At 39.1% G+C, this 135,068-nt stretch overlaps 1 protein-coding gene across 1 annotated transcript; it reads left to right on the top strand.

Annotated features, from left to right (window-relative positions):
• Nucleotides 1–38,530: 38,530 nt before the first annotated feature.
• USP9X (ubiquitin specific peptidase 9 X-linked) lies at nucleotides 38,531–133,095 on the top strand. Its single transcript, XM_072327135.1, has 45 exons — nucleotides 38,531–38,667; nucleotides 62,501–62,754; nucleotides 63,988–64,133; nucleotides 64,448–64,527; nucleotides 70,530–70,642; nucleotides 71,338–71,556; nucleotides 72,645–72,760; nucleotides 72,985–73,236; nucleotides 73,313–73,451; nucleotides 74,991–75,143; nucleotides 78,850–78,954; nucleotides 79,278–79,484; nucleotides 80,362–80,498; nucleotides 84,918–85,051; nucleotides 89,668–89,755; nucleotides 91,215–91,557; nucleotides 92,900–92,995; nucleotides 94,081–94,292; nucleotides 96,559–96,799; nucleotides 97,005–97,154; nucleotides 97,277–97,397; nucleotides 97,864–97,994; nucleotides 98,213–98,491; nucleotides 100,758–100,883; nucleotides 102,610–102,735; nucleotides 105,422–105,588; nucleotides 110,151–110,259; nucleotides 110,479–110,625; nucleotides 110,769–110,915; nucleotides 111,759–111,981; nucleotides 113,197–113,417; nucleotides 113,770–113,960; nucleotides 114,398–114,571; nucleotides 115,325–115,466; nucleotides 115,638–116,388; nucleotides 116,825–116,948; nucleotides 118,149–118,374; nucleotides 119,391–119,520; nucleotides 122,320–122,505; nucleotides 124,175–124,395; nucleotides 126,173–126,261; nucleotides 128,851–129,007; nucleotides 129,132–129,344; nucleotides 129,809–129,904; nucleotides 131,317–133,095. Exons 2-45 carry the CDS (start codon nucleotides 62,659–62,661, stop codon nucleotides 131,449–131,451), a joined length of 7,659 nt encoding a protein of 2,552 aa, XP_072183236.1. The 5' UTR covers nucleotides 38,531–38,667; nucleotides 62,501–62,658; the 3' UTR covers nucleotides 131,452–133,095.
• The last annotated feature ends 1,973 nt before the right edge of the window (nucleotides 133,096–135,068 follow it).

Raw genomic sequence — 135,068 nt, 5'->3', positions numbered from 1 at the left:
TGTTAGAAAGACCATGTAAATCCAGACAGTAGAGCATGAGCAACTACAGAACCACCAAGTAAATCAGCCAGCCTTCTTGTCTCAAGCAAGAAGGTTTGTCAGGCTGATGTTACTTGGAATTTGCTTAGTTTCTGACAGACGAGAAAACTGAGAACAACCTTCTGGTGTACAGCTTGTTTTCAGCAGCAGAGCTTCCCCTGCTGTTCCCTTCATGCCACCAATTCTAACTCTGTTTCTCTCTTGCTCTTCCCACTTCCACCATTATTTGTAAAAATCACTATTGAAAATGACCTACATAAATAAATAACTTGGATGAATAAGTTATGAGGGAGAGAATGAATGTGTGAGTGTGTGTAGGTGGATGACACAGAGCACCAGGCTGGTGGGAGCAGCAGGAGCTATCAGTTCTTTTGCTGTCAGCAGCAGAGCCTGGGAAGAGTAAGGTCATTAAGTTCTGATCGTGCAAGGTGCTGAGTGCCTTCTTCTTCTGTCATTTTTGGTAGTAATTGAAAGCTTTTCCGTACCTTGTCAGTAGAGGCTTTATGAAAGGAAGAAGAGGGCAGCAGCCTAAACCTCTGGTTTTCAGCTTTTGTTTTTTTCAGTTTGCAGATCCCTAAAGATTTTCCTCCTGTAATGAATCTCAACTGACTGACACAGGCTCACTTCTTGTAATTACTTTTCATGAAGCCTCTTAAAATTATCAGTGGACCCTCAGAGGCCTGGGCAACTGAATTGCTGCCTTTCAGATGCAGCAGCAAAACAACCCAGGAAAAACTTTCTTGCAAGAGCAAGGCTGGAAGTGTCAGTTCAGAGGCGGTATCGTTCGATACCAGTTGTACCCTCTCCAGTGCAATCTCTTCTCTGTGTGAGACACTAACCATTACATCCATCAGATGGCTAAGCCACTGGCCACTTGCCACACCACCCACCATTAGAACATGCTCAAACACAAAGTGAACTCTGCAGTGCAGAGGGGTATATTTCTCCCTTGGTAAGTCCACTTCTTGCCCCACAGATGAAATGTGTCCATTTTGCTGTGCTGTGGAGCAACACATGCTGGCCTCTTGGGAAGGAGCTGTTATGGGGGAACCCAATAATAGAGTATGCAGATTATCCACTGCCCTGAGAAGTACTGGAAAGGAAAACAGGCATTTTCAGTTTCTCAAAGGAATCAGAGTAGCAGCAGAGAGGAGGATAGAACATAAAGGATGATGAATTATTTGTTGCAGGCTGTGCTTTTGAAAAGATGTGATGTTCAGAATCCACTTCCACTTGAAACTTCACAATTCTATGTGCAGGAGCAGAGAATTAGAATAATAAAGCCTAGAATTCATAAATATGCTTATAACTCCGGTCAAATCAAAATCCTTCCAATGGTAAGAAAGGGGCACAGACTAACTTTCAGTCGTAGGTAGCACAGCCTCTACAGTTTGCTCTACAGTGATTGTTCTTAATCAACTCTTTATTCAGCTCTGAGACACCCTTAACATGTCAAGTAGGCCTGGCTCTCATCTGTCTGCTGTTGACAGCAGTCTAGGAGTGACTGAGTCTCGAGTTCATTGCAGATCTGTTTGTAAGCCCAAGGTTATCTGTATTACTGCAGGAAAAAAAAGATGGAGAGAATTAAAAATTTTGGCAGTGGCACCAGAAATCTCATTAATTGTGAATCTGGGAGTCCCCAATAATGAATGAACACCACTGCCGGGTGAGAGGCCATCGCCCTGCAGAAAATATTGCTTTATGCTGCCTGTTGACCGTTTGCATAACACCACTTATGGACTGCAATATATCCTTCCTCATCTTGGGCATTTTCTGTTTGTCTTCGCAGCATAATGTCTGGAAACAGTGGAAGAGGAAGTGAGCCTTGGCTGTAGGCTGAAATGGACAGCAGTAAAAATGCTGCCTTCTTAGGTACTGTGCGTGTTATCTTCTATTTGAACTCTCATTCAGGTGGCTAAGAGTAGAACTAATAAAATATCTATGTGAGCCCCACATCACATTTTGGAAAGAACTAGGCCACACAAGTAGTTAAGGCCTCACTGACAGTCAGTGGGCCAGCTCTTACAGAATATTGAGGTGGAAGACCCAGCTCTCACAGAATATTGAGGTGGAAGACCAAGCACCACACATATCAGAATTTCTAGAATGATGTATTCATAATTACTTAAGGTTCATGGTGTTTTAAGGGTAGGTGCCTAAGCTCACACGCACTTTTACAAACCTACCAAGTATGCATTTGTATGTGTAGGCGTCTCTTTCTGTTTCTGCCTAGTATGGCACTTAGTCTGAAAACAAAGCTTGCCATCCAGCTCCAGTCTAGAAACCTGTACAGTCGTGCTAGCGTGGCATGGCCTGTCAGCAGCGGGTGGTACAACTCAGATACACAATTCCTCAGCCAGAGCTGCAATTAGGTGACTGCACTTGGATACTTTAGAAATGCTACCTTTTCCGTCTAGAACAAAACAAATTATCAACCCACTCTGTCAGTGCTCTCTTCTCCTTTGGGTAAGGATTATCCTTATTTCATTGTGCTGAATACAGCATCAGTGGGAAATAACAGAGCTACTACTCAGCATTCTTTTCCAGATATATCGCTGTTAGCTTCCATGCGTGTTTCTCAGTTCTTGAATCTCAAAAAATAAAGCAAAAAACAAACAAAAAATTGAAAAGCAGAGATAACATTTTATTTCACACTTATTTGACTTTAAATAGTTCACACTGCCTCAGCCACCTTGCCTGATAATCAGAATAGCAATACGGAATAGTACGTGCTTCCCCTTTCACTCCGCTCTTTCCATCAGCACTGCAGTCCATTACCTAGAGTAACATCCTGCATACAGATTTTCTTTTTTCCTGCTATCTTTATTTCCTTTAAAGCAATTCTTTCTCCTTTTGTGAACTGAAAGACTTATAAACACCAACTAAGATTCGGTTAATATGCACAATGTGGACCAAACAGTATCCTGTACTGCTGCTCCACCCCATAGTCTTTTCTCTGAAAGAATTGGCTTTAACTGCAATTATATGCGTTATCTGTGTACATATTTAGAAAGTGCAATAGTTTGTTAGTTGGGCATTGCTGTAATCTATTTAGAATTTTAACTTGATAAACTAGTTCTTCAGCCTCCTGTTTGGATTTTTGGTTTGTTTCGCTCTCTGGCTATCCAGAAGTAATATCTCCAGGAAGCGAGAGCACAGCAGCACCTGGAGCTGGGTGCTGCACTCCCTCTGCCTGCAGGTTATGTAAAGGAGTCAAGGGCAATCTGTACGTACCAGGCCTGCAGAGTCAATCGCAAGTGCCAAGTGCAGAGATCAGTACCATACAGCAAGTCTTTGAAGTTTCATTTTTCATTAACTGAAGGCCAATTGGAATGAAAGAAACTCCATTCTCAAGCACTTGAGGTCTGTCACGCTTTCCTGTATACTCACACACACAGCTGCCATTATAATGAATATCCTGGGATGTAGCAGCAGAGTAAGCAGAGATACACACCAAATGTTCCTGGATTATAGGCATATTTTCATGGATCCTGCTGCAGAGGGTCTTTTGTATTTTCTTTAGGTTTTAGTATATTGCAGAAATATTTATTCTTCTTTCCATGTGCATTTTGAAATCTCCTCTGGCATTAAACACAATGTTTGCTGTATTAATTCCTGTGGGTATAGTCCCAGTTTGCAGCAGGTTTGCTGCCAGCTTTTCCCTAGAACATCACAATCGCTTATTCAGACCGTGCCTATCTACCTGCAGGAGAATTGCCTTAAGCTATCGTTACCTTCCCATGGGCAAGACTCAGTGCAGCAGCTAGCTGTCATCTGTCTAATCTGAGGCTACAGGCCACTCTCAAGTGCTAGTGGACGGAGCACAGGCAGGATTGTCAAAGTTGCATGGTGAATGCGAAGCAGTCACATGAATATCACTTCTTGGATGCATTAACTAATAATAGCAAAGGAAAAAATGCCTTTACTCACTGTAGAGACTGTGGCACTGTAGAGACTGTGGCCCAATTCACCCGCAATCCTGAAATCAAGTGAAGAAGAGGAAGGACTTGCATTTCTTTCTTTGCTCTTCTTAAACCCTCTTTAACACACTATAGTGCTCCATACTGCATTTCTGATAAATACACACAAGCCTGGAAAGCCGAGCTTTGTCCAGCTCCCATGGTAATGCAAGAGCTCATCCACTATCCTGTGTTGGTAGGCCCATGATACTGACATATCAGAGTGTGTGACTCTGGAGAACAATCCCATCTATTGCTAAAAAAGTTGCTAAAAGTTGCTAGAAAAACTCCAACTCTCTCATTATTTTTGTCATTCAATAAGTATATGATTTTTAAATTGTAATGTGTTCAGTGCTGGGCCCCCCACTGCAAGAAAGACATTGAAGCCCTGGAGTGTGTACAGAGAAGGGCAATGAAGCTGGTGAGGGATCTGTATTGTAAGTCTTATGGGGAGCAACTGAGGAACTGCGTTTGTTCAGTCTGGAGAAAAGAAGGCTCAGAGGAGACCTTATTGCTCTCTACAAACACCTGAAAAGAGGATGTGACAAGGTGGGGGTCAGCCTGTTTTCTCACATAGGAGTGACAGGATGAGAGGGGATGGCCTCAAGTTGCACCGGGGGAAGTTCAGGTTGGACATTAGGAAACATTCCTCCTCAGAAGAAGTGGTGAGTTATTGGAACAGACTGCCCAGGGGGGTGGTAGAGTCACTGTCCCTGGAGATGTTTAATGAAAGGGTAGATGTACTTGGGGATGTGGTCTAGTGGGCAATATTGGTGGTAGGTGGATAGTTGGACTAAATCATATCAGAGGTCTTTTCTAACTTTAATGCTTCTATGATTTTATGATTTTAGATTTTTTTCCCATGTCTTTGGTTTTGCAATTTGTGAGCAAACTATGTTTTGTTCTGGTGGGTTATGCCCAAATTTAGGGAAAAAAAAAGACAGGGAAATGTTGGGAACATGCTTGTCTACTTCTCATAAACTTTCCTAGGCACCCAGTTTTGACCATTGTTGTCAAAAGAGGTGCTGGGCTGGATGGAGTAGAGAGAGATACCTGTTACTTGATATGCAGTGGTTAATGCCTGAAGGAACCAGGATTAGGAAGCCATTTTTTTAAATGTATTTTTGTATCTCCATTGGCTTCACCTGAGATGGTCTGTCTCAGATCCAAATCAAACTGTCAGCTGAGAAACGTTTCATCAGCACAAGCATTTTCTGTTCTTTTTCCAAGGTGTTGACCCCACTGAATACCTTCCATTATCTATTTCGCAGTTAAGAAGTGAGTTTAAGCAACATACTGTAGATTGTGTACTCTGTTGTGGTTTAAGGACAGAAGATGGAAGTGAAAGTTGTTTTAGCTACCAATTATGAGAAGGTAGTTGTCATACAGCAAACAGAGGTGACTAATGCAAAGTCCTCTTCCCTCTCCTGTCATTGTATGAATCATCCTTCTTTCAAATAGAGCACTCTGTCCAAGGAAAGCTCTCTTCAGTTTCCTAGCTCTCAGATGAGCTTTCAGTTCAAAAGTATTGCAGGATCAGAACATTACCAAGTGTGAAGAGTACAATCTGCTGCTGTGTTTTAGCATGTGGCTGCAGTATAGTTCTGCTAGAACTGTATTTCAAATGTGCTCAGTATGACAAACGTACATCTCACCGCACACACAGATTTGCATCTTCTACAGGCTCACGTGGTTCTCTCTCTTGCATTACCTTGTCACTGTTAATTGTTTGCATTAGAAATGAGGAATGGTGAGATAGAGCAAATAACATTATTTTTTTATTTTTTTGCCAGAGGAAAAAGTTCAGAATCCTTTTAATTGGGCCAAGAAACTGGAATTAATAAAAGATTACTCTACATGATATCAGCTGCAAACTCATCCCAATTAGGCCAGGGAGGGTAATTGCTTTTTTTGCCCCTTGCTAACATTTGGGCTGTACCAACCTTTCCCTTTATTGTTTACAAGCTAAGGGAAACTTTCAACTTGTAAGATGCAATGCTGCATTGGTACCACAATGGGATTTGTATTGTATTGCCTGGGTTTTCCGTGACTCTACCACTGCTCCCAGCCCCTTGTATTTCCATATTACACTCCTGTTACCAGAGTCTGGAATAGCCCTGGAAGAAATTCATCTTAGTATATATTTATTTCAAGGCACGTTTCTCACCTTCTGTTAACTATTGTGAGATAAAATCAGGCAGCTTGATAATGTTATCATTTTTTCTCTACAACAGGTTGGGCCAACCTATGTGGGATCTCTATATGTGATTTACCTACTTAATTATGTGGACAAAAAAAATATCAAATCCGTTGTCCTCTTTTGGACTGTGGTTTGAATTAACTACCTCAAGTGTGAGAGCAAACTTTGTTTCAACATGCTTTTTCCTTCATCTGAAATAGCATGTCTTTCTGCACAAGTGTAATGAATGAAATGACAAGTGTCATTTTCCTCTTTTCAGTTCTACACTCAAAACCCAAGAAGAGAGTGGAAATGAGATGTACTGATAAAGTCCGATTACTGCTGATACCATATCTGCCTCAAGAATATGGGAGGAGGCAGTGAGCCTTCCTAAAGAAGGTATTTAGTTCCAAAAAACTGGATCATGTTTGATGCTTTAAGAATAAATAAATAAATCCACGAATTTTTGTCTGCATCGTGCAAGAGTGCATACATCATGGAGAAATCAGTCAGAGGATTTTCGTGTTATAAAACACAGACACTCTTAAAAGCCATTGTACTTAGCTTAAGGCCATTCTGCTCTGTGACTAGTTAACCCGAATCTGTTAAAATTCCTTTACCACTCAGAATTCAGCAGCATTAGCAGTTCTGATTGCACTGAATTGCAATTGGAAATGCTTGGGCTGAGTCTGACTTCACACAAAGCTAAAGCCACTAGCATGCGGCTCTTCCTAGTGATTGTTTAGCCAGAATACAAATTAATGAGGATGTCATCCTCCATCTTAATGCTTAAAAAAATAAGATCATTTGGTTATTTGAAAGGGCAGAAAGTAAGTCATGTGGGGTGGAGTGTTTAACACACTTTTTCCCACTGCACTATAGGTTTGCTATTGAACAAAATCATTGGCAGGGGGGTAGAAGAAGCCCATCAGAATATCTGCATGCAGGCCGGCCCTGCAGCACACTGCCACAGGGGAGATGTGTCGAGGTATTTATACCATGCTCATTGCTATGGTAACAGAAAGCCTTATGAAATGTAGATATTCCATACAGAAAGCTTGTGCTTTTCTGCCTCTCTTGTTCTCTCTCGCTCCTTCCTCCCCACCACAGGGGCTTATATGGATGCTTGTGCAGTGAGGAGGTACAGAGACAGAGCATGACTTGCCATGATTCCAAGACTTCAGGATTCCCAGCTATGTCCTTCACTCCCTCAGCCATTGCTGCCAGCTGTCCTGAGACCCTCAAATGCAGCCAGGGATTTCCCTGTCCCTCAGCAGTATCTGGAGGGCAGAGCTGAGAAGAAAGACAACTGAGGCCTGACTCACACCAGGTCTCTGGCCTCCCTGGGGCCACAGCAGCCATGAGCAGGTAGCACTCAGATGGCTGTGATGGACAGCCTGGCAGGTATATTGTGCGGTTATGAGTAAGGAGCCATATCCTCACTGCTGCCCTCTGAGGAAACACTGCTGCTACACTGCTACTCTGTGTCTTACAAGGGTGCAAAGGGAGGCGTGCATATGCCTGCACTGACGTAAATTTCCTGCTTCTTTATAGAAAACCTTTCTCACTGAGTAGATGCAGCCCAGAATCATTCACATTTATGTCTTCATGTCTGACACTGTCTGTGTACATTTTAGGAAGGGAATAATCATGCTTTTTTACTTCTGGTCCTCACAGGCATGTTGTGAGATCTCATCCATTGATATCTCTGTAAAGTACATGCAAAGTTGTTGAATGAACCCAATATCAGTAAATGTATCCCAGTTACTTCACAAGGAAATTAGTCTATTTCTGTTTGGACAAAGTGGAGCTGGTAAACGATATGTTACACAAGTCTACAGAGAACAGCTGAAGGAGCTGGGGAAGAGGAGTCTGGGGAAGAGGAGGCTCAGGAGAGACCTTATCACTCTCTACAGTCAATCCAAAGGGAGATTGTGGTGAGGTGGGGGTCGGCCTCTACTCCCAGGTAACAGCAATAAGATGAAAGGGAATGGCCTCAAGTTGTGCTGGGGGAGGTTCAGGTTGGATATTGGGAAACATTTCTTCTCCAAAAGAGCAGTGCTGCAGTGGCACAGGCTGCCCAGGGAGGTGGTGCAGTCACTGTCCCTGGAGGTGTTCAAGAGCCATGTGGATGTGGCACTGAGGGACGTGGGCAGTGGGCATGGTGGGATGGGCTGACGGTTGGACTGGGTGATCTTAGAGGTCTTTTCCAACCTTAATGATTCTATGATTCTGCCTATAAAAAGTGCCTACCCTAAGAGCTGGATAATTGTTAAGCTTAGGCTTTCTTAAACCCTGCCTATATCATTTGCAAAGCTGGGTTTAACTCAATGCTTCAAATTAATATGTTGATACCAGTTGATTTCTAAAGAAAAAGGCTGACTTCCAGTCTGCAGAATGAAATATATAGTAACACTGAGCTTAGCTTTATGGTAGCCTGTTACACTAGCCACAAAAAATCCAGGACCAGGTTTTGGGCATTTTGAAACAGCTAGAGTCTCTGCACAAGCAAAGCAAAGTGCATTTTACCTCTTGCTTCCCGAGGACTTCTCCATGTATATTGCTGTGATGGATTTCAAAGAAATACACCCCGGTGTCTTTGAACTTGGAAAGTCTATGAATAACGGAGAAATTAAGGCAGAACATTTTGAATAGGGGAACTGGGGTGATTAAAGCCAATGGAGACGTGCACTGTGGTCACAGTATATTGTTTTTACAAGTATATTAGTCTGTTGGTTTAAAAACGGTTGTATTGTTAATATAGTACTTCTTTTGCTGTAGCTACACACTCAAGTAGGCATAATACAACACCAGAAATTGCTACCTAGAGATCTGGTATTTGGTACACAGTGTGATTTCAAATTGTTTGAATAACACTGCACAATGGAATAACTTCTTGCTCAGTGAGAGTTGTTTCTCAGTGCCTGAGAGATAATAACCACCTAGGAAGTTAAGGAGCTGCAAACTATAACAGTCTATACAGAACATTTTTGCTCAATCTGTATTCTTAAAATGCTCTGCATTTACTATAAAAAAAATGAATCAGGAGAAACTGGTAAAGTTGCAGCAACTGAATGAGATGGCTCTTCAAGAATTATATATAGAACCTTTTTTAGACGCCCACAGTCCCTATATTAACAACAGTGATTCAGAAAAACAGCCAGCAGATTCTTGAGCTGAGCTATCGTGCGTAATTTTTGCTGTCTGCATTTAAAGCAGTCACATTTTCAATAAAACCATTTTGTAGTGTAGTCTCTTCATGTGGATAAGAGCTCTCCTAATGTTGCTATGTTTAATATACCAGTTTAATTTTCTATATGCATCTGTGTATATCACAAATTTCTCAGAAAAGCATGGAAAAATTCACCCATAATTGTACGTGGTAACACTAAAAAAAGACATAACAGAGTGAGCCTGAAAGTAGTAGCAAAGGCAAATCCAATGCCTATAGGAAAAACTGGAGGTTATTTTGCTTAAGGCTACCAATAATTAGGCAAGTCAAGTATTTGGCATCCAAACCCAGAACCACGATACATTTGAAAAGAGTGCAGAAGAGCTGCACCCACTAAATTGGACTTAAGGGTCTGAATGTAGCCCAAACTCTCCCAACCCTCCTTAAAGGTAAAGGTCCACTTGAAACATTGTGGATTGTCCGTCAAGCCGCAATAGGCAAATGTTAGCTAAACTCCCTGGGCGTACAAGGCTGTTTGCATTTTCCATTTCGCTGAGTTAAAGAGGAGGTCTCTGAAATGATGCCGTCTACTCCCAGTTCATGGAGCTACTGGAGATGGGGAAGTGTCTGAAGACCTCCACGCCAAGGCATCAGGACCTGGTATGAGATAGAGGTAATGTTTAGGATGCAGTCCAAAGTAGGAACTGTGACGTAATTTAGAAAGCTGCTTTTCCATGTTAAAGCATTCTTGCCTAAAGCAGTAATACAGGTCAACAGAGTAAGGAGTCTCCTGTTGTAACATGCAGAAAATCCCAATGGGTAGGAGTCCAATCAGGGCAGACCCGTAGATCCAGTCCTTAGTACCAAAAGAAAGATGCAGCTGCACTTTGCACATGGAAACCAAGAGCCTCCCTTACTTTCTTCCTCATTCATGGTAGGGTTAGAGGTTGCTGGTTCAGAACAGGTGACACTGAGGGTGGCTACACACCTTATGCAGGCACTTAAGCACACTGGAAGATAGGGCAGTCCCAAGCACGAGAAAGTACATCTTAAATTGTGTCCTGAAACAGTTCTATGTTGTTGAACCTAGGGCTATTTCTTAATAAAATCCCAGGTGCTACTGACTTACCCCTGCAGGAGAGTGAGCTCAGGTTGTAAAGATATCCCAGCAGAGCAATTGCTCAACCACTGCTGGCCCAGGTCACCATGCCGTTGTGCAAGAGTTGCCAGCCGAAGCTGCGGCAGCCCAGAGTGGGGTGTAAATTCCCCCCAGCCATGGTCTTTAATATCATGGTAAGATATCTCTAATATCATTTCAAGGCAGAGAGGCCTGTTGCATGGGATGAAATTAACTAATCAAGAGTAATGTACATATTCACAATAACTACTTGCTCTTTCAGATCAGAAATTAGTGCTGTACTGTCTCATAGATTAATGTGGAAATAGACTTTGCTAGACACTGATATGAAAGGAGACTCTGTAGTGCATGGGCAGTTTCTGAGTCTCTATGGAGGATAAGGAAGGCCAGAATTCATGTACCTTACTCTTGACTACTTACTAAATCCCCACTGGACGAAGGTGGGAGGTGGCCCATTTTATCCTGTCACCATCAATGGGGAATTAAAGCCCTTGGAGGCAGCACCAGGGAGAAACCAAGCCACAGCCTTCAGAGAAAGCTGTGTTTGGAAAGAAGGGGATTCCCATAATAAACTGTTCACTTTCTGTCTCTAAGGTTGTGTTAGCCTGCCACAAGTCTGCTTATGACAGAGGCTTTCACATGACTGGAAGATGCTTTTCTCTAAAACTCCACGTAACCAGAAACCAAGCAAATAAACAGTACTTCTACAACAGGCAGGAGGTCCTGGCAAGCAAGACTTGCTTTATTCATCCCATAGGGCACACACTAGAGTTGTCCTGCATGTGTGCTGATTTGCAGGATGGGTTGTGCCTATGATAATGCTCCATCAAAATTAGCAAAGACGACTCTATTGGAGGAGAAAAAAGAAAAGAAATGCTGTGCATGAATTGCAAATGTGGAGGTATACCAGAGATCTCACACCACCTTTTAGCCTTTTCACAATACAACGTTATGTCCCCTGAGAACAGCGGTTTTATTTCTTCTGTCATATATTCTTAGCCAGCAATACTGTAGCAATACTGTATTTATTGGTACTGGCTTGAAGAATACTGGGACATAAACAAATCAGGACAAAAACCCAGAGTTGATAAAGCCTGATGTAGACAGTCTGGAGCACTACAAAAGAAACCAGAGGGTAAACGTAAAAGATCAACACCTGAGTTGGACTAAAAGTGGTTTAAACCCATGTCTGGACTACCCAAATATATATAGTTACATCAGATCACATTTCAGATATTTGGAAGCAACACAAAGTTTCCCCTGTTGGTAAATTATTCCCTCAGCTGTTCACTACAGAGCTTCTTTCATTTCCCCTCTGAAACATCTGGCAGTAGATGCTGCAGAAATCCACAGTCAGCAAGATATGCAAGCGGGGACCTAACTTTAGTTCATGAGTCATTGCAGTGGATCCTGTGGGGACAGTTCAGGTGGTTAGCGTTAAGCACGCGCTTAAGTACTTTGCTGAAATGAAGCCAGAGGGAGGTTCCCAGCTAGGTGGAGAACTGCCATCTAGCAGCATGTCCTGAACTGTTTATAAAAGGGATTCATTTAAATCCTCATTAGAGGATGCACCTCTGCTGTGAGAGCAGTGATTTGTCGACTCTTTAAATGAGTGTACCACTGTCAGCCCTCACAGCTGCCCCATTACCATCACTCTGTTCATTGAGAACACTTTAACAGGATTCTGCACAACAGGGAGTGATGGCTTGTGACCCCAGCTCCAGCCACGGGGTACCCATTTTGTACCAAAATATCTGTCTTTCTGTTATTAGCAACTCAGCGACTGATCTACAACTGTGTTTCCAGGTAACAAGTTTACAGGTGAGATGAGCTTCGTGCTTCACAGTAAGCATATCCGAACCGTGCTCACATTGAGCAGATTTGTATCATCATGCCTATATGGGATCTATATGATGTTTCCAAATAACCCTTTTAATAAAACCAGGTAATTATTTGTAACTGAAGGAGTCCTTTCAAAACTCTACATCAGAGTATCTCTGTTGACAGTAATTCCCTCCTGTTTTGTTTTTTTCCCCCCTGAATAAAAAACCTGAAATGAAAGTAATGCTAAATATGAAGCAATTTTCTTCAGCCCTATCTATGTAGTATTTCACCTTTCCTATTTTCCCCAGCTTGCTAGAATCATAAGACTGGAAATTATAGCACCAGCAGCTTTGTTAGAAAGTGTCATAGAGTCATAGAATCACAGAATCACTCGGGTTGAAAAAGACCATAAAGATCATCAAGTCCAACCGTGACCTAACCATACTATACATTTATAATACATATATGTACACACATGTATATACTAACATACATGTGTATGGGAGATTGGTAATCACAGCCTGAACCTCTGATTAATCAGCTGAGGCAAGTATGGGGTCAGCTGTGGGAGCACAGGTGAGAGTGATGTAGCTGTGCTCCCGGAAGGGGTGGAGCTCGACTCCATCCCCTCTGAGACCTCATTTAAGGGCTGACTCCCACTGAGGCAGCATCTCTTGGAGATTGCTCACCAGTGAGGACTGCCCCAGCTTCTTCAGCCAAGGCACCACCACTGGTGAGTTTTCCTTTGCTTATTCCTTCTGTGCATTTGCTACCATATGTATATTAATAACCAATACAACATGGCAGGCACACATTTTTTGGGGGGAAAAACAGACTATTTTGTGCTGGGCAGCATTTTTAAAAGTGGAGTCGCTGAAGTCCCCAGGTTTTCAGTTTCAAGTCAAGGCCAACAGAAAAATGTCACTGCCAAAGATAAGATACAGATGTGGAAGAGAACTGCCATCTCAGCAACCATTTTGAATGTTAGTATCTTTTGACATCTGAATACTGATGGCAATGATACACCTAGAAGAGAGACTTAACTAGGATTTGTTTGTATGTCTTTCAAGCACTGAGTGTCAATCATCACTCCATGCTTCCATTTTCCTTTGAATCGCCATGAGGTACAGACATTTTTACTCCCCATTCAGCACTAGACAAGCTTTTCTTTCCTTTGGCAGCTTGGTTCTGTGCCGGCTGAGCAAGGCCTGACCTGGAGAAATGGGCTTTAGGAACCATGCTTCTGCCTGGGGATGGGGCTCCATGTCCACCTGCACCACTCAGAGGCTGAGGTCATGCATGAGAAGGCAGGTGGTAGCACAAATGGTTGGGGAAACATCTGTGAGTAAGGGGGTAAACAACAGCATCAGTGAGAGGATGAAACCTTTGAGTCATCATCTTTAAGAGAAGTTAACTTGAGGGATCTTTCATCCTAGAGTATATGAAAATGGTACTTTAGCCAGATTTTAGGGATGGATGCAAGAAGGCACTGGCACATGCTAGTGCTCTCCTGCTAAGCAAATATCACGGCCTATATTCCCTTTGGAAACTTTTCACTGCAATCCCTCTGTTCCAGCCAAGGAGCCTTCTGCAGTCCTGCCGCACAGTGAATTGCCAGCCTTCCTCTGAAATCGCTGCTTGCCAAACCCACCAGGCACCTTGCACTCCTGGGCTGGGAAGGTGCCTGCATTCATTGCAGGCATTGCTGGCAGGAGGAAGACAATCTACACTGACCAGCACTGAAATAACAACATGGAAATGCTCTACCGCAGCACAGGCACAGAGCAGTGGAGTCACAAAGTGAGGCTGTTCTCTCCACTGGCTCATCACCTGCACCATATAAATACATACAGACAGACACACAGACCTTGCAGGCATGTTTCCTGTTTGTTTCAGCTAGAGGAAATTAGGTAGTGGAGAACTGAAAGGGGTCAGGGAAACCTGCCTCAAGATATGGCTTGTGCAGCTGTTCTCAGAGCAAGGCAAAGCTGCATGAAGACCATGGAGGAGAGGGAGTTTAGGCAAGTAGAAATTCTTTCTGCTCTCTTTCCCCAGTGTCTGTTTTCCTTTCCCTGTTTTCCCCTATTTCCCCCCTGACTTCTGTGTCCTGCTTCCACTCCTATGACTTCAAAATAGCTTTTGTAGCTCATCACCAACCTTGTCACTATTTCCTGTGCAACTCAGTACAGAGGGCAGCCTGGGCAGAAACAGAGCATCTTGCAGCATGGTCACACACTGTCTGGAATGAGACAGCCACAGCCCTGATTTCCCCCTCTTCTCCTTACCCCGTTCCCAGCCAGGTTCAGTTCAACACAGACCAAATATTTCCATGATATACTTCCACGTAGAATCATAGAATAATTAATGTTGAAAAAGACCACTTAGATCATCTACTCCAACCATCAGCCCACCGCCATGCCCACTGACCAGGTCCTTCAGTGCCACATCTCCATACTGATTATAAGAGCTGCCAGTGAGATTTTCTCTCAGCAATTGTCCAACAGGCATAGGTACCTCATAAAACTTCTTCTAAAAAAGCATTTTCCTTTATGTTACCCAAACTGAATATTTAACAGTAGCCTAAATTTTCTCCTATAAAGTGTATACCCAAACTTATCATCTATCTCATTTGTCCCACGTAGACTCAGAGAAATCTGTTGAATCGCTGGTCTCCAGGAGCATGGAATGTCACTCAAACACTTGAAAATGCTTCTAGAGGACAGAGGCTTGTACCTCTCTAATGCAAAATTTTCAGAGGATCCCTTCCATGTAAAGTAAAACAACAACAACCACAACAACAACAAAAAACCCTCTCAAAAAATTGGTTTTCAATTGCTCTTTACTAAAGGAACATGAGAGTGCTTGACACAGCCATGCTAATGTGCACTGTAAGTCCGTGTGGAATGGGAAAGGAGTACAAACAGATTATTTCATACAGTGTGGTTCTGTTTCTGACAGAGAGGAAATGAATCTGTTCAGTGACAGTATTTAACCCTTGGAGGTTCAAATATTAGCAGCCCAACTTAAATGACAGCATTGTTTTGAGTGCTTTCTCTTCCCAAGTAGAAGCTGAAGCAAGGGAATACACACCCTTCTCAAGGAGATACAGGCTTTCTGAGTGTATTTTTCAGGAGTATTCCAGAACGAGTGCACGTTTTTGCCTGAAACTAGCTCAGTGTCACTGTGCTACGGCCAGTTGTGCCCCTCATTTAAGCTAAACTCCAGCTTAATCCCAAAGCTAAGGAGGAATGTTTAGGAGTAATAACATATTCTCGAGCACATGTTTTACACATTTGTAAGAATCTTGGATGTATTAAGTTCTATTTCGTAAAATAACACAAGGGAAGCTTAGCAGGCTGTGATGAAGTGTGTCTCTTTAAATCAGCAGTCAAAACTTTTGCTAGAAGAAATAAAATGTGCAGACATCAAGGTCAAGTACAATAGGTGCCATTTCTTGTACCAGATGTACAAGAGACGCAGTACTGGTGCTCTCTGTTGACAAAACATCCCTCCTGTGGTATGGCTAAACTGATAAACCTTCCTGTACTACTGCTGTAGCAGAACCACCACCTCCTGAAGGAAATAAGTGCTGTCAATGGAAGTGCTGTATTGCAAATATCACTGTGGTTGTACAGGGAGTATCTTCTGGCAGCAGTGAGGATTTTGCTACTTCATACCCCCAGGAGACGTAGGTGTGTTGGCAGTTTCCCATTGCTGGCAAAGCAGTGTGACCCGGGAGGTCTCTGTCACAGACCTGAACAGAGCAGGACTATTGCTGAGCAGTTACTACTTTGAGTGTTTACACAGCCGTAAGAGTAGATTAGTCTTCAGAATGAAAATGGAATAACCTCTGTCTGTCTGTGGCACTGAAGTGAGCCAAATAACACTTTTCTAACCAACCAACCAACCAAATAAATAAATAAAATTGTAAGACTCTAATGTCAAACCAAACCAAACTGCAGTACAGGTGTCAAGGCTAAGCTCTAAAGAAACAGCTGTGCGGTCAGCATCATGCTGCATAGAAAAATCTGCATCAGACCAGAACAAAGCTGAGTTTGTGGCAGCTTCACTCAAAAGCTTTTTGTTCTCTGTCCTTCAGAGAATGGAATGCAATTCCTTCTTTCATCACTACCTTTCCCTCCAAGTCTGATGCAATTTTTAGCTACTGCTTTATGACAAGAATGTGTTTATGATTCTGCAAACGTGCAGAAATATTTCCTCACATTTCCTCAACCCTCATGTCCCAGGAGGGAATTGATGGGATTCACCTGGCCAAGTGTGTGCTCCCATTAGCCATCGAAGGCTCTCTAGAGTGTCAGCTGGAAAGAAACAGGCGCCATTCTCTCACTTAAAAGTAGATGGGATAAAGCCCCTTCAAAAATTCAGGGTATTTATGACCTTTACTTGTGTGTTTCTACATCAGGATGGGATGAATTGTATCCTGAAAAAGCCTGTTTTTCCCTCCAGCTGACTTTAAAGGGAACCTTGCCAGCTTCATCAGGTGTGGCTCTCTACACCCATCTGTAGCAATGCGGGGGTTGGCCTCAGTGACAGGATGAGAAGGAATGGCCTCAAGTTGCACCAGGGAAGTTTCAGTTTAGATATTAAGAACACTTTCTTCTTTGAAAGAGTGATGAAGCAGTGGCACAGGCTGCCCAGGGAGGTGGTGGAGTCACCATCCCTGGAAGTGTTCAAGAGTGGATGTGGCACTGAGGGACATGGGCAGTGGGCATGGCATGATGGGCTGCTGGTTGGAGGAGATGGTCTTAGAGGTCTTTCCCAGTTATTCTGTAATTCTTTGATTCTATCTAAAGTTAGAAGAGACCAGTCTCATTCCAAAATGTCCTCCTACCTCAGCTCTTTCTGTAACATTGCTGCACGGGTCTACACATTTAGCTCATGGTTTATGCTTCTGTCATTCCAGCATCCCTAACTGCTCCTGACAGGAATCTCCCTGCATGTTGGCCTACATGCAGAAGTTCAAGCCCTTCAGGCCCACCTCTGAAGCTGATGGGACTCTCTCTATAGTGAACAGTTCCTTTAAGGCTGCAGGTAATCCTGCCCTTGGACGAGAGGGCAACTGCATGAGAAGGCCATGTTGCCACCCACATATCAGATAACTGCTGGTAACCAACCCTCCCTGCACAGCCAGCCGTAGCGATGGCATGGTGTAACTCAAGGCGTGTCTGACATGACAGTGGATCCTGTCAAATAGCTTGGTGCCGCTGCAGAGACAGCCCTTTTCCCCTCCACAATGCCCCAGTCCTACCCCTCTGCCTTGTACTCCCTGTCACTGGAGCTCCTCCAGCATTGCTGGCAGCTATCTGAAACTCACCCAGTGTGGGGAGAGATGCATTTTCTGGCACTTTGGCTTCCTGGTCTGGCTCACCTCAGTCTCAAAGGAGCATTGATGGGAGCGAGGGAAGGCACTGCCGAAACCAGAGGGAAGGGAAGGAGCTGAACCTCCAGGGAGAGGATTTTTTATAACGTCATAACCAGCAGCGGTCACTAGGCAGTTCTAACAAATGGGGCTGTGGTTTTCTGAGTGCCTTTAATACTAATTTGCTGTTAGTCCACCATCTTCTTACTGACTGTTGCTTCATCATCATTGCAAAAGCCTGAGCCTAGCTGAGTAAGGCCTGAATCCCGTCCCAGGGACCTCAAATCAGGCTTCAACAAAAGAGCAGCTATGGGACCAAAGCCCAGGCCGAGTCATGGAGGTCACTGCTGCTGTTCTCATCATTTTCACGACCAACAGGACTTCTCTTTATTCATTTATTTATTTATTTTTAGTTACTTGGATAGCCCAGTTTCTCTTGTAGCTATGTAATAAAATCCGACTGAAACTTCGAACCAAAGTTGCCTTAGAAGTAATTTGCCTACGCTTGGTTCCCCTGCAACCCTGAAGAAAAGAACACATGGCCCCATGCTGCTTCCTGGGGGCTTTCTCTGTCTGTGCTCAGAGCAGAGGATGGTGGTCCCACAGTAGAGAGCAGAGCCTCACAAGACTACCTTCCCTCTGGAAGGAAAAGGGATAAGGTGGATCCTACCCCTCACCCTAGAAGCAGCCACCATCCCTAAATCCTCCATGCTGCTCTGATCTTCCTGTGCCACTTATTGATGTTTATAATTACAAATGAAGTTGACCTGCTGAGTTTTTAATGAAGGCGCGTTTTTAAACACTGCAATCAAAGAACTTTAAATTGGATTAAGACTACATTGTGCTACCAGTTTAATTACAGGAAGAAGTAATCATAAATAAGCTTTTGCTTTACACCTGCCTTTCAGACAGGCCGCAGCAAGGTCTTCTCATTCGTTATCACTGAGTATTTGATCCTAACTGTGGGTCAAACTCCAGTGGTCAGCATTCGTACGTGGCATCCCAGGCAGTGTGAGTCAGCCCCAGAAACACACAGCTCCAGGGTGAGATGTCACCAGCCACACTCAGTCCATGTGACTCATAAAAGAATTCTTGAGGAGGAAATGTTACTTGAAATAAATGATTGAGCTGAAGGGGGTACTGTTTGACAAACACTCCAAGTCAACACAGACACTGGCAAGAGGTTGTCCTGCTCCCCCCTTGTCTTCAACCATCATACCCAGTCTTTGCCAGGACAGTCACTACTGGGTTAACATGGCAAAACAGCATCAAGAGACCAACCTGGTTGAAAGCAACCTTCCCCTTCGTGTTACCATTTCCTTTTCCCCTTCTCTTTCCCCTTCTCCTTCCCTTTCCTCTTTGCTTTCCCTTTCCCCTTTCCCCTCCCCTTCCCTCGCCTCTATGTGATAGCAGTGACACATTTGTCTGCTTAAATGCTGAGCAAGTTGCATCCTAAGGGGAAAGGTGAGAAAAACTGCCAGCAGAAATTTAGAGGTCTTTATTAAGTGTGTGTCCTACAAAGAAAAAAAAATATTGTAAATGTTAATTATTTCTGCACTGTAGCTCTACAAAAGGGCAATGCATTTAAACAGCATTTGAGAGTGTGGTCTATCTACCAGCTTCAAACCGTCCCAGTTGGCAAGCCTCCTAATTTGGGGCTGGCCGAGATGTCATACAGCAAAGGAGGTCTAAGCAATAAGCAAAACACACTGGGACCTTAGTTTCAGTTCTGCTTTGTCTTGCTGCCCAGTCATTTTCTAGACTTTGAACTTGCCACAAGCACACACAGTGCTCAATTTAAGGACTAGTTGATAGGCAGGATGTGCTGCAACTGCCAGAAGAGATTAATTGAAAGAGAAGTGTAAATGAACACCAGTAGCCGTGTGCACACACACACACTGTTAACAATTTAACTACTTCAATTTAGAAAATATTGAAATAAATTGGCACAATCTTCTTTTTGGACAGATTAGAAGCCACATGCCTTGGGCTTGTCAGGTACAAAGAGAGTGTTTGATCTGCACTACCTCCGAGAAAAGGAAACTGCGGCTGTGACTATACCAGCTTTAAGACATAGTTACAACAAAATAGGCATAAAAATAGCCATGAGCTGCCCATCTTTTTTTGCAGAAATTACCTCCACACACATTGTACTAAATTTAGTTGTGGTTGATGGTAATTTTCTAGTAGAAAAGTAGTTATTTTGTTTTACTATCAGTAGTGTCAAGAGCTCACATTAAATGATTTACCACAATGCAAAAAGAATTTAGCAAGTGCAACTCTGTAGTCATTGAGTTCTGACTACTAGGTAATTCCTAAGATTTCGTGGACATCTGTATTATGTGCATGCAACATTCAGGTAAGGGACAGAAGCAGAGATTCATTACTGTTTCAAAGAGAAGAATAAGCAAATAACCTGGCATAGATTGAAGAACAGAATCATGGAGTTACGGTTTGGGTTGGAAGGCACTTCACAGCCTACCCACCCCACCTCCTGCCATGGGCAGGGCTCCCCCCCACCATCTCAGGTTGCCCAAGGCCCCATTCAACCTGTCCTTGAGCTCCTGCAGAGATGGGGCACCACAGCTTCTCTGGGCAGCTGTGCCAGCACCTCACTGCCCTGTGGGGAAAGAATTTCTGCCTAACATTCAGTAGTGTATGGTAATACTAAAACTATTAGAATCATAGAATCACAAGGTTGAAAAGAACCTACAAGATCATCCAGTCCACCCATCCTCCCATTACAGTAGCTATAACAAGCCACTAAACCATCTCTCATAGCTCCTCATCCAGATGCCTCTTGAACAATGGCAGGGACGGTGACTCCACCACCTCCCTGGGCAGCCATTCCAGTGCCTGACCACTCTCTGAAAAGAAAAAGTTCCTTCTTCTGTCTAATATAAACCTCATCTGATACAACTTGTGGCCATTTCCTTGGGTCCTGTTTGTTGCCTGGGAGAAGAAGCCAAACCCCTCCTCATCACAACCTCCGTTCAGGAAGTTGTAGAGTGCAATGAGGTCTCCCCTGAGCCTCCTCTTCTCCAGACTAAACAATCCCAGCTCCCTGAGCCGCTCCTCATAAGACTTGTGCTCCAGACCCCTCACCAGTTTTGTTGCCCACCTCTGGACACATTCCAGGGCCTCAATGTCTTTCTCGTATTGAGGGGCCCAAAACTGAGCACAACAGATGCAGCCTCACCAGAGCTGAGTACAGGGAGATGATTACCTCTCTGCTCCTGCTGGCCACACTATTTCTTATAGAAGGATGCCACTGGCCTTCTTGTCCACTTGGGCACACTGTCTGCTCATGTTCAGCCAAGCATCAACCAACACCCCCAGGTCGCTTTCCACAGTCATCCAGCCACTCAGCCCCAAGCCTATAGCGCTGCATGGGGTTATTGTGGCCAAAGTGCAGGACCCGGCACTTGGTCTTGTTGAACCTCATCCCATTCACCTCAGCCCAGAGATTCAGCCTACCCAGATCCCTCTGAAGGGCCTCTCTACCCTCCGGCAGATCAACACCACCTCCCAACTTGGTGTCATCTGCAGACTTACTTAGCTTGCACTCAATCCCCTCATCAAGGTCATCAATGAAGATATTAAACAAGATGAGCCCTAGTACTGAGCCCTGGGGGACACCACATGTAATGGGTTGTCAGCTGGACTTAACTCCATTAACCACTATCTGCTGGGCATGGCCCTCTAGCCAGTTCCTTACCCATAGGAGGGTATGCCTGTCCCAGCCACAGGCAGACAGTTTCCCTAGGAGAATACTGTGAGAGATCGTGTCAAAGGCTTTGCTGAAGTCTAGGTAGACTACATCAACAGCCTTTCCCTCATCTACCAGTCTGGTCACCCAGTCATAGGAGATGAGGTTGGTTAAGCACGACCTGCCTTTCATGAACCCATGCTGGCTGGGCCCAATCCCCTGACACCACACACATGCTGTGTGATCTCACCCAAGATGACTTGTTCCATAAGTCCTTTCCCCAGTACTGAGATCAGGTACTGGCCTGTAGTTCCCCGTATCCTCCTAACAGCCCTTCTTGTAGATGGGAGTCACATTGGCAAGCCTCCAGTCCTCTGGGACCTCTCCAGTTAACCAGGAGTGCTGGTAGATGGTGGAGAATGGCTCAGCAATCACTCCTGCCAGCTCCCTCAAATTAATGTGATATATAATGTATAATATATACTACTCGTACCTTTTTCTGTCTTTGAAGGAGCCAGAGAGACACGCATCCATATGCTGGTGGAAGCATCCATCCTGCTGCAGAACCAGGCCCTTTGGCTGAAGCAGTGTAGAGATGGGTGTCATGGGAGTCATTCCTCTCAGCCTACAGCAGACCAGATGAACTTACTTCTCCACGTTTTTCACTCCCAGGTGTCCAAAAGGACATCACCCCGTGTTTTATTTGCTTGGTCAATTTGAGCAGAGATCAAACATTGATCTTTCCAAGAAGATAGAAAACCACGGCTTTGTCAAGTGCGACTAAATAGGAAGTTACGATGGCAACAGCTGCTCAGTCTGACCTCTCATATAAGTGATGCCACAGGCATTCATGAACACGTTTAGTCTAGAAAAGGTAAAAATGGTGCTTGTTAAATTGATCTACTAGCTATTGATCTATTAGCTATTCCATATGAAAGTGCTAGCGGTCAGATTACCTCTCTTATTGCCACAGTGAGAGCCTCCATCCCCTGCAGCACTGAACCCAAATCACAGACTTAATCTGGGAGTCCCCAGGGAAGAGTGGGGAAGTTCCAGTAACACAGACAGCTGGTGGAGGGAAAGTGTTTGCAAGCTGTGCGCTTCCACAGCACTCAGTCCCGGTGCTTGGGAAATGTTTGCAGACAAACAGAGAAGCAGATTTTTCCTGGGGTTAGTTTATGTCACTTGGAGGATTTGTGTAAATGTCACTGCTGACTTTTGCTTTCATTTCCAGGACTGCTGAATTTTATGGCTTCAAACCCTTCATTTTAAATTCAGTTTCAGATCTTGCAACAGAAGATGGTTTTCTGTCTCTGTGTTTATAACCAGTAAGAGGCAAGGTTACCCCTGAGCTGCATAACAAACAGATACAACATCCTATACATGCTGGTTTCCTTCTCACAAGACTTAGTTCCTCAGACAACAAGCAAATCACTTGCTTGAAGAGGAGTTTCACTTCCTTCTGATGTACACTATCTCAAGAACGACTGAACTTTGGGCTTACTTTGCAAAGTGCATTTCTGCTTCACCCGGCAGCTCCTGGTGGCTGCTGATGGGGCTGTGCACTGTGGCACCAGTGCTGGCTGAGCTGCAGGGCTGCAAGGATGCCCATGCACATCCCAGAGTGTGCAAGTGAGACACTTCTGCCTCCTCGCTGCTCAGAAGGACGTTGCATGGGGCTCGGTGCTACACTCTTGGAGAAGCAAGCACAACCTCTGCCTCTCCTTGCCTTCTCCCCAGGAACATTGCAGCTTTGGGCATCACTGCTCCTCTTCTTGCCTAAAAATAGAGCTGGAATGGGACTGTTCGAGGCACAGCCTTGTGGTAAACAAGGAAATTGAGCACAAAGGAAATTGAGCTGCACAAAGCTTTGTTTATTTTTCTGTCAGGATATGTAAACTGTTAAAATATATTGACTGTAGTTGATTATTTTGGAGCCAATTCCCAACAAGTTTAAGAAAACCGTCTGCTGCTGGACTGCTCCAGCACACTGCAGATCCCAAAGGCTACTTGCACAATTACAGGCTTTACTGCAGCAGGCATTTTGATTCATTTAGCACACAAGGTAAAAGTTGTGTAGCTCTATTCCAACTAGGATAAACATTTATATTGCGATTGCCTAGAATTGTCCATTATAACCTAATTTTCAATTGTCTACGTGTTGGGCAAACATCTGCCGGTTTTTGTATCAGATTGGAAGTAGAAATCCATTTTCAAGGCCAAAAGAACCCACCCAAACAGCCCAGCCTTTTAAAAATACAGAAACAGTGCCAGAATAGCTAATGTTAAGCACGTTCTTCTTTAAATTTATGTTGCTCAAGTGTTACTGTGTACAAATGGGCATCACCAACTGTGGTAAAAAACATCTGTTTTCTCTAAAGAAGCCCTTTCATGGACTGGACAGGCTTGTAAGTCTTCGATAACTCCTTTCTAGGCACACGGTGACTCAGAGCCATGCTGAACATAGCATGCTTGACCTGTCGCAATGAGCTTAGACTCTCAGGTTGGACAGACACTCAGCCTCACCTGGAGCGCTGCTTGCAGGTTTGAGCACCGCAATGTAACAAGGATATAAAGCTATTTGAGAGTATCCAGGGGAAGGTAACAAAGATGGGGAGGAGTCTAAAAGGGAAGATGTGAGGAGCAGCTCAGGCCCCTCAGTGTGCCCAGCACAGAGCAGAGGAGCTGATGGGAGGCCTGATGGTGGCTGCAGCTCCTCACAGGGAGTGGAGGGGCAGCGCTGAACTGGGATACTTTATTTTACCATCAGTGGTCTGTTGGTGGCTCTTCTTCTATCCCCCTTGGCTCATCTGTGCTCTGTCAAGCTGAGGAAGTCCCCTGACATGGAGATAGATGGTCAGAAGTGCATGCATAGGTTCTCTAGAGTGTATGGAAGAAAGACTCCAGGAGTCTCTTTTTTGTCACAAAATCATAACTCTTCACCACTATCTTGCATCCCTGGCTACTGATAGGACCAGCTATCAGTTAACCCGCAAATCTGTAAGGTGGAATCCATTAACTGAGCTGCCTTCCTTCTCTAGAATCAAAGCATCACAGACAACCCAGAAAAGGCATAAAAAGAACAGAACCAAGAGTGTGGAGATGTGATCAATGAGGATTCAACTGTGTTTACGTGTAAAGTTTGTGAAAGGTTGTGTGAACTTTTAGGAACATCATCTCTCTCACACTAGTATTTTTTATGAACCCTGCATCCTATGTCTTGCTGCCCTGCCTTTTCTCAGTAAGAACGACATCCCTGGCATGTCTTCCTCACCTCATATAAAATCCTTGACATCCTTGCCACCACTTCCCTTATGGATGCCTCCCGGTAGCCAAGACTCTTCCATTAAGGAGGGATTTATCCCCTGTGCCCCTCCACTGTCCTCTTGGCTTCATCTTATTTCTCCAGCATTCCTGCTCTTTCCCCTCCCAGTCTGGGAAGATGACGCATGCATTTTGTCATGCAGCAGGAATGTCAGTCAGTCTGTGAAGGTAGCCAGGAGGGCAAACTCAGCATTTTCTCCCCTGCAACTGGCTGACCCTTCCCCTCACTGATCTGTCACGCTTTCTTCTGGCTCTGAAAAATCCCATTGGGGTATCAGAGTGGCATTGCATGCTTCTTCCTGTACTTGCAGAGGTTTCTCAGAATTTTTTGCTTTAGTGCCACGTCTGTAAAATAATCCAGGAAATAATCCATTTCTTAAAATTAAAGCCTTTCTGAATACTGTCCAAACTGTGATATGGGGAGCTAACTTCACTGGACGCTTTAAAAGAAATCATGGTATAGAATGCATAATGTTTACAGATGTCTTCTTACTAAATTTACCCCCATAGTTTTTGCATAGCTAATCTCAGAAACAAGGACGGCTATACTGAAAGTAAGAAACTGCACAAGGATGGAGAGAGTTTCATTGCTGTGTTAAGAACATCATGAAAGAGAGGAAGCAACTAATGCACTGCCTTGGTAGGACAAGAACTGTGAAGGGACCTGTATGTGCTCAGGGCAACGGAAGAGAAAGTGAGAGTGCTGCAGAAGACATGCTCCTTGGCACACAAAAGAGGAACCAGAGACTTTGAGGTGATGCAACAGGGTAGGGAGAAAGAAACAAGAAGACAGCTAGACAGTCCTTGGAGCAGAGAAGCAGACAGGAGCTAGGCTGGGAACTCAGAGAATCTCCCAAGCAGTCACCCTGGTTACATCTTTGCCTTTCTTCTCCCTAGGGTGGACAGCAGGAAGCTGGGTTATGCTTCCACAACTTCTTGCTGTACATGTGTATGCCCAGGGGAGACTGCAGCTAGACCAGGCAAAGTGCACACAGGAGCACAAAGCATGGATAAATGGGAATTTCACTCAATTCAAACTGTTGGGACAGAAAACAAGATATGGGAAGATAATGTGGTTAGATGCACTCCTGACTATATACCGTGTGTTTTAAATGCTTTATTCCTAAGAATATAGCATTCCTAAAGCACGCTCTATCACCAAAGTCAGAACAGCCATTATCCTTTCTCCATTCAAACAGGCAGATCTTTTCAGCGGAGTCCCTCTCTCAGCAACAGGGGCCAAGAGGACAAGGAAAACTAAAGGTGCAGAGCAGCTGGAATGAAGAAAGGGAAACTGCAGAGAAAAGAGATCCTCCTGCCCAGTGAACCACATGTGGTGGACGCACAAGGGATGGGGCAGAGGAGAGAAAGGGAGATAAAGTTATGATGAATGGCACGGGAGATGCAATTGTGTCATTAAAGGTCAGAGAATAAAAGCATAAGAGAGAAAAGAAGCCAGCATAACCAGAGAACTATGTGATGGAAAACCTTACAGTGGGAAGTGATGCTGGGGTTCACAACACTACATGTGAGCAAGGCTGATTTCCAGCTCCGTGGCTTGCACCTGAATCCAGTGGCTGAAACATGTTTAGAAGTACAAACCTCAACTTCCAGGTTCTCCCAGGTAGTGATTACCTCTTCTGGGTAACAATGACATTCAGAAGTTGTTACTGCTCATGCTGAAGAATTTGGCACTGGCAGTAATTGTTACCATATGCTTTTACAATGGTCCCTATCACCAGCAGTACCGGAGCACACAAGGAAGTTGACAGGAGTCAGGGCAGCCAGGTGCACAGCTGCCTGCAGCTTGTCATGGGCATGGCTAGCAGTCCGTAGCTCACTTCAGACAGCCTCTGCCCATACTCTGTGTCACAGACAGAAAAGAAAGCTTCCAGCACACGCATTTAATTCCTGTTTACAAGGGTTTATAATTTTAAAATATTTGTGAAGCATTATCCAGAGCTACACCAGATTTTTTTTATATATCAAAAGTCTTCATAAAGTGCAGGGGGCTGCCGGGGAAAGCTGGGTTTTGGATTGCAAACACTGTGATATCAGGGCAGCTTTTCACTGAGAGCTGTAGCATGCGTTCACATTTCTATTACAAATCCTCATTCAGCTGCTGAAGGAACTAAACCAATTCTGAGGTTCTTTGTATTTCTCCACCCTCCCCATGAGGGACCAGAGGGCAGCTATTCTTTCCACTTGAAGGGCAGTTACCTAGAATTTTTGACAAGTCCTTTGTAAGCAGACAAGAGAAGATTAAAAACAAACACACTTGTTGGAGTTCACTAAATACAGGGATTAAGAATAGTTGGTTCTAAATTTGTCACCCAATTTCTCACATATGTTAAAGGCTGTTATTCTAGAAGAGCCTCTTCATCTGCAAAAAAATATCATATTTGTATTGCTTATTGTAGAGAATGTAAAATATCACCAATAAAATTACTGCAACAAAACCAAATAGTGTATTTAAATGCTCATTTACCAAAATTTAAAATACTTGTGCCATGTATCAGTGGATGAAAAGTAATTCCTTTAAAACTAAATCTACAGAGATCTTTTCCTGCTTTTGTGCAGCGTTCCCAGCTGTGCTGTGGTTTTGGATAGTAAGTGTAATGGGCAGTGTGATTCTAACTTAGAACCCAAACCTTCCCCCACAAGATTTTAGCCAAAGTGAAGTCACACCTGCAGGCCATGACAGAAGGGAAGAACTGGAAAGGCCACCTGAGGAGCCTGTGGCTTAACTCGGTCAACGCGTCAGCGCCCAGCTTCTTAAAGACTTCCAAACATCCAACCTACCCGCAGAATTACAAAATATATACATTAGTAAAGCACTAGGAAGCAATCATTCTTAACCATTAATCCAAGCACTATTAAGCTTTTAAATTTCTCTTTTAAATACGTCTGATGTTGGTTTTTTTAGCCAGAGTGTTTTTTCTAATTTTATCTCAGGACACAGTCACATAAGGCAATATTTACTGCAATGATTCAGTACAACCTCTAAATAAGGTTGAAAATAAAACATAATTCTAGATCTGCACGTTAGTATTTTATTTTAAAAGATGTAAATTCTAAGAAACGGGGTGCAAGAAATAGAAGCCTGAAGTTGTCCACCCTCATTTACGCACATTGGGCAAAAGTCATTGCCATAAGCAAGCTCCTGTAAAGCAACGCTGTCACTTTATTTTGATCACTCCCTTAAATCACGTTAGATTAAAACAGCGTAGAAATCATTCAACACTCGTCATGTAATAATAAAATAGAGAAAAATACCACCAGCAGTATCCACATGGTATACTCCTTACACCATCAGCTCTCCATTACATAGAACAACCCAGGCCTGAGATACACAATGAATGTAAGAACCCAGTAGCAGTGCTGCTGCAGACCAAAAAGTCACTCTGGCATCTCTGTACTGCATTCCACTTCCTGCAAGAGCTTGTTAGCCAGGCCAGCTCTTCACAGATAAGATAGAGAAATATGACCAGACCAGTGACATGATGTGTTCACAGCCTGAGTAATCTTCCCACAGGCTATACAGTATGGATGATCTTAGCTGTGAGACTCTTAGAAACTTAAATCTAAATTCTTAGTTCATGAGAAGGTATCTTTCTTGTTAACACATGAACACATTATTCTTTTTCCTTTTTCCTTTTTCCTTTTTCCTTTTTCCTTTCCCTTTCCCTTTCTCTTCCCTTCCCTTCCCTTCCCTTCCCTTCCCTTCCCTTCCCTTCCCTTCCCTTCCCTTCCCTTCCCTTCCCTTCCCTTCCCTTCCCTTCCCTGTATTACATTTTAAGCTAAGGATGAGAAACAACAGCACACACAGCAGCCAATCTGGGGGGCAATTAATGAATCCAGGATGCTATTTTCCTTATTTTAACAATTGCTTGAATTTTATTCTCACAGTCTGTGCTCACATTTTTAGGGTAGTTTAGATCATTTTTTATGTTGAAAAGCATTCCTAATGTGGCATAAAACATTAACAATGTTTGTATATGCCTTGGAATCTATGGAGGAAAAAAATAAAAGAAAAATCAGTAAGGAGTCCTGTACAGGAGGAGATTTTAGTATGAAAGGAGTCTTCACAGAGACATCCATCCCAGTCTTCAAACCAATCTCACCAAGTATGGGATGGAAGCAAGCTCCTTACAGCCTACAGTATACCAATTAGACCTAGGCAGCAACTAATCAAAGAATATACAACTCCGCAGCTTTCATCCATTACAGTTGCAGAGGAAATACCATCTCCAAAGGAATCACTGGTGTCCCTGGATCCCATCCCTACACATCCAGGAATGTAACATACTTCACCCAGTGAGTGATAGCAATTAAAGAAAACAATAACCTTGGGTCCCAGAAAGAATTCACACAAAATAACACAGAGAGAGAAACACCTGTTTGTCAGTCCTTCCATCTTAATCCTTCTATCCCAATCCTTGGAAGAAATCTGAAGATGAGCCTGGGAACTATGGGCTCCCCATTCTCCACAGCTCAGAAAACAGAGACTTAGCAGGGAGATATTTGTAATGTTTTATAAACTCTCTTCATCACAGTTAACACCCATTCCTGTTTCTCTGTATAATATAACCTGCAGTCTCTAAATGTGTTCCAATCTAACTTCAAGAAAGTTTTAGCAGTAACCTTCAATTTCTGAATGACATTTTTTGCCATTCAATTGGAGACTATATGGTTAGAAAACAATATTCCTTTGAGAAATAGAGTTTAAGAGAATTCACACACACACACCCCCCTCCTTGCCTCTCCCTCCTCCCCCCCTAACCAAATTTGCAATGGATTTGAGTTAATTAGGTACTTCTCACAATATTTGTTAATGTGACTTAAGATACTTGATTCTGAGTTTTACCGATGAGAACAAATAGTTTTGAAGGATGGCCTTTGACCCACCATCAAAAGTAAGTGGAAGTATCAGCCACATTTTGGAGGTGGGGAGGGAAGTAAAATCTCGATGATTTCTTCACAAGTATGAGACTGAGCTGCGTCTTACATTCAAATTCTTCTAATCACCATCAGCATCCAAATTTAGCAGCCTTAAGGCAACTCCAAGATGTTACACCTGAAAATGTTTGCATCACGATGAGCCCCATGTTCCCTGCGTTTAGTCTACATATTGTTCATTTATTTAAAAGCACATATATACACTAAAGAATCAATTTATACGTAGCTCCATTCACAGCTTGGACCCCAATGTTCAAACTGCACATAAACAAGAGTCATTTTGTAATTTCTACTCCCTGGTGCAATGAATTAAGTCTTTGAAACAAGGAATAATGCTTGACTGAAGTCAGAGAGTGGCCATCTTCATGCGCAGAACAGGCACTCAGTGGGAAGATCAGGCATTTCCAGAACAGCAGACCAAGCTCCAAATCACAGAAATGTCCACTGGCACTGAATGAAGGGCATAAACCTGAATGTATCAAATAGCTGTTTGCTACTAGGATGAGTATTCTCAACTACTGCGTAGGTAATATTTGGACAGTGTGTCCCGTTGTTTAGGATAAGCTAAAGAGACTGTACTCTGGAAATAATTGTTTCTGCTCGACGTCCCAGTATCACATCTATTTTCTCACCCTATCTTTCTCTCCCAATAGCTGCGGTGGCACCTCATCCATGTCTGCTACCACAGATAAGTGGCTGTCATCAACCCCACAATATGAATTACTCATTATATCTGCTGAACACTTCAGAAAGCTCAGGACAGTGTACTTCTCTTTTTCTGGACTGAGCAGTTTGTAATACAATTGCTGTCTGCTTGCTGGCTAAGGGAAATGTGAATTCCTGGCTTCCTCCAGCCCTGACACCAGGCATTGGCTTGCTAGCTCACTCCATGGTCATCTCGCTCACTGCTACAAAACTCAATTATGTCCACACATCCTACCTTCTGAGGACCCAAATTTCATACCACCAAATGATTGCATCCTGAAGGCTGCATTTACGCTCTTGCCACAGTAGTGGAGGGTAATGGAGTGAAGTGGGTCATGCTCAGGGGATGTTTATCTTTCCCCTGTGTAAACTACTGGTCAACACGCTAAGAGCCTAATTTTCCTTTGAAATATAGAGAGAGTCTTATGAATGGTTTTGAATATTACGTAGGGGTTAGATCTGTACTAAACAGCAATCAGCTGCAGTCTTTCAGCCATGTGTTTTTGATACTACTAACATTCCTTGAGGTAAGGTTCAAGAAAAACTTTGAAGTCTGCCATTGCTCGGCGAAATGAATACTACTGATGGCATTAACCTATGCACATCAGTCAGGCTTTTCACCCAAGAAGAGCAAGGAATTGGTCTTTTGCAATGCTGTGTAGTCAGAAAGGAGACTACTGAGCTGAGGGCTTCTCATAGTTCATCTACTAGAAATGTTAATTAGCATGGGAAAAAAAAAACAAACAAACACAAAAGCCTGAATGATTTAAGAATTTTCTGTCATTTCAGAAAACAAACAAGTAACTACTTTGTCTCCAGGAAGCTAAAAATACTTTGTTGTTTTTGTTGTTCATTTTTTGTTTGGTCTATTAATGATGAACCATAAGGAGCCTTTGGTTCTTAGGGATTTTAATCTGTGATCCTTAAAGATGCAGTATTACACTTGCATGCAACCATGCAAACACAGGAAAAGGCAAACAAGTAAAAAGAGCCAGAAATCTGACCCTCATTTTAACTTATGGAGTCAACAGTAGTAAGTTCAAAGTAGAACTCTAGTAGTTAAGATTTCCAATAGAATAATAACTTGTTGGGATCCGTGTATGGGAAACTGGTAATCACAGCCTGAACCTCTGATTAATCAGCTGAGGCAAGTGTTGGGTCAGCTGTGGGAGCACAGCTGAAGGTAATTTAGCTGTGCTCCTGGAAGGGGTGGAGCTTGACTCCACCTCCTCTAGACCTCATTTAAGGACTGACCACCACTAAGGCAGCATCTCTTTGAGATTGCTCCTCTGTGGAGATTGCCTCAGCATTTTCCAGCCAGACTGAAGGCATCTATACTGGTGAGTTTTTCCTATAGATAGCATTTTGGATATTTACCATCATCCTTCTTGTATTATTACCATCTTTGTATTATTTTTCACTTTACAGATCAGATTTATCCATTTGGTCTCATTTGAAATTGATGGCAGTGCGAAAGATGGAAGTAGTGATAAATCAATCAATTGGACTTTCACAGTGTTATGCTTGATATTCAAAAAGGCAAAATACAGAAATGAATTATTGCCTACAGCATAAACTTCTGGTCTCTCCTTGAGGTTATATCAATATGTAGAGATCTTGCATTATATTCACTTTCTCAAACTAAAATGCTAAAAAATAAATGGAGAAGGATTAGTGCCCTGAGAAAAAGCAGACTGCCTATGGATGACAAAGGATCTACTTATGTTTTGTTTCAACAGAACAAGTGATATCTCCAGTAAAAACAGACGATCTTTGATGCATACAAGCCCATTTTCAGCTCCGATAAAAAGTACTACCTCTCCTTACAAGTTTTGGCTTGCTTACAGCCTTATACTGTTCTGGCTACAAGGACAATGATATTGCTTAAATAATGCTGTTGCTACCATTCATCTCCTGGGTTATAAACACTATTAGTACAGAAATTCTAGGAGGAGCCACTTCATATTTATCACACTTTCTAGAGGCATGTAATCTCTCAGAATTGCTATAGAGCTACTCTAAATACAATCTGGTATAAATTGTTGTAAAATCTGTGTTATGTTATGAAATGACCTGCACAGTGAAATAATGGAATATCCAAACAATTGCAGTCTTCACAAATCATCATCGTGAACTGAAGTTTCCCTTACTGCTACTGTTTTGTGTAAAGACAAATCCTGATGTTTTAGGGATGGTGATGATTACTAGTAGTAGTAGTGGTATGCAGTGGTAATTATTTCTGTAAATAACGGACAATAAGATAGTCCAGAAAAACTTCTGACAAAGAAGAAAAGAGTGGAAGAACAAACATGTAAGAGAAGGTTCCAAACTCCTACTGCTCTGCATGCTGCACTGTTAAATTCCTCTTTGAACTGAAAAACAGCCAAAAACAAAACCTCCTTGAATTCCAAGAAAGGAAAAGATAACTGGCTTTATTATATTACAGACTTCCTGCATGTACATATTTTCAGATGTAAGCTTTGCTGACAAGCTGTTTTATAAAGCTTGGCTAAAGCTATTGATACAAGATGTGAAATGGAGCTGTATTTTGGTTCAAATAGTGTTTGTTTGTTTCAAATGTTGTGGGTTACTATTTAACAATCTTTTTCAGTTGCCTGTCTCTTGTATAGATCGCACCTCTGCTTTGTTTTCATTCTTTACCTTCCATACCTGGGGTAGTAGCCTTCCTCCTATTGGACTGGCCTGTCTTGAAACTCTTAATGATTTCTTAATGACATTGTTTTCATGTGTTCCTATTGTCTCTCTGTCCTCCTGCCTATCAGTTTCCCTTGAGCCTTTCAGACAATTTCAGTAAACTCTGAATGTGGGACAAGATCTTTCAAAGAGAAGTTAATCCCTACAATTTTCTTTTATTTCTACTTTTTTAAAGACTGTTAGCAAGGAAAGAGAGAAATACAATGGAAAGCAAGTAGGATTTGGCTACTATATATACCCTGCATGCTATGAGACCATGAAGATCCTGGCCAGCCCAGCATATTTAACCTCAAGCAGGCTCTTTAGCATGGTAAGAATGTAACTAAAAGCTGGAAGGAGCTTGGGGCAGGAATGCTGTATGATGCTAATATAGGAAAAAAAGCTCTTTCAGTCCTGCTGCTAGTGTGGCAACCCTTGTTCTTAGAAGCCTTATAGAACAGAAAATGAATGTGATATAATATGCCCAGGATGTAATTTTGTGAACAGCAGCCTCCCTCAAGTTCATACTGCTGCAATGACAGTGTGCAGAGACACATTCCAAAAAAGTGAGGAAACTGCAGCACTTTGTGAATCCACAAACTTTTTGGTGGTTTGTTGATGGTGTTCTCATCCAGCAAATTTGGGAATAACGTTGGCAAGTTTAAAGAATGGTTCCCATCTTCCCTTACTCTACTCAACAGGCTGGAAGGAAGTCAGACTTCTTCAAGGTTCTTGTGGATAAGGAGGACCATATGGTTGTCAAATCAGTTTGCTGAACTCTGTCCAAATCCTATGAGACTGATACTTTTCACATGGACACCACATGGTTTATCCGAGGTCAGTTCGGCTAGGGACCAACTCAGCAGGAAAAATGAAGCCTGCTGAATTGCTGCTCCCTTTCCAAATGATGGACAGGACACATTTTGGGATCAGAAATTTTCACAACTCCTCTCTGTGTTATCTTCTCAGCATTTCATTGATGTGCAGAGTTTCTATGTTGTTCATTTAACCCCCCATTTTAACAATGAAATGGGTAGCAGAAGAATAGAAAATGATAAGCCATAGAATCATTGAGGTTGGAAAATATCTTTAAGATCACTGAGTCCAGCAGCCCATCACACCATGCCCACTGCCCATGTCCCTCAGTGCCACATCCACACGGCTCTGGAACACCTCCAGGGATGGGGACTGCACCACCTCCCTGGGCAGCCTGTGACACTCTCTTGGAGAAGAAATTATCGCACCATATTTTTCTTATCATAAGGACCATTCATAATGAGCACCATCCTTTCTTCAGCTTAAGAGACCAAGGCTCCTTACCAAATCTTTTTCTTACCAAAAGTCTATGATTTTTACCTAAGTGTGTGTTCTTTTACCATCATGAGTATGAAGTTGTATATTGATGTTAGGAACAGTAATTGCAGCAGTCCTCTCCGTAGAAACTAAGAGGAAATATCCAACATTGACCTTTATCTGTAAAAGAATAGAGATATAGTGTAACTCCAGAACAGTTTTTACAGCCTCTTGATACATTACTTCTATAAGAATTTTCTTTTTTCCCTAATTTTGAATGTTAATTTGTATGTGCAAGGCATATAGCTGCACATCATTATTGCCACAAATACTGAATGTACAATATACATGCTGCCTAAAGCAAAGACTTGGGCAAGAGTGAGTCATTATTTTCCTTACCTGCACTTGCATGCAGGCTTAAATAAGTCAGTAAAAAATTACATAACCAACAGTGCTACTCCTCTTCTTAAGTGATTTGTTGGGTTGGGACAAAAATTACTGAGAATATTGCAAGATTGATCCTTGATGTGATCCTTTAAACAAATCTTAGCATCCTAGAAGTTGTTGTTTGGTTTTCAAGCAGTATTTTATTTCCTTGTATGCTGCACTGCCTATGCTGTTTTCTGAAGTTCAGTAGATAGCACACAGTGCAGTGCTTAGGGGAGCTGAACCAGAAGAAATAAAAGATACTTTATTGTTCTGTGGTCAGTATCTGCTTTCTCTTACATGTCACTGTTCTTTTATGCCCCTAGCATAAGATGTACTTGAGCAATTCTGTGTGTTTTGTCTGTGAAGCAGCGCAGCGTTAATTAGAGTTTAAGAACTGGGAACAAACACAACTATTAGCACGGAGATTTTCTAAATTCTGACTCATTCCTTCTCTGCTTTCTTTTTAATTTCTTTGGCTTAGCTAATGATTAACGCCATCAGCTTCCTTGTGACTAGTTTCACTTTTTATTTGATAAGGCTGGCTGCAATGGCAGAGCTGGAAAGCCTACAGGGAAACAATTCCCCACATTTTCCCTAAGAATGTTACAAAAGTATTTCCAATCATAGCAGAGGTTGTGCACAGAGGGAAAGCAAGCAGAATGACTACCAAAGAATACATTTTTCTGTCATAGTTCTCTGCGTGGACACCTATCAGAGAACAATTGGGGAGTTTAGCGTGTGCCTACTGACTTCTGCCTTCGTGCCATGGATACTCTTTAATCAGCAGTTTCCTCTCACGCGTATCTTTTTGTTTCCATAGTTGCTCTGCAGAGATAAAATGGTAACATACATTTGCAGCACCAGGAGGGAAAAAAAAAAAAAGGAGAATACATTCCAGAGACCCAACAGTGTCACACAAGCTGAGCTGAGGTGATCCCTTTGGAGTGGTGTGAGCAGTGCTGGGTGGGCATTTTGGTTTGCGAGCCAGAAGCCAGGAGCACTGTGTGCTCGCTTAGCAGCCACAAAGTGCCATTGCTGTCCCAATATCTTCTTTTATTTGGTGCCATAAATAGCTGCCTACTTCAGCCTATCCATGACCTTTGATTAGCACGGCTACAAGCAAATACTGCTCTGTCAACATACTTCAGAATATAATTTTACAACAGAATGGAGGTCAAATATAAAAGTAAGAGAATAAACATGAAGTAATAGCACGGTTTTGTTCCCCCCACCAAACACAACATTTCTGTCTCATTATACTAAGTACTGCAGATTCTGCAAATTGTACAGAAAGTGGAATCTAAAAGAAGAAAAATACCACCAAGGTCCCAGGAAGCTGAGGAGCAATTAGTTCTCCGATCCAAACCTGAGGTTTCAATTAAACAAAGCTTCCACTCCTCTTGGCTGAAAGAACCTCTTGAGACGGAGTACTCGCTACAAGTTGCACCGGTATTGCTTCTGTTCTTTTCATTGAGTTTTATGTGAACCGACAGTCAATTTCTTAGTGGACAATTGCCCACGTTATAAAACTCCACTGATGTGTCATTATTTGGCTCTGCCAAAAAGGCCATAACAGTGAGAAGGCACATAGTATTTGGTGTGTCACTAAAAGGGAGCTACTTAAAGCAGTAAAAAGAAAGGAGCATCTGTAACTACAGCAATTTATTCTTTAAGGGCTCAGAATTGTCAAACAACGTACAACTGAAATTGCTGGGGGTGCAGCCATGCCTCTGTCAGTCACCACTCAGGAGCTCTAGGGACAGCACTGAGGAAAGGAACATTACATGTATTACAGGTGCAATAATTTTAAGCATTTCCCGGGAGAGCACAATGGATAAATTGGAAATAGGAAGGAAAGCCCGAAGTAATTAGCAAGGAGCAAAGAAAAGGAGCAAGGAGGCCACAATAATACACTCGTAGGCATGAGAGTCACAGAGATGAAAAGGCTGCTATTTCTGTGATTACACATATTTCTAAACTGAACACAAAAGGCTTCCACTGACACGGATTTTCACCAGTTGTGGCTTGTCTTTATTGTTGGCGAGTAAAATGCACACACAACCCCTCTCTCAGCAAGCAAACTTCCTTTTGGACAGCAATGAAGGAGCTGCATCCTTTTGTCTGAGGGGTTAATGCAAAGACGTATGTCAGGTTTCCTTCCCAAACAATCCCAGCGATTAGCAAAACCCAGCTAACCCTAACTTTGTTAAAAGAGGAAATAACAGGACGTACCAATGCTAACTTTGAGCTCTGGCTTTTTACAGAAGACACTCCCTCCCCATCCCTGGAGGCATTCAAGGCCAGGCTGGATGTGGTTCTGAGCAGCCTGTTCTAGTGGATGGCAACCCTGCCCATGGCAGGGGGCCTGAAACTAGATCATCATTACGGTCCTTTTCAACCCGGGCCATTCTGTGATTCTATGATACGATTCTATAACCGTGACCAGCCATATCTTGGTCTTTGCCACGGTGAGGTCCAGCAGATAAACACTGCACACAGAGCGAAGGCTGTTACCAAGCCTCTGAGCAAATTCCAACCCGGCGACCTAAATTCCTCCTGCGTTTGCAGCTGGAGACGGGATTCTCCACTTCCTGCTCTGAAATTCTTGGATGACGTTGTTAAAGCGAGACTTTGACCTTTCAGTACGGATGACAAAAAATGTCAGATAAAACCAAGCACGGCTCCAGGTACTCTGAGAGCGGATAACAGTAATGCTTAACTTCTGACCTGTCTCAAGGCGTCACTCCTTACGTTTAAAGGTTCTGTCTCCCTAAAGGCTACATAAAGCACCGCGCTTCTAACGGCCCGCCGCGCTGACGGAGCCACGAGCGCAAAGCTCGGCCTTTCTCACAGCTCTCGCACCCCCTCTCCAGGTGCCGGCCCTGCGGCCTACAGAGGCCTACGCACACCTCGCTCCCTCCGGGCAGCCGGGAGCCCCCCACGCTTCGTGCCGCCGTCCCTTGGCCGCTCCGCCGGCTCCGAGTGAGGCGCCGCCCCGGCGGAGCGGCAGCGGCGGCGGCAGGCAAGGGAAGCGAGAGCCGGCGAGCGAGCGAGAGGCCGCGTGACGTCATCATCCGGGTCTCTCGCGGTCCGCCCGCCGGTCACAATGGAGACCGCTCGAGCCCAACGGACGTGAAACCGCCAGCGCGCAGGGCCGGAGGCGGGCGGTGTGACTGACAGGCGCGGGGCGCGGGGGCGGTACGGCGGAGCCCTCGGAGCCGCGCTTAGGCCGGGCCCAGCGCCGCCATCTTGGCCGGGGCCCCGCGAGACTCGGGCGCCGCCGCCGCGTCTCGCCTCGCGCCCTCCCCCTCTCATCCCCCTCCCCCGTGTACGGAGCCGTCAGCGCGCAGCGCTCCGCCGCCCGGCCCGGCCCCTCCGCCGCCGCCTTCCTTCCTCCTGCCTTCCTCCCTCCCTGCCCCCGCGCGCAGCCCAGCCCCGCAGGCCGCAGGCCCCGGCTGCGTGTGCACCCCCTCCCCCTCGAGCGCCCGCTGCCCGGACGGGGCGGAGCGCGCAGGCCCCAGCCAAGCCCCAGCCGGAGCCGGAGCGCAGGGCCGCCGCCGGGCAGGAGCTGGTGACGCAGGAAAAACGCCTCGGCGGTGCGGAGAGCGGAGCGGCCGGGTGCCGGGATCCGAAGCGCGGGCGGCGGCGGAGGCTTCGCTCTTCGTCCTTCCTCCTTCCCTTCCGCCCGTCGCAGCGCCCGGGGAGCGGGGGAAGCGGAGCCGCCCCCTCAGCCGGCCGGCCGCACGCCCGGAGCGCGGGGCCTGCCATGAGACCGTGCCGGGCATGAGGCAGCCCCCGGCCGCGCTCCTTCGGCAGCAGCCGGCAGCGCTCCGGGCCGCGGGACGAGGGGACGCCGTACGGGGGTGAGTGGCGGAGCGCCGGGCCCGGGCGGGGCTGAGGAGGCCGAGGCTGCGAGGCCGAGGCGAAGGGCTGCGGGCTCCAACGGGGCGCTCTCCCCCCTCCCCCCCACTCCCGGGGACGGAGCTCGGCGGGGGCGAGCGGCGCGGGGGGGAGATAACGGGCGGCGGGCGGTGTTTTGGAGGGCGAGGGAAAATGGCTGACGGCTCCTCATCCTCTCTCTCGCCGGCTGCCGGCGGGGGGAAGCGCTCCCCGCCCCGCCGCCCTCGGGAGCCCCTCCCGGCCTCCCCCGGGCGAGCGGGGCCCGGCGGCTCCCCGCGGCGCTGCACCCCTGCCGCTCGCTTCCCTCCGCACCGTACGCCATTACTGAGGTGGAGTGATTGAAGCCGCGTAGGCCCGGGCGACGCCTGGCAGTCAGGCCCCGGCGAGGCGCTTTTCCGACAGCCTCAATGAAAAACGCCAGCCCCGGCTCATTCACGCCCGCTGTAAACATGATTAACGTGTAGGCCACTCCTCTAGGCCCGGCTTCCAGCGAGCCGATTTGGATGCGCGGAAAGCGGTGGTGGCTTTTTGTGTCTTCTTCCTCCAGTTTGCTCCGCTGTTCCTCCGCGAACTTACGGCTCAGGGCTCCGTGCTGCGTTTTAATTTAGAAAATACCACCCTCTCCCCTGTCTGAGGTGCAGTCTCTCTTATTGTCTTCGAGACAAACCCAGTGTTTTGCCAGGAAGATGAGTTGTTGGGTTTTTGAGTGTTGGCCGTGGCCCCGATAATGTGTGCCGGCCCACTCGGTGTGGGGCATTGTTTGTATACTGTATGTATGGCCTTGGGAAATGATTCCTTTCATCCGTAAACGAGTCTCCTCTCATGGAGACAAGCAGAAGCATTGAGGTGGGCTTTAAGGTGCCATATTTAATTTTCAGGTTGCTCCTTCAGAGGTCAAGTATTTAGCTGGGAGTTGCGAAGGAAGAAAAAAAGAAATACTCTAATTAAAATATTCAGGGGATTCCTAGGCCTAGCTATCGGTGTTCTTTCTGTACGACTGGATTTATACTCACAGCTCCACAGTTAATTCGTATCATTGCACGTTGCTATCAGTATGGAGGCTCTCTGAAGTCACAGGCTCAGGGCCTGCACGAGGCCCACTTTTGCTGACCTACTTGCAGAACAGGGGCCTGTATTTTTTGGAAAGCCATTGAACTGGATGTGAAGTACACTGTTGCAACACTTGTTATGACAGACAGACCAGGTAATGTGTGTTTTCCAGCAGGCTTCTCAAATGCACAGCAGATGGATGTTCAAGCTGTTATGGGGCTTAGTGATAGGCTTCTGGAGAATTGGCCTATACTGATGGTAGAATTCAAACCTTATCTTTAGGAAGGACTATTAGGGATGGCCCAAATTTCTAGGCAGCTAACTTTGTTCTTGTTCTCTTAAGTTTCTCCTTTGAGACATTGGCTGGACTCCTCACCATAAATGTTCCTGAGCAACTAACCCTTTTGTTTCAATAAAAACTCAATCACGTGAATTTTGGTTGTTTTGGTTTTGTTTTGTTTTTTAATGTAATGGTTTTGGTTCTGAGTTGAAATCACGTTTACTCCCTGAACCAACAGAGTACAACAGTGAATTTAAAGAGTTTGGGGGAAGAATGTAGAGTACATGCATTGATTGTACTGTTGCAGTCCCCTGGGCTACACTGGTGCTTAATAATAGATTTGAACAACAAAAACCCATAAACATAATCATAAAGCTGCAGTATAAGAAACTCATGCATCAGCATGACTTTTTTTTGGAGGGGGAAATACAGCTAAAAATAAACAAGCAAGACTGTTGTTTCATAGTAACTTTTCCTCTCCAGTATCTTCTGTACTTTCTGCTGTTTTGTGTAGGTTTTCTTAATGATGCTTCTTCTGGGTAGCCTCTGTCTTCATCTTTTTTGGGTGCTATTTCATATCATGCTGGATTTGCCCTTGTGATGATACTTCTGCCCATTGAATTAATTGACAGGAAGACTACATCTGGAGGTGGTGATCAATAAGGACAGTGGTAGCAGAGCTGTTTGCTGTTTTTCTGTCTATCTGTAGAACACAATCACTCTAATATATGTGTTTTCTCTCTCACATTGTGATGAATTTATATTCAGAGTAGTTGGCACTGGTCTACTTCTCTATTCTAAATGCACACCTTTAGCTTGATCTGTTTTACTTTGTTTGTTGGAACTATTGCAAATGAGACTTAGAACAAACAAAAGTAGTGAATTAGTACTTAGGCATGTAAGTACTAAGATGTTCCAAAGCACCTTAAATTTAAATGTAAAATAGAAATCAGTGTAGGACTTTCCAATATGAATGGAGTTATGTAAGGGAGAATTCAGTTATTTGCTTGTGAACAATTTCTTTTTAAATGGTGATGAAGTCGTGTTTCTTTCAGCAATGTATTGATAATATTGATTTACTTCCTTAGGTTCCATTGGAAATACTTCTGCCCTTCCCTCACTGGCTTAGAAATTTGTATTTGAAATAAGTCCTGTTGTTTTAGGCAGCGCCTTGTCTATCACTAGTGGCATTATTCCTTTTCACAGATGCTGTTTTATGTATCCTAATAGATACAGCTACTATGGGTATATTTTGGTGAGATCCTGAGCAGGTTAGCTTCATCTGTAAATTACTGAAGTTGTGCATTGTTTTTTCCTTAAAGCATCATTAAAACAAAACACAGTAACCCCCCACCATCCCCTGGCACACACTATTAGCTGCAGTTAATTTCCTTGTAAGCAAGAACATTGCTTATCAAACCAGTAGTCTTGCTTGCCCAGAGTTTGCCAGAGAGGTGTGTGTTCCGTGTTCTTCTCAGGATACAAAGAAACTTCGCAGGGTTTGGGAAGCTGTGTGTGGAGGCTTTTGAGTACTTTAGGAAATCATTTCCTAGATGCTCACCCTGGTATTAACTGGGACATGTGGACGTGGTTTGTCTTGTTAAGAAAAGCAGTGTTTCTGGTTGCTTCGGATGTGCCTCTTGAAACTCTGTCAGTGCATCCAGTTTCATTATCTGTATCAGCCTCTTTTAGAAACAGTTCAGAATGTAAAGCTGTACATCAGGATATGTACCTGTCTTTTGTTGTAGCTCCTTGCCTTTTGCAAAACTAGCAGTGCTGTGTATGTTTCTATCAACTTTCCTTATTTCCTACATATTTGTAGTAAGTACCATTTTTTTCCCCCTTTTTAACTAACTAACCTTTGTTATGTGTGCTTTCATCCCAACACAGACTAATGATAAAAGGTACAGAAATTAAACTCTACTGTTGTGCCTGCCATCTGTTACCAGTGTGGAACATTCATCACAGTCTTCCTTCTGCTCTTTTGAACACTTAACAGGTGGTTCTTCTGCAACATTCAGTAGTGGCCAATGTCTTTTTGTTAGTGGGATAGCCAGGTAGTTGGCTGTATTTAGAGCAGTTTGGTAAACCTTGGCATTGTGGAATGGTAGTTAAAAGAAACGTTTGGGGTTTTTTGTTCTTTGCCTTTTTTCCCCAGTGTCAAGAGATGAGAAGAACATCTTTGTAAGTGTGTGCTTGCCTGCAACAAGACTCACATTTCTGTACAAATGACCTGGAAAGTTTGAGCACTTTGAATTCACTCTTTATAAAAATGAAGCAGCTTCTTTCATATATTAAATCTAGTTTTTGTTCCCTTGTTACTGGAAAGCCATCTGAAAGTTCTTACAGTGTTATAATGATTTACAGTTTCATAATGAGTTAAGCTATTTTCTTAAAAACAGTTTGGTTGTATTGACTGTCTTGTAACAAAGGTCTGCTGTGCTCAAGGCTGTAGCATGACTTGGGAACGTGGTTAGCAAAGATTCCTTCTGTGCTTCCTGACAAAACCATGTTCTGACTTGGATCTTGTTCAGTCTTAAATACAGATAGTGGCTGGAACCCTACAGCAGCGATGGTGACTTTGCTCCTTGAGTGTCAGTTGCGTTTCCTAGGTATTCCAGTGTTGCTTCAGACCCCCTGTGTGTTGAACGCCTTCTCTGCAGGGCATCTGGTTTGGGAAAACTGATAAACACGTAAGTACTAGTGAGGTTACGGGTGAGCCCTTAATAGCTTTGTCTACAATAGGTGAGAGGAAAAATGTAAATATCATCTTAAGGTGGACATTTGTGGCTTAGTGTAAAGTATTTTCTTTCTTTCCTTTTTCTTCTTCTCTCTTTGGGAAGCTTAACAGCACTGACAGTTCCTTTTCCATTTTCTGTTCTGAACTTTCTGGTATCTACTTTCTATGTGAACACCTTCTTATTTGAGAGTTGAGGTCAGCCTGTTAGTTATCAAAGCTTTTTGGTTGCCAGCTGTGGATGTGTTTCCAAATAAAAATTAGAATGCCAGGAATAATGATTTAAAAATATATAACAACACACGAATCTTGCTGCTCTATGGTTTTCTTAGGAAATAAGTTACTATTAATTGAAAGAATTATTAATGTTTTATACTTTGTTATTGTGCCTCTAAAAGAGATTCCTTAAATCCCTTTTGTTTTAAAATGCGGTCATGTTTTCAATGCTGGGATTGTCAACTTTTTTTTCCCAAGAAGTTAAAATGTAGACAGCTCTAGCAGTGATACATAGATACCGGGAATGTTACTGTGCGATACTTTTATTTGTAGCATCTTTGATCTGTTTACAAAACAGTATGTAATCCCATTTTCTGATTCAGTTTTCCTAAGGCATGGAAGTGCCAACGCAGAAATGTTACTTCCTTACATGTTTAATTAATTTATCTTTTTCTGTTAAGCTTCACCTTCCTGGACATTTAGCAAATAGTACTGCCTGGCAGTTAGCATTTAGCCATCAATTTACTCATAGTAGGGGAATTCCACATTGCATCATTTCTTAAAGATGTACATCTGTGAGTAGAGAGTTCTCAAAGAGCTCTTTTAACAGACTTTTTTAAGGCTGTTGAAGGCAAGACGCAAACATGGAGCTCCTTAGTGCTGACTCGTATCTTCTCCTTCTCTGCTACAAACTATGGAAGATTTCCTAGATATAAAATCTGCTATGAATGATAAAAGTTCTGTGTTTTTCTTTTCTAAACAGGAGCATTGTTGAGATGAAAGCTTCAAGATAATGAAAAATTCCTAGAGGGTATTTCAGGGCTTTTTATTGAGCTTCCATAGAAAATAACCAAAACTTAAATGGTAGAAAATTTTCCCAGGACAAGACTTTCTTTTAGTCAAGAAACAGCTAAATGGCAACATGAAATGATGCAGAAGTGTACATTATGGATTCCATAGGTTTCAATCCTTGAAACACTTAAATGCTACTTGTCTTTTTGCCTTACTTCAGTGGGAGTAGATATGGAAGCACAAAGGTGTTACTGGGGGTTGGACCGTCTTAGTTCTCACACTCTGAAAGAGAAAAGACTGTTAAGAAATGTGTCTTGTAATGAGCAGGCCAAGGGTGCAAACCAAGTAAGGATCCCTCTGTTACCAGGCTGGCCTTTTTAGTTGGAGGGGAATATCTTTGCTAGCACTGTGGTGTAGAAGAGTGACAACAGGTTTGTGTTGGCTGGAGGTAGAACTTCACGTTTTGGTTGTCTTTTGTCAGAAATGGACATTGGTGGTGAGGGGAGTCTTTGTCTTCCTAACTTAATATGAGAATGAACGTCCTTAGTGAAGTATGCTGGCATCTCAGTGAATGAGCCTTTGATGTTTTGGTGTTCAATTTTTTCTTCTGTGAAGCAACAAAGTACTTCAATGTGTTTCATAATAAGGTTCAACACAAATCTGTGAATTTGAGTCTTCAGTAAGGAAATGGGATCTGTATACTCTATTTTAAAGTGGATAGGGGATGAAAGACCACAATTTCAATCCGTGAAAAGCTTGAACAGTAGTTTTCTTTGCTAGAAGACATTGTACGTGTCTTATTTTTGAAACAGAATGTTAATTGGTTATTGATTTCAGACCTTTCCTTTTTTTGTGCATTTTCCTAAATCCTTTAGCAATGATTATTTCCAGTTGTTTTTGTTTTGTTTTGTTGTTATTGTTGTTTTTTACAAGTGGTGACCTGAACTCTCGGGGGCTTGGAGAAAACTCCAGTGTTGTGTTCTGCTACTTCAGGCTCCAGTTTTGGACAGCTCTCTATATGCCTTGGCCTGTCTTTCAGTCAGTGCTTTATTAATCACAATGAAACCTCAAAATCACAAGTGTTTTTTTCTAACTACTTTTGTATGTGCACATATATGATGAGATGTTTTCAAGGAGATGCATGGACTTCTTTTTCCTCTCCAAGTAAGGCAGCAGTGTCAGATTGCTTTGGTGTTTTGTGGCTCCTTCAGAGTTGTGGTTGACAGTTTGTAACGTGTCTAGTGAAGATGTAACTTGAAACGTGAATTCCCCTTATGGCATTTTAGAAATCATTAATTCCTTTTCATTTCTTACCTTAAGATTGGGAAAGTGGTCATGTTTTAAAAGTAAGATTAAAAGATCAGAAGTAAAATGAAAAGCTCCATTTTCTTCAGTGGCAATGGATGCAGCAAGGTCAGTTAACAGTGGCAGTGAATCCTTGCTGTAAGCTTGTGGTGTGCTTTCAGCCATGGGGACAATAAAAGGTACTCAGTATCAGGCTCTGGTTAGCAGGAATATAACTGAACTTTTACCTGCTCTGAGGATTTTTGAGCAAATGAATGCAGAATCCTGTCATGAATTTTCCACACATCAGTTTCCTGATAATGCAACAAGTATTTAGAACCAGCAGCGACTTCTGGACATGGTGTCTGGAGGCAGCTGAGTAATAACAGCAGTTGAGCAACATGTTAGTTTTGTGTTTTTGGCCACAAGTAGTAGTCAAAATCAGTCTGACATAGAGATACATATTTTTTGTACTTTTGGTAGTTGTCTTTGAAACTGTGCTACTGTAGGAAGTTCAGTATTTACAAAGCCAATGGCTTCAGGTCTCTGAAGACTTTCTGAAGGTAACTGGGCACAAATGAAGGTGGTGTAGAAGGTGAGATAAAACATTTTTAGAGTTGAAATTGTGCACAGTTCCTGATGTACTTCTTGTTTAAATGCAGTGCGTTTGCTTAGATGTATGTATCACACATGACGACTGGGGAGTTGTGGAAGTTGTGTATGTTACATAGTGCAGCAGTGGGTAACTGACAGTTGAAAGCAGAGAAGCAAAGCTTCTGCTGTGAGCTCTGCATCGTGCTTCTAAGGACATAGAATATCCTCACACTACACTACACCCAAAACACAGCTTCAGGGTTTTGATGTTGAGCCCATGTGGTTCCCCGTTAGTCTGAAAATGACACAAAATAGTCATTTACACCAACAGTTAAGTAAAACAATTTAGTTCTGATTTTCATAGTTCTATGTTCAAGATTTTGCTTCAAATACAATTTTATCTTCGTGCAGTATTTAGCTACTAAATTAACTACTAAATTACAAGGATTTTTTTCTTATCTTTAACTCCTCTCAGGAGTTCTTCACCAAGAACCAGAGGAAAAAAACCTTACCAAGCATATTGAAGCTTGAACAGTTCAGTTGCGAATTTTTCCATCTGTAGCAATGATGAAGAAATTATTTTTGAGGGTGTATTTTGGAGAGTGGTACAGTGGGTATGAAGAAGACTTATATGCTTCTTTTATAACCCTTAGAAATGTTTGTGTTCTACTTAAAGATTTAAATGCAATGAGTGTTTTCTCTGACAAAGATAGAAGAATTTTTGTACTTCGATCTTATTTGCCTGCATGGTGTAGTGTCACCTTCTTCATGGTGAGATTTTATCTTTTCTGTGTTTCTCATGCTCCTTTCCCTTGGCAGTGTTTCTTCTATGAATTCATAGTGCCTGAGTGTTTTCAAGTGCATCTTTCTAAGGGCTTTTTTTTCCCTTTCTCTCTGTCACACTGCTGGGTAGCTGATGTTTGGTTTCCCAAAACTGCTGAGGTTCATCATGTAGTTTGGACAGACATCCTTGCTTGGAAGTGTCTTATTTACAGACAACAACTTGTCACAGGGTGTCTATAATTTGTGGTTGTTTTTTCCATTGCTGAACTTGTAAATACACGATTCCTTATTTTTGCTCAGCTGCTTGATAAATGCAAGTGAGAAGGTTAATTTCTCTTGCTGCCTGCCCCCAAATTAAGACATAAATAGAATTTGAATAGGAGTATTACCACTTCCCCCTCCTCCCCCCCCCTTACATCCCCCCATCTATAGTGTGTATTATTTCATCTGGGCTTGTGGTTTAAAAATGCTTGTTGATATTTCATTTGTATTATCAGGTAGCTCAGCGAGGCTGCTTGAAAATGTGGTGGTGTGAAAAGCAAATGATGAAATGAGACTTGAAAAAGTGTTAAGGTTGTGAATGATTTAAGCATTTTACATTGTAATGGGGAAGTTCTCACTGGAGCTGATTTTAGAAGATTCCTCTATGTGAAGATGGAAGATTTGGAAATGTGTGCATTATGTTTACCATTAACCACTGCTTCTTCCACTTAGTTACGAACTTTCCTTCCCTGACTCCATCCTCAATTCCATCAATTGGGAAGGCTGATTGAATTGGATTACCATTCAGTATTTTATCTGTAGGCTTAATTCTGCAAATGCATCAGTGTAACCCCTGTACTGATTAGATTTATTAATCCATTAATAACATCTATAGATGCTTTTGGCTCTCAACCTGTGCATTTCCCAAACATTAGTCTATTACTTCTCACAATTAAAAGGCTTGTGTTGCGTTCTGTTTCAATGATGAAAAATTACGACACAGATACAGTTCTTCCAGAAGGAACTTCTCTGGTAGCATTTCTACAGGTCTGTGTTAGATGTTCAGTTGTTATAGATGCAGCTCAAGTCAACATGTGTTGCTCTTATGCTTCTTCAGTCTTCTGTGTTTTACTCACGTATCTCAGTAGCCAGAGAAATGGGAAGAAGATGAAGAGGTTAAGGTGGGGAGAATAAAAAAAACAAACAGATGTCTTCAGCAATGTGTGAACGAGACGCAGACAGAATTCAGTTCTCAGTGCTTCTGTTTATCTGTTTTCAAGACTTCCCTTTGACTTGTTTTCTTGTGAAACATCATCGTACTTCTACAACAAATAGATAAAGGAGATTTTTCTTCCTGGCGCCTCAGTTAACTGCTGTCCATGCAGATGACTTGGTTTGATGGAAGCAGACTTTAGTTTGATGAAAGTTAAATTAGAGTGGAATCAAGTTTACTTTGAAAATCCCTAATTGTGCAGGAGAAAAATGACAAACGGAGCCTTTGAGCACTTTAGAGAGCGCGTGTCTGTCTTTTTCTCTCAGAATTGTTATAAAAATTTATATTGCTAACAGATTGTAAGACTTTGTTATGGTAGACACAGCTCTGTCAAGTCTAGTAAATATGTATCTGCAGGTCATATTTGAGTTGTGCAGAGCTGTCTACAGTTTCATAACTCTTTTTTTTTGGTCAACAGAAATAATTTCTGCTTGCTTCTGTTTGTTGTGTCCATCTTCCACCTTACCTGCTGTTGCAGCTCTCTCACTGTTGTATGTAGTTGCGGTCCAGTTATTCCAAGCTTAACTGCTAAATCAATTTTCCTGACTCACTGTGATCTGAGTGCCATTTTCTGTTGCTCCTTGCAGTGGTTTTCTTGTAATGTCTGGGACAAATACAGTTTTTTGCCTTTACCTTCTTAAACTTCTTGCTCTTAGCCCATATTTGCTCTGGCTAGTTAATATTTCCTTCATGACTGAACTTGTACTGTTTATGAGTTGACATTCCTGGCATTTATTGTATACTAATCAGCTTTCTCTGTGTGCTATTTCCTGTTAGCCATTATACTTAAGAAGTGCTTCAGTCTTCATGACATTTCTGCATTGTCAAGACTCGTCTCTGGTTTTATATGTGTGAATCTTCATTGCTCTCATAGATAAATGCATGCTAGCTGTAATTATCCATACAATGTTTTTTTTTCTTCCTTCTATCTCAACTTTATTTCATTATAGATTTGCTCTAACGCCTAGAGTTGATTCTGTCTAAGGCTATATATATTCTACCTGCCCCTTGTGCCATGGTTAGTGTTTGTATGGTGTGTGATCCAGATAAAAATGAAAGTAATTTTCATTCCTGTCCCCTAGTTACTTTTTGGTCAGAGTGAGTCCTTGGTGGGGCTCACTATGTGATGTTGTGGTGAGGGGCTGGTTAAGATGAAAGGAAGCTAGATCATCTTTCTCTGCTTGTGACAGCATAGGCTTACCTGATTTCAAACAGACTGTTCCTTCAGTTAAGGCTTGTGCACATGCAGAAGTGCAATGAAAGTCTGTTCTAAAATGTGCCAGGACATAATGCTATTATGGAGGAATAAGATTGCCTTTTCTCACTGAGGTTCCAGCAATACCAGGGGAGCAGAAGAACTTAAGCACTCCAATGGTAAAGAGGCGTTATGAGAGTTCTGTTGCTTTTGCATTGTGCCAGTACAGGCACTGGCTGTTAAATGAATGGTTGAACAATCTTGTTCTCTCCTGGCCCATTCACGGGTTCAGCTGAAAACCAGCATCTTAATTAGTCTGTTTTGTACACTGGAGGGAGATGGTGCCTTGATGGTTCAAGGTGACTTGCATGGTTTAACATTTAACCATTGTAGTTGCTTTTGTTGTTGTTTGTTTTTGTTTGTTTGTTGGTGTTTGTTTTTGTGTGTGTGTGTGTTTTTTCTTCTGTTGTTTTGTTTTTTAGTCATAACTTGATTAGAATTTTACAACCCATCCTCAATGTTTAGGATGTAATAGTGTAGTAGGTAGTTATCACCTGCATTTCCTGGAAAGAAAGGTTCGAACAAACTTTCTGGTAGGTTTTACAGCTACACGAGAGTATGATATTTCTGGAACATCAGAGCAACTCTGTCCCAGCTGAAACGAGGACAAAAATGCTTTCAGCTTAATATGTCAGCTTAGATGCTGCACCATGCTTTAACTTGCATTAAATCAAGCACTAAGTTTTCTGAGTATTATTCTTTGTGGGAGAACTTCTATGACGTATTGATAATGTGATGAGGTGTTAGGAATACAGACTTTGAATATTCTCTTTAGAGTTCTACACAGAACGTAAAAGCATAAAGGGAGTCAGAAGGGGCTACTAGCTAACTTTTAATTGTACTTTTCTAGCAGAAGTCTTACAGTATTATACTCTTGAGTTGCTTGAAGTCTGAAGTGTGCTGTACTATAAATACTTTGATATTTTAAAGTCATAGGTGAGCTGAATGCAGAAGATGCCATTTTGCTTCCCTTTGAGTACTTAGGAAAGAGTGAAGGTAGCAGAACCTATTTGGCATCTACAAGTAGAAAAGTATGAACCTTGTAAATGACAGAAGCTGGAGGTACTTGTGTGTCTCTGGTAGAAAACAAGCATAGAGATGGCACAGAGAATGAGCAATCATAATGTGAACATTTGTACAGTTCTGTGTTAAGTGGGATGTTCCAAGTGTTGCTGCCTTTTTCATTTTATCCCCCAGCAAGACTCGAAGTTGTGAAATGTATTAAATTACTCTAGTGTAGCAGATCAAAGGGAGCGCTTCTGTTTCAACTTTTTTCATGAAGTTTTTCAATTTTTGTCTGCAGTTGTGGATGTATGAGTTGTTGCCTCGAACTCTTCCGTTGGAGGAGAGATATACTTCTTGGTTTCAGCATCATCCATCCTGCCTAAAACATGTGTTAAAAATCCTAGAGATTTTGGTGAGCCCTGTAGTAAAGGAAGAGCACAGTTTTCAAGGAAGTTCCAAAGGTCACAAGAGCTGAAGGATAAAGGTTCTTAGTAGCCCTTAAAGGTTTGAACCCAAATTTAAATGAATAAATAAAAAGTGAGATATTTTGTAGGATCTCTTTGGAATTCGCAAACCTCATGTTCTTCTCTGGTTAACTGTAGATGTAGAAGGAAACCACAGTACCTAATGCAACCTAAAATAACAACTAAAGCTGCTTACATAAGTTGTGGGTAATATGTTTCATTGGTTTCTCCGCTACTTGTATGTCATCAGAGACAAAAATCAAATGTAAAAGTGCAAGGATTTGATCATGAAAGAAGAAAGGGATATCACTTTGTAAGGACAGTGTTGAAGGAGATTTGAAAATTAACTAAGAAAGCAGAGTTTGCATTTTGGAGGAAGACTGTGTTGGTGCATCAACATTTGTTTATCTGGATGATTTAAATGAAAGCAACCTGAGTAAGAGATGAGCTGTATTTACTGCTCTTTCTCTGGCATAATTTGAATCTTAAAACAGCTCTTTGCTGTAGTACTTCTTTTGGCTTTGTTTCTCAATGGTGAGGGCTTGCCAGTATTCTCTTCTGTACATAGCTGGTAGTAGGTGTTTTTACCCTGTTATTTCTCATTTTATTTCAAGCATAATGAATCAAGAATTTCATTTTCATTTAACTTTGAACTTTGTATTTTTGTCTGCTCTTTGCTTGAATTTCCAGTGCAAAATCGTAACGGTGCCCTCATTTAGTTTCTTGTGTGTTGAAAGATAAAATCCCCAACCCCTTTCAGTGGGTTGTTCCTGGGACTATTGCAACAGATGGAAATTTCTCCCGATGCTTTGGGTATACATTCGATATCCTCCTTTCTCACCTGGTATGAAGAACAATGTTACTGAACTTGCTTTTTACCACCTGCATTTTCAAAGTTGTGTTCAAAGATGGTTTCTGTGTCTGGGCATTGGTTTTTAATTGAAAATGTAGCTCTGTATAGCTGGGAGGGGCATCAGCTGGTCTTCTGAGCTTTGTGTGATATTTCAAACAGCCAAGAAGGGTTTTTGTTCATATTAGCCAAAATTTAGCAAAACACATATTTCTGATGTATTGGTTCTGTTCTTGAGGTCTGCAGCTTAAAATCTCTCAGCATGAAATAAAACCTTAGTGTATTTATAACTTTGTGCTTCAAAACTGAGAAGGATGTATTATGTCATGTTTGGAAAACAACACCTCTCCTCAAAAGTTGCAGGGTGATGGCAGGTCCTGTCTGCTTTCTATGAATTTGTTTGTGTGCCTCATTGGCAATGATTGCTTCTTTGAAAATGTCAGTTATAAATACAGTTTGTACAGTACCTGCCTGTTGACTTCTTAGGGATTTTTCTCTTCTGACAGGTTCAAAAATCTGAAGAGTAGAGTAGAAATAGCAGTGTGAAAAGGTTATCTTTATTCCTTTACGGTAAGGATGTAAGATAAGCAGCAGCTGAATACCCTGAAACAAGCAGACTGTCCAAGAATTTCTTGGTCTCTGGTGCCCTATCCTGTGGCCAGTCTCATAATTGGTCTGGATATTTAATACAGCATGTAGCACTCTCCAGGAGACTACTTCATATGGGTGGTATTTTTGTTTCTGCTTAATTGTTTTTCCTAGATGCAAAAAGGCTGTAATTCTCGAATTTCTTAGCAGTTCTGCAAATAACATCATAGAACCATAGAATGGCTCGGGTTGGAAAATGATATACTTCTTCTAAGAAGATGATGATCCTGAGATTTGTTCTTGCTAAAAGCATGCAGTTGTGGTGTTTGTGTTTGGGTACTTTTCTAGAATAAGCATTCTTCCAGTTCTGTTTCCAAATACATAGGAAATTTTCTGTGCACCCCTCTTTTGTGGTTGATTGGCCTGATACTTGGCTATGTTAGTGCACGTTTTGCTGTGCCAGGTTTATCAGATGATAGAGATTACTTTATTATGGTCTCATTGTTTATAATCCCATTCACTTGTATGCCATTTGCAAAAATGTGCTAGAGATTTTATAGTTCTGTTTAAGTTATCAATAATATTGAGTAGTATGGGATGAAGAATTGCTACCTATGGGGTTTCGGTAGAAGTGTTGGCCCGTTTTCTTTAAAATGTTGTTAGTAGTTTATTCTATGATCTAGTGACCCACCTGGTAGATGAGGGAAAGGCTGTTGATGTGGTCTACCTAGACTTCAGCAAAGCCTGTGACTCTGCCTCGCACAGTGTTCTCCTGGGGAAGCTGGCAATGGCTTGGAAAGGAGTATTCTTTGCTTGGTAAAGAGCTGGCTGGACGGGCCCAGAGAATGGTGGTGAATGGAGTTAAATGCAGCTGATGACTGGTTACAAGTAGTGTTCCTCAGGGTTTGGTACTGGGGCCTGTCCTGTTCCGTATCTTTATTGGTGACCTGGATGAGGGCATTGAGTTCACCCTCATTAAGTTTGCAGATGACACCAAGCTGGCTGGAAGTGTCGATCTGTCTGGGGGTGGCGAGGCCCTGCAGAGGGATCTGGACAGGCTGGATCACAGGGTGGGATGAGGTTCAACAAGCCAAGTGCTGGGTCCTGCACTTTGGCCACAACAACCCCAGGCAATGCTATAGGCATGGAGCAGAGTGTCTGGAAGACTGTAAAAGAAACGGACCTGGGAGTACTGGTTGATGTTTGGCTGAACATGAGCCAGCATTGTGCCCATACAGGTGGCCAAGAAGGCCAATGGCATCCTGGCTTGTGTCAGAAATAGTATTGCTAGCAGGAGCAGGGAAGTAATTGTCCCTCTCTACTCAGAACTGATGAGGCTGTGCCTCAACTGCTGTGTTTGGTTTTGGGCCCTTCACTTCAGGAAAGATATTAAAGCGATGGAGTGTGTCCTGAGAAGGGCAACTAAGCAGGTGAGAGGTCTGGAGTACAAGTCTTACGAGGAGTGGTTGTAGGAGATGGGATTGTTCAGTCTGGAGGAGGCTCAGGGGTTGGTCTCTTCTCACTGGTGACAGGTGACGGGACGAGGGGAAATGGCCTCAAGTTGCACCAGGGTAAGTTTAGGTTGGATATCAGGAAACACGTCTTTACAGAAAGGGTTGTCAAGCACTGGAATAGGCTCCCCAGAGAGGTGGTTGAGTCACCATCCCTGGATGTGTTTCAAAACCATTTGGATATAGTGCTCAGGGACATGATTTAGCAGAGGGTTGTTAGTTAGGGTAGTATGGTTAGGTTGTGGTTGGACTTGATGATTTTTAAGGTCATTTCCAACCTGAGTGATTCTATTGATTCTAAGATTCTGTGACCTTATTGTGCTCTGTAACTACCTGAAGGGAAGTTGTGGTGAGCTGGGGGTTGGCCTCTTCTCTAGTGTAACAGTGGGAGGGAGTTATGCCAGGGGAGATTCAGGCTGGACATTAAGAAGTATTACTTTTCTGACAGAGTGGTCAGGCACTGGAATGGGCTGTTCAGGGTTGTGATGGAGTCATTGTGCCTGGACATGTTAAGGAACATTTGGACATTGTGTTGAGGCACGTGGTTTAGTGGGAATATTGGTGATAAGTTGATCTTGTAGGTCTTTTCCAGCCTTTGTGATTGTATGATTCTATGATCTATACAATTTTTTAAAAAAAATTAAATCGTTTGACGTTGCCTGTTTTGTTTACTGTAAGCTTGATCAGAAAAACATGTAAAAATGTGAAAATTGCCCTGACGTACAAGACTGTAGGAAGTCATGTATCCTACATTGGAGGCTGCATGTTTTATGAGACAGGTCCATGTACAGAAATGGTAGTTTTGATTTCCTCTCTCCGTTCCCCCCACTTCTCCCCCTTTTCCTTTCTGTGCTATTGTGGGCTATATCCTGTTTTCAAAGATCTAGTAGAAAATGTATCTATAGATTCTTTGGATCATTCAACTCGTAAAGCAATTTTATGCGGCTTACCTTAGTTTTCAGATTTTAAAGTATTTAGTATAAGTTGTTATAATGTGGTAAATGATTTATATTGGAAACAGGTTTTGTTATGACATTGAACACTTGACAAGCAGTACATCAGATTCAAAGCAGGAATATTACTTTCACGGCAGAAGAAGTAGAGAAGCTTAATATTGATCTAATGATTCATATGATGCTTGCTAGGATGTTTTCAGTGTCTTTCTAAATTGTGGATGGTGGTCACATGTCTGTGCTGGGAAATACGTACTAGATGAGAATAGTCAATTAAAATAGTTTTTTAGACTATATGTTAAATGAGCTGTGTGAACAAAAAAGTTATTTAAAAACGCATTGTTTTGTTAGTATGTTGCAATATGTTTACTTAAAAATCAGTTTTGTTTAGAAGTGCAGGAAATATGAGGTGTTTTCTACCTGCATCGGTATACAAAACAATATGTTACGCTGAAAGTTTTAAAGACTCACTTTGCCACAAAAAATTCCTGTGGCTGTCCAGCTATCGTTTCCTGAACCATTGCTTCATATTGTATGCCAGTACAGAGTGTTTGTCTCCTCTTTGGAAGACTACTAATTGGCTGGAATGGGAGACTGTATTGTTCGCATCTTCATGCAGAGAGAACGTGGAGGTGATCACTGTTGTGTGAATGTAAGCGTCTGATCGGCTGTCTCTTTCAGACTTTTATTACATCCTACTTCATACATTCTGAAAACTCTTCCTTTTGTGGTGTGCTTGGGCAACCCATAGGAGGTCAGTGATATGTCAGGGCTCAGAAATATTTACATTACCTCTATTCCCCTAGTGCTTTGCTGCAGGAATTCATATCTTACTGAGAAAGCTTTCGTCTCTTAAGTGGAGTGAAGCCTATATTTTTTGCTACTGATAATTATGGGAATGTATTTTAATTTCTCCCATTGACTTTTGAGCATCCAATAGTAATGCTTTTTTCTTTTTATTCAGTAGGAAAAAGGCAAAGCAGTCAAGTAGGATATGAAATAGTATTATAAGTTAATTATACCTTTTTTAAATCAAGTGAGATTAAATCTTTCCAAAAGCCTCATAGTGTAACATCATGTAATTATTAGCATTTGAATTAGTGCTTAAGGAACAAACAGCATTCTTGAAGTATTGCAGACTGTAAACTTTGCTATGTAGCTTTGAGAGGTGTAATTATTAAGAGGACTACTCTGAAAGTAATGGCTCTTATTTTGTACGTTGGCCCACAACATCAGAGCTGATGTTGGTGGTATGACAGTAGAGGTTGAGCCATCTCACCAGTATCCCATTCCATTTTGCTGCTGTGTGACAGATGGCAGCAGAGGGGCAATCTGACATGGTGGCATCTGACATGGAAATGCCGGTGAAGCAAAGGTGTGGAACTGAAATCCTCCATGTGGGTAACATGGCGCCCACTGGCATTCATCGACACCTGCTGATCATTTCTGGAGACCAAGCAGTGGATGTGTGTAGTGCATTTCAGTGACGGTGATAGTAGCTCATTTGTGTTGGTGTAGATTAGTACAAGTGCAGTGTGCAGGCTCTGTGTTCATTGCTGATGAAAATACATAGTTTGTAGTGGTGGCTATGCTGAAAAACAGTATTATGTCCTGAGGTGTTGCCTTATCAATTAGTATTGTTGTGCTCTTTGTATCTGTTGTAGTTGCCATGGAAACAAATAGGAGGCATTACTTTCAGAGCAACCTATGCACATCCATTTTAGAGCTGGATAAACAGTGTGAATTACTGTCACAAAACCATGACACTTACATAGTGTGGCCTTGAGTGAATTATGGGTGTGAGAGAAATAAGGAACCAGGATTGTTCCATCAGTCTTTGTTGCACACAGTAGACATACTCAATATTTTCCTGCACTAGCAATCAGTAGACATAATATTTCTGTAGATGGCAGAGTGTTGATTGCAGGTATGAGTGCTGTAGGTTTATTGAAAGGAACACAATATAAATATAAGCACGAAGCAATGATTTGTCCTTGCTCATAGTGTTCAAGAGCTGCCTGAGGAGTACCAAGATTGCACTCAGACCCATAATACCAACTCGATCCTCATTGGTTGCATTGCCAGGAATACATTTTTGGAATGCAGAAATGCGGCCTCCTGAGTAAATAAACTGTAGCATAATTGGAAGACGTATAGCACTGCGTTGCTTAGCTGTGTGAGATTTAATCTAACCGTGAAACAAATGCACGTAATAAAATTCTTTGATCTGACTTTTTTTTTCTAGTCTTGAACCTGCTGTAACTTGTTATGTCAATGTAAAGTGGAAGGAAATCTTACCCACTACTTTGCATATTCATTGTGAATTCAGGCAAAGATTTGCATAGCCATACGCAATGGCATGGAAGGAATACCTCAAGACATTTAAGCACTTTTAAAATAGAATATGGAAGTAGCTCTAAGTTACTAAGTTTCCTCTTAGGTCACAGTGTGTGCATTTACCAGGGTTTTGTTTATTTACCTGTCTCAATGATGTTGCAAAGTCTGACTTGTTTTACAGCAGTGATCAAAATTGACCTCTCCCAGCATAAAAGATGCTTTGCATTCTTGCTTACCAGTGGCTTCAGTGTAGTTTCTTGATTGTCTGGAAGTGTTTAAGAGTTAAATTGATATTGCAGGATCTGTAAATCCCATATTCCCCCTTCATCCAGATGTATTCAATCTTACTGGGCCACAGTTTCATGCCAGTTGAACCAGGTTAGCTCTGTGCGGGAGTTCTTGAGAACGAAAGAATGATCATACTCATTCTACCCATGTTTTGTCTAGGGCAGCAGCCTGAATTTATGCCTATGGAAAAAGATAACAAGGCTGTGGCTTGCCGGAGGGAGTGCAGTTAATTGCCTTAATGTTTGCTGGTTTGGTCTGTAAGGCATTGACTGTTTTCTTTCTTGGTGCTGTATATTTGGCATTTTGCTCCACACACAATCATGTGAGCAAAGCACTTTTCCTTCCTCAGAATAGGAACTGAAATTGATTTTTTCAGTTTGGTAGCCAGAAGAACTGTGTGTATAATCTGAAGACTTGACCTCTTGCTGTTACATTATCTGGGGAACAAATATCCTGTACGTTGGGTATCCGCTGCTGTACTGTTTAACTGTTGAGAATTCTTGGCAAGTGTGTGCATTCTAAGCTGAGATTGTCGCACTGCTGTCCCGTTCCCTTTTGAGAGATTGAACTTCATTGATTCTTGACTTCAAGAGAGACAATCCTTCCTATGTTCTAAAGGATATCCTTGTTGGTTTTGTTTGTTTTGGTGCTGTTAGTGTTTTTTCTTTCCTTGTTTTAAGTCTTTTGGGAAGTTATTCCAGGTGGAAAGAAGAAGGTGATGTTTTGATTATGCCAGTTTGGTTGTCTGATGTGCTGGATCAAACTTTGGTTTCTCAACATCAGCTTGAATATAGCTTGCTTTCTTTAAGATTTCTTAGATGAGATCGGGACTGAAAAAATCGAGTGGAAATTGGACAGCATTAGCTATGGGAGCCTGAGAAGAGGCTTTACTTCTGATGACCTGATAAGGTTTCTATTTGAGCCATAAGCTTAGGCTGGCTGACTCTTAGATCTGGAACAGCTAAATGTAGCCAGATTCTGCTCTTCACTATTATGTCTCAAGTCTCATTTATGTGTGAGGAGCCGGTCCCACTTTTGATTCAAAAAAAAACTTCTCACAAGGTGAAATAATACATTGTTTTTGCAGTAACCGAGCTATCAAAAGCAAAAAACCATTGCTCTTTTCATCTTGGTTACTTCTAACCCTAGTTGGTTTTTAATAGTGACTGGAAAAATATGGATTTCTCTGTCTGTGTTCTTGAGATGTGCTGCATGTCTCGGTATTACAGTTCTCCTAATGCAGGGCGTAAATGTGACAATTTTGGTGTCATTGAACTTTGTTTGCCACGTACCTGGATTCACATTAAGGCTTCAGTTTTTGAATATCTTCTGAGTTTTAGTTTTTCCACCAGACTTCTGCATTCCACAGTTCTCTAAAATACGGGCAGGAGACAACAGGTCGGGCTGTCTCTTCTCTAAATCTGTTATACAGATTGTATTCGTTTCATTCATGTTTGTTACTCAAGCAGGATGAATCACTGTTGCTTAAAACTAGCATTTTATTTTTTTGCCTCTTTTTTTGTGCAGCTTCTTCAGCACAGAACACTGCATAGTTGGTGCAGGATGATTTGAATGTGTTTAGACAAATCCTTCTTGGAGACCATCCTGAAACAGTTCAGAGTTGCAGTCTCTTTACTTTGCCCTTGTGGGGTAGTAACAGGTGATAACTTAGTTTACTCTCTTGTGCTTTTGCAGCTAGCTTAATTCATGCGAATGGTGAGAGTAAAAGCTTCTAGGTAGATCTAAAGTTGTGTGCCATTAAGTTAAGTGTTGTTTAACCTTAACCTGTCTTAACACTGTTTTGAAATTTAAAATATTATGATGATCTGTAAATCATTTCCTCCTTCCTGAAAGATACAATACACAAAGAAGGCTAATGAGAAACCTACTGGGGTGTATGTAGGATGCAACTCCTGAATCAGGTCAGTGTTACACTTTTGGAAGGGTGTTTCTAGCTTCGAAGGCGTTTTGATGGCAAGAAAGGAATAGGGCAGAAAGTTAGAATCCAAGTCTAGAACTTTTAAAATGAGAATCACATCCCCTATGATGAGTCAGTGTTTTATTAGTCCTCTAAGAAGGCAGTTCCCAGAATCCGTCGTGAAGTGAAGCTGCAATACCTTTGAACCCAATAGTTGTATTGCTGCAGTTATGGGTTTTGCAGTACAGTGCTTAGGAATAAAAAGCTTATCTTCCTTGAGATGCTGGTAAGGTAGGAATCTGTCTACAATAATCTTGGGAAAAGTTCATGTTATTTCTTAGCCTACTTGTATGATTTTAGGGAGCTCCATTCTTAACATGTTGAGTATGCTAGGATCCTGGAGTAGACTGCATGTACCAAAATATTTCAGTAATTTCAGAAGTCACTTTAAGAAACTCAGATGAAAGCTATTCTAGAAGGGAACTGTATTAGAAAATTACATCTATTTCTTCATCGTTTCATGATGGAAGTCAAAGCTGAGTTGAGGCTCAAGCATGCTGCTGTCCCAGTGGAGCCCTACCAGCAGCTGGTGTATTCTGTAGTCGCCTTTTCCCAATGTGATTAAAATGGCAAGGAGACAGGTGAAGCAAAAACTGGATTTTACCTGTCTTTTATCAGTGGATCGACATGATATAAAGAAATGGAAGGCATGGCAAATCGAGATTTGCTCAGCTGGCAATCAAAGCTGAATGTCAGTGGGATGTATTTGACTTAGTTTTCATAGCCTCATGTATTGCTTGATGAATAGTGGAGTAGTTAGTATGACAGTTAGCAGGTGTTTGTCTCCATTCTGATGCTGCGTCAGAATGTCCATTGAAAACCCTTTGATAAGGATGGTGTTTTTTGGCTTTTTTTTTAAACACTTAGTATGTTGAAAGCAAATTTGAATATAGTAGTAATTAGCCATAGATTTAATAATAATAATATAGAGGATCCATATGCTTCTGCTGAATACAGGCAGTTAAGAGTTGTTGGGCTGTCTACTGGTGCAAAATGAGGTGGCACTGCATCAGTTTACATTTGCCTATAGACAGGTTAATTATAAGTAGGTGCAAAGGTTAATTTGGAGCTGAGCCATATTATGTGCCTTAGGGAACTCTAACTCTTAAAATTTGGAATTGTGCAGTCTGAGTTCAGTGATTGGAATTCATATTTTCCTGGTTAATGATTCCTATTAAAGTTAAAACAGTATTCTATGAGTGTGTCCCATTTGATGTTTTCTCTAAAATGAACGGTTAAATTGGAGCTGGGAAATGACTCCCTTATAACACCGTTTAAATATATAAATTGACCATGACTTGTGCTTACACAACTGTGTTTCCTACTCTAATTAGAAAGAAAACCTCAACACAGATGTCTTTGCAATTTAGAATATGTGGATACTATAAGAAGCAGTCAGGTCATTTCTTGCAGCATAACTTGACATTACTTCTGTATCTCTGAAGATACATAAGCACCCACCCCTTACTCCTGCCAAGTATTGGGGTGGAGGGGAAGAGGATAGGAAAGAGAGCATTTCACTCACATAGTTATCCTTGTCTTAAACAGTCACAGAATTGGAGGGATTGAAAGAGACTTCTAGAGATTGCTTCTATTTGTCCATGGGCAAAGCAATGAGATGAACTTCTCTGGAAGTCCTGACATGCACTTGAATGAAGAGTGGGAAGGTAGCATGTAGAGACTGTCACAGTTAGACATGATCTGAAAGCTACTTCTCTAAATGTTCTGTTTACTAATATCTACAGAATTCTGGATGTTTTTCCTACACAGACCTTGTTTCAATCTGTGAACCTGCAAGATCTTGAATAATGTGATCATTTCAGTAGTTCTTTTGTATCTCTTCGCGAAGTTGTCACTCACCTTGAGCAGAAAGGAATTTACAAAAATATGTTGCCCAGACTCTTGAGCTAAGCACAGAGGCAAAATCTGAGTGTAAATTCAAGCTAGTATAAAGTCTGTGTAACAGGAGATCTGCAGGGTTGTCCTGGTTTTGAGGGGGGGGGGGGGGGGGGAACGACAGGGAGGACACATGCGGCTGGCATCGTTTTCTTGTTTTTCATCGACTTAACTGGCTCACTCAAGGATGAGTTAAGCAAAAGAATGAAAAGAGGTGGGACTGAAGCAGCTCACCTTCACTGCGAATTGCTGGGGGAATCTCAGCTGTCAGAGGTTGCAGTTTGCAGTTCAGGGAACCTGGACCAGGACTGGTACTGAAAGCAGCTATTATGCCCTTTCCCTGTCTTTTTGCTACCTCACTCAGTATGGTAAAATTATAGACTGGACCTACTGAGGAGGGAGGGAGATGTTTACTGTGGTCATAGGGTTAGCTTAGGGCTGTTGAAAAGTACAATGTAGGTTGGGAGAAGTTTGATTTGGGAGAAGTTTGATTTCATTGGCAAAAGCAAATACCTAAAAGCTTCATGCAGGTAACACAGTGGAAATGAGTGTGTTCTTGTGGCCTGACATTTGATTTTACTAATATTTTCTACCTAGCAGTCTCTAAACTTAATAGAAAACAAATACTTAAAGGAAAACATTTGGAAAAGAAAAAATAAAAAAAAAAAATAGATCACCAGTGCACATAAGTAGCTTTGTAATATTGCATTTTTAAAAGTAGGTAGGAAGTCTAAAATAAAACATTAGTCTAAAATAATGTAATAAAGTTAAATATAATGATCATAGAATGGCTTGGGTAGAAAAGGACAATATCCAGTTTCAACCACCCCTGCTATGTGCAGGGTCACCAACCACCAGACCAGGCTGCCCAGAGCCACATCCAGCCTTGCCTTGAATGCCTCCAGGGATGGCGCATCCACAGCCTCCTTGGGCAACCTGTTCCAGTGCGTCACCACCTTCTGTGTGAAAAAATTCCTCCTAATATCTAATATTTGATAAATACATAAAATAGAAAAATATTTAGATAAGTATTAAAGCATGTAATATTTATGGAATTGTTGCTTTGTCATGATTACAACATCAGAAAATAAATCTGATATCTCCATCTTACTGGCTAAAGTACTCAGTGGGGGTGAGGCGGACTTTTGTACTGGGCTTGAAAATTCAACAGATCCAGGTTTTCATAGGCAAGTGCTGAAAGAAAAAGGAATGCAGGTCAGACATCAGGGATGAATACTGGTGTACTAACAGAAGTTTGGTTGTAGGCTCTGTAAGTCTTAGCTGAAGTAGAAACAGTTTTCCTCAACTCCCACTCATACATTTGCAGTTTGGACAGTCAGGAGTAGAATACTGGACAATGTGATAAATATGACTTTTTTTGTGCTCTTAATCAGGTCATGTTAAGCAGTTGCATTTGGACTTGTCTGTTTCTCTGTGGTGTAAAGGTGTAATTCTTACTTGGAACATTAAAACTACGTTAAGTATTTCAAATGCTACCTTCTTATCATGTCAAATGTACTCAGTAAATAGAAATAGTAAGCCTAAAATAAAAGATTTAATAGTAGTACAGAAATACACTAGTACTGTTTTTGCAGTGCTCTTTTCCAGGTTCAAATGACTTTTACATGCATATATCACTTATATCACTAACGCATATTGTCTTTTTTTTTTTCTCCCCAGGTTATGCAATGGTCTCTGCAAGATGGCATGTTCTTGAGTTGGAGCTTTTTAAAGCAAGCATATGCTGGTACTTCAACTTTACTAAGTGGACTATAATTTCTTCTCTCACAACAACTACTTAAGCAGACAAAATTGCAAAGATCTGCCCTGTGTCGAGTATGACAGCCACGACTCGTGGCTCTCCGGTAGGAGGCAATGATAGCCAGGGCCAGGCTCCTGATGGACAGTCCCAGCCTCCCCTCCAGCAGAATCAGGTATGATATTAACAATTGAGTTATCTAGAAGTACAGAGCTTAGTTCTTTAGAACAGCGTTTCTGATCTATCTGAACTGTGAGTTTGTGTAGTGCTAGAGATGGCTAATTAAATGAGCTTTTTCTTTGTTTTGGGGAGTGCAGAAGGAATTTAAGGGATGAATACAGTGCTGTTGGTAAAGTAGATAATGTTAGGGAACACGGTGTTGGAAAATATGCTCCCTTTTCAGGCAGTGATGTAGTTCTGTGAAGTGTATTTATTTGGAATATGGAGTTGCCTTGGAATATCAGAAACTTCACTTACAACTGTGTTGTTGAGTCTACCACATGTTGGTAGAAGTGCTCAATTCTGTAAAAGCACTTTGTAGATAAAGGAGCGTATGGGGGGTGGTTAGTCTCTTCTGCCCAGTCCCTCTTTGTTGTACTAGGCTGCCTGAATGATGTAGCATGTTTCTTTTGAACACAGTATCCAGCTTTCAAAGAAGAGTAAAAAACCTTCAAACATATAGTATCATAATGCAGTGGCTCTTCTATACCTGGAAAATAGAAAAGATGCACTTAGATACCGCAGCCCAAACCAGTTTTATTTTATGTGGTATTTAGATGATGTTTAATAAATAGCATAGATTTTAACATTTATTATTCTTGAGAATCAATGGTACTTCGGTATATGTGTGATGGGTAGCCTCGGCTGGCAGGTAAGCCACCTGGTCGCTTTATCTCTCCCTCCCTTTGTGGAATGGGCTTAAGTAATTTTGTGCTTGTAGTTGGCTAGTAGTCAAGCACAGTACTGTTCTACTTGGTGTAAACTTTCCAAAAATGTTTTCATGATCTTTTTTTCTGTGCTATTGTTAAAGTTTTTCTACATATAATATTCATCTTCAGAAGATAGGTAAAATCAGAGCATCCATACAGTTTTTATTTTCATCTTCTAGATAGGTGGTCTGCTGAAAATCAATCTCTTATTACAAAAAAAAAAATCCAACAACAAAAAACAATTTCCTCTCCGGGAATGTATCTTAATGCTTAAAACTGTACTGACAGAAAGCATATAGCACATTTAATGTCTTATTATTCTTGTGAATAGATCTAAAATGAAATCATTTTACTACATATTTGTGGTGACAGATACACGGTTCAAGTGATTATTTGAAATATCATCTGAATGAAAAAGCCAAAAATAAGTGGCACACAAGTGTAGACAGTATTTCAAGTATTTTCCCTACCAATTTTAGACATCTTCACCTGATTCTTCAAATGAGAACTCTCCTGCTACCCCGCCTGATGAGCAGGGCCAAGGAGATGCTCCACCTCAGCTTGAAGATGAGGAGCCTGCATTTCCACACACAGACCTGGCAAAGTTGGATGACATGATCAACAGGTGCTTTCACTCTTAATGCTTTTTTTTTTTCCCAGTGTGTGTAGATTATTTGTGAAAATATTTTGTTAGTGGAAGCAGGATTTGTGCTTCTCTCAGTCATTGGTTTTCTTGAAAAACTTCTTATTGGATTAGAGTTTGAAAGAAATGATCATATCTGGTTTTGTGGGTTGCTTTTTTTTAATGAAAGTGAAGCCTTCATCAGGGCCTTTAAAAATACATATTTTTTTTTACCTTTTTTTTAAAAAGGAACAAAGATTGTTCATTTTTATGAAGCGCAATTGAGGTACATGGTTTTGTTTTCTTTTTGAACATAGGCCTCGATGGGTTGTTCCTGTGTTGCCGAAGGGGGAATTAGAAGTTCTTCTAGAAGCTGCTATTGACCTGAGTAAAAAAGGTAAGCTGAAAAGGGAATGATCATTGACCTAGCTGACAAGTGATAGGACATGAGAAAATGTTCTCTATTGGACCAGGTGACAAATGGTCTTAGGTTGTGCCAGAAGATTAGATATAAGAAAGAATTTCTTCACAGATTGGGAAGGGGCTACCCAGGGAAGTGCTTGAGTCTGCCTCTGGAGGTATTTAAGGCATACTTACGTGCCACTGAGGGATGTGGTTCAGTGATAGAACTTGATGGGTCAGTTGGATGATTGGACTTGATGATCTTGAATGTGTTTTCCGGTCTAGATGATTCTGCTGTTTGCTATACATAGCTTTTTAGTTGTGAGAATTTTTGAGACTTAAAAGTTCTTAGTTATTTCTGTTACAGCCGTGATCCTAAAGATTCTGTGTCACTGAGCAGTGTTCAAAACCTTCATAAATCAATAACTTGAAGAAATTGTCAATGTGTATAGAAATTAGGTGCCTTGTATGGTATAAGTAGAAAGGTTGACGAAGCTCACAGCAATAAAAAAAAATCTTGTCATTCCTGTCCTACCTGTTTACTCTGTTATGATATCAGACCTAGGGGGTTTGGTCTAAAACTCAAAGATTTTAGTTTTTACGTGAGGTTTTTTTTGTTTGTTTTTGTGTTATTTTAACTGCGTTGCTAATCTAGATTTCCGATTGTCTTGCCATACATTTTTTTAAATTCAACTTGGCATATGCATGCTTTTGAGAATATTAGGGGAAAGTTAGAATGGTAAGCAGCATAATAATACTTTTACCATGTTTTTTGCTGTCTGACTTGCTTGGAACTAGGTCAGTTCCCTGTCAAGATTGTGTATGTATTCACTAAATTGACAGATTTGTCATCTATTTGTAATCTTGTTCTTGCCCCAGTATGTGAGTGATGCCTAAAGATACTTTCCTAGTGTACTTATACTTACCGGTTGTGTTTTAAATACGGTGACATACAAAATGCCTGTTCCTTCTGTGACATAGCTAGACCATCACTTCTATGATGATAAAGGTTATACTTAGGCAGTTTCAAGAGTAAAAAGCTGGCTATGGTCAGGAAATTTGGAGTTACCCCAGTTTTTCTGTCTCTATATTCTCTGGAGAAACAAAAGTTGGATTGCACCAATGTGGTCCAAAATAGGATAATGATGCACTGTTGCTAACACTGATTTATCAACTGGAGTTGTATTTTAAATTGGCTTTCTTTGCATTTAGCTAGATCTGGCAGGAATTTTAAGGAGACTGTAGACCTTTTTAAAGAGATCACACCTGTTCAGGAACTAAAGAAATTCACCCTTCTATGTACGTAGGCTGCTGAAGCGGTGCAGAGCAAAGAAATTTTCTGCTTATGATTCACAAGAGAGATGTATGTACTGCCAGCTGTTAAGTCATATTAAAAATATAAAACACACACAAAAACAAAAACATGTCAGTGCAATGCAATGAAGTAATATGAGTAGAATGAGATTTTTGGCTGCTCTTAACATCACTGTTCTTCTCAAAAGCATCAGACATAGCCGAAAGTTCTCATATAAAGTCTTTTTTTCTTTTTTTCTTTATAAAGCTGTGATAAAATAGTGGGAATCTATGCATGCTCTTATGTGAAAAGTGCTTCTGCATTGCTGTTTAATTGTTCCTCTTGCCCTCTGAATGAATTTATTTGTGTTAACAAATAAAATGATCATTGGCCAAGGATAGAACTGGGAAAGCTGTTAGAAATAGTTGCTCTCTAACCATTGTCTTCATAGTTAAATCCTAGATTCTGCTATTTACCTGCTATGCTACCTACATTTCTTTTATTGCAGTCTGTAACTCTTTAGATCTCACTACTTCACTTATTGTAATTTGTTTGTTTGTTTAAGTACCTTTTTCTAGTGGTTGTAGCTCTTAAGTGGCTTTTATTCCTCATGTTGCCAGTAGCCATTGGCACTGGCTTTCTGGAGGCACTCTGGGGTAGTTCCTTTCTTTGTGACCCCATCCTTAAAAGAAAATGGCTGCATTCTCTTGAAATTGTTTCAGGAACTGAAATTAAAAGGAACTTAATAGAATTGAAAGTACTCACAGAAACACAATTTCATCCCCACGTTCAAGTGCAGTGAGCATATTTGACGAAGTAGTACGAATCCTATCTAGATTGTGACTTACATTATTCCTGACAGATGTTTGTTTGTGGAAAATTAGCTTTTTGTGTATTGGCATTAGTGGGTTATTCTTCATTAAGTGAGCCATAAGTCTACTAAGTGATAAGCTGAAGAAACTCTTTGAAAAACAGCATTGAACAAGAATGATGTTTATCTTCACGTAATTCTGGAACACTTATAAACTGTTTCAGATAAAATTTGCTCCATAAATAAATGTTATAGTTATTTGGATGCTAGAAATTTATAAGGGAAAAAACTTGTTCTTGGTTCTGTTGTTTTTTCAAAGGCTGAAATATTCTCTGCTCTTTCTTCTAAAACGCCCTCAGCAGCTCTGTATTGCTTTGTTCTTTGTAATGTTTGCATTCAGTTTCTAACATACTGCCAAAACTTTGCTGTGCAACACACAGAAATAAGATACAAGGCAACTTTACAACTCAGAGCTTATTCAAACTGAAATAAAATGGCACCACACAGCTTAAACCTTCAGTTTTGATCCCGAATCTTTGTAGTGGATGGATCACAAAGGCTTGTAGAGAGGGAAATAGTAGAGAGGCTGGTCCTCTGGCCTCAAAAGTATGTTAAAAAATAAAAATAAACTTTTTTAATCTGAATGAACATCTGCATTTCTGTGGGACCACCCTTGAGTTCATTACTGAAACTATCTTCTGCATTTTCTTAGAGTACCCACATTTTCCAAAGCTTAGCCAGTTTTGTTGGGCTGGAACCAATTGAGCGAAATGATCAGCAGATTCAGTGTGATGCTCTGGTGTAGAAGGACTCAAGTATTCCTGCTGATTAAGAGTTCTTGAGAGCCTGCAAGAATCTGAGTGTGATGTGGATCCGCTGTATCTGTGAGCAAGTGTGTGTTGCTCAGAGCTCACTAGCTCCAGGTTACTTGTTCTGCAAGGTCTGACTAAGTCCTTGTCAAGCCACTGAAATGTTTCCTGCGCTGCGCTGCCTGAGGCTCCTGGTCTAGTGGGAGCTTTGGGTTGCCATAGCAATGCATGGAACCAGCTTAGGTCTGAGGTTCCAGCTACAAAGTTGTTTAATCCAAAGTCTTGGAGAGGAGTTGGGTGGCATTGTGTGGGGTTTTGATGCTACAGCTTTTCCTCCTCCAATCCCCCTAATTACAGCTTCCTTATAATGTATTGTTGCATACCACATTCTTTCATGCTCACTTTTTTCTTGCTGCATAGTCGATTTCCACCACATCTCTCTAAATACTTAGCTTGGCACTACACGCATGCACTTCTCAATCATTTTCCTTATCCTTCTCTGCCCCCAGAATTTGGAGGAAGGAAAAACAAAAACAAACAAAAAAAAAAAGGCTGCTTGTTATCTTACCTCGGAGTTACTGATTCTGATTCAAGCAGTAGATGCCAAGTAACTAATGCAATTAGTGGCTCTTTTCTCAATATCTTTGAATTGCTGAATGCTTCCTCTTCCAGTCTGTCTTCTAGGGCTCCTGTTACTCTGATACTCCTGTCCTTGTAGATACCCAACCTTGATTCCTTCCATGAGTACCATGTGTTATTTCAAGAGTTTGGAGCACTGTAAGCAGAGGTGGAAGGTGAATACATATCTAGGAATCATACAAGTTCTGAGATTTCTCCATCTTCCCTCTTTTTCCAAGTTCATTGAAGCACAGAAGGGACAGTGCGTTTTTGAAGCATAATCTATTTTAGTGTTCTTTGAACCTGGTATAAAAAGTCTTGTTAATTGAAGCTGGCTCACCATTGTGGGAGGAAGATGGTGCTTGAAAGATTTAGGGAGATGTTAGTGCTGTACTGGTAATCAAGGGAGCATTAAAGTGACTTGCAGGCATGCTTTAAATTTGAGTTCAGGAGTTAAGTTCATTGTTGAATTTGAAAGGAGCATTTCCTCTAGGTCACACTGAATGAGTTTAATGTCTTCTCTTCTTCTTTGTGTGGGTTGAATTTGTAGTATTTACACCCTTGAGTTTGTCAAGTTCTTTGTTTACTGTGAATGGTGAAGCTTTAGGCAGCATCCGTCTAGTGCTCTCTTTTTGTCATTTTGTTATTGTGGTTTATGGCCTCTTATTGCTGGTCTTAATGCTTCATAGTGTAGGGATATCAGCCGTCCAGACTACAAGCTACATAGAAAGTTATTGTGGAATTTCTGATATTTGGCTGCACAGTGTGTGTCGTGTACCTCTGGTAGTGATAAAAGAGAGTGCTGCCATGGGTCTCAACATGGCTCTCTGAAGATTCTTGCTTTACTCTAGCTGCTTGAGAGCTGTACCCACCATAAACATGTAGGCTGACAAGCACTGTTAGAAGAGTTTGGTAAGTCTATGTGGGATGTAATAACATGCAGGACAGAAGTTCCTCTCAAAAACATCTGTCATACAGTTATTTGTGGCTGTGAAGAACTTTTGATTTGATAAGCGAAATCAGTCCTTTGAAACCAGTGGAACTTTACTGTCAGGAAGTATCATTAGTAAGTTAAAGGTAGAGGAGGAGGAAAAGAAGACAGTAATTCTTGTGGATCTGGGTGCTGTGGGTTTATTGAATGCTAAAATTACCTGATTTAACATAGAACTTGTTCTGTAGAGAAACTGTGTGCAGGTCACTGTTTTCTTTAATGTGCCCAGAGGCTTTTCTTGTATGCAGTGTATACTCATGCATATTGGATATATTTTCTTATTGACTCTTAGCTCTATTTTGGTCTTTGTAATTGAACTTTTAGAACGGAGACACAGTTTTATACTGGGTTCCAAACAACTCGAGCATTTTAAATAAGTAAAAGAGAGGTATGGAGGACTTGTACTTTAAATTTCATGCATGTTGGATTGAAAAGGTTTATGACAGTGTTGCCATCTAGTTATATCGGGTTCTGGCAGCAGAACTACAAGAAACCGTACTACAAGTGACAGTGGCAGAAGAGAGGATTCTTCATGTTTAATTTTGCAGGTCAGTTGTGTCTGGGAAGTTGAACAGGTCTTACCCTTTCTCCTCTTTGCTCACTGAATTTTACTGGTTCATAGAGAACATAAAAGCCATACTGGAGTACTGGGCCCCTCAGTACAAGGGAGACATAGATATACTAGAAAGACCTCAGTGGATGGCTGCCAAGATGATAAAGGGACTGGAGCACCTCTCCTGTGAGGAGACACATGGAGAGTTTGGACTGTTTAGGTTGAAGGGGAGAGGGCTTACAGAAATCTTTTCAACGTGTGTTTGTACTTGAAGGAAAGGTACGTAGAAGCATGAGCCAGCTGCTTTTCCATGGTGCATAGTACCTGGACAAGAGGCACCACAAACTGGAACACAGGACACTCCATTTGAACACCAGGCAGCACTTGTGCACTGTGCAGATGACAGAGCACTGACACAGGCTGCCCAGAAAAACTCCTCATTGAAGGTCTTCAAAAGCTGCCTGAATATGGCTGTGGATGCTCTTCTCTGGGTGTCCCCACTGGAGCAGGGGATGGGCCCTGTAGCCTCCAGAACTCCCTTCCAATCCCAGCTGTGCTGTGATTCTGTGATATGCATGTATTATAAAGGTGTAAAAAGTGAAGACTGCTCTTACTTTTGCTATTATACCTCTGGTGTTACAAGCACAACGAAAACTTTTGTTTTTAATATAACTGAAAAACTAACTAGAGGAATGCAGTTGTTGAAGTGTCTTTACTAGAATATTAATTTATCATATATTTTGTATGTTTAAGCTTATGTTAGTTTTGCTTCATACAAGGTGTCCCTTTTAAAAAATAACTCTGAAACTTTGATCACCAAACCTTTCTCTAAATCACTGCTTTCAGTATTTCTAAGTGTGTATAACAGCTGATGAAATTACGTGTATCATAATTGTGTATTTCTTTCTTATTTTAAAATAGGCCTTGATGTCAAAAGCGAAGCATGCCAGCGATTTTTTCGAGATGGGTTGACAATATCTTTCACAAAAATCCTTACAGATGAGGCAGTGAGCGGCTGGAAGTTTGAAATCCATGTGAGTGGTTTGTTGTTGTTGTTGTTTTGTTGTTGATATCTTTTAAAGCAAGTGATTTTTAAAAGAAGAACAGGGCCTGCATTCGTGACGTTGAGGAGGCTGCAGAGACTGAATGTAATTTTCAGAAACGACCACGTCAGAGAATGGGAGAGTTCTTGCATATGTGGCTTTTGGGAGGAAAAATAATCTTTCCATCATTGTAGTTTCATCTTATTGCCTTTGTTGTTTTTGGAGGGAAATAGAACACAAGGGATGATGCTGGCAGAAAACTGGACTTTGTATGTTCAGTAGGGGCAACTCCTGGTCAATGGGCTGTCTTTGGATAGATGTCTAGATACGTACTTATTTTTGTGTCCATGCTAGGATGAGAAGGCTTGCTTTTTTTAACAGAAGCTTTTAGCTGTCACTAAATTCTGAATGTTTGTGGCAGCTATATTAATATTCAGAGCTATCTCTTGGACAGCCGCTCATGAGCCGCTATATGAGACCAAAAATATTTTGGTCTTTTTTCTAAATTAATTTTTAGCTGGATGCAGACTAAGTTCAAAGCCTTTATTGGAAGAGGTACAAAGTTTTAAGTTCTGCATTGTAAAACTCTTATTCAACTCAGTAAGCTAGTTGCACATGGTTCAGAGTTTATAAGGTTGTATTGGAATAGTCACCTGTCATATTATTGTGTTGTTTTTTCTTCATAGAGATGTATTATTAACAACACTCATCGACTAGTAGAACTCTGTGTGGCCAAGCTGTCCCAGGATTGGTTTCCCCTTCTTGAACTTCTTGCCATGGCCTTAAATCCTCACTGCAAATTCCATCTATACAATGGTACACGTCCCTCTGAAACAGTTCCCGCAGGAGTCCAGCTCGCTGAAGATGAACTTTATGCACGTCCTCCCGACCCACGCTCACCAAAGGTATGACAGCTTTTTCAGAACTACAAAACTGAGTGTATTTATTTACCTAGTGTTTCCTAACTATCTAGTCACCATAGAGAAGTGTTTCTGGGGGAGGTGTGGTGGGAAATACTTATTGTGGGTTGTTTTTTTTATATCACCAAAAAACTTTTGCTGGTTTTGACCCCTAATCAGTCATTATTTAATGTACACTTGCCCTTATAACTATTTCAGTCTTTGGTCCACCATTGAGCTGTATTGTGTTTTTGTGATAAACTGGTATAACTATTGCAGTGCTATTCCTACTGTGTTGTTAAGCTTGTTTCTGTTTGCCAAGTGATGGATGTAGCTTCTCATTCCCTGTGATCTTTTTAGATGCTGTATCTAAGAAGGGGGTTATGTAATAGTGTAGGATTTTTATTTTAATAGATCGCAAGTATAGTTTTATTGTATTTTTGGTTGTTTTGTTTGCTTTTCTCAACTGATGATTCAGATTACTAATCTGTTTCAGGCCGTGGGTCTGGGTTCTTCAGAGTTGTGTTCCAAGTGGGACTGGTACAAATTCAGGAGCTACTGAATTAGATTTTGTTGCTTGCTTGCTATTTTGCTTTTTGCTTTTCTTTTTTTGGTAGTACTGCTAGCTATTGATATGTGGGAACTGAAGATAGAAGAACTCTGTGTCCTTGGACTTACTTGCATTGCTAGTCTTATAAATAAGAATATTATTTTGTGTTCTTGCTGTGTTTTTATGTGGCATTATCACATCTAGGAACAGAAACGAATACAATTAACATATTTTCTGTAGAAATTTAGCAGCCAGACCTGAAATACAGACACTTTTATTCTTGGATATTTGATAAGTTACCTTGAGTAACTAATATTCAGCAATTGTTCTTTCCTATGATAATGGGAAAGATAGTATTTCTAAGTATTTCCTTAAAACTGAATGTGTAAACAATATTGACTTGCTCCGTGTCAATTCTGTTACCTTCTAACAACTTGCTGTGAAAAGACATTTTTTAAAGTAACTTGATTACCAATAGATACTTGAAAGTAATCCTAAATAGTTACTTATAAATGTCAAATAATCGTTCGTTATTATATTGCAGGGTTGGCTAGTAGATCTTATCAACAAGTTTGGCACATTAAATGGATTTCAGATCTTGCATGACCGCTTCATGAGTGGATCAGCATTGAATGTTCAAATAATTGCAGCTCTCATCAAGTAAGTTTTTAAAGAATGTTTTACGTATTTGGAGAAGTTGAGCTATGTTAAATAAATAAAAATATGAAACTTAGTGTTTTCTTGAAGCTCACTCCCCTTGCCATATATATATATATCCATTTCATTTCATGTGCTTTTAAGTAGAATTTATTGCTCCTTACTAACTTAATATTACACAACTATTAATTATGATGCTTTGATCACTTTTTTTTTTTTCCTTTTAGGCCATTTGGACAATGTTATGAATTTCTAACATTGCATACAGTGAAGAAATATTTCCTTCCTATTATAGAAATGGTTCCACAATTTTTAGAAAATCTAACAGATGATGAACTGAAAAAAGAAGCAAAGAATGAAGCCAAAAACGATGCTCTATCAATGATAATCAAATCTCTAAAGAACTTAGCTTCAAGAGTTCCAGGACAAGAAGAAACTGTAAAAAACTTAGAAATATTTAGGTTAAAAATGATTCTTAGGTAAGATGGTACTCCCAGTATGATATGCTACTGTTAATATTTGTTTCACACTGACTGCATTTAATTTCTCTTACAGGTTGTTACAAATTTCTTCTTTCAATGGTAAAATGAATGCACTAAATGAAGTTAACAAAGTAATATCCAGTGTATCGTATTATACCCACCGGCATGGTAATCCTGAAGAAGAGGAATGGCTTACAGCTGAAAGAATGGCAGTAAGTGCTCTTCACCATAAATTATTGAAGAGATTTTTGTCCTCATAGTCGTGGAAGTAGCTATATATGATAGATGCTGCACACTGCTAATTTTGCTATGTAATATTCTAAACAATACATATTTACATCATGGTAAAAAGTCATTTAAACAGTAGTTTTTCTGTTAAAAATTGCTGCATTTGTTCCAAAGCTTGTGTTAAATATTTTTTGTGCTACTAAAAACTTGTTTTGAGATCCTTAAATAGAATGATTTCTATATAGTGTTTAAAAAAGAAAATGAAAAAAATTGAATCACACTGGTTTCATCTTTTGAAACTTTAGTGATGCCAAGCCTAAAAATGAATGCTCATTTAAATGAGAATCTAGTCCTTCTTTTGTGCATCAAATACATTTTCTAGTCAGAATTCTGAGTAATCATTCTGCATTTCATTTTTCAGAAGTTGAAAGGTGTAGAAAGTAAATAGAATTTTTTATCTATTCTTTGGTAAAGGAAACTTCAGGCATCCCATTTTGTGATTATATTTAATATTCATATGCTTTAGATATCGTTTTGTGCTTCAGTGTGTATGTGGCTAACTAATAAAATGAGCATGTGTAAAGCTAAATTCTTAACTATTCTCTTAAACTTTGTGGAACTTGAAGTTATTTTTGAGCCATTGGTCAACACTGTAGGTAGTTACTGGTCTATAATCTGTAGAGGAACTGCTGGCAAAAAGAAATTATTGGAAAATTTCACCTTTTTGATAAATGGGAGGAAATGCTTTTTTCACACATTCCTTGTAGTTAATCATCTCAGACAAGGCCTCTGTTTTTAAGTAAAAACATCTAGGTTTAAGTATTTCATGACCAGATTGAATGCTTCTGTAATCAAGGGTAATGTATTTGAAAGAATACTTGTTTTCTTTTTTGAAGTTCAGAATGCTGCTTTGCTTCAGTTGGTGTATAAAGCCATTTTCAGGCAATTATACCACTGAGAAAAATTCATCTACTTAAACATTGCTTATTTCCCTCTAACTCAATTAGAAGCATTAAAAATACCTGTAAGTGGAAATATAGAAATAATCCAACATTTTTCCACTTCAGTTTTTTCCTATGCCTTTTTTTCATGGTATGCTGTAGGACGTACCAGTTGAGCTATAGTAATGTCTTAAACAATATGTTTTCTATCAGTGATTGTGAAGTGGAAAAGCTTTGTTCCTTGAGGTGAAGATTTAACTGTACTTCCCACTTGACGGTTTGTTTGAAGTTGCTTGAACATTTTTTTTAATGCATTGAGATCATGATTTTAATAGGCTGGAAAAAATGTTTTAAGGTATTACAACGACTGACGTATTGGATTATTTTAAACATGGATTCCTTTTTTTTAAGAAATGAATTGATATATAAACACCTTGTACTGCAACTTTCTAGATTCTCCCAGTTATAGTTTTGTATATAAAAACATGAATCTGTAACAGATTGAACTTTTTCTTCTTAGCTTAAATGTTATTAACAGCACTTCAGTAATTTGAGATGACACTTCTTTCTTTTTATAACCAGGAATGGATCCAGCAGAATAATATTTTATCAATTGTGTTGAGAGATAGTCTTCATCAACCTCAATATGTAGAGAAGTTAGAGAAGATCCTTCGTTTCGTCATCAAAGAAAAAGCCCTCACTTTGCAGGATCTTGACAACATTTGGGCTGCACAGGTAAAGTATTAAGCTGTTAGTCTGCTCCTGAGCAGGAAGAAGCTTGTTCTGTCGTAAACTGAGATGATCTGTGCTTCTTTTAATTGGTATTAGACAAAACTTAAGAAAGATCTGCAATCAAGGAGTGTTTGTTTTGGGGGCTTTCTGTCTCAGAATTATCTTCTCAAGTGTGTTCAGTAAAGGAGGTCAACTGCATATGTATGTAAAGTCTTCAAAGAGCTATGTCCTCTAGGAATCAGCCTTTATGGCTCAGGTCCACAAGTGCTGGTTACTTCTTAAGTAACCTTTTAGAAGCACAGGATCAGTCAGGCCCACATGCTGTAAGCCAAGTAAGTGGGACAGAAGACCATCTTGGCAAACAGGACTCTACTTGGGATTCAAGCAGTTAAAGAAAATGTATGATTTGCAGGAAGAAAACAAAGGCTAAAGCTCAACCAGAGTTAAGTTTGTGTTTTTTGCAATTCTGAGCTCAACAATCTAAAAAAAATTAAGATACTTAACTATGTCCAGAGGAGGGCAACAAAGCTGATGAAACAGCTGGAGGGCACATGTTATGAGGAGAACCTGAGGGCGCTGGGCTTGTAAAGGCTGAGGGACAACCTCTGAGCAGGGCAAGTGGGGAGAGAGGTGCTCATCTTTCCTTCCTGTTATTTTGTGACAGTATGCTTGAGAGTAGCTCAAAGCTGCATCAGACTGGACGTTAGGAGCGATTTCTTTTCCTCTGGGGTGGTCAAACACTGGAACAGGCTTGCTGGAGATGTAGCTCATGCCCTGTGCTTCTCATTGTTTGAAGCATTTGGATAATGCCCTAAATGATATGATTTAATGTTTTGGGTGGTGTTTTTGTTTATTTATTTGTGTTGTTTTTTTTAAAGTTAGCAAGTATTTAGAAGCCCTCAGGGTTGAGCCAAGTCTGAGTTATGAAGAGAAATATATATATATATATATATATTATGAAGAGAAATATATATATATATATATGTATGTATTAAAGCTTGTAAATTTTGGGGTATTCTCTTGTTTACTTAAATTATCATTGAAGCAAGGCTTCCTAGTTGTGCGTGCTGCATGAACTTAGTTTTCATAAAGGAGAGTTAAAAGGACAAAATGATTATTAAATGTTGAGTAGTCAGGGTTGTCTTAGGGTAGAAATAAACACGAGTGCATATATCCTTGTTCATAAATAAATTCATAGCAAAGCTCTTAACATAGTTGTATAAGACCTTATATCAACTGTAGTATAGAAAGGCTACATCCTGGCTTGAAGACAGAGCGCTAACACAGGAACTGAGTAATAGTGTATCCCTTCTTTCCTGATGTTCAAACTCTTCTGAAATTCTTTGACGTAAGTGAATTTATTCTGGCCATGTTTTCAGGCATGTCATTTTCAGGTTACTCATGAACTATCTTAGCAGTAGAAAAGATTTAGAAAAGCAATTGTAGTACTAGTAGGCTTGTATTAGCTTTATTACAGCATTAACTGCTATTAAAAAAAAAAAAAAATCAACTGGAATTTGTAAAAAATATTCCAAGCAGTTAAATATTATTGCTCAGAGCCCCTGAAAATTGGGATGTGTGGGTAAGCTAGTTTAAGCCATGCTTATGGTGTTCCAGAAAAGTGTGAACATGTCATGCAACCCTTGAAAGATAGGGAAAGTCCATTCCAGCAGTTGCAAAGTAAGTTCAGGAATAAATCTTTCATGCTCTCAAATACTTGGTTTGATCTGCTCATTTCTTTTCTGCTTTCTGTTAGATAGTTGCCACAGTGCACTTGCAGGCTTGTCTAGCTTTTTATTTTTCTTTTTCCATTGAAATTTGGAGTCAATAGGCCTTATTCAGGTAGACGTTTTCACTGTGGCTTTGCACATGGAATTAATTCAGATAAAAGGGTAATAATAAGTCTCTTGACACAGAATGTTTTTTTTTTTTTCCATCTCCATTGCTGTACATGCTTATAAGTTCTTCTTAAATGAGTGCTTCTCTAAGAGCAGGTGGGACATGAAAGTCAGTAGTGAGGAGCTGGTTTACTTGGCAGCTTTATATAACAGGCAGGCTATTTTAACTCTGACTCAGTGCAGTACTGATGTTTTGCTTATGTTTTTGCCTAAGTTTAGAGGTGGAGCATGCACAAATGCACAGTTAATGATACAGAAGTGCTCTGAGAATCTTAGCATACAATGAGAATTTAAAAAAACTACTTGAGAAGTAATAAAAGCCTGCTACTTTTGGCTTTAGAAGGCAGCATAAGTTTTACTGATGTTTTCATTGTCTTACAAAACCAGCACACAAAGTATATTTGATTTGAGGAATAATGCTGATATATCTGAAGGCAAGCATGAAGTTACAGCCTGTTGAGCTGCAAGAAACTATCTAGTTGGACAAGGAATAAAAGTTTAATTGCTGATATTCTAAAGTATTTAACTGCAACTTTAAATAGGCTTCCCTGTTTCCATACAGCAAGTTCACAGATCACACTCTGGATTCATCTCCTGTTAAAAGCTCAGTGCATACTTCTTTCATATGTCACATACTGGAGATGCTCTTCCAGTTTTCTATGCTGCTCATTTTTCTTTCTATCCACAAAGCAGCCTGATGAGAGAGGTTAAAAAAAAAGAAAAAAAGGTAGATGTTTGCAAAATTGAGTGCTGCAACTGGTTTAGTAATTCCCCATCTCCTAATCTGACACAGAAATAAAAGTTACAACTTATAAATTTATAAATATAATATAAATTTTATATATATAATATATTGTATATATTATATAATATAAATTTAAGGCACGTGATTAAGATTTCGAAGGCAAGGCGTATTCGTTTATTTTCTGCTGTTTTGAAGTGAACTACTGATGCGGGCTTTAAATGATTTCAAAACTGCTTATACGTGCATTTTTAATATTGTACAGGACTAATTACATCAAAGAGTTGGTTTTTTTCTATGTATGGCTTTTTAATTCTCCACTTAGAGAAGATTTTTCTATCATATATCAGCTGCTGATTCATGTAATCTGAAGTTGTTTTTCCATGAGTGCAGGTTTAAAGCACGGAATGCATTATCCTATGGGGAACTGTAGGAAAGCAGTGTTTAAAAGTCAGCCTTTTTTTTTTCCTTCCTCCTTAAATGTCAAAATGATGATATATACCAAACTCTAACTGAAAATGCTACCTAGTATATAACTTAATATCTTGACAGTAATAGTTCAGTTGCTGTATTTTTTAAGCTTATAAGCTTCTGCTTGATTTCAAAACGCTATCTGCTAACAAGTTGTTAATGAAACTGCTACAACAAAGGAAATATTTCAGAAATACAAAAAAAAAAAAAATTCAGCTTAAATTCAGTGAAATTAAAGTGGATTTTGAGTACTTAACAAAAAACTGTGTTTAAATGTTAATTTTTTTTAAAGTAAAATACACTTACAAACTTATTTTACTATTCTGTCATGATTTAAAAGTAAATATTGTGATGATGCAGTATTCCTGTTACAGATATTCGTGCATGTGTAGTGCATGCACTTGAATCCTTACACGTGCAAGATAAATTCAAATACTGTGATGTTCAGTGATGTCAATACCTGTTTGTGACACTGTTTCCATAACATTGGACATTCTTGCTTACCACTTCAGATGGCCTTCTTTTTAAAACAGTAGGGGATATCTTAGTACTTAATACTAATTGTTAAAAATGTTGGTCAATTTTGTCTTCTTAACAGGCAGGAAAACATGAAGCCATTGTAAAGAATGTACATGATCTCCTTGCAAAATTAGCTTGGGATTTCTCTCCTGAACAGCTTGATCACTTGTTCGATTGTTTTAAGGTAACTATGTATGCTTTTTCCTATTCAGGAAATGGGTTGCACTTCCAAGAAATAGCTAAGTCCAGCCTGTTTTGACTACTGGTGAACTAGACACTGGTGTATTGTTAAGTTTTACAGGCATATCTGTGATGTTTATTTAAAGATACTTAAAGTCTCAAAGTTGAGTACATCTTAACTGTGAATACTAGAACTGCTCAGTTTTGAGTTATACATTGCAATTATTTTTAATGAAAGAAATATGAAAGTTATTTATATAGTTTATAGTTGCATCTTTATATTTTCTGCATCATATTTACAGTTCAAACTATAAAATCTATCTTTAGGCAAGTTGGACAAATGCAAGCAAAAAACAGCGTGAGAAACTACTTGAGTTAATCCGTCGTCTTGCAGAAGATGACAAGGATGGTGTGATGGCACACAAAGTGCTGAACCTTTTGTGGAATTTGGCACACAGCGATGATGTACCAGTTGATATCATGGACCAGGCTCTTAGTGCCCATATTAAAATCTTAGATTACAGCTGTTCACAGGTGGGTAATCTGGAATGATTTTTGTTGTGAAATCAGTCACTAGCAGTTTCGTTTTACTCCCTATGGGAAGTGTGTATGGTATTTGGTAATATAACAAAATGAAGTGAAAGAATGAATATTCAGGCATTTATTAAAATGTGACAGAATGTGTTTTAAATAACACAGTTGGGGCTTTAATTGGAGAGTGAAATAGAGATTTTCCTGTCTTGTGTACAACTACTAAAGCAATTGGCAATATGCTATAATAACCATATGTGAATTGCCAAGAACCCAATCAAAATAAGTAGGTGGAGCATCTCTCCACTCACTTTTTTAATTAGAGAGGTAGGTGTCCTCTATCTTTGCTATTCCCCAGACTCTTTTATGCTAACTTGCCTTTTTGGTTAAGTCCTTGCATGCCTTTGCTAGGTCTTTCCTGGACTCAGAAAACTACTACTGTCTTTTTTTTTTTTTTTTTTTTTTTCTTCTTTTCTTTCTTTTTTCTTTTTTTGATGCCCATTGGCGTTTTGTATTTTTCTTAGTTAAGAAACAGCTTCTTACTGTTTCTTGGTATTTTGTAGCAATTTAGTCTGATCAATGAGTAGAAATAAGTGAAAGAAAAATAAAAGTGCAAATTAGTTAAAGACGGTTGATCCTATCTGGCTATGGTCTTTCTTAAATATAAGTACTTGAGTGGATATGGCAGGCAGAGATATTGTATCACATTAGTATCTTACTAGCATGCAGTCCTGGTCTGTTTATCTTATGAATGCATGCTTCAGTACTCAGTTGAACATAGTATTTGCTTAGCTTTGTGTATACTGTGTTAGAAGCAAATAAGTTGGGGAATGATTATGGTTCTTGAAAAGCTCTTAACTGCAAACCCTTGTTCTTTAAGGATCGAGATACACAAAAGATCCAGTGGATAGATCGTTTTATAGAGGAGCTTCGCACAAACGACAAATGGGTCATTCCTGCACTGAAACAAATTAGAGAAATTTGCAGTTTGTTTGGTGAAGCACCACAAAACTTGAGGTAAGAATGGAATGCAAATACAGTGTTTTCTCTTCAGCAGTGCATGGCGATAGGACAAGGGGAAACATCCACAAACTGTAGCATAGGAAGTTCCACCCAAATGTGCATAAGAACTTCTACACAGCGAGGGTGACAGAGCACTGGATCAGGCTGCCCAGAGAGGTTGTGAAGTCTCCTTCTCTGGAGATGTTCTAGACCCATCTGGACAGCTACCTGTGCAGCCTGGTCTAGGGAGCCTGCTTTGTAGGGGGGTTGGACTCAACGATCTCTAGAGGACAGCCCCAACAGTTCTGTGGTTCTGTGTCCATTATAAGTTGAAAGGGCAGGAATGATCAATTTTTTGCTTTATTTTTCTTTACGGAGGCAGAGAGAACTTGAGTTAAGTCATTTGTATTTGAAGATGCTCTTGGGTTTATTTTAATGTATATATAGACAGTCTTCAAACACATGGTGTCCATTAAGAAAGCTTTTTTTCTCAAATGTGCTTTTACTCATTTTTAGAATGGTGACTGACTTATAGTATTTGGATTTGTTCTGTTGTTTATGAACTTCTGTGCCTTACAGTGAAATGAGCATACAACGTATAAAGAATAAACATTATTTTGTGTGTAGGTTCTTAAAAAAATATATAGATAGATGTTTGGACTTGGTAATATCTAGGAGTTGGGTTTCATTACACACTAGTCTTTCTCATTACTGAAATTGAGTGTCTGCAGAAATTCTTTTATAGCCGCATGAGTCAGGAGCGGTGCATAAATCCTTTGTTTTAATTTTATGTAAGCAGGTAAACTATTCAAATCAGTGTTATTGTCTGCTTTACAAGAAAGAGCAAGGAAAAAAACCTAAACCTTCAGTTTACCCAGCACTACTTTTTTACTGATACTTATTTAAAGGAGCTGTGATAGTGGTGCTTTTCTGGCTATTGAAGGCTTCTTTATCAATTTAGTTTGCAAGATTTTTTGTTTACCGCTTTTCATTAATGATTGTTGTTTTGTTGTTTTTTTTCTAACAAGATCGTAAAGTTACGATCTGATTTATTAGCAGATAAGTTTGTTTTTTTTTTTTGTCTTAAGAGTCCTTAAACTATTGTGTGCTTGAAGATGTGGGGAAACTGTAGCTATTGGGTTCCTTGTGGTACCGGTTCAAGTTAGACAGTTCTTAGTACAATACTGTAACAAAGAAGCTTTGCTCTGACTTAGTGAAGTGGAACTCATTCAAAGCACCGAGTTTCTGCTCTGAATTATTCTTGGGAAGAACTTAACTTCTCTTTTTATTGTAGAAATTCAGGTTCCTTGTAAAGCAAGCAGTTAGATGACTTGAATCTTTTTCTGATCAGATATTCTGTTCATTTGCCACAACTAAAAGAAACCTTCACAGCAGTATAGCGTCAGTCTTATGCAGAATTAGAAAATATGTGGTAGGAAAGCAAACTCTGAATTAAATCAAGGGACTTATATCTCTTCTTGTGAAGAAGCCCTTATTAGCAAGATACATTTGAGGGAATTCTTTAGTCAGATGTTACTGCACGGGTAATTGAGATAATATAGAGAGTGAAAACTTCTTTTTGAAATAATTAATGACTTAGCAGTCCACTGAACTTTCAGATAACTCTTAACATTGATACTGTTTGGAAATACTAATATATGCAATCTAATATTTAGCAGCTTAGAACTTTAATTTCTATCATTCTTTTAGAATTTGGGTTGAAAATGATTGCCACAAACATGTTTCATTCTGTCTCAGAATCATTTCATGGAGTTTTCTATATGTGATGTTCATTCTGTTATCCACATCCTGCTCTTCAGTTTATTGACGATTGAAAGTTCGCTCCAAAACAACTAAAGCTGCTGATGGTTTGCATACATAAGTATAAATTACATTATGCCATTGGTATTGTACAGATTCTTTTAGGGATCATTTAAGCGTTGCTAGTAAATTTTGAAGTTGAGGAAAGCAACAAACTGGTTATACAGTTGCTTTGGTAACATTTAAATTCTGAAAACACGTGGCATTTCTTTATGGAGTTTAGCTTAAGGAGAATCGCCGTAACATTAGAAAGTAATTATTGCACTGGTGGTAGGATACCTGCTAGTGTTAAGGAATAGTTGACCTCATTACTCACAGACTGATTTTTATTGTTTAAACAATTGGTTGTCATATTTTTCTGTGTTGAATGAGTCTCCTGTAGGCCAGTCTTAGATTGACCTGGATCTATCCTAGCAGTAATTCTGGAGACTAACCTCATACTTGTTAAGAAGAATGAAGTGAATATTAGCAGGACCTTCTGCAGGAGTTAATGAGTTTGTGGCTGCACTGGGGCAACAATTTGGCCTCAAGTTTTATTTCTTTGAACCTAAAAGTAGAATTTGCTGGTTTCAGCCTGTTATTTACACTTCTGATATCTGTTTTTAATGTTTGATAGCATGTATTGGTCTAATAGAAGATCCCTCAACTTTTGTAAGCTGAGTTATGTGTTATTGTTTTGAAATAAAGCCATTTAAATTAAGTAGTTGGGTCTTTGTCACTCTGAGAATAGTTTTCTAGCAAATAAAGATGCAGTTTAGTTATTGTACGTTTTTATTACCATTTCCAAACTATTTTGGCATCCATCTCAAAATGGTAGTTTTTCTTGCTATGCATTCTCTTTTAATATCCACTTAAGAGAACAGCAGTGAGAAGATGAGTTTTGCTGTTAACATCAATTTTTCATGCTCATCAGCTTAATAGTAAAGCAGTATGTCACAATGGAAACATCATCTACTAGGCCAACCTTAGATGCTTAAGGAATAATTCTGTAGTTTCATGTGAAGTCTGTTTTAATTGTAGAAAGCAAGCTTGAAAAATCTTGTCAGATCAGCTTTTTTTCCTGTGCACAGAGACTATCACGTTGCCTTGGACTCCATCCTAGCAGATGGCTAAAGCAGCAGTATAAGTGTTCCTCACAAATACTGTGCAACAACTCGTAGCTCATAACTCTAGTTATTATAATTAAGCTTTTTGAACTGGTTGCTAAGCAAAGTGAATCCATGTGTCCAAATTTACTATTTGTGCATGGGATTGAGGGAAATGAGGAGATGTGAAAAATACCTTTTGGAAGATCCTCCTTAGCTTTTGCAGATAATGCTTTCCTATAGCTGTGTTTAATTAGATCGGTACAATTGCATATTATTTTGAGTATATGAGCATATATGCCAGCAGTTTGATACAGCAAAAATACTCTTGTTTGTGCTGGTTCCTTTAGTTGTTTCACCATGGTGTATTTCCCAAAGTATCAAAGTTCTTTTTTAATGTTGCCCTTTGTAAATGGACCTTTCTGTCTAGAGCTGACCTTCCAGGTAGCCACAAAACAGGCATGTAGTTTTCTGCTAGTTTTACTGCTAGTTTATGTTGAGCAAAGGGAGTTGACCAAGCTGGAATGAAGTATAATTGGAAACTTCTCACAGTGAAAACAAAAGATTTTCTTTCCGTATATATGAAGTTACTTATGTTTTCTGCCTTTCTGCTTTCATTTCTCTTAATCTTTTTAACACAGGAGTGTTGCTTTTTTGAAAGTATTCTGGAAAACTCTTCATGTTATGCAACTTAATCTTTTGATGATTTCTCTGCTTCGCATGCCAAATTCTGTTGGTAGCAGATAATATGGCTGTGGATATCTGTTAATGGCGTCTGTCTTTTAAACCCAGATTGACAGCGTTCTTTGGTCTGATGAATCAGTTTAGCTGTTGTTGCATCTACAGTGAAATGTGGTTATCAGATGCATAATCAGTAACAGCTGGGGCTGAAATCTCTTGCCTTCCCTACTGTTCTTGAAAGATGTTGTGATGAGAGTTCCTACCAGTAATCTATTGGCTAATTCTGGAATCTACTCTAAGTACTGAACAAAAGGAGAACAGTTCTGAAACCTTGTTTAATTTTTTCTTGGTCAGACTATATGATCGGCAGAGAGGCAGTACAATAAGTAGCTGCTTTATTCCCTCTCTCTCTCTCAGGAGGACTGTGCAAATTGGTGTTAGTCATGCAGATGAGACTGAGTGCCCTGAACTGGAGGAGTTGAGGCTTTCTTAGGTTATTCTACAGGGTTGATTAGTCCCACATTCTAGACTTTGATAGTGTTCGTGGCATGAGGTTTTGAACTCTAAAACTGCAGCATGTTTAGCTACTCAGGTGCTTTGATATAGTTTGTATGTTCTGCAGCTGTGCCATCCTTGTTAAGTAACTACTGTTAATCACTGGTAAAACTAGTATTGTTTTCAGAAGAGAAAAAAAGAATGCTGTCAGAGAATTAATACTCTGTATGTTGTAGATAATTTATCAAAACCTGAAACTTGCATTAAAGTTGTGGATTTCCTAAATAGATTTATGAACTGTTACATCCATATCTCCTCGGCTTTTCTGACAAGATTTGCATTTTAATTTCAGTCAAACACAGCGAAGTCCCCATGTGTTTTACCGACATGACTTAATCAATCAACTTCAGCACAATCATGCCCTAGTGACATTGGTTGCAGAAAATCTGTCTGCCTATATGGAAAGCATGAGGCAGTATGCTAAAGGTAAGTTTTAAACAAAACTTAGCCTCATAAAATAGTGTGTGAGAGCTCCAGCTGCAAATGGAGTTGAAAGCAGATTATCATCATGAGGTAACTGTTGGTATGTTTATTTTAGAACATTTGTGAGTTTGATAGCCTTCAGGGTGTTGTCAGACTGGTCAAGAAAAACTTAAAATGCAACTGTTTTTATTCATGGTTGCAGTTATGGGGAAGTTATGTTCTCGTTTATCTGTGGACTGATAATCTTGCCCTACTTAGACTAGAGTGGTTATCTTTGTGGAAGGTCCTAATATTAATCTTGGATTTTCTTCCACAGCTATTTTGCTTTTTATTTTAGTATCCTTTTGGAAGTTCTTTAATCACTTCTGCTGTTTGTTTTTTTTAATCATGTGGTTCTGCTTAGCTGCTTGCTGTATTAGCAGCAGACTGCACTAGTACTGATAAATTTCAGTGTAGACTCAGCCCTGCACTTATTATTTTATCCTCTTATCCTTGAAGGAAGCTAGCTTTCTAGGTACTGAAGTAAGGAAATGCGAATGTTGGACAAGGACCTTCCCTGCAATTCTGTACTGCAGTACTCTGTGTTAAACAAAGACAGTGGAATAGAGAAGGAAATTCACCCTGATACATTTCTTTCACTGACTGAAACTAGGGACCATTCTATTCTGGAGTTGCATACTACCAGACTTTGCATCTCGAAAATGGCACAGTATATTCTGTAGGAATTTGGTGGTGATTGTTCAGAGAAGATGGAGTATGTGCATACTGCTAAGTGTATTTGTGTGTGGGTATCTTTTCCGATGCCTACACACCTTTAGTTCTGGAACTGATTTAGTTTTGGAGTATTCAAAATAAATACCTAAGATAAGTCTTTGAAAACTTGATTTACTAGTGGTACAATGTGAAGATGATAGTTTCAGCCTGGTACAGGTCAGTTAAAACAACATTTAAGCTAAATCTATGTACTGCTGCTGTATTTTGCTGTTCAGCGATACATGTGAGAGTTTACTGTAATCAGAGTTGCCTCGTTAATGAGAACATTGTTCTAATTAGTATTAAAATGTTACTAAATGCTTCATTCTCAAGCAACAGTGTCTAAGCTTAATCTTGTCTGAGAAGGTGGAATAGAATATGTGCTTTTCTGTGTAACTATTCTAAACTGTAAAGCTATGCAAAAGTGATGTAAAAACAATTCCATTTATAATGAGCTTTTGTCTTAACTATATGGATAACTCCATTTTTTTTTTTTTTTCTTGCTTTGTCAGCAATGAAAATCTAGGGTTCAGCCTTAGTGTTGTGAAGGAAACATAATCAGCAACTATATTCCAGTGTAATTTTGTGTTTGTCCAAAAATAGCCTTCATGTGTTATTCGTATATGAACTGTCATCCATTAATTTTAAACTCTGAAATGAAAAGGTCATTTTTGACACTATTTACTTATCAAATGGTCAATGAATTTGGCAGAAAAATTAAGCTAGTATCTTGCAGACTTTTTTCCTTCGGCCAAAAAGCACGTCCCATTTTCCTGCTCCACTCACCTCACCCTTTGCACACACTGTGACTCTTAAGAAAGTAGTAATTGAATTATCTTCAGCACAGTAAGAATTAGAAATGTGTGGAGTATAACTGGTGTGTACTCACAAAGCAATTAAATTGTACTTTCTGGAGATGAAACTGCTGCAGAACTTCTTGTCATTTGCAACGAAGTGCAAAAATAGAGGGACAGAAATAATTTTTCTTTTTTCCTGTAAGCAATGAATGCTTTGTCCTCAGACAGAGGTGTTCCAGGCCAGACTAGATAGGGCTTTGGGCAGCCTCATCATTTGGGCAGCAGAGAGCTGTCCCTGCTTGTGACAGGGTGGTTGGAGCTGGATGATCTTTGAGGTCTCTTCCAGCTCAAGCAGTTCTGTGATTCTGTGATTTATTTTTTTTCTGTTGTCTTTCTACTGAACTTGTTCCTTCCCCCAGCTTTTAAGGGTCAGGGAGAAATCATCAGAGTCCTCTGTGAGATAAGGTGATTGGTATAACATCATCCTAAAAAAAGGGCGTTGTGATGTGTGTGTTTTTTTTTTTAAGTAACCATATGATACATCATTAATTTTATATGTATCTGCTTATTCTTAACGTAGACATTTTCAGTAATACTTTTGTACTGGTTAATCAAGTCTTGGTGACAAACAATGCTGTTGAGATGCTGATATATAAAAGGTAGATCCTAATTCTAAACACTTGAAATTTGTTTGTCATAAACTTTGCAAACATCAGACTTGACATAATTTTATCTCGGTTTAGATTTTCTGTTCACAGTTCTCTTGAGTTTCCTGATTGTCCTCCTTTTGCTGCTCACCTTTTCTCTAGGTCATGTTTTCAGTTTGTTGAGCTCTAAACATTGTACAGAAGCCTAAGGTGTGCAACTTGTCACCTTGTTTTTTTTCTCCATTTCTTCTGCTTTTTGCTCAGTGATGAGTTACATCTTAGCTCACGGTTCCATCTTCTTGGCTGTTTATTAAAGACCTCTGCAAAAGTTGAATGAATTGCTGGCCAATTCTTCATCTGCTGTTTTCTTTTATAAATAAATAAATAAATGAAATCCAACTGTATGAATGAAACATAATTATTTATATAACTTTCGCCATGTGATCATCCGTATGTGTTTGTGCCGTATTATACTTAAATTTTCAACCATGTTTTGATCTGTAGTTTCACTGGTTGTTCCTTTGCTCTTCTCTGTAGAGAGAATTTATAAGGAGATTGTGCTTGGACTCCCTGTGAGGTGTGTGGTGTAGGAAGCAAATTAAAAGAGAAGCTGAGAACGGAGGATAGTTGTAGAGACCGGGTTTTACTTTTTTGTAGTTAAGCATTTTTCAGTATTCTTAAGCACTTGCACACTGCCTTTGGGCAATCTTTAATACTTGAGTTCTTCAATCACTGCCACTCTTGGCATGTTTCTGTGGATTAATCTACATGCATCACAAAAAAAAAAACCTAGACATTCACTCTCCCCTCCAATAAGAATAAAATGAAAAACACGTGCTTCAGCTAGTTTTAATTTCTCTGCAACTTCCTTAGTTGTTCCTTAATTTCTTAATTGCCTTAATTGTTTCTTTCTTCTAATACTTAAATATTTTTTATTTGCTAGTTTAATGTGCTTTGTTTTGCATTTTTGTCACTATTTCTGCAATCGCTCGTTTATGCTCACTTCATTAGGATTTTGAAGGCAGACAGAATGTTTCCACTTTTCTAGTCATGATTTAAGTACTGATCTTCTGATTTCCCTCTTATTTCATTTTTAAGCTAATGTATCTTTTGTATATTGTATGTAGTGTTGTTTATGGCAGTTATGTTTATAATTGCCACATGTGAGGCACTTCAGGTGTTAGACTTGGTGGTTTTTTGTTGTTGGTTTTTTTTTGTTGTTTTTTTTTTTCTTCCCTGATTACAGTAGGAAGTGGTGATTTCAGTTCTGAAGATGAGCTTTACCACGAGTGAATGTTATAATGATAATAGTTTTCCACAGCTGGGTTGTCTTAGTTAAATGTAGTCTGTATAACTTTCCACACAAGGAGTAGAGTAATAATTATTTTTATAATGGAACTGTCATGCTGAACATGTAACATGATGAAATACTTCCTAGTAGTACTGGTCAACTGTCAGCCCTGCTTATAGTAGAAGCATATAATAAAGAAGTGCTTCCTGTAAGTTCTGCTTTTGAAGGTAACATCAGTAGCCAGTAATATTTCAACAGTAAGTCTCAGTCAGGGTATTCATCCCTGGCAATGTAACTGGCTCTTGATGTAGCTGTTCTCTTCAGTTTGCATACGGAATTAAAATGATGATTAAAATGATGATTAAATTAACAAGTTGAGAGCCTTTACCTCTTCTGGAGGAAAAATTCAAAACACAAACTTGTTTGTATGAAGCAAACAGCTGTTTGCTGAACATTACTTTGAGATTTGACAAATCACAGATAAAAAGTTTTATATGTTATTTTTACGTTGTGCAACTTCTGCTTTCAATCTTGCCAGTATCACAGGGATTTGTTTTTATCCTCGCAAGCCTCTTAGTAAGTAAACTTGTCATACAATCACTTCTTCTGTGTGTTCTCATGTATATAGCTACTTAGAAAGGAATTAAAGAATTGGAGTTGTGGTTTTCTCTGGGGAGGAGAACCACTAACAATGTAAAACAAGCTATGGAGAAGATGTTCAATAGTAAAACTCAAGCATCTTTATGAAAAAGCACTGGATAATATGAATGGTGTGCTTTTACTGTGACTGACTTATTTCCCAAAGAAAATGTGTTTAAGTAAGGAAAAAATTGAGTAGAATGCAGGTTCTTAATTATTCTGCAATACTTTAGTTATACTGAATGATGATCACGTGCATCTGCCCTTAGGTATTCGTTGATAAACCTCAGCAATCTTTTCCTATGCCTATTTTCATTTAGAATGTATGTTAACTGTTAGCAGGTTTCTGAAAATGGCTTTTTTACTCCTTCCTGAAAAATACGTTAGGTTTTGATTGTGTTCAGGCTGTGAAGTCTTCAAATATGTTCTGTCCTTCAGAGTCTACGTGTCTTCTTGGCATGTGTTGTCTGATAAAGCTTTTTATATTTGCAGAGCATGGTGAATATGATCCGCAAACTGTAAGACCAGGAAGCAGATACAGTCATGTGCAAGAAGTACAGGAGCGACTTAATTTCTTACGGTTAGTTTTAACTTGATCAGTTCTCTTGACTTCTCTAAGAGTATTTCAAATGCTTGAAAGAAGTTCATGGTAGCTGTTTCTCTCATCTTTTAAAACTCAGATGCAGTAATGTACTAAGTGTGTGGTTTTGTGTTTTTTTTTCCCCGGAGGTCTTCCGTGTTAGTGTAAGAATTAAAACTTACTAGCTTCTATGTAATCCAAGACTTTAATTCTACTGTATGATCTCTATGGGATATTTCTATGTCCAGAACCCTACTGACTTGAGTATGGTGTGCATATATATGCAGTTACATACATATTAGGATACTGTATCGAAACATTTTAAATACTCCAAAGAAGATGTGTTGTACCACACCAAATCTTAAGTCCATGGTCATAAACTGGCATACAACTAAGGTTGTTAGTCTTAGGAGAAATAGACAAAAATTACTTGAATGACTTTTTAATAGCAGCTGTTTGAATGAAATAAAAAAGCAAAGGATCTCTGCTCGTGATAGAGCTGCAGTCTGTTGATTCTTTGCAGACTTTCTCCCAGCTTTATTTTTTTATTCTGTTCTGATGTTCAGACAAGTAAAATTATATGAACCGTCAAGTTGTAAAATCTTTTAAGCTTATTTTTAAGAACATTGTAAAAATTATTTAGAAACATCACAAAGTGACTTTTGTGAATTGAAATGAAGTGTTAAGCAGCCACTTAAGTTGTACAGTAGGATATGCATAGCAAACTTGATTTATCACTTCTACTTGGTAAAAATGATATCTTCTTTTTAAGTTCACTAGCTCTTGATAGAAAGGTGTTAATAAATGCTCCATGATGTTTCAAATGTAAAACATGTAAATAGCAATTTCTGAAGTGATGCTGTAACATATTTCTTTTACATTAAAAAGGTCTGGAATTTTAAAAAAACGATTCTGAAGAACTTTGATTATCCTGTGTTTTTCCTGATACATTCTTAGTATTAACCTTTTCAATTAGTTTTTAATAGTTCTTTAATAATAATTTATCACAAAGGAAAAACTTAGAACTAGGTTTTTTCATTTTTTACTTCTGTTCCTAGTTCTGTTCCATGTAATTGATGCATCCTTTTGTGATTTTGCCAGTGACCAGAGAAATAATTTCTTACGATGTGACCTGACTTTTAAACTGACCTGTTTACATTAGGAGATGCATATTTTTATATAGTATGTATAAAACACCTGGTATTGTTCTGTAAAATATTTGCCTAGTTTTGTTTCTTAATTGGAATGCAATGTTTTGATGCCTGTGGACTTTTGCTAAGAAATCATGGGACTAACTATGAGAGGGCTGATGACATAAATAAGGATCGTATTTTTGTGACTGATCAATGTTGTGTGTATATACAATACGTATTCAACTTTTTGCTTGTATTTCTTATTGAATTGTTACTCCAGATGTCTATTAGACAGTGCTGTTAATTGTCTCTTTGTTTTGCTCAAGATTTTTATTGAAGGATGGTCAGCTGTGGCTCTGTGCCCCTCAGGCGAAGCAAATATGGAAGTGTTTAGCTGAAAATGCTGTTTATCTTTGTGATCGCGAAGCCTGTTTTAAATGGTATTCCAAACTAATGGGGGATGAACCAGACTTAGACCCTGACATTAATAAGGACTTCTTTGAAAATAATGTGCTTCAGCTGGATCCTTCCCTATTAACAGAAAATGGAATGAAATGTTTTGAACGTTTCTTCAAAGCTGTGAACTGTCGAGAAGGAAAGCTAGTAGCAAAGAGACGAGCCTATATGATGGATGATCTGGAATTAATAGGATTAGACTACCTTTGGAGGGTAAGTTAATTAGAGGAAACATCTGAAAGGTTAACAGTTGAAGTCTTTTTCAATCTTGGTTTGTTGCTTTTTTTAATATATATTTTCAAGAATGTGTAATTTCTTAGTTACAGACTTAACTTACAGAAAGCTTATTTATCAAATGAAATACATAGACATTGGCTCTGCTGTATTTCTAACAGGTAAGTAAATTGGTGGCTGTGCAGGCTGCTCAATGAACTTGAGAGCTTGTGCATGCACATGAGATGAAAAACTTGCATATGCTGTTTAGGAAGAAAGAATCATTTCTGGTGAATTTTCTGTAGGTCTCTCTCTCCCCTTCCGTAATCCACCTTTACTTCGTTTTACGTGCTTCGTCATCTCTTCTAATATGGTAAACTGGAATGATTCCAGATTAGTCTGAGTGATGACTGGTTTGATTCTCTCTTGTATCCACAACCTTTTACCTAAACAAGGTTATAGCTTTTCAATAGAAGTATTGTAATTTTTGTGTAAAAGCAATCTGAAACTTGCCAGATCTAGTAGTGAAAAAACAGAAATTTGGTGCTTAGTTGTTCTCAGTCTTTGTTGTATTGAAGAGCTGCATAGGAAACGCACTAGCGCATGGTATGATTATCATGGCTGTTTTTTGGACAACGTGATGTTTATTATTGAAGAGTCTTCAGTAATTTTGGCAGTGGCTTGTTGGATGTGTAGGTTTTTTAATAATCATAATCATTGTTATAATGGTCAAAACTAAAGTAGATAAAGGTTTTCTTGCAAATAAGTTTGCATGCAGTGGTTGAGTACATAATGCCCATCTGATGCTAGACATAATTACAGCATATATTAGTTGTGGAAATCAGCTTACTTGGCTCTGCGCAACTGATTGGCAGCATGAGAACTCACAATACTTTAGACTCCCCTTGTGAGATCTGCTTTCAATATCCATTCTGATCTGATGAATAGTAATGAAAATTTAGATTATCAGGTAAAAAGAACTCAAGTCCTTACATCCCAATCACCCAGCCCCAGCCATCTAAAATACTTTAAAACTCTGTTTATTTGTTTTTTATCTTTAATGTAATTTGTTTAAGCATCTCAAAACAGTTTGTTTTATAATGCTGTTCTTATTATTGTAGTTTAAATGCCCAGGTATCCTAAAGGAAAGCGAATAGAGCTTACGATTGTATAACTTGTACTGGTTGTCTATAACTAAGAATTTTAGCCACATCTAAGTCTTATGTGTTAGACTACTGTTGTGTCAGGATGCTTGTATGATGTCATTTTGTGTTAAAATTTTATACCAGAAAGTTGTAGCATATTCTAATACTTGTTGGTTGGGTTTTTTTTCCTATGCTAGGTTGTGATTCAGGGAAACGATGATATCGCAAATAGAGCAATTGATCTTCTTAAAGAGATCTATACTAACCTTGGTCCAAGGTTACAAGTTAATCAGGTAAGATTATAATGTACATAATATGATAGGAAAAAAAAAAAAAAAACAGTGGTAAAATTCAGTGCAGTATTCTTATATTTGCAAGTTTGAAATCAGGGAATAGTTTCCATGTTTTAAAAAGTATACTCAGAAGTCCAGCTGTCAAATTCTGGTCAGATATGGAATTAAGAGCACTGGCGTGTTTGTTAGCTAGGTTATGTTGAGTGTTGTCACAAGCTAGTCTAATATTTTTATGTTTTGGACCACAGTGTCACAAATAATTGTCGAGATGAACTCTACCAAATCAGATATTTTCTCCCTTTATTAGTATTTGCTGGGAGAGAGATTTCAGTGGGGAGAGAGAGAGAGGTCAGGGGAAGTACAGCGTTGGGATTTAACAAATTTGTGGTTGGTGTATTGTCCAGACAATCTCCAGTTGGTAGCCTGCCAGTTGTATTTCTTAAAAATCTCATTATTTGTCCTCACAAAAACTTCTTATATAGACTTCAGTGCTGTAGCAGCTGAAAATTTGGTGGGCACGCATAGATCTGTCCATCTGCAAGCAATTACATGAGACATTTCTAGGAAATGTTGGCTTTACGTAACATACATGCAAGCATGGTGCTTCAGTGTGCTGGTAATTCCTCTGCTCCTGAATTACTGCCAAGAAAAGTGAATATTGGATTGGGTTTACTGCCATGACTGTGATGTAATGTAGTCTCCAGTAGAAATCCTTTTCTCACACCTGGAAATCTTTGCAGACCTTCTACAGTGATATGACAGGGTTGCATGTCAGTCTAGGGTAGATGCAAGGCAATGCTGTGTTAGGAATCAAGCAGAAGGAAAATAGTCCAATTTAGTTATCTCTGTACGGACTTCCACTTCTTCTATTGAAGGCTGGATTTGCACTCTGTGGTAAGAACTACCAGTGACCTGTGAGAGATTTTGAAGTGCATATAGAGTTAGAGCTCATCATCAATGGGGAGCTTATTCTAACATGGAATAAAACAACTTTATAGAGTTATTTACCTTTGCTTTTACTTATATCCAAGTGAAAGGGGTTTTTTTAGCATTTCTTGTAATTGCGACAATTTTTATGTCATTAGGTAGTGATTCATGAAGACTTCATTCAGTCCTGTTTTGATCGTCTCAAAGCCTCCTATGATACATTATGTGTGTTGGATGGAGATAAAGATAGTATTAATTGTGCAAGACAAGAAGCAATACGAATGGTGAGAGTGTTGACTGTTTTAAGAGAATACATTAACGAATGTGACAGTGACTACCATGAAGAAAGAACAATTCTACCTATGTCAAGGTACGTGTGAAAATGGACTATTATGATTTATTTTCTCCTAAATTGTTATGAACATCTTTCTGACTTCGTATTCTAAAGGGTTTCTGTTCATGGGGTGTATTTATTGAATTTTAAAATTCTGTTATCTTTGTACTATATTCTGATCTGTAGTTTAAAAAAAGCACTTGATCATGCAAATACAGGCATTGCAAACGGTATCCTGGGCTCCATCAGGAGAGGGGTGGCCAGCAGGGACAGGGAAGTGATTCTCCCTTTTTACTCGCTCTTGCGAGGCCCCATCTGGAGTACTGTGTCCAGGTATGGAGCCCTCAGTACAAGAAAGACGTGGAGCTGTTGGAAAGGGTCCAGAGGAGAGCAACAAAGATGATCAGGGGACTGGAGCACCTCCCCTATGAAGACAGGCTGAGGGAGCTGGGCTTGTTCAGCCTGGAGAAAAGAAGGCTGCGGGGTGACCTCATTGCAGCCTTTCAGTACCTGAAGGGAACCTATATCCAGGAGGGAAGTAAACTCTTTGAAAGGACTGATAATACCAGGACAAGGGGAAATGGATTTAAGTTGAAAGAGATTAGATTTAGGTTGGATGTTAGGGGGAAGTTCTTTACTAGGAGAGTGGTGAGGTCCTGGAACAGGCTGCCCAGGGACGTTGTGGATGCCCCGTCCTTGGAGGTGTTCAGGGCCAGGTTGGATGGGGTCCTGGGCAACCTGATCTAGTAAATGTGGAAGTTTGGTGGCCCTGCCAGGCAGGGGGGTTGGAACTTCATGATCCTTGAGGTCCCTTCCAACCCAGGTCATTCTGTGATTCCACTATGTGCATTGAAGGAATAAGGGACCTGAGAATAATGTAGTTTCTGGTGTTTTGTTCTATAACTGGCACAGTGTATTTTGTGGCTCAATTGTTTACAATGTATTTATTTTTCAAATAGTTAATGCAAAAGCAGTACCTTTCTTTAAATTAGCATGGGTGAAACCTCTTTGTTTTTCATAGTCTTGTCATGTTGTAAACATGTATCTTACACTTTCACAGTTGTGTAGGGATGCTGATCTTGCTTTGCAAGCTTAAATTTAGAGACACTAAATGAAACTTTCCCAGTAAATGGGGGAAAGTAGAATGGCACTTGTAAAGTATATACGTTTTCTGTGTATTTTCACTCTTCTGTTTGTAAAGTAAGCCCTTGAATAAAAACTGAAATCCCAGCTATTCCTTCCCTAACTCTGTCCTTTGTACAAAGGAGAGATAAGTGATTTAGTCTGATGTTGCATAGATATTCTCACACAATTCACTTCATTGGACAAGAAAGCAGAAGAGAGGACTGCTTCATTTTGTTCCACTGTTAGTATATGCTGCATGTGGGAAGAAATTCTCAAAGTCATAACTGAGATTGCCTCTGTTTGTGATGTGGTTAAAGTAATTTTAGTAATGGTGGGGGTTTGTTGTCACCCTTCTTACTTGGAATACATTTCTTGTCAGAAAAATTGGGATCCCATTTCTTCCTGCTGTGACAAAAATTATATTTCTCTTACAGTATTTTTGTTGTATACGTTGATTAGATAAGACCCGTGTTCTGTTGTTTATTGCAGATGCATCTAGTTTATATGGACTGCTTGTGTGATTAGACTAATTTTTTTTCGAGGTCTTGCTAACAAAAAGCTCTTATGAGAAATTTTGCCTTTTTATGGTTGTGTGGGATTAGTTGGGGGTTATCTGGACACACATTTAATATCAGATACCCTGTCGTACTAAGTGTGGTTATATAAATATTGTGAAAATATTTATTCTATTCTGATGTTTTGGTTTTTTTTAAAGCATTGTGATTTTATAAGCAGGCTTCTAATATAGAACTTTTGAAAGATTTTGACAGAAGGCATATTAAGACTTGGTGACTGCATGGTTTTTCCTGATCTTGGTATTTTTAAAACTTTGCTGTTAATTTCACTGCTACTAAAAGAAGAAAGCAGTTTTTAGTTTGAGTTTTATTTCCTTTTGATTAGGAAGTTACAAACAAGAGGGAATCTAAAGCTTTATAAAGGAGTTGATATGTTCCAATTAGTGTTTCTAACCTGACTGTAAAGTTGACCATATTTTAATGTACTTTTGCAGCTTCTTGAAAGTTACTGTGCATGTTAAGTTTGCACAGTTACTGATGCCTTCACAAAATTTTCTGGAGTATACCATCATATGTGCAGATTTGATGTCATAGTAACAGAAGGAAAAAATTAACTTACTTTGTGAGGTCAAAGGAACTTTATCTGGTTTGTTTATTTTTAGAGCTTTCCGTGGAAAACATATCACACTGGTAGTTCGTTTTCCAAACCAAGGCCGACAGGTAGAAGATTTGGATATTTGGTCTCACACAAATGACACAATTGGCCAAGTACGGCGTTGTATTCTCAATCGTATTAAAGCCAACAGTGCGCACACAAAAGTAGAACTGTTCATTGGTGGTGAGCTGGTGGATCCTGCAGATGATAGAAAATTAATCGGACAATTGAATCTCAAAGATAAAACGGTAAGTGTTGCAAGTTGATATTTATGTAAATTAAGATATTACTTGTCTTTTCTAAATACTTAAAAAGAACTATGGACAGAATCGCTTATTCTTGTGAAATAGTTCTGTTCATTCTTATAACTTGCCATTAACATGATATTAGATGATTATTTAATAAAGAATTGTCGTTTTTGCATAGCATTAAAACTGTGATTATGTTTTGCAGCTAATTACAGCTAAGCTTACACAGATAAATTCTAATATGCCCTCAAGTCCTGATAGTTCTTCTGACTCATCAACCGGCTCTCCGGGCAACCATGGCAATCACTACAGCGATGGTCCAAACCCAGAAGTTGAAAGCTGTTTGCCCGGAGTGGTAAGCGTACACTGAAATGCTGGTTTTAAAATGTTTCTTCCTCTCTGCTTTGTCTTTAACTAATGATTTTTATGTGTTGTGTTTTTATTTGTTTTTTAATTTATTTATTTGCTTGTTTTAAGATCATGTCACTGCATCCTCGATACATTTCTTTTCTTTGGCAAGTTGCAGACTTGGGCAGTAGCCTAAATATGCCACCTCTTAGAGATGGAGCACGTGTTCTTATGAAGCTCATGCCACCAGGTAAAAATTTCCTTCTGTTTTACTTTAATGACTGCATTTCTTGCCTGCTAAATAAAAATTAAGGCTGAGATATTTTATATTTTCTGCTAATTTATTGGGGTTTTTTTTAATCCGTTACTTTATGCTAATTGGGGTTGTAGATTTATGTCCTAAATTAGTTATTTTGTGTCCTAAAAATGTACACAGATTGCAGTTGACAGTTTGGATTTGGTGCTGCAGTGCAGTGAAAAGGGAGAGAAGCATTGTATGTGGAGAGGTTTTGTGGTATTAATTTAGCTTGATCACTTTTTTAGTGACAGAAATAAACATTGCAAAACCTTTCATAGTCAGACTTTGTCTGTCATTCACACTTTTTGCAACTTTTCTGACATTCTGAATTTTTTTCATATTGTTAATTGTGAACAGTACTGGCTTGTTCTGAAGTAGCAACAGTACAAGGTGTTTACAAGTTGTCTTTGTATTGCAGATAACACTACGGTTGAGAAACTAAGAGCTATTTGTTTAGATCATGCAAAACTTGGGGAAAGCAGCCTTAGTCCATCCCTCGACTCTCTATTTTTTGGTCCCTCTGCTTCACAAGTGCTATATCTAACAGAGGTTTGTGATAGTTTACTTTTCTTTAAAAATAAAGTTCTTCAGCTTTTTTTTTTTTTAACTATCTTTTCAATAACATTGTGAAAGCCTGGAGTAAACTGGTATATATAGTGAATGCCATCAAAGCATTGCTTAAGGTGTATTCCAGCATAGTCTCTGTTTAACCACTTACATTCAAGCAAGTGTATCTATGTTAATTAACTCTCCCTCTTGTTCAACAGGTAGTTTATGCCTTGTTAATGCCTGCCAGTGCACCTCTGGGAGAAGATGCCAGTGACTTCCAGTACAACTTCTTAAAAAGTGGTGGTTTGCCTCTTGTATTGAGCATGCTGACTCGAAATAACTTCCTGCCAAATGCAGATATGGAAACTCGAAGGGGTGCCTACCTTAATGCTCTAAAAATAGCCAAGTTATTGCTAACAGCAATTGGATATGGCCACGTTCGAGCTGTGGCAGAAGCTTGTCAGCCAGTTGTGGAAGGCACAAGTACAATTTCACCGGTAATATAAATCTTCCTTGACGCACAAAACAATGTCTTCTGATCTTATATTATCCGCAGCAGTGTACATTTACACTCCGTTGACGGTCTCTTTGAATGGCATATGTACAAAAAACTTCTGGTGCTTTCAGTTAATGTTGTCTGACAAATCTTAAAAAGAGAGACAAAGCCCTGTTTCATTCGGTCTGTGAAAAGTCAGACATGAAGTTGACTGGCCCTTTATATGCTTTTCAGCAGTTTACATGATTGCCAGTACAGGTATCTTCCAGTTTTCAAATATAAACATAAACTCAGATTTTGGGCTGTTAAAGTGTGTTGCAAAGTTAAGTGATTATAGTAGAAAGCTGTCCTACACTAAGGTGTCTTAGAGTTGGAAAGGGCAAGTGAGATAACAGTTTAGATCACCTCAGTGATATGTTTAAAGTAGTGGAGTTTGTGCATGTTCAGTATGGTTCATTAATTTTTCTACATCTAAACAAATATGTTGTAGGCCAAGATTTTTGTTTCTGTACTCTTAGAATATGCCTCTGGCAAAAAGCTCAAAGCTTTAGAGCAGTTTATATCAGAATATCTAGCAAGTTTCTTCTTTGAAAGCAGAGAATTAATTTCCCCTCATGTCTGAAAAATAAATACCTACTCTGATTATGTGTGTCTGTTGGAGGATACCAGATTCATTCATTTCCAAAGAAATCAAGAGTCTTGATGACTATTAATAGAGGTAAAGAAGTTTTTTATGTCTCATCAGAATATGTTAGAGACATCCTGAAGAAACTTGTTTGCCATTCTAGTCTTCGTCTATTAAAATGAATAAAATGTACTGCCACATTTTCATGTGTAGATTAAAAAGGCAGTTTGGAACACAGCATCAGTTTAGTGTCTTAAAACATGTTTTCAAGTGATTTATGCTGACCACTTATATGATTGAGACCTTTGTCTGTGACAGCTGACATTCACTGGATAGAGCTACAAATATCTAACTTTATTAGTAACTGATGTTTGGTAAAAAGCAATTCTTACAGCTGTCATCATTGTCCTCTTTGAAGGACTTGGGTCTCTGTACTCTTAAATGCTGCAGAACCAGTAAGCTTACTCCATGAGATGGAAGTGGAATTTCTAAGTATCTATCACCTATTGTATCTAAATCAGAAGTAGCATAGCTTAACGTTCTGCTTTGGCTTTCCAGCAGTACTCGAGAGAGTGAAGAAACAAAGACTGCCTACAGTCTTGTTATCTGTTGCTATCACTAGGGCCTGTTAAAAGCAATTGCAGTATTTTCCTTCTTCTGTTGAAAGCTGTTGAATCAATAAGGTAGTTGAACATAGTATTCTGGTACATAGATCCATGAGTTGCTCCATGCTATGCACGATCCTTTTATAACCTGCTTCTGACAGATAATTGTCAACTCTGTTACTGTCCTCAGTCAGAGTTCTGTGATTTTGTTCCCTGAATCAAGAATCTTAGTGAAGCTGACACAGCAAAGGATGTGACCAGTGGCAGGCGTTACAGAACAACTTTGTAGTGGGTCTTCTGAGCAGCACCTGAGAAAGGTTTTTTTTTGAATGGAGTTGTACTAAAAAATGGGTAAACCTTTTTGTACGAGAAATAATTTCTGTCCACAGCACACAGTCTTCTCAAACAAATTTGTATTAAAAAGGGAATTCTTTCAGGTTTGAATGGTCAAGACTGTGGAGTCAGACTAAGCTTCATGCTCGAACCAATACTGAAGGAATAAAAGCTTTTCTTGCTGCTGTTTGTCCTGTTAAAATATGGTTAAAAAAAAAGAGGGCAGCAAATTAAGAGTATTGTTGAGAATTCTGTTTAAACTCAAAAGCTTATAATGGTATTTAATTGTAGTGAACACTGCAGCTGTGTTGTATCTAGATGCTATTAGATAATCTGGAGGGAGACCCATTTTTTAACAAACCTTTTCTTTCCATACATGAAGAGAAAGAGAAGGAGGAATTGTAATACAGAATGTTCAGTTAACTTGAAATAATCTGGCCAGTAACAAATCCCTGCATGTAAATAGTTTCAAGTCCTCCTGGCTTCCTGATTTTACACTGTAGCATACCTACAGTGAATCTTGATGTGTGATGGTATCCATTCAAAAATGTTTCTTTTTTCTTGGTTTATAATTTCTGTAAAAAGTTTTCCATGATCTTGCCTACTATTAATAAATTATTTTAAGTAAGCTTATATTTTCATATCACTTTGCTTTCTTTTTTTTTTTTTTTCCCATGTAAGAAATAAGAAATCCTTTCTTGCAGATAAACCAGGCTACACACGACCAGGCAGTGGTGCTACAAAATGCTCTACAAAACATTCCTAATCCAACTTCAGAATGCATGCTAAGAAATGTAGCAATACGTCTTGCACAGCAAATATCTGATGAGGTTAGTGAATTCCTTCACGTATATTTCCTCAGCACCCTCATCCCCAATCAGTTTTTTTAATGCTTAAATTTATAACTTTGTAATAAATGGATTTTCCTCCTACGATGTCATAAAAAAACTTCTAAGTACCATTCACATGGTTAATAAGCTGTAAACTGTTTAAAAGTATTTTGTAAGCGGGATCCACATGGAATTATAAAATCCAGTCTAATGGCAGGATGAGGCTTAAGTGAGATGGGTTCTGCACAAGCCTTTTAATGGGTTGTGAATATTGTTGCACTTCCATCAGAACTTCAGAAACACATTGCAGTGGTTTTAAATAAGTTAATTATGTTGCAGGTGTTTCGTTTCCAAGAGCATTTTTGTGATATTTTCTTCTTGTTTTGGTCTTTTACATTTTGGTTTCTAAGTAATTTTACTTCTCTTGAGGAGAAACACGGAAAACAGGAGGAAATTTTAAGCATGAGTTGAAATGCTGGAAAATAAGTATGAAATCTCTACCAGTGTATCTTCAAATACTGAATATCCTTTAATGATGCAAGTGAGAAATTTGATTGTGGAGCTGTGTAAGGTTAAGCAACCTTTTTCTTTAAAAATAGAGCTCCTCTATGATACTATATGGTGTGACCAACCCCATTTGGAGTTGAGTCATGTTAGTGAATATGTCAGTAAATTTTGCTGTATTGAGCAGAAACTAAAATCAGATCTGCTGCAACTACTTTCAAGGTAAATTGAGAAGCTTCTATTCCCAATATGGAAGCAATAAATATTGTTCTTCAGTATGGTATAGAAATTCTGCAAAGCTATCTTCGGAACATTTCTAAGACACCTAAATAAAAGCAATCTTAAATTACCATCTTTATGCTGAAAAGCACATGGCAGCTCTTACAAAGAAAGAATGCTGTCTAAGGAAAGCACTCTGTACTAGACTGTCTGAGCCATCCGTCTTCCATTAGTGGTGGTTTTACATCCACCTACCAGTGGTGTATCACAGTGGGATACCTATCTTCTAGCAACTGCTAATGTTTAATAGCAAGAATGCATGTTCAAGTCTCTTAATGAGATTGACTTATTTGTTAAGCTTTTAGAGTCTCATTTTATTATTAAATCAGACTGTTAGTAAAATTTGCAACTGAGAGTTGTTTATCTGTTACTAAAGATTGCTAAATGTTTTGACAATTTGAGTTTGAATGTAGAGTCAAGTTGATGCAAACGATATGTAATGACAGTAATCATGACAAGAACAACACAGTTTCTGCCCAAGAGCTAATGTACATCAGTACAAACTACAGTGTGTGAACTCAGACTATGCCCTAAGGACTGATGAGTGATTCTGCATCCATAAGATATGTAATCTGCATTGTTACTCATTTAAAACCCTGTGTAACTTGAAAACAAGGGAATCCATTTACGTATTAATCAGGTACTTGATAAGCTTTAGCTTGTCTAGCTATTAACTAGAATGGGGAGTAATAAGTCAGAGAGCAAACCTTCTATGCTGTATGTCTTCCAGGTGTGTGCTTGTTTTGTTTTTTCTCAAGGAATTTGAGTATCAGCAAAAGATGAAACATTTGTTTCAGTCATCCCTGAAGTAGCCAATGGCTTGTTCTCAAACTTAAACTTCATTTGGTTGTTGTAACCTTATGATTTAAGATTCTGTGATACGTCTAAAATACATGCTTATTTTTTTTTCTCTCTTCCCCATCTCCCCTCGCTCCCCTTCCAGGCTTCAAAATATATACCTGATATCTGTGTTATTAGAGCAGTGCAAAAAATTGTCTGGGCATCTGGTTGTGGGTCAGTTCAACTTGTGTTCAGCTCTAATGAGGAAATCAGTAAAATCTATGAAAAGGTAAGAATTTATTTTTTTAAATAATGAAATAGTCTTTAAAAAGAGTAGGGTCAGCCAGTTCAGGCTTAGGAGTATTACGAGGTTTTAGGTAGTTGTCTTGGTTATGTATTTTGGAGTCTAGTATTGTGTGTCAGGTGTCCTGCAACTCTTTAATTTCCTATTCTGAGTTCCTTTTCTCTGTTACTATTGCATTGTAGCTCGAATCTAGTGTCAACTTATAGTTGCAAGGAACAAGAGCTAATTTGTCTGAAAATGATGCTGAAGCACTGGTGATACTCTGTAAACAATAATCATGTTAGGTTGGTTTTTTAGTTTTTTTTTGTTTTTTTTTTTTTACAATTTTTATTTCATTATACAGATAAGTAAACCCTTTTCATGGTTTCACGCATTGTGTACGCAGTTTGGAGTTGGGTGTATTTGATAATGATACCACACTGTATTCAACAATTGTTCACAGTTAAGGGAAACAGTAAGCTCTGTTTTGACTGTAGTTAATATTTTTTTTGGTTGCTGGTCTCTAAATTTAATGTTTTAAGACAAGATTATTACTCATTAATACTTTCTTGAAAGTAAAAGTGAAAGCATTGTACAGGTAGATTTTATTCTGGATGTAGTATTAGCTGTTGTCTTTAAATGATCTGTTAAGAGTATTTACTTGAGCAAAGTGTAACACCTTTCCATTTAACTTATGTAGGGAATATGATAGCAAATATGATAGCATCTGTTCCTATGCTCCTATGGCTGCTAGAATCATGAAACAAGTTATTTCCCTTCCCCCACTCCTTTTATTTTTGAGGAGATAACTTGCATTTAAATGCACACAAAGATGTTCTCTTAACATCTGTACATTTTGTGTCGTATTGAGAGTAGTAGCGTAGAAGAGAAAATATTCTTGATCGAAACTTAATAGAATCATGGGCACTTTTCTCATTTTCTTAACATGCCGGCTAATGTAACTTCTTCTGGTAGAGTTGAGAGCATGCCCTGTGCTACAGGCTTAACCATGGCAATGTTTATTTCCTATTTGGGTCAGTGATCAGGTTGCTCAAGGGTAATGCAGGAGGATTTGGTCTTTTATTGCAGCTTAAAAATACTCTGTTAAGTCATGACTGTTCCTCCTTCTTTGACTAACACTGTTACTCCATTTACTTCTGTTGTTTATCACATATGAAGCATTCTTCTGCCTCCAGATGGGACTTATTTACTGCATTTATGATTTTAGGATTAAGTAAAGAGGCATTATACAAACATCATTTTTCATTTGATTTCAGTATCTTGCTTTGTTTCTGAAATTATTCTGGGTGAGAATTTTACAGTTGAATTCTGTAGAAATATTTTCATGTGATTGTGGTCTTAAAATATGTGAAATCTAAACTGTGCATAGATGTCAAGAAGGGCTTTTCAGTATTTCATAATAATTCTGTTACTGGTTGTTCCTCAGAGGTTTTTTGTTTGTTTTTTTAAGATTTCTGTTATTTTTATATGGACGTTTGTAATAAATGACAGCTGCATTTGCTTTATATTAAGAAATAAGGAAATAAAAGTCAAAGGGAAAAACTGGTTAAAAGAACTAATAGGAAGTCATAGTGCAATACAATTAAGTAACATTGGTAGAAAAACTTATCACAGAAATAGATTAGTATGACGCAAGAAAAGATGTGTCGTTTATCTAAGACATTGCATTTAGTGTTAGCGCAGGGGAAATAACTCCTTCAGTAGTTTTTATAAAGATTGAATATACAAGTGACTAGAAGATGCTGGCGTACACTGAGAAAAAAAAATGATTTAAGAAAAACTTTCTGCTTCCTAAGTTGACCACTGAACTCTGTGGGGCAGACATTTAATGTTAAATGTTAGTTCAAGGGAAAAAAAAGTGGGCTAAATCTTGTGAAATTAGGATTAAGCAGCTTTTCAGAATAGTCATGTCAACTGTGACTTCTGAAACAATGTTTGTGAGCACTTCAGGAAGATTCTGTAATACGCTGAATTCAATCAAACTGAAAAATTATGGTAAATTATTTTGAGAGCATAGATTTTTGCAGAAATTCTTCTGTCTACTAGCTCAGAAGATGCGGTATGGCTGTTCTCTGACTGGTGGATTTAGAAGACTATACACTACTTTTTGTAGTATCAAACATCTCGTTATTACCTCAGAGAAGGCCCATAATCTTGAAGTACTGCAAGTATGGTGTTTATACAGAACATCTAGTTCCTGTTGTTTGGGTGTAGACAAATACTTCAAATATGAATGGCACCTTGTATTTCTTCTGCATCCCTGCCTGCTTGCAGAAATAATTTATTTTCTAAGTGAGGTTTCAGTACTAAACAGACATAGTCCTGAACCTGTTAAGTCTTCTGCTGTTAATTTCATATCTTGAGACAGCTCAGAATTTCCACATACCCCCACTTCAGTAGTAGTGACCTTACCTATTTAGTCTTTACACAACTAAAATCAGTGGTTTTAGTTATCTATTCAGTACTGTAATCCATTCTTTCTGCCTGTTTAGTCTTGTGTAAAACAAATAGTACCTGAGTGCATAAAATATGTGGTGTTAACAATGACTGTTGTCAACAAATCCATGGTTTGAGTTTGTGGTTAGAATATATACCTGGAAGCTGCTGGGCTTTCCCTGGATTTTTCTTTTTTTCCATACCTACTTTGTGCTCTTTTTGTTTATGTTCACAGACAAATGCAGGAAATGAACCAGACATGGAAGATGAACAAGTTTGCTGTGAAGCACTGGAGGTGATGACCCTATGTTTTGCTTTGATTCCAACAGCACTGGATGCGCTAAGTAAAGAAAAAGCATGGCAAACATTTATCATTGATTTGCTATTGCACTGTCACAGCAAGTAAGTTTTGTTGTTCTAATTGTGTATTATTTTCCAGTATTGCATGTATATATATCCTACACATAGCAAAGTGGCTTATTTTAATAATTTTTCATCAATCATCCTGATTTACTGTTTAGCAATGTCTAAATCTGTAATGTGGATACTTATCATAAGGTGATAGTGTTCAGAGAAGCATAACTGAGCTGGTAAGCTGGAAGTTGTGTCCTGCGAGGAGACTGTGAGGACCCTTGAGTTATGCCGTCTGAAGGAGGCTGGGAGACAGCTTCCAGGAGGAGAGGAAAGCAGCAAGGAAGGTTCCAGTCTCTGCACCCTAGTCATCAATGACTGGTTGTGTGGGAATGGCACAAAGCTGTGTCAAGGAGCAAAGACTGAACATTAGTGACAATTTCTTTACTGTAAGTGTAGTTAAACTCAGAGGCTTCCTATAGAGGCATCAGTGTTCAAGTAGCAATTGGTCAATGCCTTCATTAGTGTGCTTTAACTTTTGATTAGCCTTGAAGTGCTCAAGTAGTTGGGCAGGTCTTCGCAGATCCCCTCAAACTGAACTATGCTATTCAGTTAGTCTTATCGTCTGTGTACTCTTAAGAAGGATATTGTCAGGCGAAGTGATTGCTTGATTATAGGTAGCTTTAGAATCCTTAATTTGTTTAGAGTAAGATACTCGGTGATTTATATTGTTCATAATTGCTGAGTTCTGTAAACGGTAAGCTGAGTTCTGAAAACTGTAGTAGGAAGTTTAAGTAAATTAGATACGGGAGAATTTTCAAATAAATGCTTTCTTTCTGTTAAGTAAGGGCCAAGATACAGAGAGGGGAAGAAGATTTAGTCCTTTGGTTTCTTGCATGAGAGTGGAAACACTTGTGACTGTGTGTTTTGCAGATATTTGTATAAATCTGTCACATTGGAGTTGTCACGTGATGCAGTGCTTGCATCTTGGTTGAGCCCTCAGCACTGGGGGACATGTTGCATGTCTTGTGACATTTAGCATGTGAACTACAATTAACTTCTTGTGTCTCTTGGTGAGACTGGATTGTTACGGTGAAGATCCACAAGCGTTATTATTGGTTTATAACCTGTTATACAGAATGTTGCATTGAGTATCTTCACTGAAAATTGTTATTATTGCTTAAGTTAGAAAATAAACTTTAGTTACTTTACAGCACAACGTAAAGTATTAAAATAGATACTAACAAAACAGCAATGTTTTGTTTTTACAAATAAAATAGTAACAGTGACAAACCTGCACCAAAGATGATTTGTTACCATTCTTAGCCTTTGAGAATGGTGGATGTTCTTTGCAACTATTTCTGTTCTGGTTCTGTTTCCTTAAGCAAGTGAGCTGTTAGTTCAAATGGGGACCCTCTAAATCTACACATGTCAAGCAGTTTAGCCTTCACGTTTTTTGTGCAGATTCCATTTAACGGAGTACATGACTGAGGTAGAACTTAGTGTTGATTTACAGATTCACAAAACCGTGACAGTTCTTCCTGTCTCTTCCAGTGGTTAATATCCTTGCTGATTTGAACTTTGTGTGAAATTTGAATCTCAAATATTTCATATTGTTATGCCTAGTGAATAGTTCATTGTACTTTCCTTCCTAAAGTACTGGAATAAACTAGATTATTCCTCAGGCTGGGACTTCTCTTTGCACATGTTTTGTTGGGATATGAGCCAGTCTGATTGACAGTGGCTTAATTCTGCTAGTATATTACCCTTCAGAAACTTAGTAACACTAAGGAATAGCTTTTGCTTATGTGGTGTTCTTGTGTTCTAGTTGTTTTTTGTTGTCAGAGAAAATGAAATTCTGTAAGGACTCCCCTTTTGAAGTTAACTGCTGCTCAGTTCCTTCTCTCTGCTTTGTTTTTCCACCAGCCCGGGAAATGAGCAGAGTTTGTTGTATTAGTAGTATGAATCATTTTTCCATACAAGAAGTTGTGCTTCATTTATTTTTCTCTTGTATGTTTGTAAACTTCTGATATGTATCTAATGATCTCACTTGGAATGGAGCAGTACTATTTATTATTCAGTAATGGTTAGAGTAGCGTAAACGGTGGTGGAAACAGAAACCAATTTGAAAATGAAGGCAGTAAAGTTGAACTACACAAATGTCTCTGTTTTAAATTGACGTGCAAACAAATTTGTGTTCACAGTGCAGCAAATATCAGACTTTGAGAATTCTTTACCTCTCAATTTTGACTGTCATTCTCTCATCTCCTAACCTCTATTAGAACAATATGAGCAAAATTATGCATGTGAGAAAACATTTTTTTGCTGTACCGTAATGGACAGGGAAGATGGTCAGGTTCATATCTCAGTCACTGTCTTCCTGGAGCTAATGAGATGAATTGTTGGGTCTTAATTGTTGGTTCTTAATTTGTTGAGATTGTATGTGACTTTTGCTTTTTCATCATAGTATAACCTCACCATATATAAGTTAAGAAATAAAATGTGAAATGTTTGATACTAAATACCAGAGCAGTTGTTCTCTCTTGCGCAATGGGTTTTGTACTGGTGAGCCATGAGTGCAAAACTGATTTAGTAAATGGTAGTTGAACAGTAGTCCTCAGTGGTCCTGGAACCCAGAAGTATGCTGCTGATGGCTGTAAAATGTTCAAGGGTCATACATGTAGACCCTTCCCCAGATTCTTACTGCCAAGCTATCAACAAGATAAGATATAGGTTGCCTGTTTTAATGGAGTCATTTGGTCTCCAGTTGTTTCACCAGGTAAATGAGTTTGTTGTGCAACTTGTATGTTATCTGCCAGCTCTATATCATCTTCATGCTGTCTGTCGAGGCACTGGATGTCTCCTGAGGGAGCTGAATCCCTCTCTTGGTTCCTTGAGAAAGTAGGAATGTTCCTGTAAAGAAATAGTCTATCATAGCCTCACAAAAATATGCTACTTGTGTCTCTGAGTAGTATGAAGTATTGGAACACAACAGTGTTAAACAGTGTGTTTCATCAGTCACGCTTCTCACTGTAGGAAAATACCATATTTACCTTTTTGCCTTAGATGTGTGAACCCGAGGAGTGTCTATGGGATGTATTGTAGGCAATTGAAGGTATGCATCTTAAAGGATGTGTCTGTGAGAAGTCTTAGGAAAACAGCAACCCTGCAGTCGGTTCCATGAATGTCACAAGTCATTACAAACAAAATAGACCTCCTCTGTCCCATGGTCCTTCTACAACTCATTGCCATAAAACTTGCAAAGATCAGAGAAGGGTGACAAGGAAGATCAAAGCTCTGAAATTACTTCCATCTGAGGAACAGCTGAATAGCTTGAGGCATTTTTCTTATTGGAGAAGATATCAATGGTGGGAGGAGAATACCACAGAGACCTTTAAATCAGAAGTAGCAAAGGGAGGATTAATAGGGAACAGTGCTTCTTTCTCTTTCATAGCTGTAAAAACTTTCTGAGCATACTATTTAAGTAATGTAAGCCATCAGTTGAGAAATGGTTTGAGGGGATTCTTTCATGAGTTTGGCCAGTGGGGCTATAAAACACTGTTTTTGCTGAACCACAAATTGCTAGAAGCTGATAAGACGTTCTGGAGGAGTATCACTGCATGCTTCTCTCCTCTTGTGTGCTTTCCTAGGTGTACACCAGAGGCAGGGTGCTGGGTTAGGCGCTTCTTTGCTTTGACTTCATGGCCATTCCTACATGTCTTAGGAGCACAGTAAACTGCACACAGAAGAACTCTGGAGAAAATAGGATTCTTCTGTGTTCTTTCCACAGTGATCTCATGAGCAGAAAACAATTACAGCCACACCACAAAATTCAGTTTCACACTGCAAAATTCAGTTTCTTACATGTTGAGACACTCCATAGAGTGCAATGTTGTTTTTTTTCCTTTCCCCTTCTCCCCTCCCCTTTACCCAAGCAGAGTCCTTTTTCTAACAGTTTTTACTGGACTTGGTATTAAGACAACCCTAAGACTTAAAAGTTTTTAAAACTTAAAATAGTTTGTTTTGGTTTTTTTGTTTGTTTGTTTGTTTTCTTTCCTAGTTCAATTTGACTGATTAACTTAAATTCTTAGATAGAAAGCTTCATTTAATTCCAGACATGTTAATTTTCAGGGAGCCCTCTTTTATCTTTCTGATGATACATTTTGATTGCATTGTAGATGAATAGCAAATTACTACAGTGGCATGTATGAGTATTTTGAATAGGATCATTTTATTTTGTCTCTTAGGCACAGCTTATCCATAATTAGAGGGAAAAAAAAAAGTCAGATGACTTCTTAGGCCTGCAAATTGCTCGTTTAGCTATCGAGTGTATGGTGATATTGTGCAAGGTTAGGGGTTAGTTGCTGTTAAGTTTCTTGTATTTTTGGTATACTTGATTTGTGGATCTGATTTCATAATAGTAACTCCTGTCTAAAATTTCACTAGGAGGAACTTAGTCAATAGCCAATGAATAATTAAAGTATTGCTCTTTCTTGCTCTATGTGCAGTTTTAAGAAAATGACATTAATGAGCGTAACGGATAAGTACAGATTTCATTGTTCTGTTTAGATAGGGAGATTGTATTTAATGTTTTTTATTAAATGTTGTTTTAGAATTGTTCGTCAGATGGCACAAGAGCAGTTCTTTTTAATGGCTACCAGGTGTTGCATGGGACAGAGACCTCTCCTTTTCTTCATTACTCTGCTGTTTACAGTTCTGGGGGTAAGTTGCCAGATTAAAGGCTTCAGTACAGTGTGAATCTTTATAAAAGCACTGAGACAAAATATTTTCAGATGAACACAAATTTCAGTTAACAAATCAGTAGGGTGTAAATTCCTTTTGACCTACAGGTAAGCAGTTTCAGTTTGAGTTGGAGAGGGGTACTGCTAAGTAAATAGAAGCATGTATGAATTACAAATCATTCACTTTCTGTTTGCACAGAGTACTGCCAGAGAGAGAGCTAAGCATTCTGGAGATTATTTCACTCTCTTAAGACATCTTCTTAACTATGCTTACAACAGTAATATTAATGTGCCCAATGCTGAAGTTCTTCTCAATAATGAGATTGACTGGCTGAAAAGGATCAGGGTAAGTTTATAAGAATCAATTTTATTTTTTTTTAAATAATGAGATTTTTTGGTGCTTTGCTGTTAAGTACAGTTTTAAGTTTCCTAGATGGTGATACATATTATTTAGTAGAGTATCCTAACTTTCTCTTCATCCCATGGCAGGATGAAGTAAAAAGGACGGGGGAAACAGGTGTTGAAGAAACCATCTTAGAGGGTCACCTTGGAGTAACAAAAGAGTTGTTAGCATTCCAGACACCTGAGAAGAAATACCATATTGGTTGTGAAAAAGGAGGTGCTAATCTCATTAAAGTAAGTTCAAGTTTTTTGAATTGTGGGGTTTTGAGTGGCATTTATAAAAAGTAGAAAGAGATTTTTTTTCTTGTAGTTTGTAGCCACAAACGTCCCAATTCAACTGTTGGATGAGAGTTTCTTATTGGAGGTAAAAAGAGGAAAGAAAACCACATTTAATTATTAAGAGTACTTGGCATTGTCATTCTTCATGAGCCACGGTTGAACTAGTAAGCTTCTTCCAAGACTCAGCAAGCATCACACATGGATAGTGAGCTAGACACAGGATAGACCTGTATAGAATCATAGAAGCACCAAGGCTGGAAAAGACCTCCAGGGTCATCTAGTCCAACCATCCATCTGTCACCAGTATTTGCCAAACTAAACCATGTCCCTCAGTACAACATCTAAACGTTTTTTGAACACGGTAGTATGGGGCTACTGTCTTTCATTACACTGTGTTTTCTTTCCTCCATATTTCTAACTCTTACTGTTAATGTTTATGGCAAGTTTGAATAAATGCAAGACATCTGAGCATCTCCTTAATTAGACTTGGTTTCTTTATCAGTAACTGATATAGGGCTTTGTAGATAATACTGATTGGGCAAAATTAAAATTACTGATCAAAAACAATATAGATTTATTTTTAACTTGGGGGAAGGAGTTTGCAGTGAACTGCTTTAGAGTAAATTATTCTTTTCTAAATGTAAAAGCTCATTAGGATGTTGGTCTAAATTTTAACTCCTATTTTTAAGTATGTCTCCAGTTCTTAGACATTCATTTATGTAATAACTCATAACTTGTTATAAAATAGAGCTTATTTTTTACAATAACAAGTGATTTATTTTCTTTTATCTTTTTCAGGAATTGATAGATGATTTCATCTTTCCGGCATCTAATGTTTATTTACAGTACATGAGAAATGGAGAATTGCCTGCTGAGCAGGCCATACCAGTCTGTAGTTCACCAGCTACTATTAATGCTGGCTTTGAGCTACTAGTTGCACTAGCAGTTGGATGTGTCCGAAATCTCAAACAGATAGTAGACACCTTGACTGAGATGTATTACATAGGTACAGCAATCACTAGTATGTAATTTTTTTTAACTATTTCCTATTTTTTTAATATATATGTATATATATGCATAGGTTTTGTTTGTGTTATCAACTGAGCAAATTTATTTTTTTTTTACACTGTGGTTTTAATATGGAATGTGCTTTATTGTAAAATTAGGCCTTCGGATGTTAGAAAAGTTAGTACAGCCTTCATCTGTTCTTCATGCAGTTAGTGAACTGACTGCATTGCATGATTGCATTCCAGTTCCATTCTCTCGCACAGGCAGACTCCATACTCTAATTTGTGTCTATTCCACTTTTTCCATACTAGATCCCAAGAACCTTATTCTCTCCCTTATTTTTTTTTGTTTATCTCATTGCTTCAGGCTTTGCCTAAGCAGTCTCAGCACCTCATCAAATTTCTTCTGCTTACTTTTAGTGCCAGTCTCCTGGTTGCTCACTTGATCTGTTATTCTTATCCATACACAGACACAGTTCCACTGTCCTGTTTTTAACACCACACTGGTGCTCTTCTTGTGTCACAGCCTCTTCTCTATAGTTTTTCCTCTCCATTTTGACCTTGTCTCTACACTTGGCTCTACACTTCAAAGAACTTCATTCTCATTGAAGAAAGATAATAGCAATTTCAGCAAATACAAAAAAATACAACAGCTTAATGTAGGAAATGTGTGATTTTAAACGTATTCTGAAGAGATGGTAGAAGTGTAAAGGACAGGGCTGAAGAAAAATCTTTCACAAGGTATATAGATAGCACTATTAAAAAATGTTTTCCTGGCACAGGAAAGTGAGGTGTAAGATAAACATTGTAATGTTAAAAATACTACAAATTTGTGAAAGTCTTATTAGTTGGTTATATATTCTAGTTTTGTTACTTACTACTTACAGATTTGGAATGTTTGAACTAGAAAATTGCTAGTACTGGTGGGAAGAGTTATGTTTTGTCCATAAGTAAACTATTTATTATTTTTGTTTAGCCACTGTTTTAATTACAAAATAGAAGAATGTGGTGTAATCTTAAGGCTGTAGGTAATGTTATGATTTATGAGAATATGTTAATTTTAACAATTGATGTTCTGGTGACACATTTTTGTTAAACTGCAACATGATACAGAGTAATGCTAATTTTGTGCAACTGTCCCCTATACTGGAGGGGACTGAAAAGTTAATACTTTATAACAAAGTAATTTTTCTAATTGCATTCTGTTGTTTTGTTGTTTTTTTTCTTAGCTTGTGAAGCGCTTACAGAATGGGAATATCTTCCACCTGTTGGGCCTCGACCACCAAAGGGATTTGTAGGATTAAAAAATGCTGGTGCCACTTGTTACATGAATTCTGTTATTCAGCAGCTGTACATGATTCCAGCCATCAGGAATGGGATTCTTGCAATTGAAGGCACAGGCAGTGATGTAGATGATGATATGTCTGGGGATGAAAAGCAGGACAATGAGGTAAATTTGATTAGGCAGAGCTTCTTTATCATAAACATCAAGGTTCTTTTTGATCCAGAGGTTACAGTAAATTTAAGTGACTAATCCTTTTGCTTATATTCTTATGTGAATATGCCCCTTGGCAGAGAAACAGCAGAAAAGATACAAGTAGCAGAGTTTACAGAGTTCTTCCTCATGTATATATGCCTGAATGCACCATGCATTGCTTCTGTCACCAGAACTTGATAAATGCATGCAAACACAATACTTCTTTAGATTGTTAAAATCTAGGAATAGATCTGGAAGGGATACAACCAGTTATGAGATAACTACATACCAAACCTAGTTGCACAAATTCTCTTCTGCTTTTCAGAGCAATGTTGACCCACGAGATGATGTGTTTGGTTACCCACATCAGTATGAAGACAAACCAGCACTGAGTAAAACAGAAGACAGAAAAGAGTACAATATTGGAGTCCTGAGGCATCTCCAAGTAATTTTTGGTCATTTAGCGGCTTCCAGGCTACAATACTATGTACCAAGAGGGTTTTGGAAACAATTTAGGTAAATAGAAAATTTATTACTGATATCTACTTGCTGAAACACTGAAATGCAACAAAACAAATTGTAGTAGAAGAAATGATATTAAGAACTGTAAATTAGTAAGATTTGTGTAGATTTGTATTTGTTATCCCGCCTTTTCACCCTTCTGTGAAATTCTGTAAATAAGCCAGAATCCACAGAAAGATGGTAATTTGGAATTCCAGCAGTTTTTGAGCTTGACATTTAATCTCTGAACTAAGACTGAAGTTACACACAAAAGGCACTTTTCTACTTATTGATAAGTAAGTGTCAAGAATGGAGTGGCAGCTGAGATACTACATCATGAACCACTAGTTTTACCCAGTAAGAAGGGATTAATAACTTCAATAAATCTTTATTAAGGAATTATTGAGGAACAGGACAAAATGTATTTGACGAGAATGTGCTTTTGTTTTCAGACTCTGGGGTGAACCTGTAAATCTTCGTGAACAACATGATGCTTTAGAATTCTTTAATTCCTTGGTGGATAGTTTAGATGAAGCTTTGAAAGCTTTGGGCCATCCAGCAATGCTAAGTAAAGTTTTAGGAGGATCCTTTGCTGATCAGAAGATTTGTCAAGGATGCCCTCATAGGTAAGTGTTCAAGTCTACTTATAGAAAAAATAAGTTAGTATGGGAAAGATACAGTGAAGATGCTCTGGAGCAGACAACCTCATAAAAGTGAGTGGAGAATAAAGACTGGTATGTCAGTTTCTTTCTGAAGCTCATAAAATTTGCTACCTTGTTTTTCTACAGTATTCATAATATTTTATATATATAATATATATATAATATATATATTATTATATTAATAATATTATTAAAATTAAATATTTCATTATTATTGCTTCTACTATTGAGTTAAATTATGTATTGTAAGCAGTTGGTCCTCCTACTGTTGACATCTTTCCTATCATAGAATCATAGAATGGCTGAGGTCGGAAGGGACCTTAAAGCCCACCCAGCCCAAACCCCTTTCTGTGGGCAGGGTTGCCAGCCACCCGCTCAGGCTGCCCAAGGCTTCACCCAACCTGGCCTTGAACACCTCCAGGGTTGGGTGTTCATTTGTGAGTCATACGGCAAGTGTCTCTACACATTACTATTGCAAATACTCTGTGGAAAGTGATTGTTCTGCCTTACCCTTCAGCCAACAAATAAAAGCCAGAGAAGACTGATAGAAACCAATTTTGTTTTGATAATCTTTCAACTTCAGTTGAGTTTACATGTGAATTAAAATAACTTCTTTAGTTTCATGAGTTAAAATGTGCGACCAGAAAAGAACTCATCAATGTAAGTTGAATATGTTTTACCTTTCTCTTACATATATCTGTTTTTATTCTTTCATAGGTACGAATGTGAGGAATCCTTCACAACTCTGAATGTAGATATAAGAAATCACCAAAACCTTCTTGATTCTTTGGAACAGTATGTCAAGGGAGATTTATTGGAAGGTGCAAATGCATATCATTGTGAAAAATGCAACAAAAAGGTAATGATTATTTATATATAAAATTTGTGTATACTGTATTAATTGTGTACCGAATTCAGTCTTAGTTTGTGTTTAGGAAAATGTTATAATTATGGAATTTGGCTGTTGCTAAGAGTGTACTGAATAGGGACTTCAAAGCTTATAACTGCTCATGTCCTTTTCTTTCCTTAGGTTGATACAGTGAAACGCTTGTTGATTAAGAAGTTGCCTCCAGTTCTTGCCATCCAGTTGAAGCGATTTGATTATGACTGGGAACGGGAATGTGCAATCAAGTTCAATGACTATTTTGAGTTTCCGAGAGAGCTGGACATGGAGCCTTACACAGTAGCAGGTGTAGCTAAATTGGAAGGAGATGATGTAAATCCTGAAAATCAAATAATACAAAACGAACAGTCAGAAAATGAACATTCTGGGAGCACGAAATACAGGCTTGTTGGTGTGCTTGTACATAGTGGCCAGGCCAGTGGCGGACATTATTACTCTTATATTATCCAGAGAAATGGTGGAGACGGTGAGAAAAATCGATGGTATAAATTTGATGATGGAGATGTGACAGAGTGTAAAATGGATGATGATGAAGAAATGAAAAATCAGTGTTTTGGTGGAGAGTACATGGGAGAAGTATTTGATCATATGATGAAGCGTATGTCCTACAGACGCCAGAAGAGGTGGTGGAATGCTTATATTCTTTTTTATGAACGTATGGACACAATAGACAAAGACAGTGAACTAACAAAATACATTTCGGAACTTGCTATCACCACTAAACCACATCAAATTAAAATGCCATCAGCCATTGAACGAAGTGTACGGAAACAGAATGTGCAGTTCATGCATAATCGGATGCAGTACAGCCTGGAATATTTCCAGTTTATAAAGAAGTTGCTTACTTGTAATAGTGTCTACTTAAATCCTCCACCAGGTTAGTATGAGAATGTGGGAATTATTAATTTCTCGTGGGAGAATTTTGCACGTTCTGCTTTGGCTGTTTCTGGACTTCTGCCATTAGACATCTGTTGTTGAGTTGGTCACCAGTGATAACATGCCAGAGTGTTTAGTAACTTCTGTTTAGTTCATTTTAACATAACTTAGTACATATGCCTAATGGGGGTTTCTGCTGAAAATAATTCTTGCAAGTGAGGTGCTGTGTGATTGGTAGGAATGGCCTATAATCTATAAGGGGAGGTTAACATATGCTGATCTAAAAGCTTACATTTTCAAATAAAACAGAAATCTTGATGTTTCCTTTTAAAATTTGAACGTGATGTCAGACAAAATATCAGTTCTGAATCAGTTGAAGTATTGAAACTAAATTACCTTTACTTTGTTTATATGTGAGTATTCTGGTTTTTCTTTAGGACAAGATCATCTGTTGCCAGAAGCAGAAGAAATAACTATGATTAGCATTCAACTTGCTGCTAGATTTCTCTTCACCACAGGATTTCATACAAAGAAAATAGTCCGTGGCCCAGCTAGTGATTGGTATCTTGTCTTTTAACAGCTACTCTTCTGGAAGTTCAATGTCTTTTGAAAGATCCTAGTTTGTGTGCATATGACAATGAAGTGTCAGAGGGCTGTCCCGTCTTGTGCCCCTCCCCCAGATGCGTGGGGGGAAAAAAAAGAGAAAATACTGAGAGGGAACTGAGCCTTAAAATAAGCTGCTGAGTTGAGCAGCTCTAAAAATCATTTTTAAAGAAAGTGTAAATCTGCCCTTTTGTCTGCCTTTGTCATTAGATTCTACATTTTTAGAGCAAAACTAATAAGGTATATATTCTGATGTGAATTCAAAATTTTGTTCATGGTTCAGTTAATTTTAATCAAAACTATTTTCAACCCAGTTATGAAGCTTATATTTGTTTTGTTTCTAAAACTGTTCCTTTCCAATTCTGAAACTGTAGATTCCGTTAGCAGAGTGCTTATATAACTTGCTATGAGGCCTGTAATACAAATCTGTGTGTAGTATAACTAACCACACAGTCTTTTAGTCATCTTTAAACTGTTAGCTTGTTCTGAGGAGAGGAATGTGGGTTACTGTTAGCAAGAACTAGGAATAAAATCTCATGTTTATGAGGAGTTTACCAACAGCTATATAGCATTTCTGTAATACATAGCAAAGATGTGCCTCACTTTTTTTCCTCTAGCAGAAACTTTCAAAACTAAGTTATCCCTCTTTTAAGAGGTGAGATGTTGAAATATTGCTGCTGCAAGGACAGAAGTCCTTGCACGAGTCCTCTCCAAAACAGACATTTTACTGTTCTTTCTAATTATCTGTAAATGAGAACATGAATTCCTAATATGTTATGTATTTAGTTTGTAGTCTTATACATAGCTTATGCGTGTTTTGCTGCTCACCCTCTCCCCCAGTCTGAATACAGAAGAAATAAGAGCTACCTATTTAGGACTGCATTTAGTAGTAGATCGGAGGTCAGGGAATGCAATTCTTTAGTTGTGATTTTACATCCATAACAACAACAGCTTAGTACAGGAGGCTTTTTTTAATTCAAAGTTTTTTGGTTTTGAAGAGTTATCTGTGATTGTAACTAGTCCATCTGACTGTGAACACTTTGTGAGCGAAAATATGTGGGGATCACCTTTATTGTATATTTCCAAGTTCTATAAAAAGAATACAGCTGTCAGTTAATTAGTGTCATGGTCTCTAAGGTGCATCGTCTTCTGTTTCAGGTATGATGCGTTATGCATTCTTCTCCGTCACAGCAAGAATGTACGCTTTTGGTTTGCACACAATGTCCTTTTTAATGTTTCAAACCGTTTCTCTGAGTACCTTTTGGAATGCCCTAGTGCTGAAGTGAGGGGTGCATTTGCGAAACTTATTGTATTTATTGCACATTTTTCGTTGCAAGATGGACCATGTCCTTCACCTTTTGCTTCTCCTGGACCTTCCAGTCAGGTATTTAATTTTCTAATGAAAATCTTTGGAAATGTGTTCTTATTTCTTCATTAATAGCACTTTACTAAATTAATAGCACTATTACTAAAACTAATTCCAGAGTAAGTGTTTATGAAAAAACTGTAAACCCTGTACAAAAGCCTGTTTTGCCCTACTTGGCATTACTTGACCAATTTGAGAGTTGCAGTCAGAAAGGTTCAGTTTCACCTCATTTTTAAATCTCTGTTGAGATTAACTAGTGAGAACTTTGAATTTAGTTAGAAGTACAATACTACAAAATAGAAGTAGGGAATTAGATGATGTGAAAGGAAGTGAACCTTAGTTTTCCATTTAGAATTAAAAAAGACACATAGGAGTTAAAGTACTTTCTCCTGTATTCTGTAACACTGAAATAATCAAAAATCATAACTTTGCATGGGAGCAGAACGCGAATTGCCCAGTTCTACACATCTACAACTACCAAACAGCGCACAATAATAAAGTCAAAATCTTAATGTAATAGTTGTTGTTTTACCTGTCTTAAAATCTAAAAAAGTAAACCTTTGTGGGCTTTTCCTTGGACATATTTTTAAGGTTGTTGATGCCTACAGTGGGGCCTTCATTTGTATTGTTCCTCTTTTTCAGAATGTTTTCATTACCAAATGCAGCAATATATATATACATATACAAGTATATGTATATATGTGTATGTTAATGCTACATAGACTTTTAGCGGTGGTTTTGTTTGTTTTGATTTTGTATGTGTATTTTTTCAAGAGTCTTTTTCAGTCTATAAAGTTCACTGTAGAACTCCATGAGTTTTTCTGAGTATTCAAACCTAGCTGCCATGGGAGAAAAAATTCAGTTGAAGACTTGTGTATGTGTATGATTTCTATGGTGTGTGATATTCAGTGTAGCAAGCATTATTCTCTATGTAATACTAAGATACTGGTGGATTCATGTTTTCTGTCATCATAGAAAGTATAAACTAAATAATTTACATGTTCAACTAGTAATAGTACAACTTTCTTTTATAGGCTTATGATAACTTAAGTTTAAGTGATCACTTACTAAGAGCGGTACTAAATCTTCTGCGAAGGGAAGTATCTGAACATGGGCGTCATTTGCAGCAGTATTTCAATCTGTTTGTGATGTATGCCAACCTAGGTAAGCCTATTACATGCACTATACTGATGCAATGTAATCTTCTTTATTAATGATTTAGTTTTCCAAGTATTTGCACAAGGATCCAGTTTTTTGGATACAGGCAGATTGTTAAGATTAAATCACATGAATGCTCTCTAGAGAATCTTTGCTCCTCCTGTTTGGGCTTTGAGGCTTCTGTCTTTCTGCAGTCTTCAGAAGGATAACACAAGAAGCTTGGAGCTATGAAACTGTCTTTCTTTCTTGTGGGGATGAAAATACAGGAAAATAAATTATTCTTCATGCAGACCTCTTTTGCAGGGAGGTCATGAGATTCAGGAAGTATGTGGGAGTCTTAACTTTTTTGGTCTGAAGAAGTTCAGAAAGATGGAGATTCAGAAAAGGAAGAGATGTTTTTTTCCTTAAAAGTAGAGTAGTACAGCTGGTCATGTTTGTCTGTGTGCTCCAGTTTGTACCCTTTCAGTGTTAATTTCGGTTTAGTTCAAGTAGGAACTTCATAGCTACAAAAAGAAAACACTAGCTCTACTGCACTCTTTCCCTTTAAAGCCTCTTTGGGAGACTGAGGAGATAGCTCTGTGTCTGTTCTTAAGGCATCATCGCTTGCCAGAATGCTTTCAGCAAAGCGTCATATGAGGTAGAAGAATGCACAATTCAGGAAATTCCACTCTAAGTTTATCAAATATTGTCATTCATCCTAGATAAACATAAGCAAGAAAGATCATGTTTTTGCAATATAGGAAGGCTTAAGTGAAATTCTCCCAAGCTTGGAAAAGTGATTCTTTTCCTAAACACTAATGTCCTTAATTTTCTGATGAAGGATTAAATTAGAAATCAAGTGTGATCTCCCATTAAGTTTAACTTCTTTGAATGCAAGTCTTATCTATATTTGCAGATGCTATATTTAAGACTCATCCATCATGCACGTGCTATAATGCAACTGACATGAGGTGATAATCAGTTTTGGAGAAGTAGATGTGAAATACTGGCTATGGCCTCTGCAACATCACCCATTTTTGCTGGGGGTCTTGATTATATCCAGCACTACAAAAATAGTAACAGATACAATTTTAAAAGTATAAAAACAAACAAAGAAAAAAATGGTATAAGTCTAGATTGTGTGTCCTTTGCCCAGACGAAAGTTACTAGCTGGTATTCTAATAACATGATAAAATAATATCCAAAGTAATAATTATAACTGAAAGTAACTTTTGCTGTTAAACTAATGAACCCCATTCACATTAATGTGAACAGCTGTATCATGCTTTCGCATAGCGTTACCCTACCCGCACACTGAAATTCGATGATAAACTGTTTCTCAAGTAGATTAAAGCATTGTGCTTTATACTTGTACACTCAGGAAGAGCAGTTAAGAGGAGTAAAATGCAAATCAAATAAATAAAAGATTGCTTCTGCACTCCCAGATTGATGAAGGTAGTCACAGTTTCTGATGGAGTAAATTTCTCACCAAACTCTGTTTTCACTTTTCCCAGCTTCTCTGTCAGGGGCCATTTCTCTCTCATGTGGCAGCTTATGCAACAAAGCATCTTTCTGTACAGTGTTTTCTACAAAAGATACAGTAGTCTTCCATAGCGATAGTCTATTGGACTCTCCATCGTATTCCAATATAAAATATTCTCTGTAGAGAAGTAGTATGAAGTGAGAAGATCTGTTCCCTTGGGAATTCTACACTTCACAATGTATATTGAGCAGCTCAGCTGCTGCTGGTTATCACCCCATGCAGACTGAGGTTTTGTTGGGTTCCACTATGCCTAAAATGTTAAACGAGTGTATCAAGCCAAACTGAATTGTTTTAGCATTCCCACATAGGAATGACACACATACAGAGTTTTGGATGTTCTTTAAAACTGTCTACCTTCACAAAAGGGATTAAATTTTATATCTATATATAAACATAGATGTAAATTTATACTGTGTATAGGTAATCACTTCAATTTCACCTGTACTGTATGTTATTTTGATAAATCGTACTGTTAGGCAGATATTCCACCATGACTGGACTTAATGTCATTATAGAAAATAAATGGAATTCTTCTGCTTTGACTTATTTTTCTGAATTTTATATGCATTCAGTACATTTGAAACCCCCCCAAAGATAAACATGGAAATATTAAGCAATTTGAGGCAGCCAATTGTGCTTGTACATACTATGGTTAACTGGTGGCATCTGTATGGATGTAGGGTGTACACTCACCAAAAGCTACAGTACATCCTTCCTGCTTCACTCTAAGTACTGCTAATTGCCTGTATTGAGGGATCAACTAATTCATGTCAAAGCAAGAGAGTAACTAAAAGCTGTCTAACATAACTAAAAATGTACTGTAGGAGCGCTCTGATAAGGTGCTCTCTGGATTCCTTCCTCTTATTACAGAGATGGTAGGTAAGATTCAATTGTGTTTTAGAACAAGAAAAAATTTTGCAAATGTGTGAAAAATGGTGACTTTTAACCAAACAGAGAAACAGTATACAAGATCAGAAGGGCTGTATACCAGGTGTAATGGGGGGTATGTGCAATGTACCTTTGAAGTGAAACCAACTGATGTTAAGGTTAGTTGGGTTATTGATTGGCTTTGCAGATTTTTTTCGGTGTTGCTTTTTTGTCTTAAACTGATCTTTGTCGTGCTTACTTGCAACTACTGCATAATATGATGCAGTTGGAAATGTCTTAAATTTGTAACTGATGTATCTGTGACATAATGGAAAAATCACAAAATATACTATTTTGTCAGTATTTTGTCAGGGTATTGTCAGTGCAGAAATAAGAAAAATGTTTTCACTCTGTAGGTGTAGCAGAGAAGACACAACTTCTGAAACTAAATGTCCCTGCAACCTTCATGCTTGTGGCTCTGGATGAGGGTCCAGGCCCTCCAATTAAGTACCAGTATGCTGAACTGGGGAAGCTGTACACTGTTGTGTCACAGCTGATCCGCTGTTGCAATGTGTCATCGCGGATGCAGTCTTCTATCAATGGTAAAGTGAATTTTACATTTTCCTTAGATTAATTTGATGTATCAATAAACGTACTTTGTGTAACCTTTTGTTGCCATGTATAAAATGAATTAGCTGAAAAAATGCTTACCTTCTGTGTTTAGCAGCTCCTTTCATTTGAAGACAGAAATCACTTTTGTACACAAAATTGATTCGATACTGACATACTTCAGATTTTTGGTTTAGATGTCTTTGAGTTTGTACTTCGTAGCTTTATTTAATAAAGATAGAAGAAAACAGGTAGTGAAGTAGTTACTTGTTGATGCAAAATATTACCGATTTTTACAATAGTTCAAACTGATTGCAAAGACTTACATAAAGATTTGTTGGTTCTTAGTAGGAAATAAAATAATAAATGACTTCCATGTTACCAGGACAGAGTAATCTGTGCAAGGAAGAACCCATGCTGGGCTCTGAAGTAGCTAAGTGTTTATTGGAGAAGAGACGTTGCTTTGAATAGCTCTTGAAAGTTCACTTAGTGCACCTTTGCAGTCAGAAAGACAAATAGAATCCAGCACTTTGATTTACAAATGAATCAGCTATAAGTTATAGTAGAATAAATCATTTATATCCTCACTGATTGAAGACAGTGCAGTTACTTTTGAGAAATGGTAACAGAATATTGGGTTAGGTGAATTTTATAGCTTGTCTTATAACCTGTATATGTATGTGTTCTATATTAACTATATTTTAGAAAACCTAATTAGAAATCTCTATCACTGAATGGCTTCTCTAAACTCATTACAGCTCAATGTGTCAGGCAGCAAAGTCAATAGGCTAGAATGTGCTATAGTAAGAATTAATGAACCAAACATTTTACTGTGCTATAATAAGCTGCAGAACCATTTGGCAACTTGGATTTGGTTTTGTTTCCAGTATATTATTTGATGATAACAGCAAGAACATATTCTGCTTTCAAAAATGAATCATATATTCATTGTATTCATAAAAAACTAAAAATGTGTTTTGTGTGAATGTCATTGTGACTATTAATTATTATTACTATTTGCAGAGTTAACTTATTTATTTAGCATAATAAGCTAGGGAACTTCTTCAGACTTTTAATCATCTTCAGAAACTAAAAATACTACACTGCTACATCAAGAAACATCAGGAGCAAATGAACATTCTTTCCTTGTACAAAATTAAACAGTACAAAGGAGCTGTGTTAATTCTGATTTTTTTTTTTCAAACACACTATTCTATCTACACTCTAGAGATTCAGACTGGAGTTTTCTACCAGCTGTTCCCATAGTAGACTTAACGTGTCCTAAAATGCGATAGATTTTGACTGTATTATACAAGCCTGGAAGCAGATTCTGGAATAAGGGGTTTTCATTGAGTAAACTTCCAGCAATTCCTTCTCTTGCGTATGAATCTATCTTCAGCTACTCTGCTTTGGCTGCCACTGTATATAACTTTATTGGAGAGTAGCAGCTTTATCTTGTTCAGCAGGAGTCCAGCTTCACAATCAAAAAGTTATTACATACCGTTGCATGTTTCAAAACTTTTTTTGTTGTGTTTTTTTTTTTTTTGTTGTTTTTTTTTTACTTTCTGTTGTTTATTGATTAGTTACAGGAACTTAGATTTTGTTGTTTACACACTGAAAGTGTTCTGGTACCTTTTCATCTAGAATAACTGCTTGTTGCAGGTAATCCTCCACTTGCCAACCCCTATGGTGATCCTAATTTATCTCAACCTATAATGGCACTTCAGCAGAACGTAGCAGACATTTTGTTTGTGAGAACCAGTTATGTGAAGAAAATTATTGAAGACTGCAGCAATTCTGAAGAGACCATCAAATTGCTTCGTTTCTGCTGTTGGGAGAATCCTCAGTTCTCTTCCACCGTCCTAAGTGAACTTCTCTGGCAGGTAACAACAAATGTTAGGATAAGGATGAGCTTATGAGTGTGTATGATGCCAGATTCTGTATTTATGTATAGGACTGTTGTCTTACTGAATACTGAATAGGTGCTTGATAAGGAGATGTTCCTTATCTTCTTACTCTTGGGGGTATACACAGTAGCGTAGTATTATGAGGAGTCCTTTTATAAATTTAGGAAAGCAATAAATATTTTTAAGTTGGGAGCACAAGGTCAAGGATGAACCTCGGAGCTCTGCATTTTCCCCTTGAGGGTCTATATTAGGACTGATGGTACTTAGTATTGCCATTGGTGACATGGGCAGAATGGGACTGAGTGCACACTCAGCAAATGTGTGATGGCAAACTGAATGATGCACATTGACACTCCATTAGGAATGGATGCCATCCAGAAGAACCTAGACAGATTTGAGAAATGTGCCCTCAGGAACCTAATATGGTTCAATAAGGCCAAGTGCAATATGCTGCACCTGCATCAGGGCAATCTCAGATATAAGTAGACTAGAGGATGAGTGGACTGAGAGCAGCTCTGTGGGAGAAAGGCTTGGGAGTACTTGTGGATGAGAAACTCAGCATGAACCAGCAGTTTGTGCTTGCAGCCCAGGTGACGAAACATGTCCTGGGTTCAGTCAAAAGAGAAGTGGCCAGCAGGGTGAATGGCATGGACCCATTGGGATTGGGTCCAGAGGAGGGCCACAGAGATTATCATAGAATTACCCAGGTTGGAAAAGACCTCGAAGATCATAAAGTCCAACCACAGCCTAACCATAATACCCTAACTCTAACAAACCTCTGCTAAATCATATCCCTGAGCACACATCCAAACGGCTCTTAAACACATCCAGGGACGGCGACTCAACCACCTCCCTGGGGAGCCTATTCCAGTGCTTAACTACTCTTTCTGTAAAGAAGCATTTCCTAACATCCAACCTAAACTTACCTTGGCGTAACTTGAGGCCATAATCAAAGTATTGGATCATCTCTCTTGTGAAGGCAGGCTACTCTTGTGAAGGCAGGCTAAGGGAGTTGTGGTTATTCCACCTTAAGAAGAGAAGGCTGTGGGAAGACCTTAGGGCAATCTCCCAGTAGCTAAAGGGGGCCACAAGAACAGTGGGAAGGAATTGCTTATCTATGAGTGTAGTGATAGACAAAATCTATTAGTTTTAAGCAAAAAGAGGGAAGATTTACATTAGATATGAATAGGAAATAGCTGTGAGGCTGAGGCACTAGAACAAGCTGCCCAGAGTAGGTGTGAATGACATATAACAGCTTATTTCATTAGAATCAAACTTGAGGATATTTTCTAAAATCTCCCTTTTATTTATTTTGACTCTGTATATAAGGTCCTTTTTTATATGTCTGCAAAACATACGTTTTACTGATGTTGTACTTAGCCACATATTTTGCATTTTAGCATACCGTTGAGCATGCTGACTAGAATTAACAGTATCAGTGGAAAATATTATTTTGTAACTTTACTTTCCTAAAGGTACTTTTCGGGATAACTTCTCTGCATATCATGCCTGGCACTTCAGTTGTGTTAGAATCTCATGATGAAACGCTTCTCCTTTGCAAAACCTACTATGTATTTAGAAAAAAAATCTGATGCTACCAGAATTTGAAGTAATAATAGTATGCAATGCATCTTGAAATATGCCCTATGTTACAGTACAGTTCACTTCAAAGTAATTGTACTCTTGCACTATGTAATCTACGTACTTTGAAGAATGCTTTCTTGTTTTCTCTGCATTTTTTTTACTTTTTAAGGTTGCATATTCATACACATATGAGCTTCGACCCTACTTGGATCTGCTTCTGCAAATCCTATTAATTGAGGATTCTTGGCAAACTCACAGGTTTGTAGTTACCCATCTTATTACAATTTGTTACCACTGTGTTTGGTACAGCCTGTTCTCCCAGTGATTCTGCTGCTAATCCTTTCAGGAGGTTAGTTTTAGAACAAAATGTATGGAATAAAGCATTTTTTTTTCCCTTTCATCACACATTTCAAGACAACTTGAATCTATGTTTTTTTTAACCTCTGTCTTCCTTACTACTGAGAAATTTGCTACTCAGTCCTATAAATTCAAGATTTTTCATATGCAGGAGAATTTTACTAATGTGCCAGTTAGGCTAAACATACTGGCATTTACTGTTTGTTGCTTAGACTGATTCCTGCAAGCATCTCATTTTGAGAGGGTCCAGTGATATCCTGGCCCCACTAAAACACTCGGCAGTCATAGGAGTGATGTGTGAACCTGGGAAAAAAGCAGATTTTGTAGTTGTGAATATTTTGTATGATGTCATTTCAATAGAATTTAGTCTTTTAAAATAATAAATATTCAACCAGTTTCAAACCAAGTTTTCACATCTAGGGAATGAGGCTTATGAAAGGTGAGATGAGGAAAATGTACTTATTGCAAATAGTGGCTGTCTGAGAGAATACATAGAGGTTAATTCCTCAGAAGTTTTACACGGTAATTGGTGAGGTAGCACAAAATAAATGTAATCAGCATTCTACTCATCCGTTCCAAAATATCACTATTATGTAATTGATGAATACTGACAATAGTAGATTCACTAAATAATTTGCTACCATGTCCCATTTGTATTTTAAATATTTTGAGTAAGTGCATGCTTTTATATTAAAACTGCCGCAGTGAAGTTGTTGGAGTGAACTCATAAATACTTCAATGTAGACATAAACTACACTCAGGATTTCAACAGTTGCCTAGCCTTACTCTAGAAGATATTCAGAGGGAAGGTGGTAATCTGTCTTACCACACTCCAAAACCTGAAGGCTAGAGTGAATGGGCTTCTTCATTTTCTTTAGAGGAATTACCCCTAAAGTAAGGGATTAGAGTACCTATCATATGTGGGCTTTTCATGTTTGCATATATATGTAATGCTAATATAAAGCAGTTTGTTTAGATGTACTTACTTCTAAGTAGATGTCCTGTCTGAAATCCACTGAACACTGGAGGATGGGCATATTTTAGGAATTGTGAAGTAAAATAAGTCATACTATGGTGAAAATGCAGGTGACAAGAAAGCTTGTTTGGAATAGTACAATGTTAAAAATAATGAAGATAGGAAGGAGGTTAAATGTGGTATGACTTTCGCTATATTCGAAGATATACATTGCTTTGTATGCAAGACTGCAGTCTCAAGAATAACAGCATTCATTGGAATCATGCTAGGCTTCAGCAGAGGAATATGAAGCATCCAACTGTGGTCATTTTCTGATTTGTTGCTGCCATCAAAAAAATAAATAGTGTAACTGTCCATAGTAAATAATAATCTCATATAACTTGCAGAAAATTATAATCTTTAACAGTGTGCATCCTTCAGTGCTTCGTGTATTCTCTTACTGGGATGGCTGCTGCCATTCTTTGGCATCATGATTTGATATGTTAACACCCCAGTTTGGGTATAATAGTTTCACTGCATCCCATTACATTAAATCAACTGAAGTTCATTTTACATTCTTGATGAGTCATAGAACTTAATAGAGAAGAATCATCTAGGTTGGAAAAGACCTTTAAGATCTCTTGTCACCTCAGAAAAGAAGCCCACACTCCATTGCTTTTCAGCCGCACCACAGCAAGAGGAGTCTTCCCTCAGCTTCCTCCTGCAGTCGCAGCTCCCCCAGCCTCCCTACATAACACTTTTTTTCTAGTCCCATCATTGGCTCTGTTGCTCATCACTACACGTGCTAGAGCAATGCAACGCACTTTGTGGAGTGAGGCCTAGGTTATCAGCTGCCTGGAGACTATTTGCTGATTATTGTCAGAGATTAACAGGAAAGAGATCAATAGTTTTTCCTTAAGTGAATGTAGCTCTTAGAGATTTTGACAGTCTAGGTTTTGTGTTCTCCTCCAGTGGTTTTTCAAAACCAAAACTAAGTGAATTGGGAAATAGTGCAAGAACTGAGAGTGTCCTTTTTTTGTTTGAAATTCCTTTATCCGCTGCCTAAAGAGTAGAAGGCAGAGAATGCGTTTGGTTTCAGCGAATGTCTAAGTCTCTTATACACATGGCATGTACCATTCATTTCTCTTCAGAGGGACTGCGTCTAAAAGTCTTTATGTTGAAGGTCTGTAACTGTAACACGGTCCTTCTGTCAAGAATTCAACTGTTCCAACTCTGTCAGAATATAATGAGTTAAAAATAGTTTTGTAAATGTAATTTATATTTTAAAAAAACAAAACAGACACAACAATACAAAAGAAAAAGTCACTGCTATGGTTGGTTTTGTTTTGTTCAAGGGGCTGAAACTTTTGACTGGCTTAAACATTACCAATACTTGCTGAAACTGTTCATTCTGTGTGCAGCCTGTCAAGTTAGTCTTCTAATATCAAAAGTTAGAATATTCAAAATGTAATTTTCCCCTTTTGTAATTACACTGTAAGTGAAGACTGATTTCTAACACTGAAATATTTTTGTAGGATTCACAATGCACTTAAGGGGATCCCAGATGACAGGGATGGACTATTTGACACCATTCAGCGCTCCAAGAACCATTATCAGAAAAGAGCTTACCAGTGTATAAAATGCATGGTGGCCCTCTTCAGCAACTGCCCTGTAGCCTACCAGATCCTTCAGGTGATAAATCTTGACTCTTGCTTCTGCTTTTTTCCTGTTGGTGCCTGCTCTCTTGAAAGAAAAAAGTATTCCTCTCTTGAAGAACAGAGAAAATAATTTCTAAATGCTAACTTTGTATCTGCAGAGTAATGGAGATTTGAAGAGAAAATGGACCTGGGCAGTAGAATGGCTTGGAGATGAGCTTGAGCGTAGACCATACACTGGCAATCCCCAATACACCTATAATAATTGGTCTCCACCAATACAGAGCAATGAAACATCAAATGGCTACTTCCTAGAGAGATCACACAGTGCTAGGATGACTCTTGCAAAAGCTTGTGAACTCTGCCCAGAGGAGGTAAAAAGTTATTTCTACATGGGTGAAAAGCTTGGAGTAAATGTATCTATAAAAAAGTGATTGATAAGGAGTTATACTTTTGTTAGTTACGTACTCATGTTTTTATCCATTTCTATTACTGGTTTTGTAGATGTTTGTCAGTTAAAGAATTAGTCTGGAATTGAAATTAACTGTTTGAAGTAGATCATGTATGATTAAAAAGTCTATTTTTCCAATACTGTGTTGATGGTGGGGATTTTTAATACAAATATATAATAACCCTAATACAAATTATTATTAGATATACGTATTATATCATTTTTGCATTTTTTTTATCCAGTGCAAGCTACAGGTGACACTGGGAGTGGGAGAATGTTTTTTATTAGAGCATGCCTGAAAGTATCGCTTGCACAAAGTGTTGGTTCTGAATGGGATTATTCTTAATATGTTTTACTTGAGTAAATTAATGCTTTTTGAAACTTCAGGAACCAGATGATCCTGATGCTCCAGATGAACACGAATCTTCTCCACCTGAAGATGCACCACTGTATCCTCATTCACCTGGTTCCCAGTATCAACAGGTAAAAGCTTAAGAATTACTCAGAGCCCTGTGTTAGCTTTTAACATTAGCACTCATGGTAACTCTCAGTACAGGCGTATAGCCAGCAGCATGTTACTGTCAAATATCACTAATGGAGAAATAAAGATTCAGATCCGTTTTGCCAGGAACAGTGTCCCCATTGCTTTCATGAGAGAATTTTAGTGTTACCTGATCAGAGATTAGTCATCATAGAAACAGCAGGGGGACAGATGTCGTCATCACAGACTTGTGCATATGAAATTAGATTCTGGGTTATTTGTTTGTCTTGATGTTTTGTGAGTTGCTTTCTCACTTTTTAAATTTAAAATCAAGCCCAGGGTTAGAGTTGATTGCAAGGCTTTCATCAAAGTGGGTACCTTTGCTGCGTGTAACTTGTGCTATGAACACTGATCTCCCAATTTTACATACAAAGCATAAATCTGTTTCAGGCTAAATGGCTGCTTAGTTAAACTTTCAGTAGAGAGACAGATCTGAAAGAAATCATTACCAGATATTTTAACTGACTAAATTAGCAGGTCCCCTATTTAGTTTCTATATTTTTCTTGTTCCAATTAATTTTATTTACTCTGAATCTGCTAATTTAATTTCCTCTCCTGCCCAAACCCATTCTCCCTCCATCTTGCTTTCCTTACTTGGTGTTCTCAGCAGAGCAGTTGGTAAGTTGTGCAGATTTTCCCACTCTCTTCTGAGCTCCTGAGTTCAGACACATACTGTAACCCCACCATTACCCGTGTGATGTGTTCACTTCCTTGCAGTAGGTGGCATTTTCACTAACGCACACAGTTCCTAATTCATGTTTAATTTATCCACAGTTGGTTAAGCTCTGCAAAACAATAGGCAGATGAGGTATTTTTGTTTGCCAGGTGTGTGTATAGCTTTTTAAACTGGGACAGAGCATCTGGAGAAAATGAGGGGTCAAGATTTCATTCAGTTCTGTAACATTAAAGGTTACCCGTACATCAGTGTATGTTACATATGTGCAGGTCTGCTTTTTCCATTGTCATAGGGAAAATATGCACACTGATTGAATCTGTTTATAAAATCTGTGCACAGTTCAGTATCCAGAGCACACAGGCAGCCTTTTTTTCTTGCTTTTGCTTTGCATGTAATGTTCTTTAGTCGAAAGCTAAAAATGACTGTTGGATTCATCATTGTATCTTTACAAGTTGAAAACATAATTACACTGTGTTAGTTAAGAAGGTAAGTGAAGGATGTGATTCAGAGGAATGATGATGCTGTCGTGTACGTTCCTGCAAATAGCATCACACCAGATGTTGGATGTGCTCAGTGATGCTTTTCAGTAGTTTGAAGCTAGAGGTGAAAGCCCGGTAACTGGTTAGGAAACAGTCCAAGGATTTAATGTCCTTTTAAAATGTTTATGCTTTGTTCCAGAATAACCATGTGCATGGACAGCCATATACAGGCCCGGCAGCACATCATATGAACAACCCTCAGCGAACTGGCCAACGAGCACAAGAAAATTATGAAGGCAGTGAAGAAGTTTCCCCGCCTCAGACAAAAGATTAGTGAAATGCACATAATCAATTAACTTGCTCCATCAAGACTGTGCACCCAGGCCTTACAGTCCAACCTTTCTCTGTGTCTGGCTAATATTTAAAACTAGAAAAACTATTCCTAATCAACATGGAGTGGAGAGTCTATTCACTGTCTTATCTGCAGAAAATTGCTGTCAATATATAACCCGCCTGCAGTGGAAAGTGTATAGTGTTTTGTAATAAATGGCCTGATGCTAATGTGTAAATGGCAAAGGTGTATATAGTATATTAATGTTTGACTGTTAATTCTTAAGCAAGAAACATTTTTTTTGTCTTGATGAGACTCACAGATCTACAAAAACAAAAAATAATTTCTTGATATATCTGCTGCGCTCTGCGACCAGTGTTGCCTGCCTCACGGCAGTTGGATCAACTCCTTTATGAAAAAGCCTATCCATGTCAACCACGAGAATAGTTTCATGTTAATTCTTTGCCACTGGAGTCGATTTTACTATGAGCAACGTAATGGCTGGTAACCTTTTAATTATTTGGTTGATGTGGAAAATTGGTGATGTAACATTGTTTCTAGATCTTTTTTCATTGCCTTTTTCATTCTGGTATTAGGTTAATCACTTTGAAGCTATAGTTATGCTGTAACATTTAGCATGGCTTCACACCAAGTTAGTGTAGCCAACGAGGGGGGAAAAAAGTGACAGCGGTTGTCCCAATGTGACAACTGTATTGCTCAGAACTTTTTCTTCTTACACCTAGACTATAAAACGGGGAGGGAAAATGTGACAAACAAACAAGTGGTTTTCAGTTTCACATATGTTCCTCACATCTGATGTTTGACAGTTCTGTCTCTGGGTGGGATAAAGAACACTTAGTTTTCAGTAATAGGAATTTAAAAAGATTTAAAACAAATATGCAAAAATTTGCTATGCCAGGATGCCTGGAGCATAATAGACTGTATTTGGTGTGCTTGTTTTGTTTCTTTGGTAGAGCTTATTAGATAAACTTCTAACACTTTCCTTCTACTGCATCCCAGTGAAGTGGAAGTCTACAAAATCACACAGTACTTGTGAGTGCCACTGCACCAAGTTAACTTGCTGGTTTTCTGCTCGTTCACAGTTCTACTTGAAAGCGAGAATTGTCTTAGCTCTTTATCCATATGCAGGAGATCTTAACGTTAGAAGCAGGGTTTAATGAGAAGAGAAACTACTGGTTAGTCAAATACAATTCTGAGGTATCTCTATTCCAGAATAAACATTTGTTTAAAGACTTTGAGAAACGCATCAGTAAATACTGTATTTAAATGAAAATTGGTAACTTGAATGTGTGTAATTTTTTGGAACCTGTCTAAAAACCAAATACCCCTGCAAAACAGATACAGCCCACCCTATACTATTTAAATATTTTGCTGTTTTATTTTATAGAAATTATTTTGCTGAATTCACAAATAGAATTTGATTTAAGAAGAACGTTTTGTCCTGTGGTGTGTGTTGGTTATTTTGGCTTTTTTTTGGTTTGGTTTTGTTACTCTTTTATTTTTTCTTTTGAATGGTCTACACAGAAAGGCGGATGCTGTGCAGTGGCGCTGTGCTGAGTTCTGGAACAACAGTCACTGTGAGACTTCCGTGCACACACACACACACACACACACACACACACACACACGCAAAAGAAAGAAAGGAAAAGAATTGGCCCATCAGAATAAAATAACCAGGACAATTACACTGTAAAAGTTTCCTAATGTGATTTCTCTTGTACTTTTTGTATGTTTTTATATATACGTATATATTTAATGAGCACAAGCTTGACGGTGTTTTTTTTACAAATGAGTTGACAGAAACGAAGCTGCTTTATCTAATTAAAGGTCTGTAGTTTTGAAATGAACCAAGGAAAATTCAGTCGCAGGCGCATTCTTAGGCATTTTTAGGGACACAGAAGATTTTAGAGTATGCTTATGTAGCAGCGATCACTTTTATGCTTCCATGTTTTCTCAGTGCTCGAGTTAATTCCGATTTTTTTCCACAGTTTTTTAGTAATGCCATTTTACCTGGACTTAGTAAATTTGGGTAAAGTTTCTTCCCATTTCTGTTTGGGAACGCTTCTTGAAAGGTTTAACTCAAAAATTGCTGGCCTGAGTACTCGTGTTGAAATAGTTCCTATTTATTTGGACCAGTAATTGTTAAACGAGCGATCTCAGAGATGATTATTATTACGTATTTTTTACTACGTAGCTAAAATGTATAATATTCTAGTTCAGCCTTGCCAAATGCGTTCACTTTTAATAGTGCAATGATTGTAGAGACGTGTAAAACCTGTGACATTTTAAGGCTGTGACTTTTTCAGTCATCTGCGACCCCTGCCCCTGAATGGAAGGTGACCGCAGCAGCAGCCATTTTTCAGGTGGTAAACTGAGGACTTGCTGCGTCTTTGTGACTTGGAAGAAAGATAGCCAAGTTGTCTGTTGCAGCCACTGCTTTTAAACAGCTACACTAAAAGGTGCAATGCTTTTTGTTTTTATTATTTCTTTCCCCCCCTCGCTCTGGGCAAAGCAGTTTTAAATTGTGTTTAACTAATATTGTACAAGCAAAAAGTGTCACATGCATGTGACTGTCGCAGCATTTTGGCAGTGGTCATTTTCTGGCAACACACGGTACCTCATTGTCGATGGCACACTTTAAAGCAGTAGTCCTCAAAGTGCCTACAGATTGAATTCCCCCGGCACCAATTGCAGTTTCCTGTTTGTTTAGGACAGCTGATAGGGAATCTTTGGTCTTCCGCAAATAAGCCAATCAAATAGTAACGCAAATGCTTGTGTTCCTGACGATGTAACATCCAGCGTGTAGAAACCGAACGTTCCTAAGTGATGTTATATGGCAGTGAATGCGTAGCTTGATGTAGCGGGAAATCTGTAAGCTTACCAAGCAGAATTTCTCCCTCTGTACAATTGGACTGTGGTTGTTTAGTAGCTTTTTAATGCTTCTTACTTTGAGCGTTGAGAAAGCAGTACTGCCATATACGAAAGGAGCTTTGTTGCTGCTGCGTATCAGTAAATGTACTAAGCTTTGGTTGGAGAGGTTGGTCACCTGCACCCATGTCAGCCCATTGACAAATGAGATTGCACAGGGTTCTGCAAGAGCTCATTTGATGCACAGAGCCTTGCTGTGTGGCACCATGCAAGCAGAAAAGAACATAGTTTGGCTTGGAATTCTGCAGAACTGGAATTTTCCCTAAGTACCAGCTCTGGAGAGTCAGGTCCTCTCTTCTTAAAACTGGTGTATCTCACTGAAATTGAGCCAGAAAGAAATGAAATTCCACGGCACCATTTCATGTTTTCAGAGTGGAACTTTGAGAGAACGCGAGAAAACTTTGTTCAGATTATTGTTATTACTGTGCTTCCTCAGCCATTTTGTTGTGCCCAGCTTGTGTGTTTTGGCGGACCTTCCATGAAAAAGCATCCAAGGTTCCAAAACTTTCTCTATATATTTTTAGAAAGTTCCAGGAGAGAACAAGATCAGCCATTCTGCCAAAGCTGAACGGTCAGAAATCGGCTGCTGTAGCAAAACGCTCCGCTTTGGGTTTCAATAAGTTTCTGTCTACCTCCGAGTCTTGTGCTAGGAATGAATAGGCTGATGTACT

The sequence above is a fragment of the Excalfactoria chinensis genome, chromosome 1 (genome assembly GCF_039878825.1).
Source record: "Excalfactoria chinensis isolate bCotChi1 chromosome 1, bCotChi1.hap2, whole genome shotgun sequence".
Classification (NCBI taxonomy): domain Eukaryota; kingdom Metazoa; phylum Chordata; class Aves; order Galliformes; family Phasianidae; genus Excalfactoria; species Excalfactoria chinensis.
The sequence above is the reverse complement of the archived record's forward strand: the minus strand, read 5'-3'. Positions and strand labels throughout refer to the sequence as shown.

Bases quoted from the DNA above. Each gene is read 5' to 3' on its own strand.
- USP9X (XM_072327135.1), top strand. From the start codon at position 62,659: ATGACAGCCACGACTCGTGGCTCTCCGGTAGGAGGCAATGATAGCCAG. The intron at 94,293-96,558 runs GTACGTGTGAAA...GTTTATTTTTAG, and splicing joins ACAATTCTACCTATGTCAAG to AGCTTTCCGTGGAAAACATA. The intron at 124,396-126,172 runs GTAACAACAAAT...TTACTTTTTAAG, and splicing joins TAAGTGAACTTCTCTGGCAG to GTTGCATATTCATACACATA.